The 144,179-nt window shown below is 35.1% G+C and overlaps 8 protein-coding genes and 1 pseudogene across 9 annotated transcripts; 3 read left to right on the top strand and 6 right to left on the bottom strand.

The window, feature by feature from the left end:
- Positions 1-38,929: 38,929 nt before the first annotated feature.
- Positions 38,930-40,682, bottom strand: LOC145077156 (uncharacterized). The gene is made up of 3 exons (XM_079022929.1): positions 40,475-40,682; positions 39,591-40,191; positions 38,930-39,161 (listed from the first exon to the last, which is right to left on the bottom strand). The coding sequence occupies exons 2-3, from the start codon at positions 40,149-40,151 to the stop codon at positions 39,024-39,026; spliced, it is 699 nt and encodes a 232-aa protein (XP_078879055.1). The 5' UTR covers positions 40,152-40,191; positions 40,475-40,682; the 3' UTR covers positions 38,930-39,023.
- Positions 40,683-46,938: 6,256 nt separating this feature from the next.
- LOC145074626 (vacuolar cation/proton exchanger 3-like) lies at positions 46,939-51,855 on the top strand. Its single transcript, XM_079020974.1, has 13 exons — positions 46,939-47,245; positions 47,321-47,444; positions 47,692-47,940; positions 48,052-48,119; positions 48,474-48,502; positions 48,621-48,817; positions 49,595-49,807; positions 49,903-50,022; positions 50,128-50,244; positions 50,314-50,367; positions 51,082-51,198; positions 51,407-51,503; positions 51,587-51,855. The coding sequence occupies exons 2-13, from the start codon at positions 47,394-47,396 to the stop codon at positions 51,607-51,609; spliced, it is 1,335 nt and encodes a 444-aa protein (XP_078877100.1). The 5' UTR covers positions 46,939-47,245; positions 47,321-47,393; the 3' UTR covers positions 51,610-51,855.
- Positions 51,856-64,013: 12,158 nt separating this feature from the next.
- LOC145072153 (RNA recognition motif (RRM)-containing protein) lies at positions 64,014-69,114 on the top strand. Its single transcript, XM_079018537.1, has 4 exons — positions 64,014-64,195; positions 64,538-64,849; positions 66,428-67,548; positions 67,807-69,114. Exons 1-4 carry the CDS (start codon positions 64,193-64,195, stop codon positions 68,948-68,950), a joined length of 2,580 nt encoding a protein of 859 aa, XP_078874663.1. The 5' UTR covers positions 64,014-64,192; the 3' UTR covers positions 68,951-69,114.
- An 11,507-nt stretch (positions 69,115-80,621) lies between these two features.
- Positions 80,622-86,961, top strand: LOC145077280 (translation elongation factor Ts (EF-Ts)). Of its 2 annotated transcripts, XM_079023011.1 has the most exons (10): positions 80,659-80,774; positions 80,939-81,017; positions 81,099-81,387; positions 81,490-81,662; positions 81,768-81,854; positions 85,737-85,911; positions 85,994-86,178; positions 86,319-86,444; positions 86,535-86,623; positions 86,724-86,961. In XM_079023011.1, the coding sequence occupies exons 2-10, from the start codon at positions 81,012-81,014 to the stop codon at positions 86,758-86,760; spliced, it is 1,167 nt and encodes a 388-aa protein (XP_078879137.1). In that variant the 5' UTR covers positions 80,659-80,774; positions 80,939-81,011; the 3' UTR covers positions 86,761-86,961. The 2 variants fall into 2 exon arrangements, with proteins under 2 accessions (XP_078879138.1, XP_078879137.1); XM_079023012.1 differs by lacking the exon at positions 80,939-81,017 and having other exon boundaries at positions 80,622-80,774.
- A 32-nt stretch (positions 86,962-86,993) lies between these two features.
- Positions 86,994-87,620, bottom strand: LOC145077282 (photosystem I chlorophyll a/b-binding protein 3-1, chloroplastic pseudogene; annotated as a pseudogene).
- Positions 87,621-89,960: 2,340 nt separating this feature from the next.
- Positions 89,961-90,710, bottom strand: LOC145077281 (DNA-directed RNA polymerases II, IV and V subunit 12). The gene is made up of 4 exons (XM_079023013.1): positions 90,599-90,710; positions 90,473-90,518; positions 90,279-90,371; positions 89,961-90,121 (listed from the first exon to the last, which is right to left on the bottom strand). The coding sequence occupies exons 2-4, from the start codon at positions 90,510-90,512 to the stop codon at positions 90,099-90,101; spliced, it is 156 nt and encodes a 51-aa protein (XP_078879139.1). The 5' UTR covers positions 90,513-90,518; positions 90,599-90,710; the 3' UTR covers positions 89,961-90,098.
- A 1,015-nt stretch (positions 90,711-91,725) lies between these two features.
- LOC145072165 (uncharacterized) lies at positions 91,726-96,215 on the bottom strand. Its single transcript, XM_079018549.1, has 8 exons — positions 95,992-96,215; positions 95,126-95,387; positions 94,925-95,048; positions 94,497-94,843; positions 92,887-94,408; positions 92,537-92,790; positions 92,380-92,467; positions 91,726-92,031 (listed from the first exon to the last, which is right to left on the bottom strand). Exons 1-7 carry the CDS (start codon positions 96,072-96,074, stop codon positions 92,396-92,398), a joined length of 2,664 nt encoding a protein of 887 aa, XP_078874675.1. The 5' UTR covers positions 96,075-96,215; the 3' UTR covers positions 91,726-92,031; positions 92,380-92,395.
- Positions 96,216-101,992: 5,777 nt separating this feature from the next.
- LOC145072747 (endoplasmic reticulum oxidoreductin-1-like) lies at positions 101,993-105,754 on the bottom strand. Its single transcript, XM_079019214.1, has 9 exons — positions 105,335-105,754; positions 104,772-104,903; positions 104,321-104,693; positions 104,132-104,250; positions 103,942-104,046; positions 103,642-103,844; positions 103,387-103,510; positions 103,097-103,275; positions 101,993-102,236 (listed from the first exon to the last, which is right to left on the bottom strand). Exons 1-9 carry the CDS (start codon positions 105,506-105,508, stop codon positions 102,197-102,199), a joined length of 1,449 nt encoding a protein of 482 aa, XP_078875340.1. The 5' UTR covers positions 105,509-105,754; the 3' UTR covers positions 101,993-102,196.
- Positions 105,755-107,860: 2,106 nt separating this feature from the next.
- Positions 107,861-108,837, bottom strand: LOC145075194 (putative glutathione S-transferase parC). Its single transcript, XM_079021498.1, has 2 exons — positions 108,509-108,837; positions 107,861-108,332 (listed from the first exon to the last, which is right to left on the bottom strand). The coding sequence occupies exons 1-2, from the start codon at positions 108,827-108,829 to the stop codon at positions 107,991-107,993; spliced, it is 663 nt and encodes a 220-aa protein (XP_078877624.1). The 5' UTR covers positions 108,830-108,837; the 3' UTR covers positions 107,861-107,990.
- Between the last annotated feature and the right edge of the window lie 35,342 nt (positions 108,838-144,179).

The following is a 144,179-nucleotide window of genomic DNA, read 5'->3' as shown; positions in this document are numbered from 1 at the left end:
ACTATTCATTGTACGCTTGATGGGCCTTAAGTGTCATTCTACATGCCTAACAAGCCTTGAAACAATTTACATGTCTAATGCGCCACAAGTGACCTTTTGCATGTTTTGTTGGGCTTTATCATTTCACATCCATATATCAACTAGTGTTTGTAAACTGAATACATATAACGTTATACATATGAATGTGGAAATATTTGGGATCTATTGGGACTTGTCGGTTGACATCACTGAGTGTATGGTCGTAGTCTGTAGTTATAATCAGAGTCTCCTGGAGGGAGAGCGAGAGTTTATGTATAGATCTATACGGGGTGACCCCCCACACCTTAGTTGTTCACTACAGCTAGACTAGGCCAGTCTAGGGCGACAAAACCTTGTTCAAATACCGGTGTTTGGAAAAATGCCAAGACGTGCAATTTAGTCATTATCATTCATGGTTATAACGGCTCACATAGAGATCCAACACCATCTTAACATTTCGGAGATTAAACTCTTCAATCGTGTCGATACAAAACAACTTATACGACGATGCAAGAACTATAACACTTTTATAAATCAGAAAATATAGGATTTGCTCGGGGAAACACTATTAATCATTACCTTTTTCTCATAATAGATATAATACAAGGAATTTGGAATTTTCATTTACACATGATTTTACAATGAAAATCACACATATATCTATACTTAGTCGTTACATCTTTTTCAAAGAATTTTATAAAAAATATCGGATTTTCTGGGTTACGCAACCAATACAAAGTTTTTCAATCAAACATGCTTATGAACTCACCATCATTATATATGTTGACCGTTTTCAGAATAACTTGTATTCTCGAGTAATCGTTAAGTTGAAGAACCATCAAGAGTATTTTGGGATTTCTTGTATGCACGTGTCAATTATCGTACAATTTATATTTTTGAATTATAGAATGTAAAACAATGTACTTGATGTGAACAATGCCAGTTGAAATATGTAATGTTGGTGACGATTGTGTTATGTTTCATGTATATTGATTGTGATGATATTTCAATTTATAGTCACAAGAGCCCCCGGGCGTTTCCGCCGTCTGGTTTGGGGGTGTGACAGAATGCATGTATAGAAAATCAATATGTGTTTGTACCTTTTGCATATGAAACATTTGGTTTTCTCGTTAGAGGCGGTGGAGCTCCCCAACAGAGTCAAACGGATCATGCACTCTAATGTCATATCTCCTAGATTCACAAATGTTATTTTTAAAAAGATTAGTTTTGTCATCCAGAAAGGGCTAGCGGCGTAGCTTGTTACCCGTTTGTCTTCTATCGATATGTATTGAACTATTCTATGCTTTACAAAAAAATATAAATTTTAAATTTTAAAAAAGAAAATGAATGGATCCAATGTTCGAATCCTTCGGTCCTTTTTTGGCTTAGAAAAAAGTATTTTTTTAGCTTAGAAAAAAAAAAGTAATTCAAAATATATATTTAATGAGACATTTAATGAAATTTATAATATTCTAGTACATTTTTCACCATTTAATTTGTCTTTTACGTTTTGTCCTTTTGTTTACCCACTTTCCTTTTCCCTCGGGTTTTTTTCCCTCCCCATATGAATCCGGTGTCCCGCCTCCCATCTCCCACCTTTTCGTTTGTTGTAGTTCATCTATCCAACTCCGACTATAATTCCACTGACATCCTCTCCTCTTCCGCATATGTGACATCTTGGCACCTCCCATTCTCGTCTTCGATCTCATCTGCCATCGTCATCACCATCACCAGTTTAGCATCCATCACCGGCCATCTCTCCACGAAAGGTCTGCCTTGCTGGAAACCATCGTTATACTCTTTATCTTGGTTGATTTTTTGAGCGAAAAAAACCTTTTCAGTTGCTATTCATTCTCCTTTTGAGTGTGTTTTCATTCTCTGAAGTTGTTGTCATTTGACGAGTTTATCGTCGCCTTTGTTCTTGAAGATAGAGAAACCATAATTTTAAGTTTTTTCTCTCCTGATCTTCACGTTCTCTTGTTAGATTTATTATCAGATCTATTTTTTGGCTTCATTATCATTGTAAATTTGCTGAGAGAAACCCGATTTAATTTAAGAACTCTATCACTTGACTCGTTAGATCCTGTTATTGTTATTAGATCATACTGAGGATTTTATCTGGTTTGGATCGGATTGCGACCTTTATCATATTTGTATAGCCTATTCCTTTTTTAGTTGTGGAATGTTAATGTTCATTTAGAATTATCTATGGAATATTGATAAAAAAAAAGTTATAGTATTACAGAAGTTTATTAATAAAGCTTTGTTACAAATTGATAGTAGTGTCGTAACATTGTTTGATAGTAGTGTCGTAACATTGTTTGTCATAACATAGCATGCTTTCTGCTAATTCATGTATCTTCTATGAGGAACGGTAACACTCTGTTGTTATATAGATCATTCTCTTGTCTTCCCTCTCATTCTCTTGCCATTATTTTTCTTATTTTCGCACCATCAAGGGTAAGCGACATCCAATTTCAACTATGCTATTAGTAGCAAAATTAAAGGATAACAGATAAATTTCTTGATTTAATTATGAAATAAAATTACAGCATGAGGGTCAATCTTTATAGCATCATAATAATTCAAAATTTCATCTTGTGTGTTGACAACAAGCTTTAAACTTGTTCAATATTTTGCATCTGTAAGTAGATTATTTTCCCAATGTGGACCTCAACAATGGTTTTATCTTTCTCTAGTATACTTAATGCAATTATATTTTTCCAGCTTATTTTTTGTTGCTTTGTCTCCATTTTTTTCTTATCGACATAGTTTTATTATTTATTTTTAAACTGATTTATTTGAATTTATTTTGAGCTGTCTTTTTGTGTTTTTGACAGGAAATTGCTAATAATGAATCTAGAGTATGACATAACACAATTTATTTAACCTAGTTTGAAGCTTGGGGAAGTTCATCTACACTTAAGTTTCAAGTTTTTTTTTTCTTTACTTTTTTTTTTGTTACTTTAGCATGTACTTGGTTCCACATTTAGATATATTTGATTCAAAAAGTTTTAAAATATTGATAAAAACAATATAAGTTTTATTATTTTTTATGTGCTACAATTTAATTACTTTTTATCTTATATTATAGATAAAAGTTATGTAGATATAAGTAGTTTAATTGTATGTGGCGTAATCGTATTTTGTGACATTTATGATTATATTTCTTTTTTTATGTATTCACTTTAGTTTACTTTCTGTATTTGTGTGGAAAAAAAAACTGGATTTTTTATTATTTTTTAATAATTTTTTCTTTTTAAAAAGTCATTTTACCGACGGAATAGTGACAGAAAAGTCTTGTCAACAAAAGAAAATCCGTTGGTAATCCGTCACTAAGAAGAATCCGTTGGTAAACATTCATCCGTCGGTAACGTTGGAAATCCGTCAGAAAAATGACCTTCGGTAATCCGTCATTATAAGTGTCTGTCGGTAATCTGTTGGAAAATATGGTCAAAGAATATCCGTCGGTATATTTCTGACTGAAAATTCGGTCGGTAATACGTCACAAATTCTGTCGGAAATTCGTCACAAATAATTACCCACAGGGCTTTTTACGACAAACCGAATTCCGTCGGAATTCGTGTTTAGCGACGGATTTCTGATGGATATGGCCGTCGGAAATCGCACAGTTTTCTAGTAGTGTCCGTAAACAAGTAGACGACTAAAATCGAATATCGCCCGACCTTCAACGTTTGCCCAACCTTCAAATTTAATTTGCCTCCACTAAATATACTGCATGAGCGCAATCAAATATTTCACGCTACAAAAAAATAATTATAATAATAAAATAAAATATGCCTAAAAAAATACCCAACGTCACAATCTTAATAAATACATATATTTTAAACACATATACCTAACACCTACATCCTTGTGTACACACTAATCATACTAGCTAGAAGGTATCAAAACGTACAAAAAAAAATATTGGGCTAAAACATCTTTTGGGCTCAAAGTTCTAAAGCTCCAATATAAAAAATCCTTTAAATCCTAGAAGCAAAACATAACCTCTATATGATCTCTTGTGGATTTACATCCTAGCCGGTCAACATAATGAAATGCTTCTAGATTGAGACCAATACACACCTTGACTGGGGTATGGATTTCAAGTAGCGTATAGCATCACCAATATATGTTTATGGAGGATCCAAAACAAATTGACTAAGCTCATTCACCACACAAGCTATGTTTTGTCAGAATCGGTTCAAGCATATTTGGGGTCAACGGCGTAAACAAAAATATGAGGCCTTGAATGAATCCATATTTTTGTTAAAAATATGGTAATTTATTGAATTTTTGTAATTTATTTTGTATTATCAGTTTTTTTGTTAAAATTAGAAAAACAAAATAAAATATAGTGCTTAAATCAGATTTTGACCAAACTATAGTGGTTTTAGTTGTTTTTTTTCTTTAATTTAAAATAAAATTTCTATTAACACCTGAACTAGTTACCAAGAAAACAACAAATTATTTTTAATTATATTAAAAAATTATAAAGAAAATGAATCCATAGTAATTTAACTTCAATTTTTCATAATAAGGAAAAAGGGAAATATTTTTTAGCCTAAGCCACTTCTAGAAAAGAAGGAAAAACAACCAAATACACGCAACTTCTGGAAAAAGAAATTGGCCTTACAAGATTTGAACATGAGACCTGCACAAAAGACCGGGACCGGACCCAAAAAAAGACCGAAATCAAACCGGTCTGAAACGCGACCGGACTACAAATAGACCGGTCCTAAAAAAGAACGGACCGAAAAAAGATCGGCTCGAGACCATTCCGGACCGGTCCAAAAAAGATCAGACGGTTCTGAGACCAGTCCTAAAAAAGACGGGATCGGTCTTAGACCGAACGAACCAATCTGGAAAAAAAAGACCGGTAAACAAACTTTATAAATATATACTTTTTGTCTTAAGCATACAAATTTTAATCACAAACAATCTAATTTATTTCTTTTTTTTTATTTTATTAAATTTAAATTATAATTTTTAATAAATCTTAATTTATCATTTTGGTGATAATCTCATATTTGTTAATGGAAAAACTCAAAACCAAAAGAAAAAAATCGAAAAATACCGAAACCGAACAAAAAAACCCGTAAATCGAACCGAAAAAGACGCACGGAAAGACTGAGCGACGAGACTGAAAAAATCGGTCCGAAAAAAGACCGGTCCAAAAATAGACCGAATTGGAAAAAGACCTAACGGGACCGGTCCGAAAAAATATCGGACCATTCCGAGACCGACCTCAAAAACATCGGACCGATTCAAGACCAACCCAAGAGTGGTTTGGGATCGCCAATGTCCAACTCTAATTGTCTTTGATTTAAGAAATATAATATATATATATACATATATATATTTCCAAAGTTGGTGCCCAAATGAATAATGGGCCATGGGCCATCGCCCAACTGGCTACACCCATTGGGTCGGGCCTGTGTCTCGTCTTGTAACTTGAAAGTATAAGAGTCTCCCAATTATCTATACTAAGAAGCAACAATAGATGGCCAATATGGATGGATGAAGGTGTAATTTTTGGTCCATGGGGAATGTGATTGGGTGTTGATCGCTGATAAATCAACGAGGGTATAAGTGTCTATTGACAAAGATTGAGGGTCATGATTGAGGACATGACTGTTGGTTGTGCGAGCTACGTCTATGCCAAGAAAGTACATTAAGGGACCTAAGTCTTAATGTTGAAAAGCTTGTCGATCGAAGTCTTAAGTTCCTGAATTTTGGTGTCGTCGTTTCCCACGAAGATGAAATGATCGATATATATATATATATATATATATATATATATATATATATATATATATATGTGTGTGTGTGTGTGTGTGTGTGTGTGTATGTTATATCTTATAAAGCATGTATCTTCCTAAGACAAATCTATATATATATATATATATATATATATATATATATATATATATATATATATATATATATATATAAAGAGAGAGAGAGAGAGAGAGAGAGAGAGAGTCACACCCCCAAACCGGAACAGCGGAAACGTTCGGGGGCGGAGAAAGTCATGTACAGTATCACAACAAATGTATAATAGTAATCAAAGTAACAACAACCATTGTATTGATAATATATATAATTTACATTGAGTTCAAAACATTACATGATTTACATTAAAACTATAGCAAAAGATAGGACGTGATACTACTATGCTTCGTCTTCAAAATGTCTGAGAAAGTACTTGTTTACTAGTTTCCTGAGAATACAAGTGATTTGGAAAGTGTATCAACATTTAAGTTGGTGAATTCATAAACATTTTTGTGTTCAGAAAGTACGTTCTTTATTCTTTGAAAGTGTTACGATGTTTCTCCAGAAAATCCTATATTTTCTTATTAGTTGAATGGAATGTAGTCCTAGTACCTTAAGACAAAAATTGTATAAGTTCTTTTACTTAAAGAATGAAGCTTTGAAATAAATAATCGTATTTGTTTCCAGAAAGTTAAATTGTAAATCGTTTACTTGTAAAATGATGATGTTTATCCCGAAAAATCATATATTTCCAATGAGTTGAGTTGTAATCTAATATGAATCAAGACCAAAAAGTGTAAGTAAATATGTCATACTTATCTTGAATAACTTGTAGTTTTATTATCAAATAAAACTAGTTGAAAATGTGTTTATTCTAGATTCTAAATGTGATAATAATAACCTATTATGATTACTTAGTACAAACGAGTTGTATAAAAAGTAACCATAAAGATTCTACTCCTTAAGTTTATTTGAGAAGCATATTACTACGTGCATGAGTCATTGTTTCCGCATGCGAGTTCTTATAACCATACTAGACGTCAATATCGATGTTGACATTTGTCACCCCGGGGACTGTAGCTAACAGTCAGGGTGCAGGATTGTCAGTCTCATATAGATCTGTACACAAATTCACGCTCTCCCTCCAGGAGACTCTGGTTATAAGTGGGGACTTTCGTTGGATACTATACAAAGCCATTGTCTCACAAATATACTACTAACAACGAGTTCACGAGTAATACGGTGAAAAACCTTTTAGTAAATAAAAATACAAGTTTTTATTTATATCGTTTTACGATAGAAAGAGTGGATTGACTCATAAATTATACTAATTATAATTTATATGTTTGTTTTCATATCACTTTTCTATCCGAAATTGTTAACCCTTTCATAATATTTATAAAACATAAAAATAATTGTATTTTTATATAAGCGTTGTTCTATCCCGAAAAGGGTAAAAAATGTATCAATATTATCCAGACTATAGCTATTATAGTTTAAAATGTATATTACATTAAAATGATAATCGTGTTATTTTAACATGTGTTGTTTGTAAATATCTGCACATTTGATAATAATATTGTTTCGCGTATTAAATACATAAAATATAAGAAACATAATCAATTGTTTGTATTTTAACACAATTTTTCTTGTGTTATACTTGTATTCCCCCTATAAAACATTTAAAAAGTTTGGAAAAGTGTAGGGGTATGAACTCACTTGACGAGTGGTGATTCGGGCAACGTTTCGTTTCTAGGAGTGATTTTTCTAGACGAATCTGTGAGTTTCTGATGAAAAAACGAGCTTTATGCGGGCAAAGTTTCGATTGGAAAAGGTTATTTCCTCGATAACTTTTGGGCTTTGGGCTTCCTTCGGGTGTTAGATAAGTTATCGGGACTTCGGGGTATTGAAGAGTGGTTAGAGAGAGTTTAAGAGAGGAGAGAGGTTAAGAAATAACAACCAAATCTGGAAGGCTTCACCTTTTATTTATAGTTTGAAATCTTGACTCTCACGTCGTGAGTATTCATGGATCACGTCGTGAGTTAGATCATGATCATCCCATAGACTTTCCTTCTGCATTCTAGGCCTGAAAAGTGGTGATTTGACTCTTCACGTCGTGAGTTTTCAAGCCCACGTCGTGAGTCTTATACGTAGACTTGCCTTCTGCATTCTAGGCCTGAAAAGTGATGATTTGACTCTTCACGTCGTGAGTTTTCAAGCTCACGTCGTGAGTCTTATACGTAGACTTACCTTCTGCATTCTAGGCCTAAAAAGTGGTGATTTGACTCTTCACGTCGTGAGTTTTCAAGCTCACATCGTGAGACTTATACGTAGACTTTCCTTCTGCATTCTAGGCATGAAAAGTGGTGATTTGACTCTTCGTGTCGTGAGTTTTCAAGTTCACGCCGTGAGTTCAGTCAGATTAGGGTTTTCTGACACGCGTCTTGCTCTCAGACAGTTGTATCTTCGGAAGGTCATAACTTTTGCATATGAGCTCCATTTTTGACGTTCTTTATATCCACGCGTAGGTATTTTCGAGCACTACAAATTTCTTTTAGACTCCAATAGCTAATTCTAAGTCTATATGAAATTTCACTTGATATAAAGGCTATTGTGATAGAAATTATCAAAACTTCTTCATGTAAAGTCAGATTTAGACGTTTTATATATTTTTGGAATCGTATAGACTTGTAGTATTGAATGAAAACTTCATTAAAGATTAAAGTACATTGATTATAATATGTGTTTGTTATATTTATGGGAATTATCTTTGACTTGATTTTGACTGGTGTTACATTATCCCCCCGTTAGAGAGAATTTCGTCCCGAAATTTGAACTTTCAGTGGGACTTCAAAGGTTGGGGAAAAGATGTGGTTACTTAGTATTTCATTTGATCTTCTCGTTTAGTTCCTCGCTTGGCCTTCCAGTGGACATTCACTATTTCATCTGTTGTTTTGATCAATAGGGAGTGTGTGAGTTTGACTTACTTGTCTATGTTCTCTTGATTCTCCCTTTCTATGCTCTCTTATTGGTTCTTTTACGAAGTGTTAAATTCTTATTTACTTTGACTTTATCGAGTAGAATTTCAAAAGTCTCGTCGATTGGATGTTGTTTCAGATTGGGTGTGAAAGATGGGATGTATATTACTGAGTTCTTATGGTCTGTGGGTTTTATAGATCAACGGTCAACCCTGCCTTGTCTCCAGTTGCTCATGGATCCAAAAGGTATTTGATATTACTTCTTTTAAGATCTTTGGGTTGGTGAGGGTGTTTTTGATCACTTGGCCCCTTTGCCTGTTGGGAGTTCCTAGCTTTAATACAACCTAATTGTGATTTGCTCTTGTGTCCGTATAGCCCTCCATTCGGGGTGGTATTGGTGTCGGGGTAGGCACTATTTGTAAGAGGACTCAACCAATGATAGGTGAGTGTCCTATGCCTTGCCAAAGTCTATCACAAATCCATGAGGTATACCTTCTAATGTTTGAATTTTTCCCTCATTCCGACTGTTTGTTTAGGGATGGTAAACTATATATGCCTCTCTTGCGCATACACTTGGTAATGATTGGTTAACTATATTTATCTTAGTCTCTATATTCGAACTTGTATTGCCATACTAGTGGCATTTCCGAGTAGTCTGCTAGGGATACTTCGAAAAGGTTATGGAAGGTATGGTATACTTCGCATAAGTACTTCTGCGTTTTGAAATGGAAGTTGATTCGAAAGTTTGTGTCGGGTTTTTCATTATAGATTGAAAGGGTTTTGTTAGTTGTTCGATTAGGGTGAAGGGTCTTTTTGTAACACAGGAAATTTGTATGGTGAGGACCAAACCAATCCATGTCGAAAAAAAATGACATCGTAACTTCTTAATGAAGCATGCGTTAATTAATCAAAGAGAGACGTTTGTTAGAGCGATAATCCTTTCTGTATATACACTCTAGTGCTTTCTGTTTTATCAATGATATTACTACTACAAATGATTCGTACCGCAGTATGCGAGTACTAGCAGTAAGAGTGTTCCGATAACTTGTGACGATATTTCGTGTTATGATCCCTATCAATTCCCTCTATAATCGCACGGTGTATACAAGTCGTGCATAATAAAGATTGATAAGACCGTCGACTGAGTGACTCTGCCCTAAATCCACAACCAGACAAGGAACATGAAATGAGGTGGAATCACTCACTCTAGGCCTGTAAAAATTTTAATTACAAATGACTCTGATGCACACACTGAATCATTATAGCTCACTTACAAGGATCCTTAGTGAAAGATGTGATTTTGTTCGAATGAAAGAGTAACTTAAATTAATTGGCAACAATTTTAGTGAAATCGATGTAAAGTTATTGTTGTTTGGAACGTACCAAAATTCTTAGTAGCATTTCTTGTTTTTTCTTCATGTTTTGTTGTTTAAACTCCTCCTACTCCTCCGTCATTCCTCTCTGTTGGACAATCTCGCTTGAAATGTCCTATTTTACCACATACATAGCAAATTTGCCTCATTCCGGCATTGGTGGTTGAGGTGATGTATTGGGTCAGAGTCCTACAGTGGCTGACTGTGTGTCCTTTCTTATTGAACCTATCACAATACATCTCCCGACAGACTCCATTATGATGGTAGTTGAACTTGTTTTAGTGTGGAATGTTCCCACGATATGGTGTTTTCAATGTTGAGGTAGTAGGGTCAGTAGGGGTATGGATTTCCATCGTTAGTTTCCTTTTGGCGGTTCTTTGAGTTGAACAGCCCCTTCTCTTGTTCTAGGGTTTTCGTTTCATGTTCTTAGGTTTGCTTTTTGGGGCGTCCTTGTAGATAGTCACTTGTGGGTGCCTTTGATTGTTACTACGATCAGGATTGTCGACACTATTTCCTTCTCTGTTTGTGTAGATAGAGTTGTTGTATGCCATAATGGCTACCACAACGGATATAACCGTAGCTTGTAAAGTGGTGGTGTCCATTCATAGAAATGGTATTGTGTTAATAGGATGACTACTTCCATGTGAAGGCATGACTCTGTTACAAGGTGTGAAATAAGTTCGTAAGTAATGATGGTCGTTTCTAGTTGTATTCTATCTATTTATATTCACATATAACTTTTATGTTCTATACAGTCCTTACTGTTTCGGCCAACATCTTGGTGTTGAGTTTATGGTGTAGAGTAGAAATAGGTATTGTAAAAGTGCTTAAGTTGTCAAAATAGAATATCGGTGTGAAAACCATAGGTTGCCTCAGTTTCTATAAGTTTTGAAATGGCGTATCTCACTTGACTTACCATTACTAGTTGTGATGAAAGATATGATAAACTTAACACATAGTATGAGTAGTGTAGTCACTAACTCATTAGGTTATATTAGTTTAATAGATATTAGAGTGACGTATAAAGTGTCCTGCTACTCTGCATGTCTCACGGATGGTTTTCTTTGTTCTCCGCCATTGTTATGATTGTCCTAGTTTAAGTTGTAAAGATTTGTTATCCTATGGTGACTATCTCTTTCTCTAAAGGGTGTAGGTGATAGAGGAGTTGGAGTTATCTGATAATTGCGTCTGTTTGATTTGCGAGGCGGCATTTTTCAACTATAGGGTTAAAGATGAAACGGTGGTAAGACTTCGACAGAGTTACCAAGTTCAATAACATTAAACTACAATAGATTAGTTCGACAAGGATAATGTAGTGAGTTGCTATAAAATTTTATGACTTGAACTGTTTACAAGAGGTCTGTCATAGATTAGACCTACTCCAAGCCAAAGCATGAATTGATAGTGATGATCTTTAAAGGAAACAAGAGGTCTGTCATAATAGTTGGTATAGAAGTTACATAGAATTCAGAAAATTTGACCTTGGAGTAGGTCTACAATATACCACATAGGGAAAACTTGCCAACATAGAGATCTAGTGAAATAGTACTTACTAGACATAAATATTTGTTAGGTTTTGAGCATTCTAACACTCCTATGGTGTACATGCAACCCTAAATACCTTGGATCTATGTTTTCTTTATTATACATGCAAATATGAATATTCCAAGGTATTACCCTATCTAGCATACAATCTTTGATACTTGGGTAATAAAACAAGTTAGAAGACATACCTTTTTATGTAGCTTGATTCCTTAATGCTTAAGAGTCGAGTGACCCAAGTGTGACACCTCAAATGGTTCACACAACACCATGAACATTTGGAATAACTAAGGAATAAAGGATACCTGGTTCACATCTCATAAAATCGGTTATGCCCTCACTACTATGAACTAGTCATCTTCTTTGCACCATTGGACTCTTTATATAATGTGGAGGATTAGGGTTAAACCCTAATACCCATGACCTTTCATTTCCATAGGATCCATGGGTTAAAGTTCTATGGACTATCCATGAAAGCTTAACCCAACCTAAATGAACTTGGCCCACTACACACACACACACACACACATATATATATATATATATATAAGAGTCCATATTTAATTAATTATAAATTAATCCTTGATCAATACTAATTAAATAATATGATTATATATTAAAATATTAGAACTTATAATATGTTAATATAAATCACTAGCATCCTTTTTTTCCTCATCTTGTCTATCCAATTGTCTCGATGCCATGCAACCCAAATGGACCATACCAAGTCGGTTCAAGTACATACCAAATATAGTTATGGACTTAGACACTAATCCAACAGTCTCCCACTTGGATAAGTCTAAAACTATTATTGAGTATGACTTCAAAAACTGACAGGCAATCGTAGCTCTTTAAGCCGTTGTCAAACTCTGACGTTGTAATTGAACTCTGATCTCATCAATGACTTGTCCATTAGATAAGGGATCATATATTCCTCCATTCTAGATATCATATGGACTGAGACATGGATTATCAATCATTCTCTCAGTCCATTTGCTGTTTCCCTATTTTTGATTTATGGTGACTAAATGATTGAACAAATCAAATCGGTACTGGCTTGGCCAAGAACTCACATGTGTCATTGCTAGATCATCGAGGGGCCCACAGATATCGCTTTTATCCTGAAGGTAAAAGGAATGGATAATGTAACACCCATAGATCCGGGCTAGTCAATTTAGAGATAATAAGGGTCGAAAATGACTTTTCGACAAAAGATTATTTAGAATAAATAATCTTAACCAAGTTGTAGAATATGTCTCAAGGGTTCCGTACATATAAAGAGCGTCGAAATCCGAGTTATAACGAAGAAGTTATGGCCCGTCAAAGTTTTACGGCAAAACCGGCACGACACCGGGAGATGTAAATAGTGAATTTATGATGGAGGAATTTTTAGACTTAGTGACCTAAACCAAAGTTTTAGTATACATTAAACCGAGAACATCCATAAAAAGAACACCCAAATCTGACTTCGTATGAGGAATTTATGATTTTTCTAAGATTCGGCTTAGCAGTGCACGGCCGGAAACTCGAATTTTAGTTTGAGCGGATTTTGGCTTACGCGACCTAAATGAGAGTTGAAGATCTCATTGATAGGAACTCAACGGTAAAAATACAGACGAAAACGAAGTCCGTATGAAGGAATTACGAATTCTTCGCGATCATTTAACAGTCTAAACTCCTCCTACTGTTAAATTTAAGATCGGACGAGAATTAGCCGACGGAGTCTAAATGAAAGTTGTAGATATTGTTTTTACCTATGTGTGGATATAAAAAAGGTCGAAAACGGAGCTCGTATGCGAAAGTTATGGGGTTTAGAAGTCGACAGGGTGCTGTGCGAAACCGGGTGACATGGCTGAATAAGGGCCAAGGCTTTCTCCCCAAGGCAAGCCACCAGAGGGTGACACCTGGCATGGACTCGATGAGTAGGACGACCTACTCGACGAGTAGAGCTGTTTTCCAGCCTATAAATAGAGGTGTCGGGTTCCCTCATTCTTCACACCTTCCCAAACTATTCTTTCTCTCTCTAGACTCTCTCTCTAGCCCCCTAACCCCCCTAAAAGCCTAGGTAAACCCCCTAGCACCCGAAGGAATCCCCAAGACTCCCGAAGTCCCGAAAAAAGAGCCTTTTGGCTCGGGAATGCTGCTCCGGCGAAGCCCGGTTTTCGAGAAAACTCGTTGTAAGTGAGCTATGCCTAGCCTATCTTTAGTATAGCTTATGTTTCAATATAGTAATGTTATTAGGACCTTATAAGGAGTATTTGGGCTATTATTATGGGTTATATAAGTATTTTTTAACGCTTATATAATAGTAATAATATCTAGACTATTAAATTAGTCTCGTTAAACGTTAGACTAAACTCTAATGGTAATGATACTAGGTTTCGTCAAGGGATAATTATATTAAGAGTAACGAAGTGCTGTCCGAGTGCTGACTCACCACCTTACCTAGTGAGTGCATAATTACTTTTATCTTACACATAGATATGAAGTATTTAATATAAATTACGTGTTATGTGTGCATATTGTCTGAATACTTGCTGTCTATGCTGGGTGAGAGATTTTTATACATGTTTTAAATGTTTTAAACTGTATACGTATTTTTATATCTACAAAATATGTTGGATAAAACATGGGTAGATGAAGGATGAGGGGTGAAAGCTGAAATAGAGGAATATTAGTGGTATGGACCTAGTGCCCTATAGGTGAACATTGGCAGCAATGGACCTAGTACCCTATAGATGAGCACTGGCAGCTGCGCCATAACATGTAGATGTTGTTGATCTACGATAAACATCCTAGCAGCTGTGCTCTAAGGATAATATCAGCAGCTACGCCTAATAGAGAACATTATAACCTTGACAGTAGCGTCTAAAGGACTCTACCGGTAGAAGCGCCCAATAGAGAACCTCATAACCCCCGGCAGATGTGCCTAAAGGACTATACCGGCAGATGCGCCTTATAGAGAACGTCACAATTCTGGCAGTTACGCCTAAGTGATAGAACTAGCAGCTGTGCTAGACAGCTGTGTCATTGACAACGATGGACTTCATACCTATTCCTTAGGAAAATCCTTAGGAATGAATGAACGAGAAATTGCTGATTCTTAGGGTAGATCCTTAAGATTAAAGAAGATAATGGGGATGGGTAATTGGGTTAACTGTTTGATGATTAAACATAATAATTATATTATTGTGGGTTGAAAACCCTATGTACTCACCAGGTTTCCCAACCTGACCCACTCAGTTTATTTATATCACAGGTGTCGATATGAAGTCACATTACACTGAGAGATTAAGGAGATATAGATCACTAGTGATAACGAATGTAAGTTCTTTTTATGCTTATGTTTCTGTATTGACGATGACATCCTAATGTTTTAAATGAATAAAAATACATTTCTTCGGAAATGCTTTGATAACAAATTTATCATGTTTCACTGGGAAAAAAATTTCGCACATTTTTATTAAAAAGAGGTACTATGATTTTTATAAAGCATAAACAAAATCGGTCTTTTCTGGCCGTGAAACTGGGGATGTCACAGTTGGTATCAGAGCATTAGTTTAAGCAAACTAGGAATATGGATTTATTTCTAGACTTAAACTTAGAATGCTAAGCAATGATTGTGAGGAGTGTGTCTAATAAAATTTATGTAATACACCTGAATAGACACAAGCACTAGCTTATTTAGGAAAATGCATAACATGTTTTTATGTGCTAAATGATTTATGATGCTAAATATGATCGGATCTATGGTCTGTTGCCGACCAGATCTAGAAATTGTATGTGCTCAGATTTCTAAACGTTTAATTACGGTATTAGAACCGGCATGTAACTTTTCGAAGTAATAGGGAGATTTATACGTCGATCGTAAATAAAATCTTTTCTATCTTAATTCTCGGCGTTTCACCCCAAACGTCTGATTTGGTGTATAGAACGAGATGGCAAGAACCCAAAGTGGAGTTGGGAATGCGAACGGAAACGAGAATCAACCTACGGTAATTGAGGAAATACCCGTAGTGGTAGCCGCTCCTGAGCTAATGACAATGGATGGGGTGCAAGTGATGATCCAGATGATGTTGGATCTCCAAATGGAGGAAACAAAATGTTAGCTCCAATAGAATCACGAGGAAGCTACCATACCAATCGTAGAGCCCGAGCTGAATGACGAACAGTATGAGAAGGGAAACTATAGCAGGTCTGTGGGCCAAGCTGATCCGCCAGTGATTAGGATAAACGATCAGGATAATGGAGTCGAGAGAACAGATTCAAGTACAAGGATTTTCTGACTTGCAAGCCATCGACCTTCACTGGGAAGGAAGATCTGATCGGAGTCATGGATTGGATCTCAAAAATGGAGTTAGCTTTTATGACATACGGTTGCAGAGGCAAGTTACAGACTACCTTTGCAGTACGTCAATTTCGAGGAGGAGCAGTGCGTTGGTGGAACACTCTGGGGAAGACTTTAAGCCCCAACGAGCCCCTACAACTAACATGGGCAAAACTTTTGGTACAGTTCAAACGCAAGTACTGCTCAGCTCAAAACTTGCTTGAGCTAGAGAACCAATTCCTGACCTTGAAGAAGGGAAGCATGTCAATTGATGAATACACCAACAACTTCACCGAGAAAATGGAGTTTGCCTTGCGTCTTGTCCCAGATGAGCTGACGAAAATCGACAAGTACGCTAAGGGACTTCCATGGGAGTATGCAGTGCCAGTATGTCAGGCACCTACTTTGGAGGCAGCTATCTGGGCTGCCAAGTCGGTTGAGGAGATGATCAAGGGAAAAGCCGCCAACAAGACCGAGGTTGGCGAAAAGAGGAAGTTTGAGGGGTCTACGAAGCCCAATAAGAGAAGCAAGTCCAGTACAAGGAAGTTTAGAGGAGGAGGAAGTGAAGAAAGATGGTGCGAGAGGTGCAAAAAGAAACACTCTGGAAAATGCGGTGAGGAGGTGACTTGTTTCAAGTGTGGGAAGCATGGGCATTATGCCAACGAGTGTAAATTCAACAAAAGGGTGTGTTACGAATGCAATGAGGAAGGGCACTTCAAGCAAGATTTCCCAAAGAGAGAAGGGGCAACAAAGCCAAATACGCCGCCAAAACCAAAGGCAAGAGCACTCCATATGATCCTAGACAAAGCAGCTGACGATGCAAGGAATCAAGAGTGAGGATGGATATATGGAGATCAAGTTATGAAGAAGCCATGTAGATAGTGTCATATGGTGTAGCCTATTAGAGGCATAATCTAGGGTGAACTTGAACACCCATGTAATCGTTTCAAGGAATAATATAAAACCTTCGTTTTGTTATCTGATGTGTTGAATGATTGTGCGATTTTATTGCATGGTGACTTGGATAAACTGCGAGACAATACTTGGGACGAGTATGAGTAGGTGTGAAAGGTAGTAGAGGCCTATACTACCGGAAGCACAAGACTCACGCTTGGATCAGGGAAAGTCACAAGGTTACCAAGAAGCTAGTAATTGATACCGTTTTATTCAAATATGCCGTTACCATCGTTTCGGTAATGACTAAGAGGATGATTGTTATTCCGACCCTAGTGGTCATATCGAATTGAGTCCGACTACGATAAGTATGTTACGTGGTTTAGAGAACCAAGTTTGATGTAGCATCTGACTTAAGCCGAAAGATTGAAATAAAAGATAATCAAAGCAATCGGTAGAGGTATCGTGATAGTTGCTTGTAGCTAGAAATGCTACCTTTTTAAGATGTGATTTAGAACATGAAGGAAGGTATAGTTTGTTCTGGAATTTGACTCTAAGAGACCCGAGCCTAAGCTTTGCAATATGCGATGATAGGTCATTAGAATATGACACATCGATCCATTGTAGTAATAGAAGAATCTTATCTTAAGCTTGTTAACAATAATAAGGAGTCTCTGATAAAGAGAAAGTTTGTGACATGAAGGCCATGATTGAAAGTGTAACAAGACATAGAGAACGGGTGCAAGATCAAGCATCGCTTGCAGTCAAGAAGACCAGGAGTTAGATACGCATTCGAAGAAACATAGAAAGTTATGATTATTACCTAGGATGAAGAGATAACTTATGGAGTCATCAAGTGAGCCCTGTTTCATTGATGATTACGGGACGTAATCATCCAAAGGGGGAGATAATTGTAACGCCCGTAGATCCGGGCTATTCAATTTAGAGATAATAGGGGTCGAAAATGACTTTTCAACAAAATATTATTTAGAATAAATAATCTTAACCAAGTTTTAGAATATGTCTCAAGGGTTCCGTACATATAAAGAGCGCCTAAATCCGAGTTATAACGAAGAAGTTATGACCCGTCGAAGTTTTATGGCAAAACAGGCACAGCACCGGGATACGAAAATATTGAATCTATGATGGAGGACTTTTTAGCCTTAGTGATCTAAACCAAATTTTTAGTATACGTTAAACCGAGAACATCCATAAAAATAACACCCAAATCTGACTCCGTATGAGGAATTTATGATTTTTCTAAGATTCGGCTTAGCAGTGCACGACCTGAAACTCGAATTTTAGTTCGAGCAGCTTTTGGCATACGCGACCTAAATGAGATTTGAATATCTCATTAATAGGAACTCAACGGTAAAAATACAGACGAAAACGAAGTCCGTATGAAGGAATTACGAATTCTTCGCGGTCATTTAACAGTCTAAACTCCTCCTACTGTTAAATTTAAGATCGGCCGAGAATTAGCCGACGGAGTCTAAATGAAAGTTGTAGATATTGTTTTTACCTATGTGGATATAAAAAAGGTCGAAAACGGAGCTCGTATGCGAAAGTTACGGGGTTTAGAAGTCGACAGGGTGCTGTGCGAAACCGGGTGACGTGGCTGAATAAGGGCCAAGGCTTTCTCCCCAAGGCAAGCCACCAGAGGGTGACACCTGGCATGGACTCGATGAGTAGGACGACCTACTCGACGAGTAGAGCTGTTTTCCAGCCTATAAATAGAGGTGTCGGGTTCCCTCATTCTTCACACCTTCCCAAACTATTCTTTCTCTCTCTAGACTCTCTCTCTAGCCCCCTAACCCCCCCTAAAAGCCTAGGTAAACCCCCTAGCACCCGAAGGAAGCCCCAAGGCTCCCGAAATCTCGAAAAAAGAGCCTTTTGGCTTGGGAATGCTGCTCCGGCGAAGCCCGGTTTTCGAGAAAACCCGTTGTAAGTGAGTTATGCCTAGCCTATCTTTAGTATAGCTTATGTTTCAATATAGTAATGTTATTAGGACCTTATAAGGAGTATTTGGGCTATTATTATGGGTTATATAAGTATTTTTTAACGCTTATATAATAGTAATAATATCTAGACTATTAAATTAGTCTCGTTAAACGTTAGACTAAACTCTAATGGTAATGATACTAGGTTTCGTCAAGGGATAATTATATTAAGAGTAACGAAGTGCTGTCCGAGTGCTGACTCACCACCTTACCTAGTGAGTGCATAATTACTTTTATCTTACACATAGATATGAAGTATTTAATATAAATTACGTGTTATGTGTGCATATTGTCTGAATACTTGCTGTCTATGCTGGGTGAGAGATTTTTATACATGTTTTAAATGTTTTAAACTGTATACGTATTTTTATATCTACAAAATATGTTGGATAAAACATGGGTAGATGAAGGATGAGGGGTGAAAGCTGAAATAGAGGAATATTAGTGGTATGGACCTAGTGCCCTATAGGTGAACATTGGCAGCAATGGACCTAGTACCCTATAGATGAGCACTGGCAGCTGCGCCATAACCTGTAGATGTTGTTGATCTACGATAAACATCCTAGCAGCTGTGCTCTAAGGATAATATCAGCAGCTACGCCTAATAGAGAACATTATAACCTTGACAGTAGCGTCTAAAGGACTCTACCGGTAGAAGCGCCCAATAGAGAACCTCATAACCCCCGGCAGATGCGCCTAAAGGACTATACCGGCAGATGCGCCTTATAGAGAACGTCACAATTCTGGCAGTTACGCCTAAGTGATAGAACTAGCAGCTGTGCTAGACAGCTGTGTCATTGACAACGATGGACTTCGTACCTATTCCTTAGGAAAATCCTTAGGAATGAATGAACGAGAAATTGCTGATTCTTAGGGTAGATCCTTAAGATTAAAGAAGATAATGGGGATGGGTAATTGGGTTAACTGTTTGATGATTAAACATAATAATTATATTATTGTGGGTTGAAAACCCTATGTACTCACCAGGTTTCCCAACCTGACCCACTCAGTTTATTTATATCACAAGTGTCGATATGAAGTCACATTACACTGAGAGATTAAGGAGATATAGATCACTAGTGATAACGAATGTAAGTTCTGTTTATGCTTATGTTTCTGTATTGACGATGACATCCTAATGTTTTAAATGAATAAAAATACACCTCTTCGGAAATGCTTTGATAACGAATTTATCATGTTTCACTGGGAAAAAAATTCCGCACATTTTTATTAAAAAGAGGTACTCTGATTTTTATAAAGCATAAACAAAATCAGTCTTTTCTGGCCGTGAATATGAGGATGTCACAGATAAACTTCGACTCATATGGCTTGTTCTACTACTTGTTGAATCATACGCAAAGGCACATTTTATAACATCGAGTTACCAATGTGTTTTCGTGCAATCAATGTATAGCCAACTCATAGTAACAACTCATATATCTAGTTTTGAAGAATATAAGATATTATCGTCTCATGATCACTCATGATAAAATCCATGAAGTGAGTCTAATGAGCGTGGGTTGAATCCAATACTCAGAACTTAGGAGCACTCATGAGTGTTGTAGCACCACACTGTCCAACATCTTAGACCTATACAAGCCAACCCATGATAGTCTTGATTCATATCTACTTCCAATATATGACCGACTGTGGATGGTTTGAATAACTTAGTCATTCATGAGGAACGACCTAGTTATTCTGGAAGTCAAAACATGCAAAGTGAAACACAAGAATAATCGAATCTAATATGGTCTCAGAACTTATGAATATAAATAAACACACCTTTTATTTATCACCATATTGATTACCCATCATTCATTGCATACTGTTTCAAACTATCAACTTTATACTTGAATTAAAACACTAGTTGTCCCATGCTCCAAGCATGTACACTATGTTTTCTAAACACTAGTCATGCATAACACCAATTATGCACACTATGTTTTTCCAAACATTAGTTATGCCATACACCAAGTATGTACACTAAGTTTGTCTATGATCTTTACTTTGTGAAATAGATCGATTGAACATAATTCCAATGATTCTCATTTCACAATCCCAAATCCTTACCGCAAATGCAAGAATTCCAAATTCCTACCATTTGCCTAAATTTGTTAGATTCTAAACTTATATGCATTGATGCGCTTGTAATGATTGTGCACAGAGTCACCAAGACTTGTCAACAGACATTACAGAGTATTCCAATGGAGATCAACTCCATGGAAATGAAGTCTCAAATTCAAAGCACATTGCTTTGAACATCCTTCTTGCATTAACTTTCCTAATCTTAGACAGATTTAATGAACAACTTCCACCTATGGGAATATTTCCATATTCTCATTTTGACTATCACTTGTGAACAAGATTTGCCTCTTTTCAGAATATGTCAATAACGTCCTCTCCAAAATTTACACCATACTTCCAATTGTCCTTGAGCAACCAATATTTGGTAAACCTTAGATTGTCCTCAACAATTGCTTAATCAAATTAGTCATATCCAGTTCTAGTACTTTTCCCTCTTAATGCTCTAGGCATTTGGAAAAATTTAGAAAGGATGAATATTATAGCACATGCAATCGATCCTATATCCGAAGCATATGGGACACGATTCATGATGTCTCACATAAAGACATGATACTAGACCAGTCCTTTTGCTATAATATTTCTATTTTCCAAGTTCTCATAATTCAAATTATGAAAAGGGATGTCGTAATCATAATCGAATTTTAGAACGCAAATAATGGACCCATATATAGAATTTCCTTATGTTGAGCCATTCCAACACAAAATTCATATATATCCTTGAGTAAAGATGATTATAACCTCAATCTAAGCTTTTAGAATTGAAATGAAGTATAATTTTCTCTCCCTTAGTTATAGCAAAACAACTTTTCAACCCGTGCAACTTCACGAATTGAAACTTTTGTTTTCTATAATTAACATCGCTATCTTGCAATACTAATAATAATTATCATGCTTCCACTAACATGATAATTATTAACATAACACGTATGCTCCCACTAGCTTTGACATGTATCAGAAAACAACTGGACTTCTAGAAGTCAATACTTTATTGACTTTCTTACAAAAGTTCAAATTTCTGATACGAGATGCTTTGATAAAACTTTATCAAGATCATACACCTTTCCTTAGATAGCACACATGTGTTTCTAAACAATTTCAAAACTATGAAAAGGGATGTCGTAATCATAGTCTCAATTGTTCAGACCTTTTCCATTCCTCACAAGTCCATGTTAGTGTGTCGGTTAACCATACACGCTCCACTAACGACTTTGAAAATGCAAATATCACACTTGCTATCTACCTAAAATCTACTTAGCGAAAGCATTTCCTCACCATCATTTTCATGAATCGGAGAGAAACCTTATGACACTTAGATTTTATGGTGTATGTGTTCCTATCCAAGTGAATTTGTCAAAACCATAATCACAAGACAAGGTTAGTGACAAATCCAAACTCATATGGATTGAACTTGTGTAGTCTTAACTTCTTGCCACCTGGCAGCACAAGGGCCTGCCATTGCTTCCAAGTTGTTATGCAACCAATTGAGAACTCTTAGAACTCATATGCAAAGCTAACTTCAACTGGAATGGGCATAGAAATAGAAATATGTCAACACGATAGGTTATAAACCTCAAGTCGTGAGTTAGTGAGAAACTACAGGTTTTATTCTTGATTAGATCTTGAAATACTTTCAGAATCTTTTAGACTCCCACTGTCATCTTGACATATAAAACTATCTTGCCAAATATTCAAGAGATAGTGCAGATTCTTTATGTAACGACCGAAAAATTCCAACCAATTTAAAATTTTCAAAAACAACCCGATCTCTTTAAATTATTACAAAAAGGTTTTCAATACAATTTATTTAGTGTATTCCCAGAATCACATCACAACATAAACATGAGGAGCGGTACGATCACGCCTTCGCCTTGCCACGGTCTCCTGAAGAACCTGAAAAACATTAAACCACAACTGTAAGCCCGAAAGCTTAGTGAGATATCCCCAAAATACCAACCACATATACCATACATGCGTAACATGCCATATCATATCCGATCACAGAACAGCCATGCACTTCGGGTCTACTGTGTGACTGGTCCGCCGCACCGGCCAACAGTCCACCTGGTCCACCCTCCGAGTCTAGCCATATACATCGAGTCTACAGTGTGATTGGTTCGCCCGCACCGGGCCCTCAATCCACCTGGTCCACTCTCTAAGTCTACAGTATGACTGGTCCGCCCGCACTGGGCCTTCAGTCGGCCTGGTCCACTCTCCGAGCCTCGACACGTCTGGTCCGCCCTCTTGGGGCCTACAACATATTCGGACCGCTCGCTGGGCCTTCGGGACAACCGGTCCGCCCTGGGTATCTTGGCCTACAGCACAAAGCAGGACCCGCCTCAACCCAACCACAGTCCAACAACCATTTGCACATAAACATATAATCATATAACAATTCACAGTCAACAAGCCGATCTAGCAGATCACATAACATATCATCATCCTAACCAGGATACCGACCTAACCGGTCACTAGCAAAGCATCATCCTACATAACAGGATATCGACCTCAACCAGGTCTCTAATATATACCATCCTAGCTACCAGGATGCAAACATATCAAGCAATAACATAACAACAATGCCCGGATCTCAATCCGATAAAGGGCCAGCCTTTGTGCCTTAGACCCTGTTGATATAGTGAGGATAACTCACCTCGCACTGCCGAAACTCTGAACTGAAGAAGCAGATTCTCGAATTGCCGACTCACCGAAAATCCCGAACTAGCCAACATAGCACAAATAATCATTAGGCTAAGCACAATACCCTTCCAAGGGTAAATTGACCAATTTACCCTTAACTCATTCCGGCCCAACACTGGATAAGCTCTCAAGCCCACTAATGGCCCAAAGTCCAAAAGTCCGAAGAAAAACCCACTATTGACCCAATTTACTAAATTGGGCCCACCTCACCAAATGAGCCTAAACTCATGATCCATAACAACCAATGGGCCCACAATCCTCTAACCATAATGTTCAGTCATGGCCTAAAATCCAGCAGCCCAAATAACAGCCCAAACCCTAAGGCCCAAAATGAAAACCCAACAGAGGGAGTACGCTGGGCGTACCCTCCTTGGTACGTTGGGCGTACACACTGATTCGCAACAGGGGATCGGGGCACTGACTCGCTACGCGGGGCGTACACATATGTCACGTGGGGCGTAACTTCGCTACTCATTAAGTCCTTATAACTTCTTAATGGCTTAAGCTCTTAAGCCCAAACTTCAGATCCCTAGGCCAAACATGCCTAAGATTCATAAAGTCTCAAACTTTATCACTTGGGACGTCCATAAAGCTCTTAATCCAAGGTCTTAATCCATTAAGACCCACATATCTCACACATGGAACAACCACAACCATTGGGACCTCATTTTTCTCACTCAAGACCTCTCCAAAGGTCTGAAAGGACAGATAATCTCGGCTAACTCAAAGCATGCATCAAGATGAGGACTTTTGGGACAAGAATGGTGTCAAAGCTTCACAACACATAGATCTACACAATATGAATGTCAAGCAAGAAGCTTTATACCTCAAATAGGCTCCAAAGAATGATGTCTTCCCAGATCGATAAGCTCCAGCCGTTTCTTTCCTTCTTTGACAACTTCTCCTTTCTTCCTTTATGCTCTCCTTTGCTAATCCAAGCTTTCCAAGACCAAACACACCCAATCAAGGAGGTGGGACGGCTATCTAAGGGTTTCTGAGGTTAAGGGAGAGCTTATAGAGGCTAGGGTATGCACCAACATGTTCCTTATATAGTGGTTGACCATAATTTTAGGGTTTTAGAACTCTGAGAGTACGCTGGGCGTACTCGGCGTGTCCCCAATTTCATATTTGGCCCTCCTTTTCCACTTTTCCCACAAAAGGACCAAAATACCCTTCCTCTTAAATCCCGGGGACTCACAATAAAGTACTCTTAGGAACGGGGCGTTACACTTTATCAAGATGAACACTTCACACAATTGGCCTTAGTTGGTCTTTGTTTTATCCAAAACATCACAACTTACCAATTTCAAATGTACAAGAGTAGGACACTTTTACTCTTACATTTGACAAGTGTTTTAAACCTTTCCTTAAGATATGTCACTCAACTTACAGTCTTGGAGTATGACTCTAAGACTTGTTTTGGAACGAAGTATGACTCATCTTCTTGATTTAACCATTCCAACAATTCAAGAGTCCTCTTCTTAGTCATAAGAATGCACTAAGATTTCCTTAGAGGACTAATTGTGAAATGATTTCCAAATCATTCAGATGATCACAAAACCTGATATTTGAGATACTTTTATCTTTCTGCCTAATTTGATTCTTCTCATTCGTTCTACTATACATCGAAACTTTTCCAATGTTTCAGAATTATACTTGAACTTGTAAGTATAACCATATTTACTAAACTTTAGTAAATCATGACGAATAGTCTTATCGATCTTTTGTGGTGGACTTGATCAGTGTACAAGGATGTGTACTCGATCCCTTAGTCCTTCACTTGACTCACATATACATGTGAATAAGGAATTAATCTTAATTTTCCAATGATGAAAAATCTCATTCTTCATGCTATACAACTTGCATGATTTCCAAGTTTCTATCCAACTAAAACCTTGGGTGATAAGAATCTTTCCTTATTTGGTAAATTTAGACATTACCACTAATGAAAGAAACAAATCCATTTTCCAATATTGCTATCAATGAAATAATATAAGCAACAATTTTTCACAAATGTCATTGTAAGGATACTTATAATAAATGAAATCAAAAATTTCCTTTTATTTTTTAAAAACTTTGCGGAAAATCTTATCCTTACAGTGCAAAAGCATATGAAAAACTTTGTTGTTATCTATTCCTAAAAAATATATCATAACTCCTAAGCAACAGCACAAAATTCTGATCACTGAACCATGCGATCGAAATCCATCTTCGCGATTAGAATCAACATATACTTCCTTTAATTTTCTTCACTTTTCTTTGATTCTTAAAACATCAACATGTGACCCAGTCACATCATGTAATGAGAATCTCAAAATAGAAACCTAACAGAGTTAGATAGTGGACTTTTACCTGAAGTAGAGTCAAACTTCTTGACTTGATGATCTTTCAGGTAAATAGGCAGCTTCACAATCAATGCCCCTTCCTTTGGCAACAGAACCATATGGACCCTTTGGGAATGGAACACAGTACTATCTCAGACTTAGCCTTTTTCTTTACCATTTGGTCAACTGATTTGACTATGGCCAATCCCTTTCCATTGGAAAGAAAAAAGATTTTTTGGATATCTAATGTTACCATTTTCAAAGTCCATGGAAGTTTGGGAAGTTGATCTTCTAATCAAATTTGCTCTACCAGTGCTCCAAATCATTGATGATTCAGCAACACAAAGCAAATAGATAAGATCATTAAGGGTCATGTCATAGTATGTTTCATAGTAGTCCTACAGGAACTCACTATGTGACTTAGAAAGTGATTGAACATCCAACTTTCTTAAGACTTTGACACCCAACTCTCCCGACTTGTCAATATGTGACTTCATCTCCAAGATGTGATCACACATAGACCTTCCTTTCCAATAGGGCTTGAGTGACCTTGAACTTGTGGGTTAGGGAGAATAACTGGAGGAGGTGGAGGAAGTGAAGTCCAAGAGATTTGGGAAGATCATAGATGTCTGAACCAGACATCTTTTGGGAGATATTCAAGATAGTTGATTTAAATCCTTAATATAACACCCAATATGAAATATTAAGGCTAGGACCCAACACAATATTTTATAACTTGGAAGACGGATGTCGTAATCCAGGCTATAAAATATTTGAAGGTAGGTGAATGACGATTCACCAATTTCCACCATGAAAAAATGAAATAATTTATTAGGTTTTAATTGGTTTTTGAAACTCCTAGATTCTTTTGAGATTCATTGAACTTTTCAATGGCATGTTTCAATCTCGATTGTGCCCTTCAGGTTTTGTGACTGGGATGCCGAGGATCACAAAACAAGGTGTGAAGTAACCATGCAAATTACTTGGTACTCTTAAATGTTTATAACTCAACCGATGTGTCGGTTAACCACACACGCTCCATCGATATTATGATAAACATTAAATTACCCTTTGCCTACCTTGTTAAATCAATATAGTATGCTGGTTAACCACACGCGTTCCACTAACCGACTTAAGCAAAGTGCAAAGTGTAATTTCATGGGTTAGCACCAAATTCACATTTTCCTAAGTAACTAAGATTGGGAATTTATAAAAGTTTAGTTACTTAGTATTTATCATTAATACTTTTAATGAAGGGATAATTCTAGTCCTTGTACTACCTGTTCGGCTAACGACCCTCCACCGGTCAAGGAAGCGGTGGGTGAGAGTGGACACCCATTAAACTGCCATTTTATAGGCAGTAACCTTATACCCCCTTATAGATCGGTTTCGTGAATGAGGCCTACTAATGGTAAGACGACTTGCTCTTATACATACATATATATATATATATATATATATATATATATATATATATATATATATATAAACTTATAATATTATAAAGTATAAGGGTTGAATTTTAACTTTTAAAATCCTAAGGGCTTAATTTGGATTTAAAGTATTCATGAAAGAAAACTTTTCAAATTCCAAAACTTGAGGGCAAGTTTTGAACTATTCAAAAACTTTTCAATTCCATAACTTATGTGTTTAAAGTAGTTTTAATTCAAAAAAAACTCTTCAAGTTCCATAACTTGAGGACAAGTTATGGAAGACTTTAAACTATTACAAGAATATGACTTTTCTTTATTCATAACTTATGGAAATATTTATGAGTTTTATGAATCTTAAATGTGACTTTTCATATAACTTGAGGACAAGTTACAAAAACACATTTTAGAATCAACTCTTAGATTAATTTGGATTGAAAACTACAATTTCACATAACATTCCTATTAATTTAAGCAACTCATAAGAACAAGATACTTCAATTAAACTTTTTCATGTAATTACCCTATCCATTAAACTAATACAAAACATGAATCTAATGACAATTATCTTTGAAATTGGATTAGCATGAACATTACCATATCAAAAAACAGGTTTATAAGTTGAAAAACAGCTTAGGGTAATCTTCCTAGTCCAATTCTAGCCAAAAAAAACTCGAAAATATGCTGTCTAGGGCTCCTACTCGACGAGTAGGATGATTTTCTTCATGGACTCGGCGAGTTCATCAGTGGACTCGGCGAGTCCAGTGCCCAGACAACCAGAAAATCGATTTTTTCAGCTTTTTCAGCAATTTACATCAAGTATCATCGAAAACGAGCCTAGGCTCTAATAACACTGTTGGGTTTTGAGCATTCTAACACTCCTATGGTGTACATGCAATCCTAAATACCTTGGATCTATGTTTTCTCTATTATACATGCAAATATGAATATTCCAAGGTATTACCTTATCTAGCATACAATCTTTGATACTTGGGTAATAAAACAAGTTATAAGACATACCTTTTTATGTAGCTTGATTCCTTGATGCTTAAGAGTCGAGTGCCCCAAGTGTGACACCTCAAATGGTTCACACAACACCATGAACATTTGAAATAACTAAGGAATAAAGGATACTTGGTTTACATCTCATAAAATCGGTTATGCCCTCACTACTATGAACTAGTCATCTTCTTTGCACCAATTTTATGCACCATTGGACTCTTTATATAGTGTGGAGGATTATGGTTAAACCCTAATACCCATGACCTTTCATTTCCATAGGATCCATGGGTTAAAGTTCCATGGACTATCCATGAAAGGTTAGCCCAACCTAAATGAACTTGGCCCACTACACACACACACACACACACATATATATATATATATATATATATATATATATATATATATATATATATATATATATAAGAGTCCATATTTAATTAGTTCCTTTTGATCACTTAATTAATTATAAATTAATCCTTGATCAATACTAATTAAATATTATGATTATATATTAATATATTAGAACTTATAATATATTAATATAAATCACTAGTATCCTTTTTTTCCTCATCTTGTTTATCCAATTGTCCCGATGCCATGCAACCCAAATGGACCATGCCAAGTCGGGTCATGTACATACCAAATATAGTTATAGACTTAGACACTAATCCAACAATATTTACATGAAAAGAGTACTACTTAGAGTATATACAAAGGTTGTTCCTTAAACCAAAAGAAGGAGCGAGTAAAGTGTCCTCTACTTGCGACGGGAACTGCTCGGATCAGCCTTTGGTTCTGCCAACTGACACTCCATCTCGAGCATACGCCTTTCATACATTTCCTGGCGTGCTCGAAGTTCTCTGACTTCGGCTTGAGTTGCAGTTATCTCTCTCTATAGAGTTTCATTGTGATTAATGGTTCTTCCATGAGCTGATTCTAACTGTCGGATGCGAACTGTATTGACTCCGGTGTTCGCATCATTCTCCATGGTTCGTTGGATAGCTGCCCTTCCTTGCTCATCATTGCGAGCAACTTGGAAAACAAGTATAGGAAGGACTCTGTCTGCTGAGCCTCCCTCGCTCAGATTGTAGAAGCTTCGGTCTCCATTGTACGGAGGGGGTTGCCCATGTTCGTGACTCCACCTATTCAGGTTCACTACCCACAGAGGTGTTGGGCCTTGAAATCCTGGTCGAGGATTAGGATTTTGGATCGGAGCCATTAAGGGTAGGTCATTGACTTCGGGCTTTGAGTTGGAGTCTTCTTGCATTTCTTCCTTGAATTCTTCTTCCGGTTCGACATCTAGCCAACCTCTATTCCCTTGGTTAGGGAAGTACGGACCTCCAGGTGGATGAAATCCCACCATGATATTTACGCAAGAATATGGGTGTAAGAAACATATAATAGACGTATTACCTACTGATATTTATAGGGGAGTGATCTTTATCAGATACTTCCATAATTACGTAGTGCATACTACCCTCAGCGTATCCGCTTAGTAATTATAGACCTACTTTAATTTTGACATAAGTTATTTATTGTTTTTAAAATACTCCTATAGTATTTTAATTGTACGTTTGATTCTAGAACTTCTTTGTATATAGGGTTTGGTAAGTTTTAAGCCTGTTGCAACACTACCATCACTCCTAAACACATGTTGGTCGCATCTCAAATAAATATAGTTGACCAGGCTATATTTAACCCATATATGATTACATAACCGTCCAGGTTTGACCATAGTGTCCAACATCTAAATACTTTTGTTTTGTTCTTCTTGTGATACTTGTTCTAGTATGTATATATGTATGTATGTATACTTTTATAAGAATACTTATAGGTATACTTTTATTCAGAGCAATTAGGCCCCATTGTAATTATAGTTGTATATCTTTTATGGGTTAATATATTGAGTTCACTATAAACAATGCTCTGATACCAATCTGTCACACCCCCAAACCGGAACGGCGGAAACGTTCGGTGGCGGAGGACGTCATGTACAGTATCACAACAAATGTATAATAGTAATCAAAGTAACAACAACCATTGTATTGATAATATATATAATTTACATTGAGTTCAAAACATTACATGATTTACATTAAAACTATAGCAAAAGATAGGACGTGATACTACTATGCTCCGACTTAAAAACACCTGAGAAAGTACTTGTCTACTAGTTTCCTGAGAATACAACTGATTTGGAAAGTGTATCAACATTTAAGTTGGTGAGTTCATAAGCATTTTTGTGTTCAAAAAGTACGTTCTTTATCCTTTGAAAGTGTTATGGTGTTTCTCCAGAAAATCCTATATTTTCTTATTAGTTGAATGGAATGTAGTCTTAGTACCTTAAGACAAAAATTGTATAAGTTCTTTTACTTAAAGAATGACGCTTTGAAATAAATAATTATATTTGTTTCCAGAAAGTTAAATTATAAATCGTTTACTTGTAAAATGATGATGTTTATCCCGGAAAATCCTATATTTTCAATGAGTTGAGTTGTAGTCTAATATGAATCAAGACCGAAAAGTGTAAGTAAATATGTCATACTTAGCTTGAATAACTTGTAGTTTTATTATCAAATAAAACTAGTTGAAAATGCATTTACTCCTTAAGTTTATTTAAGAAGCATATTACTACGTGCATGAGTCATTGTTTCCGCATGTGAGTTCTTATAACCATACTAGACGTTAGTACCGATGTTGACATTTGTCACCCCGGAGACTGTAGCTAACAGTTAGGGTGCGGGATCTTCAGTCCCATATAGATCTATACACAAATTCACGCTCTCCCTCCAGGAGACTCTGATTATAAGTGGGGACTTTCGTTGGATACTATACAAAGTCATTGTCTCACAAATATACTGCTAACAACGAGTTCACGAGTAATACGGTGAAAAACCTTTTAGTAAATAAAAATACAAGTTTTTATTTATATCTTTTTACGATAGAAAGAGTGGATTTACTCATAAATTATACTTATTATAATTTATATGCTTGTTTTCATATTGCTTTTCTATCCGGAATTGTTAACCTTTTCATAATATTTATAAAACATAAAAATAATCGTATTTTTATATAAACGTTGTTCTATCCCGAAAAGGGTAAAAAATGTATCAATATTATCCGGACTATAGCTATTATAGTTTAAAATGTATATTATGTTAAAATGATAATCGTGTTATTTTAACATGTGTTGTTTGTAAATATCTGCACATTTGATAATAATATTGTTTCGCGTATTAAATACATAAAATATAAGAAACATAATCAATTGTTTGTATTTTAACACAAGTTTTCTTGTGTTATACTTGTATTCCCCCTATAAAACATATAAAAAGTTTGGAAAAGTGTAGGGGTATGAACTCACTTGACGAGTGGTGATTCGGGCAACGTTTCTTTTCTAGGAGTAATTTTTCTGGACGAATCCGTGAGTTTCTGATGAAAAACCGGGCTTTACGCGGGCAGAGTTTCGACTGGAAAAGGTTATTTCCTTGAGAACTTCTGGGCTCCGGGCTTCCTTCGGGTGTTAGATAAGTTACGGGACTTCGGGGTATTGAAGTGTGGTTAGAGAGAGTTTAAGAGAGGAGAGAGGTTTGAGATTAGCAACCAAATCCGGAAGGCTTCACCTTCTATTTATAGTATGAAATCTCGACTCTCACGTCGTGAGCATTCATGGCTCACATCGTGAGTTTGATCATGATCATCCCGAAGACTTGCCTTCTATATTCTAGGCCTGAAAAGTGGTGATTTAATTCTTCACGTCGTAAATTTTCAAGCTCACGTCGTGAGTCTTATACGTAGACTTGCTTTCTGCATTCTAGGCCTGAAAAGTGGTGATTTGACTCTTCACGTCGTGAGTTTTCAAGTTCACATCGTGAGTCTTATATGTAGACTTGCCTTCTGCATTCTAGGCCTGAAAAGTGGTGATTTAACTTTTCACGTCGTGAGTTTTCAAGCTCACGTCGTGAGTCTTATACGTAGACTTGCCTTGTAACACCGTAATTTCTCAAAACAAAATTTTCATTTAAAATCACTTAATTCTTGTAACACTTTTCATAAAATCTCATTTTGTGTATTTTACAACACATAATTCCATATTTAATTAAATAATAATCTAAGATCCTCAAAACGTAACTCTTCCTCTGGTGTGTACTATCAAGCCGGTGTCGTCCCGCGATCCTGAGAAAACTTGAAACACATAACATATAACACGGTAAGCACGAAACTTAGTGAGTTCCCCCAAATACCACATACAATACATACGCCACTCGAGGCTACAGTACGACCCTCCGATCGAAGTGTCTCAACGGGACCCTCCAGTCCCGTAGCCGGTAGCTCATTGGACCCTCCTGTCCGGTCATAGCTCGTTGGACCCTCCAGTCCGTTCTATATCGTTGGACCCTCCGGTCCGGTCTATACAACACATAGCATACATATAACACAATGTTGTTATTCTTCAAAAATATTCTAATAGAATAAAATTCTAAAAGAACATCATTCTAACAAAAAGATATTCTAACAGAATAAAATCGGTTATGTATACAAACTACGTTAGAATTAAGATTGAATTAATTAAAAAAAATCAGATTTTTAAAATTAGGAGAATTAATCATCCCTAAAAATCCGAAAATTTCTTTTTATAAATGTAGTTAATTGTCCAAAATACCCTTTTGCTAAAATTTGTGTGATTATATGGTACATGTTATCTCATTGTAATAACATACACCCTCAAATCATATCCATTGATTAATTTCATCCGTTGGTCCAGATCTATGCATTATGACACACAATAGTTAGTAAAAACAAAATAACCTAAGCCTATATATATATATATATATATATATATATATATATATATATATATATATACTAGGTTATTGTATTTTAACTATCTATTGTGTGGATTTATTGTTGATTGTGGACCAATCATTTTAGTTATTTTAAGAAAGTGATCAATGAATATTATTGAATTAAAAATAATTGAAAAATATCATCTAATTTCACTAAGGGCATTTTAGTCAACTGAGATAAATTTAAAAAAGGAAAATTTTATATTTTTAAAGACAATTAATTCTCTTGATTTAAAAATTATGATTATTAATTAATTCAATTTTAATTCTAACATAATTTTTAATTATATCTGATTTTATTCTGTCAGAATGACATTCTATAAGAATAATAATCCATAAGAATGTCAGGATATATATTTCTGACAGAATAGTTATTATATTCTAACTAACTATCTAACCTAATATGCTTATAAATATTTTTATGAAAGAATATTTTGACGTAATACATTTATAAATATGAAATCTTTTTCTCTGTGAAAGAATATATGTTATAAGAATCAAGAATAACAATTTATATGAAAAAAATAATACGACCAATAATGATTAAAAATACGATAAATAATTATTAAAAATTACATTTATTCTTAAAAATAACAGCTGTAGACAAAAATTGCATTAATTCTGAAAGAATACAACTAATAATGTTTAAATAATAACATTTATTCTTAAATAATAAAACTAAGAATTAGAAATAAAAAATATCAAAATTTAACAAAAATACTAATATGTTTTGATAGAATATTATTGCTAAGAATCACTTTTTAAATTATACGGTCTATTCTTCAAACATCAATTTCCAGAATGCACTTGATCATTCCATAATGTATACAATTATGAATGAATGCAATTAATCTGTAGGTATGAGAAAAATAAAAGAATATCAAGCGAGTGTATTGGATCAAACAAACAATCAAGTAAAAGAAAAACACCGTAAAACACCATATGTAAAATTAAATAACAAACAAAACACAATTATATATATATATATATATATATATATATATATATATATATATATATATATATATATTAAAGTTCTCAACAAAAGGAATAGTAAACTTATAATTTTTTTGGCAAAATTTGTAACATCCGGATTCCCATGTATATTATTTTATTCAGGTATTTTGGAGTTTGTGGAGGAACTTGGTGAGTTGGTGCTTAGACTCGCCGAGTAGGGTCGCGGATTCTTATCCGGGTTCACGACTGGACTCGGCGAGTTCATGAGTGGACTCGGCGAGTCTACGCTGTTTAATGAAACCCTAATTTCTCGGGTTCGGGACATATTTAAAGGCCCTTAGGGCCGTCATTTGCAACTACCAAACCCCAAAGAGAAACCCTAAAAGAGCTAGAGCGTTTGTGAGGGGAAAGGAGCCATTTCTTGATCTTTGTGGTTGATTCTTGGAAAAAGGAGGTGATTCCAGCTTAGAGGAGACCAAGGAGGTTGTGTATCTGTGGATTTCGAGCAAAAGACTTCATCTTTGAGGTATTATATCGCCCCTTTATCTGTTTTGTTGAAGGAATCCATAGATGTAGAGTTTTTATGTCCTTTATTGGAAGGAATTGTGAGAATATGGCCCCTATTCACATTGAGACTTTAGATCTGGACCCATAGTGGTCTAAAGAGCTTATTCTAGCTTGCTTTATGTTGAGCTATGGAGGTAATGAGCTTAGGATGTTATTTTTGGGGCTAAATCACCAAGTGAAACCTCCTAGACGTCCCATGAGTGTCAAGGTTCGAGCTTTACGTGTTTATCAGGCTTGGGAAGGTCAGATCTATGGATCAAAGGAACAGATCTGACCTCAGGAGGTCAATTGGGTTTGTGCATGGCATGAACTCGTCGGGTCCAAGGGCAGATTCGACGATTAGGGTTAGGGTTTCCCGTAAATCACTCAGTGAGTAAAATTGCCGAGTTGGGGGAATGACTCAGTGAGTCATAAGGGGATTAGAGGACTGGAGTTCAAGGCGGAACTCGCCGAGTTGATCTTGAGACTCGGCGAGTTGAGTCGGGGTGGCCCCGCGATTCATGCCAGGTGTGAATCGTCGAGCAAGGGGAGGGACTCGACGTGCCAAGCGAGTCTAGAGAGATAGTGGACACGTGTAGACTCGCCGAGTCGCCCAAGTGCACTTGACGAGTTAGGTTAAAGTTTGACCGTTGACTTTTGTTGACTTTTAGGGTTTGGTCAACAATGGGGCCTTTGAGCCAAAAGAGGGGTAAAATGGTCTTTTACCCTTTTGAGGGTGCCAAGAGAGGGTTGAGTCTAGTCCCGAGAGTTATATTTATGAGAGTATTTACTTTATGTGATTAGGCGGAGGCTAGATCGTATTTCTACCGAGTCAGAGATTTACCGAGATATCTGAGGTGAGTCTTCTCACTATGTCTTACCCGATGTGGTAATTATGTGTGACCGGAAGGTCTTATGTGTATGATGTATATGTGATGTATGCTCTATGTGATGTGTTATGTGATATGAGTATGATGATGTGGACCGGAAGGTCAAGATGATATGGACCGGAAGGTCAACAGAGTTCTAGGATGGAAATCCCCTGAGACACTTGATCGGAAGATCCTAGGGCCTAGAAAGGCGTATGTGCAGTATGTGGTATTTTGGGGAACTCATTATGCATTCGTGCTTACAGTGTTATGTGTTTTGTGTTTCAGGTACTAGCGAGGATCGCGGGAAGGCGCCGACATGATTCGTACACACGCACGCCGGAGTTTATATGTTTTTGATCTTGGGGTTTTGTATTGAGATAATGTGGATACAATGTTTTGAAAAGTGAATGTGAATGATATTATATGTTTTTTTTTTTAAAAGTGAAAAATTGTTTAAAGTTTTACGGTGTTACAAAATTGGTCCCTGCACTTTGTTCCTTATTTTGACACTTTTGGTCCTTGCAATCAATATTTTTACACTTTTTAGGAACCTTTTAATATTTAAAGTTTGGCCACAAAACTTTAACGGTTTGACAACTTTGATCTCTTTTCTAAAAATTTGCTAATTCCTACATCTTTAATTCTTTATCTGTTTTGACACTTCTAATCCTTGCAGTCAAAACTTTTATATTTTTTCATAAAAACATGAAAAAAAACGGTCCGGGGCAAAGCTCGGGCTTTTCATTCTTTCACTTTCTACGTCTGTCATATTTATCGATTCGGAAACAACATTGAAAACTTTTGGCTCCCGCGTAGCGGTGGTAACCTTTCTAGTTTAAAATATGAAATAATGCTTTAATTAACAAAATACAAATCAACCAATTGCCTTAAAAGATAGTAATAAAACTCCAACTGTAGGTTGATATCATTTGTTAATTCTTTAATTATATTTCATGTATTAATTAGTAGCATGCAACCAAATAACAACATAAATGATATCAAGTAGCATTCAATTATATGTTAAAAAAAATATGCAGAGTTATAAAATGGTTTGTTATTTGTTATCTAACCATATTGTATTTAAAAAAACAATAAGTATGTGTCAGCTATGAAAATACATGTATCATAATATATAATGAAAAGAGGAAAATAAGAAAGAAAGAAAAGATGCACCCGATCAAATACATAATGTTTTTACTATCTATTTTTTGCTAAAAGACATCTTCCACAACCCCGAACAAAAGAAAACAATATATTTAAATATTTCACTTTAATCAACCACCATTAAAATCTACACAGGTTCCTATGGCTTAAGGTAATTTGTTTGATTGGTCCCTAACTTATTTTTTTAACTTATAAGGTCCTTATTGTTTGTTTTTGTTAAGCGTTTGGTCCCTACTTTTTATTTTTGTTACGTGTTTGATCCCTGCCTTAACTAAAAAGACTATTATTTAAATAGAAAAAAATGGTGGGGTATGTAATGTAAGGTGATGAGGTGGGGTTGGAGGTGTGTTTATTTAAATAAGACAAAATTGCAAAAATGGTCCCTGTGGTATATATTTTTTAGGGGTTTTAGTCCGAACCACAACTTTTTTGGATTCGTGGTCCTTTTGGACTAGTTTGTATGTAAAAATGGTCCCTCCGAAAATTGAAATGACTAAATTGCCCTCTTAATATATATTTTTTTATTTTTTTCTATTTAATTTAATGTTTTATTGCTAATAAAATGGGGCCCACAGCTCATTCTCTCTCTCTCTCTCTCTCTCTCTCTCTCTCTCTCTCTCTCTCTCTCTCTCTCTCTCTCTCTCTCTCTCTCTCTCTCTCTCTCTCTCTCCTGAACACACACAATCGTTTTTCTTGTTCTTGAAAATACACAAGCTCTTCAACACATAAACACATAAAATTTGGAAACTGATTCACATGGGTTCATATTTTTGGGCGGGATCTATTTTTCGTTTCGTTTTTGGAAATCAATTCAAATGTTCACATGGAAATCAATTCACAGGTTTGCACTTTAACACACACGCACGGACAATAAAAAGGGTGTGAGTCTTCATCTGATCGGGGGAAGAGGAAACAAATCGGCAGCAACGATGGCACCGGAGTGGCTGATGAAATCGTGAGGAGGGGTGGACGTCGATCTCTGGCCACGATTCGCGAAGGAAAAGAAGCATCGGCTTCCCTTGGCTGTTTTTCTGATCCGACGAAAATCACGAACGGAAATGGCAGAAGGAGCGGCGATTCTCAGGTGGTGCTTGGGCTGTTTCATTCGTCAAGGAGGAGGAGTCGAGTCCTTGTTGCCGACAACAAATAGGAGGGGAGTGAAGGGTGTAATGGCAAACGATTCTAGTGGGGCATCGAAGGTGCTTGCTCGACGAAAGGAAGAGACAAGGTAAAGGTGGCAGTTGGTGTCTCCAACGAGCCCTTTGTGGCTCGTTCTTCATCTTTGGCAGCTTTCGGAGCGAAGGAGAAAGTATCCATGTAGAAGAGGGTGTTGGGGTTATTATTTGACAAGAGAAAGAGGTGGAGGAGGGTTGTGGAGGGTTGCTGCACTTTTCCGGCTGCCGGTTTCCACCTCTGGTGGTGGTTCAATGTGAGAGAGAGAGAGGTCCGCTCTTTATTTATTAATTTTTAAAATAGATAAATATATATACGAAATTAAAAAAAAAATGAAAATAAAATCAAAAATAAATACACGAGGGGCATAAAAGTTATTTCAGTTTACCAATGGACCATTTTTACATACAAACTAATCCAAAAGGACCACGAATCCAAAAAAGTCTTGGTTTGAACTAAAACCCCAAAAAAATACATACCACAGGGACCATTTTTGCAATTTTGTCTTTAAATAAATTAAAAAATTAAGGGCAAAATAATGTTTTTAGATAAGTCAGGGATCAAACGTGTAACAAAAACAAACTTTAGGAACCTTGCGAGTTAAAAATAAGTTAGGGACCAAACACACAAATTACCCTAAACCATAGGGACCATTCGTGTAATTTCCGCTAAAATCTAATTTACACATCATTGCAAAACGCATAATTATAAAGTATTAAACTAATTTGGGTTAGATGGGCATTTGTCTCAATTAAAGGGATTTGATTTTACCCTATTTAATTACCAAAATTAATTAAGTTAAGATTACAATTTTACCGCCCTCATATATATATATATATATATATATATATATATATATATATATATATATATATATATATATATATACTTGCAACAAGACTACCAATTTCCACCTGTATGGAAAAACCTAAAGAGGCATTAAGATGGGCATTTGGTTCATAGATTGTTTTTGAGAAAAAACAACAAAAACAAAAGTGTGAATTTGTTGATCTCTATTTAGAAATATTCCTCCATTTATCCTTCAAGTCAGAAGGTGTCCGTGATGTATGAAAAACATGACGACCAAATTCCAAAACTTTCTTCCAAGGGAAGTTTTTGTTGGCTGTAGCTGAGAACTTTTGAACTCCTTCCTGCAACGTTTACAATTAAAGCAGCATCAGCATATTTGACTTTTCTACTTTGCTCATATTTGACCAAAATTTCAAAAACCAGTTATGGTTGGGAACCAAGAAAAGTTATTTTACTTGGAACATAGACCAAAACTTCACAATAACCTAAAATTAACACCACAAATGAAAAAGAAAACTTTTTAGGACCAAAATTGCAAAAAATTAACTATACTAAGGGACCAAAACTGTAATTTACTTTAAATTCTAATGGAATGGAATTGGTGAGCTTTCATGAGCAAGATATTGGAACCAAATGAAAAGGCAACAAGTTTTTTCTTATAGAAGTTTGAACTGAATTCCAATTCCACACAAATCGCACAAAGATTCCTATGCTAATCATTGCACCTTTTATCAAAAAGATTTCCTGTTTACAAAAGTTTTACAGCATACCTTAAGCATATCTTCTTCTTCTTCACTCCATCTTTTACGCTTTCCTTTCAACAATGGTGGTTTTCCATTGAATGCAGTAGTTTTCTTCTCAGAACTCCCTGCTTCATCCTCAACTGGAACCCTTTTAGCATTCATCCCCTGTTCTTTACATGCATCACCATCATAAACAACCATAATCCTACATGTCCTACCATCACAAACACCAGAAAATTCTCCATTCCTGTTAGGAATCCGATCAGTTTCCTCAGATACAGAGGTTTCATGTTTACTTTCACATGGTGAAGAGAAAGATTTAGATTGGTTTTGAGCGATATTTTCACCTAAGAAAGATGACAAAGCTTTCTTTGCTAACATGGCTTTATCTCTCAATTGACATGTTTCTGTAGTCAGTCGTCTGTAAACACAGTAAGGACAACAGAAGTTGCCAGTTTCATTGAATCGAGGGCTGCAACCCATGCAATCTTCATGAACAGATATAGGGCAGCCATTGTCGTTGCAGACCAAAAGCTTCCCGCCTCTCTCACATAGCACACATAGTTCCTTTTCTGTGAAATCCATCATAAAAACGCCTTTGATCTCATCTACTACGATCTAACACAAGCTACACATAGAACATCAATCTGTAAGTAAGAGCAGTTTTGACTTTCAAACTCAAATTATTCGTCTCGCTAAGAAGAACGTGAATTCTGGAAAATTGGTGATGCCTTGTGTTTAATAACATAAAATCAATAGTTTTGACCTAAATCAAAGAATTCATCCGGTTTTCGCATTATGCCGTAACCTAATTTCATCACATTCATACATTCATATATATAAAGCCGGAAAAATAGGAAGAATGAAATGTGAACTATTCGAAACATATGAAATTATTGAGAGAAATTTACCAGAAGACGCCATGGCTGAGTGTTAGGTTGATTCGAATAAAGGGGAAACATACAGTGAAAGGGTTTTAACTAAATTGAAGCAAACTACTTCGCTAAATTCGGTGATAGCAAATTTGATGTGTAAAATCGATCGATAGTAACTTTGTAAGAAGTGGAGTACCCCCAAGTGTTGATGACACCTTTTTTCGGCCGATTTTGAGCTTGTAGATGGCCGGAGTCTATAAATTGGTGAATTTTATTGACTTTTTAATAATCCAATTAATAAACAATGAGCTTACAAACATAATACGAATTTTGGTAATTTGCTTATCTTGATGAGCTTTAAGATTCCGATTTAAATTTCAATATCTTACAATTTTGATCTGACAAATGAAAATATAGAGTCCTAGGTGATCCTATCTTTGTTTTTCTTTACTAGATGAGTTGGTATGGGCAACGCCGGAGACGTTATTCCGATGTAACCTCGTAATAACGCCGTTATAACACGAGGGACACCACATCCGGTCCCCTTTTTTGGCGTTATGGTATCGTGTGTTATCGTGGCAACGGGAAGAAACACAATGTATGTCGTCGATTTTTTGGTAACGGTCAAAAATGAACCGTTGAAGAACGGTCGAAATGTTTAAAAAAAATCTATTTTTTTCAATTTTTACTCACCATATATATACATTTTCACTTCATTTTTTACATACTATTTCTCACTTTATTTTTTACATATCATTTCTCAAATAATTTTTTACACACAACACAATATGGATCAAAACCCCAACACTCCTCCAAACACAAATACATCTCCTCCTCTTGGTTTTGTACAATATGAGTTGTACGCGAACATCCTCAACACTCAAGGCACACTGCAACTTCCAATTTTCGACAACTTTTTCAATCTCGCCTCATCCCTACCACAATTCCCTACAGCCCTTCCACAAAACATTTTCAATACATTCGCTACAATGCAACAAAATACCACACAACGACCACCCACGTAAGAAACGGTACCCGAGACGCAAGGGGAGGAGCCGGAAAAAAACAACCAACAAAGGGAGAGCAAAAAGGAAAGAGAAAGTGGTCGTGGTGGAGCAATCGAAAGAAAAACCTCCAAAATGGTGGATTGCGAAGGAAGCATACGTGTTGGCGGTGTCGTGGTGTGGAACATCAAAAAATCCAACTCAAGGAAACAATATGAGAAAAGTCGTTTTTGGGGAAGCAGTGATCGGGAAATTTCGGACCATTTTGAAGAAGGATGAAAATTATCGCAATTACGATATGTTGAGTAGCAAGTGGACTCAAATAAGCAAGAAGTGCACCAAGTTCAATTCCAACTACAACAAACTTTCCTCTCACAAGCAAAGTGGTGCGAACGATTTTGATGTTTATAGAATGGCGAATGACAAATATCATGTCGAGACGGGTCACATTTTCGAGCACGAAAATATTTGGGAGAATGTTAAGGATGACCCAAAATGGAATAAAACGGACACATTTTCGGAACAATAATCCAAGAGGTCTCGCGGCTCACGTTTGGTTGACATTTCAAACGCGTGCACAAACATCGACCTCAATGCGGACACGGATGAGCTACCGGACAGCTTCAACGACATCGAAGATATCTCCCCGCCTCGACGACCGATAGGTCACGACAAAGCAAGGTGAGCTCAACGACATGCAGAGGAAATCGAAAGTATACTTCAAGAGCAAGCGGAAATTTGACCCCCACAATGAAATCGTGCTTAAAAGATATGAGTTGCAACGTGAGCATCTAGAGTTTCTTCTTCGAGAAGCAGAGGAAGATCACATGACGAAGAATTTGGAAATTCTTCAAACTAACGAAGAGAATATGCCACCGAGACGGATGGAAGTGCTCCCAAAAATGAAGGCGAAGATCGAGCGGAATATTTAGGCAAAGAGTGTATCGTTTTATGTTTTTTAAAATTATTAGGACTATCGTATGTTTTCAGTTAATGTTTTTTTTTCCTTTGTAATGTCATTTTTATTTTTTAAAAGGTATGATTAATTAAGTATTTAATTTAATTATGTTTTATTAACTTATATGTTTTTTTAATAATATTTTGACATACACTAAAAATAATAAACAAATTAAAAACATCAAAAAAATAAAAAATAAATAGAAAATGGTAGGTGTTATCACATGTTATTGGTATTGCTCATTTCTACGTTGGGTGTTATAACATCAAAAGTATGATTATAATGATGGGATGGACATTTTGGGTATGATAACATATAATAACATGTTGCCCACACCCAATAGCCTTATGTAATTGGGTTTAAAAATTTCGTTCAATCAGGTATTACAAGTGACAAAAAATCTCGTAGTACATCATCATCACATACTCATCTCGAGTTAGGTAAAACATCATAACATTCATGTTATTCTCGTTAGTCGTACATATTAATGATGATCATGTTTTTAGATAAAACTTCAAATTTGGTCATGTGTTTGTAAAAGAAAAAATGGGGTTCAAGTCTATAAGCTTTAATTTTGTACAAATCTCCTTATGAGCATGTTTCGTTGTGAGCTTCATATGATTGTAAAACCTGACATCTTTTTTTGCATTGAGATTTTTTTTTACTTTGTTGTTTAATCAAATATATGTGTTTTGGGAAGTTAGTTTAAATTTCATCGCATTGACACTAGGCTTTATATGGAAATCAAGTTGAGGCCCCCTAAAAAAATTCAAAACTTAAAATTGGTAACAAATATCGATAAATTCCCCATATGATCATATTATACTAATATTCACTCATTAGAAATAAACCGAAACTACTATAAGCAACTTTCCAAAAAAAATACATATAATGCATACACTACATAAACCGAAACTACTATAAGCAACTTTCCAAAAAAAATACATATAATGCATACACTACATCCACACATCTTCAAACTATGAGTAAGATGTTCATAATCGTTTTATCCCCTCATGTGCTAGATTACTTACTTGTGTTTTATTATTAAGGCAGCGGAAACAAAATACAAAATAGTTTATCAGGATCCTTAGAGTACACAAGTTAGTCTCTATAATGATTCTTCTACCTTTGCGTGTTAACATATGTTTTATAGGACTATTTTCCACGACTACATCTCTCCGTGTAGTATAAGTAGGATCATAGATGTTTACTATAATATCTTCTTTGTCGTCACAATTATCATTTGAATTGTATGTTTTCATCTACATAAGAGATATTTTCTTGCAATCACAATCCAAGTTATTATTCTTTAGATTCTTCCACAACTTCATTAACTTCATCCACATTCACCGTTACCGATTCTCTATTTTCTTCCTTATTCGATTGAATGTTATAAAAAATGATAGTATTATCTCCGAATACATTTTGCTCCACTTGAACTAATTCATCATTACAATCAAATACTACTTGTTTGATAATAAATCTATTGACAACTCCTCTCATACCATGAAAATTATTTATTTAATTTTTTTACATTTAGAAAAATATGATTCAAATTTTCTAGTTAGGGACATCCTTTTTAAAAAATCAATGTTACTAAATTAACATTTTGTATTATTAATAAAGTTAACATAATTAATGCATGTAGACAAACTCGACATACCCTATATCAATCAAACTAAATATTATACTAACTTATTTATATTATTTGTTCAATTACATAGGTTCACCGTTCCAATTTTTTCAATTGTAATTGTCAATTGAACTGACAGTTAAATGTGAATTATGAGTATGATAGCATGTGTAAGTGTTAATCTCTATTGACTTTGACTTTTGTTGTAGCCACAATATTCAAATCCTGATAGTGTTCCACTAAAACATGAATCTGTAATGTTAATGTGTGTTTCCTTGTGGTACACTTAATTTGGCCCTAAACCTCAAATATAGTTTTAAAAATTGAGGTGAGATTCCAACCTTTAGTGTCGTACATATGTAATGTCTTTTATATTGATATCTAAATAGATTAATAGCATGTAATTGTACCTTAACTAGTGTATTATTATTTTTGTCATATAATCAATATTAAACGAAATTTTCGATTGGAGGCCCACATCGCCTGCACACCCCTAGACCCCATGTCATTTTTAGCTTTGAAATTGAAGAAACTGTTGAGATTGCACAGAATATCCAGAATAATGAACATTTTTTGTTGTTATTGAAGGGCAAATATCATATTAGCCCATTAAACTTGTTGTGTTTGTTTTAAAAGGTTACATAGCTTTTTTTTTGTACATTATGAGAATGAACTATCGTTTCCTATTTTAAAATATCCTTATGTGACCTGACCTGATACCGGGTAAGCCTGTAAAATGTGTGCATTGAAACATCATCAAGTATCAACTTTCTAACCAAGCTATTGACTTGTTCTCAGGAATTAATTCCTTCCTAAAATGAAGTTGGTTATCAATTCAATTCTTTGTTGTTTGATTACATCTTATTCCAATCTAATGAATCAAGTAGGAATTTGTAATTCCTTCCTACAAGCAACTCCATCAAGTCTCAACTTTCTAACCAACCTAATGAATACACCCTTACTAACATTCTTGGATACATCCTTATCAATTCAATTCTTTTTTTTTTTGTTACATCTTTATGCCAAATGCAATGGAATTGATAAATCAAGAAACGTATTCAATGAAATCAATACAGTAGATGTAGAAATATAACAGAAGTTGATGATGAAATTTAGAATGTTTAACAAGGCAATTCCAGAAATTGAATATAAAATAACAGAAATCGAGGTTAGAACAAGATTTCTGGTACAAATCGACTAAAAATCGAGGAGACAAATCGACTTTTGTCAAAGCAGATCAAGTACACAAAATAAAACTGATGATGATGGCTCACATGGTTGTACCAAGAAATCACCCATCTTTTATGATCTTAAGAACAAAAAACTAAAAAACCACCTATCAATCTTAGGATGTGTATTCATCAAACAAGCCCTAGAAATAGAAGAGCCACCATATTCACAACAAACGGAATTCGGCGCCATCATCAATTCAGCGGCACCATCGACGACAATTACGACTACCACCAGTTCGACACCACTATCAACGGTACAACCACCATCTTCAAGGAGAAGGTGCAAAGAGGTGAAGAGGAAGGGCTCACATATCAACAACAATAACACATCATCTCCGCCTCAATCATCTTCGAATCTCAAATATGTTGTGGAACTTTTGGGATGCAGTGATTGTGAATGGCGAAGGAGAATGTTTAATATTGTTTACGTTGGTGATGTCGAAAGAGGATCTGGAGTTTATTGTTTGGAAAGAAGCTTAGTGGGTGTTTGCGAAAACATTTTTAAATAGCTTATTAGCTTTGTAGTTTTTCAAAAAGCTAATAAGCTAAAAAAGTGTTTGTGTATTTAAAAAGCGTTTCTTTTTTATAGGAAAAAAATAAAGTTTTCAAAAAGATGAAAAATCCTAGCTTTTTAGCCATTTTTACTCCTAAAAAGCAGCTTTTTCTTATCCAAACACTTTTTAAAATAACTTTTTCCTAAAAACTATAAGCTAATAAGCATTTTTCTTAAAAATCACTTTTGTGATAAAAAAAAACTAACACAAACATGCCCTTAGAAGGTGGGAGGTGTTAGAAGCACACATATGGATGAAGATGGGTTAATGCCTAGGATCATGTTTAAGTTTTCTTTTTTTCTTTTAATGTTTTTTAATTAACTTATATTATTATTATAATTCATTAACCTCTTATAATGGGTCAAAGGATGATTTCAATAGGTCACATTCTACTTCATTCCCTTAAAGTACAAAAAAAAAATAATTGAGTGACCTTTTAAAATAAACATGATAAGTTTGTTGGCTAATATGATATTTGCCCCTTAAAACCAAATAAACCAACATCTATTTATATCAACTTTATAAGGTTATATATATATATATATATATATATATATATATATATATATATATATATATATATATATATATATATATAACATTACATGTTTAATAATTTACAAAAATGAATTTGGAAAGAATATCAATATTAGTTGTGAATAAACCACTTTTTGCAAGGTTTCTACAAATTATCGTGAATTCAAAAGTGATTGGCCGAAAATTATGTTGTTCAATTAGGAAAGTTGATTTGAATGTAAATTGAATTTAATACATTAATTGACAAATTCCCTAAGAATTTATGGAGACATTTTAGTTTCTTATTTTTTTTTTATTATATTTTTAGATTACATTTTTTATAATTTAATAAAAAAACCAAAAAAACCACAATTGCCAAGTGGATTTAAATGAAATTAAAAAAATATTGACATATTAAATTATGTGATGAAACGTAGAAAAAAAAAACTTTCATTTTATTATTACGATTTAAAATTGTGAATCATATATTTTTTTTTAAAAGAAAATAAAAAAAGAAATAGAACCGCTTTGCCCATCTATATCCAACTAACGACGATAACAAAATTTTGAACTTCGAAGAATGTCATGGGCTCATGGCGATTACCCATAAAATATTGAGAAAAATAAAAACAAACGAATTTGCTCAAAATTAACCCCCTCTATTTGCTCACGAAATCAATTCAAGACACAGACCGCGATCAAGAGCAAAAAAAAAACAGGAACGATTTGTCTACACCAATGTTAGTGAAGGTGGTAGAGGAAAATCGAATTACAGTGATTCAATCAAACTCAATGTTTCGACATGCAAACACGAAAAAGGGGGAAATTCTTTAAGAACAGATAGATACATTCGCATTTAATCTTAGAACCCCCAACCCCATCATGTCTACGAAGATAATATTAGAGGGTATTCACTATTCAGCTAAAATCATTGATTCGTTTTCACTGTATTTATTCGTATATTGGTTTTGGTTGGATTTAGATCATTAGATGGAGCAATTAGGTTCATGGTTTGAGTGAAGACGAATACATTCCAACTTCTAGGTCTTGTAACTATGAGGAACAGTAATACTTTGCGGATTATAGGATTCAATTCCCGTTTAGAAGTAAGTTCTACACTTTTACTCACTCTCATCATCATTCTATCGATCCTTTTTGATTCTATCATTCACTTCATTGCAAGTTTCTCATTGATTCCTGCAAGCAAGAGAAATGAAAATTGGCTACATCTTTCATGACGCATACATATGTTCATCGATTATAAGATGATCAAACTTCTTTCTTTTATCTTATCATATGGATTATGTCGATTAATACTGTAATGAAGCCACCTTCATAGTGTTATGCATCAAGAACTTTTCACAGATGGGAACACCAGATGGAAAGTCAGCAATTGAGCTAACAGATGATAGCAGAGCAGTTCCAGTATCAACAACAAGAAACTTATCTTCACTTAAAAGTAACTCAGAAGATTTTGGCACTAATTATATATGGAAATTAGTGTTTTCCAGTATCAAAGCTGCTTTCTTTTCCGATAAAATAAGTTTTCTCTTACCTTGTGGCCCATTAGCAATGTTGGTTGACCAATTAACCCAACGCCATGTAAGACTTTACTTTATTCATATTCATATTCAGATTTCAGATATTCTATTAATACTTCTTTTGTTGTTCATACTTTTACTTTATTTTTTTTATATGGAATATGATTATCAGGGCTGGGTGTTCTTATTGAGCTTATTGGGCATCATACCTTTAGCAGAACGCCTTGGTTGGGCTACAGAGTAATTATCTACACATTAATATCTCCAAAACTTATGCATTACATCTTATATGTAATTAATATTTTGAAATTACAAACAAACCATTATTTTCACCTGTAATTTTGTTATATGATGGTTAAATTGGAAAAAAGTCTGAAACTTTTATGGTTTGATTGTGAAAGAAAGGTTAAACTGCAAAATTGCAAGCATTATAATCTTATTTATATTCTGTAGTTTTCTGATTAAATATTGAATAAGGTTTACATGGTTTATTAAAAAAGAATTTTTATTTGTAAAAAACTCTCATTGACTATTTGACTTTGTTGAGTCAATGTCCGAAGCTCAATAAAAACACAAATTCCATTTTTTATGCAGACAACTGGTTTTCTACACTGGACCTACAGGTTTGTTCGTCAAATTTGTACATTTTTTTTAATATCTACTTTTCGAAGATATGGATTGATATTGATTATTTGATTTTTCATACATTTGGAATATGTATTTAAAAATTTGAAATTACAGTTGGGAGTCTTCTGAATGCGACTTTTGGCAATGCAACAGAGTTGATAATCTCATTGTTTGCAATGAAGCAAGGAATGTTACGACTTGTTCAACAGTCATTGTTAGGGTCAATTTTGTCCAATTTGTTGCTTGTTCTTGGATGTGCGCTTTTCAGTGGTGGAATTGTTCATCGGAATAAGGAACAAATATTTAACAAGGTTAGACCCTTTTTTTGTTTCCATAAGTGCCATATATCTTATTGTCTGAATGACTGAATGAGGATGATAAATGACCATTTTACCCTTCGTTAAATGTGTAAAACCTGACTTTCTCTATCAAGTCGCACTTTCTGTATTAAGTTAAAAAGAAATTCATATATATAGCAAATTGTCTGAATAAGACTAAATGACCTGTTAGCCTTCGTCTAAATGTTAGCAAAGTTGTAAAAGGTTTTCGATTTAATGGGAAAAGTCTCATTTTCCTGACTTTCTTTATTTAGTTGTTCTTTCGGTATCAAGTCAAAAAGAAACACTCATATACTATTAAATGACCATTTTACCCTTCATCTCTAAATGAAGGCAAATTTTGTAAAAAGTTAAGGACTTAAACTTGGAAAGTCTCGTTTTCCTGACTTTCTCTATTAAGTCAAAAAGAAACACTTAGACATAGCTTACTGTTTGAGTGAAGCTAAATGACCATTTCACCCTTCATCTAAATGAAGGCAAATTTTGTAAGGACTTAAACTTGGAAAGTCTCATTTTTCTGACTTTCTCTATTAAGTCAAAAAGAAACACTCAGACATAGTTTACTGTTTGAGTGAAGCTAAATGACCATTTTACCCTTCGTCTAAATGTTAGCCAATCTGTAAAAAAGTCAGAAGGGACTTTACAGGTAAAGCCTCATTTTCCTGACTTTCTCTATTCAGTCGTTCTTTCAGCATCAAGTTAAAAAGAAACACTCATAATAGTAAATGACCATTTTACCCTTACTGTCAGTCAAATGCTGGAATGAACATGGGATTGCTGTTAATGGCAGTGATGGGCTTACTTTTTCCAGCTCTTCTCCATGAAACACAAACCGAATTACAAATCGGGACATCAGAATTACTCCTTTCAAGGTTTTGTAGTTGCATAATGCTCATAGCATATGCAATCTACATATTTTTTCAGCTCACAAATCAAAAACAAGATTATTCATCCATCAAAGAGGTAAAATGACTAATCACCCTGTTGAGTATTTAAAACAATTTACAATAAAAAAAATTGCTGATATTTTCCCGATAATGATTTCAAAAAAAAAAAAGGATGGGAGACAGGATGATGAAGAATCTGCAGAGATTTCAAAGTGGGAATCAGTTATATGGCTTGGACTTTTGACTCTTTTCATTTCGGTTCTTTCAGAGTACTTGGTCAACGCCATAGAGGTTTGACTTTGACTTTTGTTGGATTGATTTACATGTTTGGTGGTGTGTAGCTTTTGTTGGAAATTGGAATTGGAATTGGAAATGGAAAATGATTGTGTGTGGTAGGGTGCATCTGTTGCCATGGATGTTCCAGTTGCATTCGTTGGTGTTGTGTTGCTTCCTGTTGTTGGAAATGCAGCTGAACATGCAAGTGCCATTATCTTTGCAATTAAAGATAAACTAGTAAGTACAAATTTCACAAGGGCAAATTTGTCAAAAAACTATATTTTTACTTCTTTACTATTTGTGCAGGATATATCTTTAGGAGTAGCAATTGGCTCTTCAACACAAATTTCAATGTTTGTGGTAGGTATTATTATTATTATTATTATTATTATTATTATTAGATAAAACTTCCTTTAACATACTACTATTTTATTTTATTTTTTTGCCAACTAGGTCATTAAAACTTATGAAAATAAGGTTATTTGTGTCATTTAGTAACCATGATTTTGAAATATTTGCATTAAAATGTTAGTTTTGTATCCTAAGATGAACAAAAACTTTTGTTTAGTGAACCTAATTGGCATAAAATGTTTGTTTACTAACATATTTTTTTGGTAAATCTATTGAGATTTTAGTATATTTATTATTGAGTAAATTACACGAATGGTCCCTATGGTTTGGGATAATTTGCACGTTTGGTTCCTAACTTAATTTTTTAACTCGGAAGATCCCTACTTTTGTTTTTGTTGCGCGCTTGGTCCCAGTCTTACCTAAAAAGACTATTTTGCCCTTGATTTATTTAAATAAACACATCCCAACCCTACTTCCACATCACATCACCTTACCTTACCTACCCCACTTTATTTAAAGAAATTAAAAAATCAAAGGCAAAATAATCTTTTTAGGTAAGATAGGGACCAAGCGCGCAACAAAAACAAATTGTAGGGACCTTCCGAGTTAAAAAAATAAGTTAGGGACCAAACTTGCAAATAACCACAAACCATAGGGACCATTTGTGTAATTTACTCTTTATTATTTAATGTTGGAATTAGATATTCTGTTGTGTATTTGCAGATGCCATTTTGTGTGGTAGTAGGGTGGATGATTGGGAGTCCAATGGATCTAAATTTTCAACTTTTTGAGACATCAATTCTTTTTATGACTGTTCTAGTAGTAGCCTTTATGTTACAGGTTTGACTTTTTAGTTGACTTTGACTTTGACTTGACTTTTTTCATTTCCAACTCATTCTTAAAATAAAAATAAAAACATTGTTCGCTTTCACCCCATGAAAATTACAGCGTTTTTAGTTTTTACGGAAAATGTTTGACTATTTGAACTCTTTAAACTTTAAATTTTTGTACAAATCGACTCAAATTTTGCACATTTTTTTTAATGTAGGAGGGAACATCCAATTACTTCAAGGGATTAATGTTGTTGTTTTGTTATATGATTGTAGCTGCGAGTTTCTTTGTACATATAGATCCTGTATCTATACGTGAGTTGTCACTCCTTTTTGTATCTTTATGCCACTTAGGATTGTTTTGGAGTTTTTTTGACTCAATTGATTTGGTTTTGCAGAAGATAACCCTCAATATCCGTAGTTTTAGGATTACATAATCACATCCAATATTATATAATATCTGAAGAATAACGATTTGAAACTCCATTGATGAAATCGTGAAGATTGTAGATTTTTCCATGAACTTGGTTAGATTCAAGTTATATGTAGAGTTTGATTTTGTGTTTGAGCTCTATGATAGTATATATAGTTAACGTGATGATTTTAGCATTACAACACATGTTTTTAGTGGGTACATCTTCGCTTATACAACATTATGATGTAAATTGTCGGGGTTTTACATAGTTATTAAAATCTTTGTTAAGTAACCTATGTAAATTTATTTTTTAAATATTACAATTAGGTCCCTCATCTTTGTCTGTGTATTTATATAAGACCCATAATATATTCTCTATCATTCCAAGTAGAGCTTGAACCTTTTTCTTATGGTGGTTGAGTGCCACCTTTCAATTAACACTTAATATAGTTAGGCTAAAAAATCTATTGAGTTTACTGAATTGAAAGTTTATATATATATATATATATATATATATATATATATATATATATATATATATATATATATATATATATATATATATATATATATATATACACTAGGTGTAAGACCCATGTATTACATGGGTTCGTTTTAAAAAAAAATATGAAATTCTAAAAATTTAAGAAGTTTAAATTTATAAAAAAAAAATTAGAAAAATATTGAATTATTAAAATTAAAGTGTTTTTCTCCTTTAAATTTAAACATATAATTTAGATAAATAAACAAATGAAACTAATGGAGTTTTAATTTTGAAAATTTGGAATTAAAAAGAAAATCAATTAATGAAATTGATATGCATTTATTATTACATTTATTGAAATTAATACATTTAACAAATTATTATATGAAATTTAATAAAAATGAAAACAACCACAAAATGCCATGTGGAAAAAATTTAATTGAAAATAACCACAAAATGACAAGTGGCAAAATCAATGAGAGTGTGCCATGTGGCAAAAAGATTTCCATTTATTAGAGTAGATATATATCCAAACTAGTTTATAACCGTGAAACCACGGCTACAAAATTAATTAAACTTTAATATTAGAACACAAAATTATTAATCAATTATAATCGTTAATTTAAATAAATATGTGAAATTATATCACCTTATAATTTGTATTAATTTTTATTGCATTGTTATTAATTTATTGTAATTAAAGTGAAAATTTTAAAATTTGAAATAGAGAATTAATAGGTTGACAAGTGGCATGCATTAATTAAGAGGTTTAATAGGATGACACATGGCAAAAAAAGAATAAAATGTGTATTAATTAGCAGGCCTAATATAATGACACATATGAAAAGGAGATTAAAAGTATTTTTTTATTAGAATAGAGACTTGTTTTATTTAAAAGATTTGAGTACTATCATAATGCTATAATTTTTGTAATAAAATTTAAACTATTTATAAAATCAAAAAAAAAATATATAGTTCGATCTCGTTTTGAGCCATTATTAACTATGATTTACTAATTCCTTGTGACACCAATAACACTTAGGTGTTGTTTGTTTTTTTTGAGGCAAAATGTCTACAGTCTGCAGACCACATCTGTAGACCTCTGCAGTAGAAGATGTGGACCAAACGTCTGCAGTCTGAAAAAAGAAAACTGTTTATTTTTTTAACATCTGCGAGCTATTAAAATAAACCTGAAATCTAAATAAATTAATTTTTTTAAACTTCAAAGTGATTTTTTAATATTTTTATGATTTTGTTATAAATAATTAACGAATCTAGATCAACTTTTATGTATTATTGTATAAAAAAGTAAAAATAAAAATGGTATGAATTAACGTATATATTTGATAAAAACCAACAACTTTGGTTGTAAAGTTATAACTAAACATTATAATTAGTGATCAAAGAATTTGATACATAAATGGATGGAAATAAACTTCGATTTTTTCATTAAAATTCATTAAAAACGTACCATAAATATTTTCTTGGGAAATTAACGATATTGTATTAAATAATGTTTTACAAAATTTGGCAAAAAAATATATGAATATATTATTATTTTTTTTTCATATTTATATAAACAACTTCAACGACTATTATTTTAATAAATCTTTATTATAAATTTGTCAAAAATATCATGTTTGTATCGTCGAACGTTATTTTTTATTTTATTTTTTTTTTAAGTTTTGTAATTTTTTTTTTTCAAATTGTTTATCATTAACAAAGTTGGAAAAAATATAAATTAAAAAAAAACTTAAAAAAAATAAAGATATATATGTTTTTTAGGCTAGAAGATGTCTGAAAATGTTAGAAGACTCTGATCCACATCTACGCCAAGAAGAGGGCGCGCATACATTTTTAGGTCTGCAGTCTTCAAAAAAACAAACAGTCTGCGAAGGCTAATGTCTGCGTATGGTCTGCGCGGCGTAGACAGAAGAGGTCACGCAGATCTGCAGACAAAAAACAAACACTACCTTATTATAGAATTCTCTTAAATACAAATAATTATTACCTCAACAAATTCTGCAACCTAAAATATAAAAATGGTATATATTAATTTTCGAGAATATTACACTAAAACCTTTAAATTTATCAAAAAGTACGATTTTTAGCCTATAATCATTTATTGGTGCGTTATAACCCTTAAATTTTCTATTTTTTTCAACATATATTTCATTTAGTAGGTTTTGAACTCTATAATCGGTTACCATGCCACATGGCTACCACGTTAGCAAATAGCATCTAATTTGTCGCAATTCTTTAGCTATACGAAATGGTACACAAAACCATTATCGTGAAGGTGCGCCACATTACCCAAAAAATCAATTACTTGCAACTTACTAGCTATAGGAAATGATGTTCATATGAAGTTACTAGTGAGTTTAGAAGGGAGAAGAGGAGTGAGAGAGAGAGAGACATGAAGAAAAAAGAGATTCTGGCCTCTAGTAACTACACTCACGGAGCATTAGAATCACATATTTTAAGGGTGGTGTTTGGAGATAAGTCACATGTGACTTGAGGGTGCCAAGTCACATATCGCGCCAAATAGCCAAGCATTTTGTATAACCTTAATGGTTTTCATGGTTGTTAGCTTCTTGATTTTTAACCCTCTCACCTTGATGTTTTATGTTCTCCACTTTGTCCCTTTATCTTTTACATGTCGATGTAGAAGCAAACATCTCCCGCATCTCGTCATTTTTCCTTCTCACCGCCAATTAGAACATCACTGCAACTTCCTCACCATCGATTAAAACATATCCTCACCGCATACCTCCCCTTCACCCCACCTCTCTTCATCGGAGGGATTCAAGAAGTAAGTTTTAGAAGGGCTGAAACGTTTTTTTTTTTTTCAAAACGATTCAAGAATTAGGTTTTAGATGGTAAACTCTTAAAATCGTAGGTAAAACATAGACATGTATATTTGTTTTGGTTGTTAGAACTCATTCGAAAATTCCAAAGAGCTTTGGATGATGATTCAAAGCATAAAAGATAAGATTTTTTTATAATGATTTGATGTATAAAATGCTAACCAAATTATATATTAAATACTTAAACCAAAATTGCATATTTCAAAAAAAAAAAAAAAAAAAAAAAACAAACAAACAAACAAACATTTTTCTAACCCTTCACCTTCCTTCAAATGGTCTAGCATGGCCTTCCTCCTTATAATATTATAATATCTAATCAATCACTTTCACCAAATTGATCAAACTAACAAGGATCTTCGTACCATTATGCAAGGTACCTTGTGATGGGTTTTGGTCATAAGACATCCTATGTGCTCATACCAACCCTAAAGCTTGGATCTAGGTTTCTCTATTGTACATACTTTGAATCCAAGACTATGAACCCTAATTCTAGCAAATGGAATTCAGAATTCACATGTGAATAGGTTTAAGAACATACCTTGATTGTTATATAGCAATAACAATCTAATTCCTCCTTGAATTGACCTTGGAAAGCTGAGAGTCACAAGTGTCACTCCTCTAATGGCTTACAAACACCATAAGCAAGTGGAGAAGGTATAAAGAGAGAGGAGGGAGGTTAGAATTCGTCCTTAGGACCTCTTGGGAAGGGTTAGACGAATTCCTAAGCCCTAGGGGGTTTATATAGGTGTAAAGATTAAGGTTTTAGTCCTTATCCTTATCTAGTTGCTTGTCCACCAAGCAACCATAAGATAAGTCCTAGAAACCCTTATCCTAGTCGAATTCTAAGGGATTTACGCCTCAAATTCGTTCACCATATATATAAGATAATCCTTACCTTATTTTGTAACTATCACATAATTACAATTCAGCCCCTCTAGTTTAATTAATTACACTTTATCACAAAATTAATTCTTAATTAACTATTGACCAATATTAATTAAACAAATATGATTTCTCCTTCAATATATTATTCTTATAACATATTAATAAATCATAATAACCTCTCTCTCTTTATTTATTTCTCCAATCAAGTTGCTTTGGTGAAGGCAACCCAAAAGGACCATGCACCATCGGGTCAAGTACATACCAAAATAGTTATGGACTTAGACACTAATCCAACAGTCTCCCACTTGGATAAGTCTAACAACTATTATGCGTATGACTTCGGATCCCGATCTGCAATCGTAGCTTTCCAAAGCCGCTGTCAACTCTGATCATATCAAATACGCGTGTCCTTAGATAAGGGATCATATATTCCTCCATTCTAGATATCATATGAGATATGATTTCAAATCATTCTCTTTGTACTACTTCTCGATTTCTGATTTATGACGACTGACTAATTGAACAAATCAAATTAGCCCTAGCCCGGCCGAGCATTTACGTTTGTCATCACTAAACCATCGAGGGGCCCAAAGATATCGCTTTTATTCTACTTTGAATAAAAGGAACGGATAAACTTTGATACAATGCTTGCTTGCACTCACCCACCGAATTACACACAACAATATTTTTATAACACCAAGTTACTGGTGCGTTTACATATTATCAATGTGCAACCGATTTGCAAGATACAACTCACACATCTTGGTTTCAAGAATATAAGATGTTATCGTCTCACCAATCACTCGCGATACAATTCATGGAGTGATCCAAGTGAGCGTGGGTTTGATCCAATGCTCAAATCATATTCATAAGCACTCATGAACGTTGCAGCAAACATTTGCTTATGTCTAATACTCTTTTAGACAATCCACACACCAATTCACGACAGTCTTCATTCATATCTACTTCCAACATATGAATGACTGTGGCCCATTCGAATAATTCGATTATTCTTAATAAACTCAATTATTCTGGAAGTCAAAACATGCAAAGGTGAAACACAAGAATAATACTAATCCCATATGGCCTCAAACCTTTGAGTATAAATAAAACACCTTTTATTTATCACCATATTGATTACTCATTATTTGTCGTTTCGGTTAATCAACTTCTTACTTGAATTCCAACACTTGTCTCATGCTCCTAGCATGCACACAATGTTTACCTATGGTTCTTACTTTGTGAAACAGATCAATTGAACACATTTCCAATCTTTCTCATTTTACAACTCCAAATCCTTTTTCCATAAGTGTAAGAATATCAATTCTTGCTACTTATAGAATATGTTAGATTCTAACACTTTATGCAATGATCCTTTCGTAATTTCACTGCACCAAAGTCACAAAGACTATAGCCAATGACATTACAAAGTCCTCTATCGGAGATTGTTACAAGACAATTCCTTAGATATGATGTCTCTCACTCAAAGTACATTCCTTTGAACATCCTTTCGCATAATAGTTTCTAATGTAAACACAGATTTTCAATATTTACTTCCTAATATGAACACGCTTCCATATTTTCCTCATGACAACTCATTCTTAATAGAATCTTATCTATTCGTAATGATGTCGATATGGTCCATCCAATACCATGCTTCCAACTACTCACAAGCGACTAATCCTCGTCGAACTTTGGATTGTCCTTTGATAGTTGTTTAATTATTTTAGACAAAACCGATTCTAGTCCTTTTTCCCTCTAAATGCGCTAGACATTTGGAAAAATTTTAGAATGGTCAAACATTAAAGCATTTGCAATCGATCCTATACCCGAAGCGTATGGGACACGACGCATAATGTTTTATTTGCTATGTTCTCAAAATTCGAATTGTGAAGAGGGATGCCGTAATCATAATCGAAATTTTAAGAACACACTTTGTACCTTTGACTAAATTTTATTAACATTTCTCAACCTAAACCTTTAGATTTGAAATGAAGCATAATATTCTCTCCCTTAATTATAGCAAAACAACTCTTCAACTATTGCGACTTTGCAAAGTATGACTCATGTTTTCTATAATTAATATTGCTAACCTTGCAATACTTTCTTTAATAATCATACAATCATAACTTTTATGCTCCCACCATCATTATGATTACTATAAAACATAACACTTATGCTCCCACTAGCTTCGACATGTATTCATAAACATCTTAACTTTCATAAAACAATACTTATTGAATTTCTTAAGTTCATGTTTCTAATACTTAGTGCTTTGATAATCCTTTATCAATGCTTCTTGAACTTATACACCTTTACCTTCGATAGTTCATATGTGTGTCTAAACAATTAAGACTAATTGCCAAACCTTACAATTCAAATTATGGAAAGGGATGCCGTAACCATAATCGAATTTGAGAATGCAATTTTACAATCACTATCTTCTTAAAATCTTTCTTAGTGAAAGCATTTCTTCACAATCATTTTCATGAAGGAGGAAATCTTATGACACTTAGATTTAAACGGTGTATGTGTTCCTATCCATGTGAATTTGTTAAAACCAAAGTTTATGACAAATTCAAACTCATATGGACTGAACCTTTTTTAATCTTGATTTCTTGCCTTATGGTAGCACAGCTGCCCACCATGTCTTCCAAGTAGTTAAGCAGCTCACCCTTTCCTATCAATGTACCTTTCATTGATTAAGGTGCTTTGCCTTTTATGCGTTCAAAATGAGAACTCATATAACTCACATGCATAATTAACTCGATTGGATTGGCATAGAAACCAAAATAATGTCATCACGATAGGTTGTAAACCTTAACTTGTGTGCTAGTGATGATCAATAAGGTTTATTTGATTTGTTCTTGAAACCTTTCAAGACCATTAAGACTCCCACTGACTCCTTGACATATACGATTCTCTTGTCAAAACATTTCTTGACAAACAAATATTCAAGAGTTAGTGTAGCTTTTATCAAAACACTTCATAAATTGGTACTAGTTGGTCTTTGTCTTATCCAATACATCACAACTTACCACATTTAATTAATGTTGTAAACCTTTAATACTTTTCACTCATTGTCACAATCTTAACTTTAAGACTTGTTATTGGGACGAAGTATGATTGACTTATTGATTTAACCATTTCTTCAATTCTTGATTCCTCTTCTTAGACATACAATTGTACTAAGACTCACTTAGAGGATCAATTGAGATATGGTTCTTAATCATTAAGACCTATCATAAAGCATAAAAGCTACTCTCCCTTCTTCTTAGAATGGAGAAACTTTTATCTTTCTGCCTTCTTGATTCTTCTTATTCGTTCTGCTATTGATTTAAACTTTTTCAATCAACTAAGAATTACACTTAATCTTATAAGTATAATCACATTTACTAGACTTTTAGTAAATCATGACGAATATCTTTGTTACTCTTATGGTGGACTTTAATCAACACATAACTTTGTGTACTCGATCTCCTAGTCCTCCACTTGACTCTTTGTCAATGAATTAGTCTAATTTCCAAATACGAAATTTCTCATTCATCGTGCATCCACGTTGCATGATTCCAAGTTTCTGTCCAATTGAAACTTGGGCGATGAGAAACTCTCCCTATTCGGTAAATTCTCGACTTTCCATGAATAACATAAGAATCAAATCCATTTGTTGTAGAAAAATGCAAACACCAATTTTCATAACGATTTCATTGCAAGGAAATAAACAAACAAATAAATAAGTCAAACGAAAATTTATTTTATTTATAAAGCAGCGGAAAACATTTGTCCTTACAATGCAAAATCCATTGAAAACTATGTATTTCAAAAGAAAATTTCTAACAACTCTATCATAACTATCTAAGTTCAAAATCTAATATTCAAGTCCATGCGATCAAGATCCATTCCTTGTGATTAGATTCTTCTTGCTCTTTCACCAAGCTTCCTTTCTTTTCACCGATCCTGCAAAACATTCAAATGCAATCTTATCACATCATGTATTAAGAATCAATGAATAGGAACTTAATGGAGTTAGATAGTGGTTTTTACCTGAAGCGCAACCATACTCTTTGACTCTCCCATCTTTTGGACTCTTCAGGCTCTTTTGGCAGACTTGTATCCAACGTCCTTTCCTTTGGCAGCAAACACAGGTCGGTTCTCCTAGAACGTCCTCGGAAGTATGGTCGGTTGACTCTCCCAACAAATACGCTCCATTGCTTCGCCAAATCATTTCTGATTCAGCAGCAATGAGCATGTAAGTTAGGTCAATGAGGTTGTCGTCATGATCCATCATATAATACTTTCTTTTGAACTCATTATATGATTCTGGAAGTGACTGCAAAACCCAATTCACAGCCAACTCATTCGGGAATGACACACCCAACATTATCAACCTATCAATGTGTGACTTTATTCCTAGAACGTGTGCACACACGGGTTTACCATCTTCATGTTTCATTTCCAATAGGGCTTTAGTGATGTTGAACCTTTCAATTTTTCGATCTTGTGGGTTAGGGAGAACAATTGGAGGAGGTGGAGGAAGTGAAGCATGATTTCTTGTTCCTCGATTGAATCGTGGAGTACCATCTTCATGTGGAATGTTTGTTCCACGGGATTTGAGAAGACCATAGTTGTCGAACTTTGACATCTACAAAACGGGAGAAAAACGAATTCAAGTTAGTTGATAGATTGAGTCCTTAGTAAATCACCCAAATGAGATACTAAGGCTAGGACCCAACACAATATTCTACAACTCGGGAGAGGGATGCCATAACCCTAATTGAAGAATATTTGAAGGTAAGTGAATGACGATTCACTAATTTCCACCACGAAAAACAAAAAAGAAATTTAAGTTTTAAATCTATGAAAACTCCTAGATCCTTTGAGATTCATTGAACTTTCAATGGCATGTTAAAATCTCGATATGCCCCTCTTGTTTGTGACTGGGATGCCGAGGATCACAAAGCGGGTGTGAAAAACCATGCAAACTTACATGGTGCCCTCACATGTTACAGTCACCTATTCGATGTGCCGGTAAACCACACACGCTCCACCGAACTATGACAAACATTGAGTCACCCTTTGCTACCTTTGCTTAGAACCATTTAGTGTGCCGGTAAACCACACACGCTCCACTAACGTCTTTGCAAGGGCACAAAGTGTAATTTCATGGAATTGCATCAATTCACTTTTGCCTAAGTAACTAAGATTGGGAATTTTATGAAAACATTTAGTTATTTTTATACTTTATTATACTTATAATGGAAGGTTTCGTCCTATCCTACCCGTTCGGCTAACGACCCTCCACTAGTCAAGAGTGCGGTGGGTAAGAGTGGATACTCATTCAATCGCCATTTTATAGGCAATTTCCTTAAATACCCCTTATAGACTAGCTTCGTGAATGAGGCCTACTAACGGTAAGACTGACTTTTACTCATACATATATATAATTTTAGACTTTTAATGTTATATATAGTATAGGGTGTATTTTATACTTTCAAAATACTAGGTGGTCTAATTTAACAATTATACTTTTAATTCAATTAAATTGTAAACCTACACTTTTATGGATTTATTAAACTTCTTTTAATTATACACCTTAATTAATTAACAAAACCATAAGGGTGTGATTTGAACTTTTTCAAAACTATACTTGAGTTTTAGAATTTAACATTCCTAATTAAACTTTTAATCAACTTTTAAATTCCAAAACTTGAGGGCAAGTTTTGAAACATTTCATCACATTAGGGTTTAGAATTTAAATATGCATCAAAATTAAACTATTTAATCAAAATTTAAATTCCAAAACTTGAGGGCAAGTTTTGAAACCTTTTTCAAAACATTAGGGTTTCAACTATTTTAATTTCAAAACAACAAAACTTTTGGGGTTCAAATTTAAACTATAAAACCTAAAGGGCCAAATATGAAACTTTTCACAACAACAAGGATCAAATAACAAATAATTCAAATTAACATTTAATCACATAATTATCCATATTTGATGATTTCTTGCAAAATAATTTATCAATTTACTTAAAATAATTAATCAATTATCTTATAAGGAAACAATTATCTTATTAATTGATAAATATCTTCAATTAGATTAAAAATATAGTCAAATATATCATATAATCGGATTAATATTAATCTAACATGATAAGGTAATTATCCTAATGCAAAAACATCAAGAAATCCCGAGATAAGCACTGTCTGACGCACCGACTCGCCGAGTCACCCTCTGGAACTCGCCGAGTAGGGCTGACTCGCCGAGTCAGGTCGAACAGTGAGACCAAAACACGATTTTCAGTTACATCAAACATCAATACAATAGAAACCAATCATGGCTCTGATACCACTGATGGGTTTTGGTCATAAGACATCCTATGTGCTCATACCAACCCTAAAGCTTGGATCTAGGTTTCTCTATTGTACATACTTTGAATCCAAGACTATGAACCCTAATTCTAGCAAATGGAAATCAGAATTCACATGTGAATAGGTTTAAGAACATACCTTGATTGTTATATAGCAATAACAATCTAATTCCTCCTTGAATTGACCTTGGAAAGCTGAGAGTCACAAGTGTCACTCCTCTAATGGCTTACAAACACCATAAGCAAGTGGAGAAGGTATAAAGAGAGAGGAGGGAGGTTAGAATTCGTCCTTAGGACCTCTTGGGAAGGGTTAGACGAATTCCTAAGCCCTAGGGGGTTTATATAGGTGTAAAGATTAAGGTTTTAGTCCTTATCCTTATCTAGTTGCTTGTCCACCAAGCAACCATAAGATAAGTCCTAGAAACCCTTATCCTAGTCGAATTCTAAGGGATTTACGCCTCAAATTCGTTCACCATATATATAAGATAATCCTTACCTTATTTTGTAACTATCACATAATTACAATTCAGCCCCTCTAGTTTAATTAATTACACTTGATCACAAAATTAATTCTTAATTAACTATTGACCAATATTAATTAAACAAATATGATTTCTCCTTCAATATATTATTCTTATAACATATTAATAAATCATAATAACCTCCCTCTCTTTATTTATTTCTCCAATCAAGTTGCTTTGGTGAAGGCAACCCAAAAGGACCATGCACCATCGGGTCAAGTACATACCAAAATAGTTATGGACTTAAACACTAATCCAACACCTTGTGACACATGGTAGGAGGCTACTTAGTTGGTCTGACATTATTATTTTCTACTCAAACCCTATAAAGATTTCATACGTCCATAGCGATAACAACTTTCTTATTCTCATTGTCTTTCCACATTTTGTGTTTGATTTTTAAACTTAGGTGATCTTGTGTTGATTCGTTGGAGTTTACAAACATCGAGTAATAACCACGATGACATGAAGTATTTTCAATGGTGGAAGTGATCGGAGAGGGATGAATGGCATGTATTTTACAAAGAAAGAGAGGAGTGCAAGGTGGGTGTGGGTTCCATTATTTTTTATATAATAAAACTTTAAATTAAATAAGAAAAAGTATAAAAAGTATCATAAGGACATGTTGGCCATTTTAGTTTAGGGAGGTACCAAAACCACAATGAAGCTTGTTGAAGATGATAAAATTTACAAATTTAAAACCATACTAATCAAAACCACAAAAAACATAAAACCACAGGGATCAAAGTTGCAGTTTTCTCAATATTAGATGTTTGCAAAGCACGGAAATAAATAGTTTTTTTGGCGAATAATTTCTTATGGAAAAATAATTATTATAATTTATTATTAGTTATTATATAATAAAAAACTACAACTTTTAAATAAAATATTTATGTTATACCTTGTATTTAAATTGTTTGTGTATGCTAAATTAGTTAATATTGATGTCTACTTTAAGAAATATAAATAAATTTATATATATAAATTTAATATTTTAAAATTTTCATTTCTCTAGAATTTCTTAATTATTTTCCTTAATTTATGTCTTCAAATTTTTAACAAGTATTAATAAACTATTTATGCATCATGTTTTGTATAAAATTTTTTTGTAATTTATACCTCTTAAAATTTAGTATATAACTAATATAATTTTATCATATAATATCATAAAAATAACACGTAAAATTTGGGGCAAAAGTTGTAAACTCTAATTAGTACAGGGGGTATGAGAATACAACTTAAGAAACGGCTACGATCGCTCCTGGCAAAATAAATATCGACTTTGGAGCTGTCAATTGTTCTGATAGTGCTCAGGAATACCAAACCCTAACACAAACACGTCACCATATCTTCTCTCCTGCCAGTTATCTATCGTGATTTTGGCTAAATCAGTCGTACCTTATCGCGATTTTGTTTGGCAAAGGGCTTTGAATGTAGTAGGACGATTATCGAATTCGAACAATAATGGTTTGTTCTCGCACTTTTACGATTCACTCTATTTACTGTTTTTCGTTTACAGATAACAGCAACGTTGATTTGTTTCTTGTTTATCCATATTCCATTGTGAATTTTAATTGTTTCATGTGTATTTTTCCATGAATTAATCTCTCGTGAATGCGATCTGATTTGGGTTAATTTAAAGTTTCTGCTATTTCTGATCCGAATTGCCGGTGTACAGCTTTTCCGTTTTTAAAGGAAGATCAAGGACGATGGTTTGATTAATCGATATAAGATCCGGAAAATATAGAGTAGCTGTCTCCTCTAAAATGGCGAAATGCAAAATAACTGATATGAGGTTTTGTTTTTCAGAGCTCTAGAGGGGGACGAGAGAGACAGTGGAAGGAATACCCTTTGAGACCAGAAGAGAAAATTCATCATGGAAGAAACACTGTTCCTCCTTCAAGACACCTGTGGGTTGGGAATCTATCTCATACCTTAACTGAACGTGCATTGAGCAATCACTTTAGACAATTTGGGGAGCTTGAGAGTGTAGCTTTTTCACCTGGTCGTAGCTACGCCTTCATCAATTTCATTGAAGCCAGTGCAGCTTTTGCAGCATTTGGAGCACTTCAAGGTTTCATTCTTGCGGGCAATGCACTTAGAATTGAGTTTGCAAAGGCGGTTAGTTTTGTCCACCCATGTCTGCTTTTTTCTTTCTGTATATGTACTCTCTTACACTTGAGCAATATCTGCTTAAGTCTTAAACTAGTTGCTTATTTTTGGAAATCGAAACTGATGCTAACTCATGCCCATTCAAGCAATTTTGTCATTACCACTTCTGTCATTCTATTCAAAATCATTTTTAGTTCTGGTTTCAGCTTTTAGTTTGATATATCCCATCTTATCCACCATTTTATCACATATGAATCGAATTGTCATGCATGCAAAATGGTTCTAGAGACTTAACAAATTAGTTAAACCTGCTTAAAGTTATCAACAACTACACCTAATGCCTCAATTCCCTTAAGGAACCCTTGCTTGAAGTTAGTTCACATATATATTAAATTCAAGATTGGTTACAACGATTATAGGGTTTATGTATATTCTACTTCCGATTGCTCTACATCTTAGATTTATCAAGAGAATCAAATTCCTCAAGCATAAACCATACATATCATGACATAATCACCTGCAGTTAATCTCCATTGCTAACATTCTCTCGTTGCTATTGCTCTAACATTGTTAAGGAGAAGATCAGTTAATCCTCATTCCACAAGATGCTCAACACTCAACCAAAACTCATTTTTATGTATATCTCCTCATGCACATAAGTATTGACAATTATGGTCTACTGTCTTTGGATGCCAGTTGCAGATTCTACACCACCATTAGGCCATTTGAGATGTAGTTTATACTTTATACCAGCTATCCAGTGATTACCAGATGAATTTAAAAAGTATACACACCATATATACACGGAAAATGGTATCTCATGATCAAAGTGCTAAGTAGATGTAGATTAAAACAAGGTTAACCATTGGCTTCTATTCTAAATTTCTTATATATCAGAACTACATAATTACATACTGTAAACAATGTGGATGATTATAAGGTCATAACTCTTGAAAATACTACTTCCCTAATGAGCCCTATCCTATTACAAACTACAAATTACTAAGTGAACTAGTACAAGGTGAGTCTTAATTGAAAACAGAGCAAACTCTTCAAGTCTTTTGATTCTAAACAATATTCATTTTCTAAGTGAGATCAATCTTATATGTCAAGCTGAATGTATTATGCCTAAGAAAATTCATTTTCTAGGTTTTCTTGCATTGAATGATAATGTCAAAAACTCAAAACCCATAACACAGTTACTAGACAACTATTGCAAGAATGTGGTGCACTTCCATTAGGGTTCATTCAATTTAGCAATTCAAGCATTTCTTTTCTATATGCCAAAATTACATCATTATGGCTACTCAATATCATTTGCTCAAACTTGATGTTATGCTATGAAGATACAAGCCTTCCATGAGCACACAAGGTTACCCATATCATCAAATTAACATTACTTCCCAATTTCTCCTTCATGTGGTATATGCAACTCATCTACAAACTCAGATATAAGACATCATTAAGTTATGTAATATAAAAGTAAATAAAGCACATGAATATGATAAAACTATTATTGCCATGATTGAAATTGAAGCTATAAGTTTGTGGAAAGTTGATGATTCTTGCATCTAACATATATATCAGGAGAAATCATCAGCACAATTACATGAAGAAGATGACTACATACGCAGACGAGATTCACCTCGTTCTTCAGTAAGAGAATCTCCATTCCCTCATCGGGACTCTAGAATCCGCCATTCCAATTCCGACCCTAACAACGAGAATCAAAAGCCAATCAGTAGTGGTAGTAGAGCCGATGGAGAACCCAATGAAGTCTTATGGATTGGATTCCCACAATCTTTAAAACTAGACGAACACAGTTTCTGGGATGCCTTTTCCCCTTTTGGTGAAATTGAAAAAATCTCTTCGTATCCCGGTAGAACTTACGCTTTTGTTAGATACAAACATGTTAATTCCGCTATTAGGGCAAAAGATAATTTACAAGGGAAATTATTCGGAAACCCTAGGGTTCATATCACTTTTGCAAGAAGCGAATCAAGAGCACCACCTTCAAACACCGGAAAAAACTCGATTCCTGACCCTCCATCCCCCCGTTATGGCCGCCAACATGATCGATACCATGATGAACGCAAAAGAAGATCACCATTACCGGGTCGGAATCATGGATTCCGAGATACGGGACATGATGGTTACGGACGCCGGAGTCCTTCAAGGGATAGAAATGTAAATTTCCATGATTTCCACACACCGCGTCGCGGCCCGGTGTATGATGACGAATGGGATTTGCCGGAAGACGCGTTGATTTTTCATGGTGCGAAGAAACTGAAGGGCGGTCCGATTCCGTCGGAACCGGAGCTTCCGGAGTATCCGTTTTCCGATTCCGAACATGGGAAGAACGTTCTCTCGAGGCCACCAGGGTTCGATAATAATAACTTGGGGCATTTTGGTTATCATAAACAGATGATTCATGATCCACCTATGAATGTTGCTCAACCTTATGGTGAGAGGGGAAACATACAAAATACACAAAATATCCAAAATACCCGAAATAACCTCAATGCAGGTTATGATGGTTTCCATGGTGGGCCGGTTTCTCAAAATGCCGTTGAATGGAAAAGACCAACTCCGGAACCACACATTCCAGCAAGTGGGGAATGGAAATGGGAAGGAATAATAGCAAAAGGAGGAACATCAATTTGTCGCGCTCGTTGCTTTCCTGTTGGAAAAGTACTTGACATGATTATGTAAGTTTCAAATGACTGACTGCATTTGATCTATATTGGACTACGACTAAAACTAATGTCAGTGGGACCAAAAATTGCAACTTTTTGTCCCATCCAAAAAGCTGAAACATACACATGACATGACATATGACAGACTGTAAGGAAAAGACGAAAATGCCCTTGAGAATGAATATCTTACACACACAAATACAATATACAATATAAATGAGTGACAGATAAAATTGGAAAAATAAATAAATTATTTACATGGAAATGCAGGCCTGAATTCTTGGATTGCACAGCCAGGACTAGTCTAGACATGCTGTCTAAACATTACTATCAAGCAGCAAGTTCATGGGTTGTATTCTTTGTGCCTGAAAGTGATGCTGACATGGCGTTTTACAACGAATTCATGAACTATTTAGGCGAGAAACAGCGTGCAGCAGTCGCCAAGCTGGACGACAAAACAACCTTATTTCTTGTCCCCCCTTCCGATTTCTCAGAAAAAATTCTAAAAGTCCCCGGAAAACTCAGCATCTCCGGTGTCATTCTCAGACTAGAACAACCACCCGCCACCGCCGACACCCTCCCACCACCACCACCACCACCCCCGCCACATCACCGCCAACCCGAAAGACCCGACCCGTATCATATGCTGTCCCATGGAGAAGCTTCTAGAATGTCGTTCACTGCAGCATCACCTTCCGGAAGCTATCAACTCCAAAACCTTGGGAAACCTAGACCTGGTACTATGTCTGTACCACCGTTTCATGTTGACAACAATACACAGACACAGGATCATCTGCTTCATAGACAATCAAGAAGTGGTGATTTTATGATTCCAAATAATCAGGAGACGACAAATTTGAGTAATAATTATAGACCTGGAAGTCCTACTTATCAGGAGCCTAAAACTGTAGTGGCAGCGACAGGTGGCATCGGCATTCAGCCAGATCAGCTTGCACAGCTGGCGTCGTTTCTTGGGAACGCAAGGCAATCAATGACAGCAGGAGAAGAGTTTAGGCAGCCGAGTAGTAATGTGAATGTGATGATGGGTTTAGATAATAATAGTAATAATAATAATAATGGTTATAATAATAATAATAATAGGATGACGCCACATCAGCTTCCTTCGCCTAGTCCCAGTCATCAGCATCAGCATCAACATCAATATCATCCTCCTAATCCTAGTCAGCAGCAGCAGCAGATGATGAGTGGGTATCATCATCAACATCATCAACAACAACAACAACATCAAGTGCAAGTGGGAAACATGGGTCAGGGTCAAAGTCAAAGTAGTGGTAGTCAAGGTCAAGGAAATGGACAGGAGGAAATGGAGGAGGCGGATCCACAGAAACGGTTACAGGCGACTTTAGAGTTGGCTGCTACTCTACTCAAGCAAATCCAACAAGGGAAAACTTGAAAATAAGTCTGAGTTTTATAATAATTGTTTATGTTAAATTGTATTAATGAGCATGTTTAATGGTAAAAAATGGTAAATGCTTATGGATCAGTGTTGTTTTTGTATGTGGGTTTAGATGCTAATTTCATGTTTAATAATGAGGATGATTCATGCTTGTTACGAAATAGATGTCAATGTGATGTTTAATAAAGTAACAACGATTTCGTAGTAAAATAAGTATCTAAAATTCTAAATCATAAGAAATTAAATCACTATGAAGTTGTTGTTTCATACGCTACAAAATCCGGAAATTGATACATTTTGACATGCTGATTCTACTGTTTTCAACTAGGTTATAAATTATACAATAATTTGTAGCAAAAGAGGGGTATAAATCATAAAAATGAGGACCTATGAATACAATCATGAAAATACTTTGAAATGTTGATATTATTTTACATTCGTTTATTCTATTGTTTTCAGTTATGTAACACACGTATCGTCGTTTTAAAGTTGTCTACAATGATTGTGAATTACTGAATCAATATGAGAATTTAAATCATAAATAAACATTGTCAAATTGATCTCATCCACTACTATACTCGTCCAAAGTTCCAACGACAGTTCAGTAAGAAACAGGGCAACGTGGGCTTAATATGTGCTTAGCTAATTAGTTTGATAGTTTCGATTAAGTTTTTTTTTTTTTTTTTTTTTTTTTTTACTTTTTTTTTTTTGTGTTATATCACAATAAAAAATAAAAAATTGTTATGGTTAAAAACATAAATCCCAGGCTAATCACATCAATAAATTATAAACTATTATGGTTAAAAATATAAATCCCAGGCTAATTAGACTAACTCTAATAATCTAATTGTGAATTAATTGGACATGTAATAATTCTTAAGAGATAAAATAAATTTTTTTTTTCTCTCATGTTTATACTGAATTTCACCCAAAAATGAAAACCACTCATTTAATTTGAATAAATTATTACTTTTATAACTATAAAAAATCTTTCCAGTGTAATGATTAGAAATGTTATTGATTATAATAATCCGTATAGCTTAATACTTACACACATTATTAACCACACCGATGGTAGAGCAAATACTAATATTATGAATTTGATTATTTCATATAAAAGGCTTGAAATATCAAAGCTTTAGGTAAAAATAGTAATTAAGGCAAATTATTGTTGCTAGGACTTGCTCCTTCATTATCGTCATCCGCCCACAGTGGCGAAGGCCGCCAATATCTAGGCAGCCCAACTTCATCATGGAAGCATAATCACAAGAGAGAAACGAATCAATCGTATCAACCATCTCCCCCGAATGGCTCAAGGTGGAACCAGCATAATTGGGATCAACCGCTCTAACGAACACTGCCTTATGCAACACCTCTCTACCAGACTCCTCACCAGCAGCAAAACACATATTCTAGATACGACCCGCACCCTGCAAAAAATCTGGAAGTTCGATAACTTTGTCAACAATTCTAACAATTCCATCATTGACAAGCCAGTCCAGGTCATTCCTAAGTCGGGACAACTCTGCCTCACGATCAAGCCACAATTTTACTTTATCCAACAACTCTTTCTCCAAACTCTCCACCTGGGTAATCAAGGCCTCATTCTGCTGGAGGGTGTCATCAAGCTTCACGTCCACATGAGCACCATGCTCCTTGAGCGTCATTTTCTTGCCGGCTAGCAACTCCAATTGCTGGCGAGAAGACTCAACCGAAGATTCCAGAGAAGCAATGTGTTGTTGAAGACCCCTCTCATTCACCCGAAGCTTGACAGCCACACTTTTAAGACGCCGAATGCGGCGAGCCCCGACGGTAAGGAAAAAGGTACTTTGAGCAGAAGAAAATTCTATGAAATCAATTTTTTAATCATCAGTAAAGGCTTCCATCTCAGAAACAATTCCCTTAGGAAAAACATGGTGTGAGAACTCAATAACAACCTCTTGTTGGGAGAGACAGGATTCATCAGTGAGGTTCCATTTAAGGATGAAAAGATGTTTGAAAGAAAGATTATTGACTTGGAAACTAGCAATAAGATCATCATAGTCATATGTCTCCAAAGCAGCAAGAGATTGGCTTCGGTGGACCGACGGTGGCCCTGTCGGGCCATCTCTGATTGAATCCTTGTTCATAATGGGTTGTTTAGACTCCCCTTGTATCCCTTCGGACTGGCTTGTGTTTTCATCAAGGATACGTATTACCTCTTCACTAGAGGGCATCAAAGTAGCGACGAAGTTGGTGGCAAGCTTGCATCGGCGATAGCAGTCAATTCCCTTTTGTTGCGTCAGAAAGAGTTGTGATACTCAAAAGCCCTCTCTTCCTCGTCACATGGGACGTGACGCCCGCCAGAATCCCCTCTTTGTTATCTTGTGTAATGACCTGAATTTGTTCTCGTTCCCGTCAGCGATGTTTGTTTCCGTTAGACGAATATTTACTTCATAGGATTATTTCAGTTTAATGTTATATAAGGAAATAAATTAAAAAAAATGATGATATTAAAAGAACTAATCAAAATTAAAAAGGTGTGTAATTTAATTAAATTGATTTACAAAATTATTAGGATAAATATAATTCATTTGAATGGCTTAAATGGAATTGAAGGGGTAAAAAGCCAAATCTTGAGGGATCAATTGTTGGAATTCGGCTATAACCTCCAAGGAATCAAATCGTTCCTTCTACACTTCTGTTTTTCTTCATGTACTCTTTAGTAGGTTGTCAAAAATTGATTCCCTTTGGCTCCTATTGTTTGTGTCGATTAGTGGTGGTTGTCGAGGCCAACAAAATTAATTACCCTAAATCTTTTACACTAAAATAGTGTATAATGGTAAAGGGGTCGAATATGCGGAGATTGGTTCAGTTTTATAAATCTATGAAATATCTCTTTGTAAAAATACTTGTAAAATGACAATAAAAGTAAAAATGGGGGCTTTGATCTTTTAAAACACTTATAATAAAACTAGAATTAAACTAAGATTTAGATGGACAATTCAATAAAAACAATAATTTGATGTAAGATCAATAAGGGAAGGATGGTTGACTTAAGGTTTCCTCACTTTGACCTTTGATGAACATATCATTACAATCCAATGGTACAATACTTGTTTTAAATCCTCAATTTGGCTATAGCAATCCAAGAAGCTTGAGATTACCTAGACTTTTCTTAGTTGTTAAAATGGTTAGAGAAGCTCATAACAATTTCCTTAGTCAATATCACAATTTCCATTAAGCATGTACTTAGTGAAAGTCAACTAGCATTAAGAACCAAAAAGTCACCAAATCCAAGAGGAGTAAAATTCTTTCACTACCATGTTGGAGAAAATGTTTTTATGATTGTGTGAAGTAAAACTAACATAAAAGTCACTTGTTTGTTTGCTAATTTGAGGATCCTTTACTTAATCAAGAAATTAACCAGCTAATCACCACAAGCACATTTAAACTCATGAATAAAAACATACAAGTAGTAATAAGATGTTAAAACATAAAACATTTTCATGAGGATTAAAGAACAAGTTCATGGAGTCTTCAACATTCAACAAAGATTCAAAGGATTCCACCAAAGTCAACCAAGTTTAGTTTAGCCTAGCATGGCTAAACTTAAGAAAAGAAAGTAAGAAAAGATTGTACCAAACATTCAACAAAACTTATAGATAGAGAGATGATGTTCTTCAAGTGTTCTTGGCCTTCAAAACCTTCAAAATCTCTAGAGAAAATGCTCCAAAATCGGATGTGCAAGAGTTGAGAAAAGTGGCACACCAACCTTCCCCATATAGACCTCCATTTGAAATTCTAAAATTGCCCATGTAGGAATCTACGCGGGCCGCGTAAGAATTCCATGCTGGTCGTGTGAACTGACGGAGTATGGGACTTCTTTGAGTATTGGGCCTCCACAGGTTAGTCCATTAGCCCAATTTGAGCCCGATCAACTTCTAGGCCATTTTTCTTCAAGTTCTCTTCAATTTAGCCCAATTTGTCTTTTCCAAATCCTCCAAAGCTCTCGTAATTGCCCGATCAATAATCCCAACACGCTCGAAAATTATCCTTCATCTTATAAATTTAAAGTTTAATTCTTTTAAGCATTCAATTAATAAGCAAGCCAACTCCATGCATCAACTCCATTATCTATCAATCCCATAATTCTTGACATCTATTAAGTCCAATCGCTTCCCAATGCTCCCGCTCCGCTAGTATCCTTAAAAGCTGCAATTATGCTCACGAAACTAGAAAGTACCCGAAATGGTCATAAAGCAACAAAAGGGAAATATACATGGAAATTAACTAAATATGAATTCAATATACTAAAATAAACTATACAAAGAAGTAAATAAAATGAAACTATCAATTAGCAAGAAGAAAAAAACGCATGATTAGGAGGGTGGAGGAGGCTACACACCGAGAAGAGAAAGGGAGAAGGAAGGGGCGACCATTGACGATCGTTCAAGGGGTTTTGAAGCTATGAAATATATCTAATAAGGATTGGGGAAAGGATGATACTTCAACTCTTACAAGACTTCAAGTGTGAGGAGGACACATCTTTGACAAATGTGAGTTAATCTGGTGGATTTTTAAAGTACTTTGTTAGGGAATTCCGTATGTTAGATGGATTGGAATGAAGAAAGGCTATTTAGGTTGCATGTGCCCTTATTACGTGTGATATGATATTGGTTGTTATGCTTCATCATGTGTTATGAGAATTTAGGATGGTATATGTTAGATTCTTATTCTTTTTATGTGAGAGGTGTGTTAGGGTCATTGATAGAAAGAGTGCCTTGTGTTGATTTTAAGTGATGTATTCTTGCCATATTTACTTGGAAACCCTTGTCTATGATGATTAGGACAAATCATGCTAGTGATGTTGTCAAGCCATAATGATGATATGTGCATAAACTTGTATGCGATGTAAAATGTTTTAACTTGTGTTTACTTGTTTGCATATTTACATAAGAAGGAATATGCTAGAAAAAGATGTTAATAAATATGCATGATTACTTAAGGAGGTCAAAGGTATAATTCCTAAAACAATAAATTTATAATAAATTAATTAAAAAGGGAATACACTAGCAGGGCGAAGGGTAGTGTTGGATCCACGAGGAAAGTCAATTAGGGTTGGCTCCTCGGGGAAGCCAACTAGGGTTGTCTCTATGAGGAAAGCCAATATGGGTTGGCTCCACGAGGATAGCCAATAAGTGTTGGCTCCATGAGGATAGCCAAGTAGTGTCGGCTTTATAAGGATAGTCGGTTAGGGATGACTCTACGAGGAAAGTCAGTTAAGGTTGGCTCTATGATGAAAGCCAGTCGGATGGTTATTCTAGACGACCAATTCTACACATGGTTCACCTAAATATAGGTGAACTGGAGTGATTTTGGCTCTATGAGGAAAGCCGATGCAAACATCACATGGGATTCGGGAGGTGTAACACGGTGGAATTGGCACCGCTTGAACCAAATCCTAACGACAACGCGTATACTAGTATATGCAACGTCGGAGTAGCGAACGCAACGAACCGGGAGCAATGTTACAGATGAGAGTCGCATCTCATTTAGTGCATTGGGTCTTTTTGGTCACGTTAGCAGTGAATGGGATACTTACCTTGGGGTTACAAATGAATATATAGACCCATGAATAGGAAGTATTATAATAACAATTACAAAGATGATTAAAAGGAGAGTAATTGTTAATGATGAAAATGAATATTAATATTATATCATAATATTATAGCGATGTATGAAGTAATAACTAGTTACCAAGATGAACAATGAAAAGTAACTAAAAGGCTCTAATGAATTATATTAATGAGCTTCACTGTGATGTATGTGATGTAAGTGGTGTATGCGATGATTATACGATGTATCTGATGTCATGCTATGTGAGTTTTTGAATGCATGTGTATATGATGTCTTGTCTGAACCATTTGGGATATGTGTGTACTATGATTGACTCACTTAGCTTATGCTGACACTTGTTCCTTTGCTTGTTATTTGCCTTGCATTGGAACAGGTAGTGTAAGATAATGCATGGAGAGGATGGGGACATTTTGGGGTACTTAAATTAGTATATTTTAGCGATGATACCACTTTGGATATGTCATTGAGTTTTCATTTACTTACGGTTTTGAGAACTTGTTTGTGGTTGGTTTTATGAGCTTTAATTTTGATGAAGGATGTTTTCGGTAATAAGGTAACATTGGTAATGTTTTCATAAACTTCAAAATAAGACTTCCGCTAACGTATTCTTGTAAGTAAATGTTTTAAAAAAAATATAAAAAAATTGGGCGAAAAATCACGGTGTTACATCTTGCACACACTCCAAGCCCTCGGATGGGATGGGAGGAGGAAGTACAGCGAGAGGTACGTCGGATGGATTGCCAGTCGAAGGCGTCTCGCCCGCAAGAGTTGGATGCGAAGGCATAGAAACAGTAGGATTAGTGAAACCTTGAGCAAACCTACGGCTAGGAAGGGGAAGGCTGTCGCACAGAGCGATTGGCCGAAACTGCAAGTCTCCTTTGAATTTCCGCCCAAGCACATCATAAAAAGACAACACCTTCTCCTCCCTTGAAAGATAAACATCACCTTTTATCTCTAAAAAGAAAAAAAGAGGGGAGGAGGAAGGGAAAAAGAATGGGAACAAACATAGGAAAGTCAAAGCAAGAAACGAAAAAACTTACCCCCATTAACGACAAAAAACTCAGGCATCTTTTGACGGCGCCACCATTCGGTGCTCATCCTAGCTCCAACAAGAATGTACTCGGAAAATTCCTCGGGAGCAACGGTAAAGCTTTCCAAAAGACGAATAGTTTCTTGATCCTGAACAAGTAGCTTGGGTGCGCTATCAGAAGTTCTTTCAGTCCGAAAGTAGGGTCCTCTAACTCGAGAACTGTCCACCCAAAAGTAATGATTTTTCCAGTTCTTCGGGCTGCTCTTCTCGTCAGGCACAAGGACATGAGCATTCTTCCGGGTCTAGATGGTAAATTTATCACCAACAGTAGAAAAGCGAAAGAAATTCTTCAACACCAAAAGGCTTGGAAGAAAACCTTGAGATCGACACAACACCTCGAAAGCGACAACCTTGTTTACAGAATTAGAGGTAACTTCATAAACATTGACTCTATTTTTGCGAAGTACCTCGTCAAGAATTTTAGTAATCGAAAGTCGATAGCCGACATTGAAGGTTCTGACAAAGACGTCGACCTTTCCCGATGCAGGTTCCAGAAAGGAAGCTTCGTCCAAAGGTATAAACACTTCATCCTCCGGCTGAAAACCATACTTTACCCGGAGAGTCTCAGCATACTCGGAGGTCAGAACAACACCATGAGAAGAAATCATGCTAATAGGGAGAGCTATTTTCTTTGAAGACGAAGAACAAAGGAAGAAGAAAACTGAGAGATGGAAATAAGAAAGCATGTAAAGGGGGAAGTCACATATTTATGGATAAAGATAGTGGCAAATCAAACACCCAGAAAAAGTAGACCATTATGTAGAAGTAATAACTTCCCGAAAGATAAATAAGTGAAATGTGTACCTATGAGTCTTGCACATGATGACTTACTGCGCTATGTCATCACTACTAGACTAGGGGCTTGATGATGTACCCCATAGCGGTCCGTCGTGGCGTAACTAAACACGATGCTATCTCGTCTAGCAAGGTGGCCGCTGGCTCGAACGTATGAAAGAAGGAACAACTGAACAACACTGCCCAGCTAAGCCTACGGGTTAGCAGAAAGGAATGTCGAGGCAAGACCCTAGAAGGACAGACAGAAAAATCAACTATCTTCGACAGCCAGCTAACGTCATCTAGGGGAAAGTCTCTTGTTCCCCACGCGGGGCTATAAGCTGTCATACAAAGAGAGACGTCAATATGATTGTGCACGGGCCACTACAATTTATTCCATCTGCTCCAATCAGGACAAAGGAAGGGTCAGACGGAGACAGGTGGACCAATAGCAGTCTGGTATATTAAGTGTCGTTATTCTAGTCCCCTTCACTTAAAACCCTAACTGTATAAGGGACTCAGGAAGCGCCTAAAGAGGTACGATATATTTTACTCTCTCCCTCATACTCCACTAAGTCTCTCTACAAGGTAGTTAACTAGATCGTTGGAGCGTCCTTCAGGGATCCTTTCCCAGAGAACGTCTGACACAATGTTTGATTATGGCTACAGGTTCTGACCAGAGATTCCTCAGCCAGCCGGAGTTTCTCCAGTCGCAACAACCATAAAGATTTTTTTTTTCTAAATAATATAAACAAGTTTAATGGTATGTGTAAAAAGAAACATAAATGACTATATATATATATATATATATATATATATATATATATATATATATATATATATATATATATATTGTGTGCATGTGTGTGCATGAGTTAGGTTATTGTGTTTTGATAAGTATTGTGTACATGTGTGGTTGATTTGTGCACCAATCATTTTAGCTATGTTAAGTAAGTAATTAATAAATATTATTAAATTAAATATAACACAAAAATACCATCTAAATTCATTATAAGAGTATTTTAGACAATTGAGACAAATTTAAAAAAGGAAAATTCGAGATTTAGGGGATAATTAATGCTCTTGATTTAAAGAATCTAATTTTTTTATTAATTAATTCAATTTCAAACGTAATTTTTAAGCATAAACCGAATTTATTCTATCAGAATGTTATTTTGTTACAATGATGTTCTATGATTCTGTCGGAATGGTATTCTATTAAAAAATTATTAAGAGTCATTTTTTTGAACCCCCATTTGATTAATAACAATATTCTTATATTTATTCATAGACATTCAAACTTAAATACAAATTAATACATATTCTTACAGAATAACAACCTTATACATTTTAGTATAATTACACATATTCTAAATGAATAAAATTCGTACAAAATTGCATTCTTAAATATACAATTATTGAACAAATAAATTTGATCTTTTTCAATGGTCCAAATAATTGACTTGTCCTTCAAGCCATTCTGAAAGAATAAAATACATCACTTATTAGTATTACCAGTTAAACAAATATATACTTGTTGTTAACAAACATTTTTACAGACATTTTGATGGAATGCATTTATATATTCTATGTTTTAGAATGTTTATACTAAAATATATTTGGCTAGAATACACTATTGTTTGCCATAGAAAGTTGTAAAACACCATGTTTATTCAAATTATGCTTTAACCCACAAGTTTTAACTTATATTCTTATTGACTCTATAACATCTTTTTTTTTGAAAATAAAAACACAAAAATAACATAACTACACATACTGACTTCAATTCTAAAACAATATTTCACTTATTGTAACACTATAAATTTTCAAAACAAAATTTTCATTTTTAAAAGTTCACACAAAAAATACTTAAACATTTCCCATGTCAAGTTGAATTTTTCTCAAACACAAAACATCATAAATTGTTTGTCACATATCCCAGAATCCACATATCATCAAGCTGGTGTGTACAATCATGTTGGCGCCTTCCGCGATCCTGAGATATACCTGAAACACATTTTACACAAACACTGTAAGCACGAAGCTTAGCGAGTTCCCCAAAATACCACATACACAATAATTAGCCTCTCATGACTATATCTCGATAAGGACCCTCCGACCATGTGTCTCAATGAAGACCCTCCGGTCTCACGTCTCGTTATGAACCCTCCGGTCATAACTCAACATATATAGGGTTGTAAACGAACCGAACGAACAAGAACAGGGATTGTTCATGTCCGTTCGTTTAAGTTAACCGAACAAATGAACGAACACGAACGATCAAACGAACTAGTTTTCTTGTTCATGTTCGTTCGTTTAACAAATTACATTGTTCATGTTCGTTCGTTTATGTTCGTGAACATGCTAAACGAACATAAACAAATGAACATAAACGAACAAAGATAAAAAAAAACATATGTGAGCATAAATGAACATATAATATAGTAATGTAATCAAACACAATTAAACATATATGAAGATAAAAGGAACTTATACGAACGAACATAAACAAACGTAAATGAACAACATAAACAAACGTTCACGAACATAATTGAACGAACTAGACCATTGTTCATGTTCGTTCGTTTAACTAAACGAACTAGAATTTGTGTTCATGTTCATTCATTTATTAAATAAACGAACATAAACGAACTTTCCGCCGAACGGTTCACGAACAGTTCGTTGAACGTTCAGTTCGTCTACAGCCCTAAACATATACGCATAATAAGATAACATCATAAGTCACAAAGACAAGATGGATAACAACACACAACTCAGTATAAGCAAATAAGACCCTCCGGTCAGTATCACGATCAAGACCCTCTGGTCACACATAAATTACCACTCAGGTAAGTAAAGTGAGAAGACTTACCTCGTGAAGTAAAGTAAGTAAATCCCACACCCGAATTGCCGGTTTAGACTCCGTCTAACATATGTCACACCTATCTCTAATTAAAATTTGATATCAACAATCCTCAAAATGTTGGTTAAGTCTCTCTAATAAACTTCAAGGTTCAGTGTGTGAGCTTGTGGTGAGCTTGGAGAGTTGGCTTTTGGTGTTCTTTGGAATGAGTTTGAAGAATGAAGGTGCTTAGTTTGGATGGAAGGATTTGGATCCAAAAACTCTCCATTTGTTGGGGGTAAAATGGTTCTTTTACCCCAGGTATGGAGTTGTGATTATGGATTGGATCCCAATTGTTAATTAGGTGTATTATTGATATTGCTAGTTTAGGAAGTCGTTAGGGCAACAACTAGGGATTCTTTCAGTGAGCTTCTGTAGTGCGAGGTGAGTCTCCTCACTATATTCATGGGTCGAAGGCACCAATGCAGGCCCATTATGTGTTATGTGGTATGATAGTTGTTTTGTGATATGTGGTATGCTAGTTGTCCATGACAATTCTAGGCAAAGACCATGGGGAGTGCCGGAGGCAGTTGGATATCAGACCATGGGGGAGCCCATGACATTCTTGATAAAGATCATGCGGGGGAGCCCATGCCAATTATATGTATGGTGCATAATATTCTTAAGTTGTTGTATGTTTATGGTATTTTGGGGAACTCACTAAGCTTGGTACTTCAGTTTTCAAATGAAAGAGCTTGAGACGATTGCAGGGTACACACCACATGTTTTCCGCGGTCTGTGAATTACTCTGATTTGATGATGTTTTTGCTAACTCTTGGTTACCTTGGTTTCATGAGAAAGAAATGCATTAACGATTTATTAGTCGAAAAGGAATAAAAAATTATTTATGTCATGATTTTTGGGGCGTTATCTTTATAAAGCGACCCTAAACTTTGTTTAAAAATTAGTTAAGAGTCAACTAGAAAACGAATATTTGAAGTTATTTTGTTTGAGACCACATGAACAATTGTTTGGCGTTTATCTTAGAACAAAGCAAATTATACTTTTTGTCTTTTAAGTACAACTGAATTTTTTAATTTTGATTTTAAATTTTTATCTTAGTTTTGATCCTTATTTAATATTTTTGTCTCTGTTCCAAATACAATAGATGTGTTTTCAGGACAAATTTGCAAAAGATAATATACTCAGGATAAAAGGTTTTCATTTATTTGGAAAGTGGACTAAAAATATTATAAAACTACAATTATTAAAGAAATAAAGAATGTTAAGAAAACATAAAACTGACCCTTATAAAAAATGATATGTTAGGCCCAGGCCTTATAAACCTAGCCCGGTTATACACGCAAGGCCCGCCGATTGCCCCAAATTCAAGTACACATTAACACATTCATCTCCGGCCACCGCCACCGGCAACTCTTACACTCTCTTAAACCTCACACTGCTTCTTTCTCATCTCCCGACGCCGGACGACAAAGGTATGTTCTTCTTTTCATTCACTCTCTCTCCTCTGTATCCATATCAATGCTTACTCAATTCCCCTCCTTGACCTCTGTTACTTGTTCCTCGATAATCTTCTATATGCCCTTGTAAAATCTGTATGCATCATGATTATAAAGCTTCTGATTATATGCTAGTTTAGGAAAACAGCTTTAACAGCTATGCGATCTGAAATCATAGAAGCCCTTAATGGTACCAGCTGAGCTACAAAATCTATGGAAGTAAAGTTTGCAATTTTCTAGGATGAAATACGACATCTATGCTATTTCATATGATTGAATTCTGTAACTCATCATATGCAGTTTTCCGAAATGATGTTTTCCAGAGGCGCAAAACAGTCGATTGAGATTCTTTGCAGGCGATTGAACTCCCCTATACATTCCCGCTATGGTTACTCTACACAAACATGTAGAGAAAACTTGGTTTCTAAACCAAATTATGTCATCAATCATTGTGCACTTGTGAGGAAATATTCAAGTGAAGCTTCTTCGCCTTCAGATCATATGAGCCTTATAAAGAAACTAAGAGAAAGAACCAGTGCTCCTATCAAAGAAGTCAAGTCTGCTCTTATTGATTGCAACTGGGATTTGGGTAAACATACTTTTCTTGTTTCTTTTTTTTTTCCTTTATTTCCCATATTTCCTTTTGTTTTGTGTTTAATCATAGCATGGTGATTGATCGATTATGTTACAGATGCTGCTCAAAAGGAACTGAGAAAAAGGGGAATTGTTCTTGCATCAAAGAAATCATCTCGCACTGCAGCTGAAGGGTTGCTTGCTCTTGCACAGAATGATACAAAGGCTGCTGTTATTGAACTTAATTGTGAAACTGATTTTGTTGCAAGAAATGAAATATTTCAGTGCTTGGTTAGTGTCACTATAATTTGGTTTATGCTTTCATTTCAAGAATTAATCAAACATCAAGTGTGTTTTACTTTTTGCTATGAATTTAATGTGTCTGCTTTTTTTTAGGCCTTATCTTTGGCCAAGTTGGCATTATCTGCTGAAAGTTCAGGACAAGTATCTGGTGCCTTCCCTGTTGGACTCGAGAGTTTAGAGGTAAGAGATTCAAAATCCTGGTTAATTATATTTTCTTTAAAGCTTTTTCTAGATTTAAATTGTTGTTGTAGCTTATTTTTATTGGAAAATGACACATTGGCCCTATTATGTATTATGGCGTTGCCCAATAGTTCCTAAAGTTTTTTCCATGCCTTTTGATGTTACAAATTGTTTATTGACCTGTCCATTTAGTCCACTTAACCTTTTTTTAACCGGTTAATAGCACCACATAAGCAAGTTAAGCTAGCTCAATTATGACTTGGACAATACGACGTCGTTTTGAACATAACCCTTAGGGAGCAAGTTACGGACTGTTCATTGCCCTAAGTGTTTATAAAACGAATTTTGGTGCTCTAAAACGATTACAGTCACTAAGTTTCTTGCCCTAAACTCGCAAAACATAACCTACCCTAAGTAAGACAAAATGCCTTCTGTTACGTCGCCGCGCCACAGCTGGTCCTTCGAAGATCGCCGTCACATACAAACAAATGACTGGCGAGACACATGACATCCAGATCACTCTTCTCAAACATCAGCTTAAGGTTTCCCTTATCAGGGAGGAAGTCAATGCGGACTAGTGTCAGCTAAGGGAAAGTCTTCGTTGGGAGATGGATTCCATGAATCGTGAGGTAAATGATATAAGGGTTTCTATCATCCACCTTATGATTCATGGAATCCATCTCCAGATAAAGACTTTACCTTAACTGACGTTGGTCCACATTGACTTCCTCCCTGATAAGGGAAACCTCAAGCTGATGTTTGAGAAGAGTGATCTGGATGTCATGTGGCTCGCCTGCAATAGAGTCATTCACTGGTATGTGAAGGCGATCTTTGAAGGACCAGCTGTGGCACGGTGATGTAACAGAAGGTTTAGTAGACTAAATGGACCAAGTTGCTCCCTAAGAGCATTAGGTGTGGGCAACAAGGTGCAACACCAAGTTGTGCCACCTCACATGCCACATAAGCAAGTGGTGTTATAACACCAAGTGGGGAAATGAGCAACAAGATGCAACACCAACTTTTTGAAAATAAATATGTTTTTTTTTTCTTTTTGCATTTTTTTAATCACTAACATGAATCTATTTTTTATAAAAAATAAAATTTTAAAAACAAAAAAAAGACATAATATTTAAAATCTAAAATTACAATTACAATTTAAAAAAAAACATAATTTTAAAACTAATGTTATAAGTAAATTATCATTCAGATTACTACTAAAACCACATAACAATCCTAATTAACCAAAATATTTCTTCCTAATTTGTTCCTTCATCACTTGTAGTACCGCTAGATCAGCAGGCGCCAAACCCTTTTCGCTCGTCCGAAGAATTGACAGCTGATGTGTTATTAGTTCCCTCTCTTTTTGCTTCTGCTTCTCCCGTGCCTGCCTTTCCAGGAACTCCAAATGACAACGTTTCAACTCATTTTTTTCTTTTAATAATAAATTGTGCTCATCGAATTTCGCTCTCATTTCCGCTGCTTCTTTTGCTCTCGTCTCCACCTCCTCCGCATGTCTTGCAGCGCGCCTCGCTTTGTCGCGTCCGGGCGGTCGTCGTGGTGGGGATATCTCTTGGATATCATCCGGGATCTCATCGTCATCGGCGTTTAGGTCGATGTTAGTCCGTGCGTCCGACACGTCAACCGAGCTAGAATTGCGAGACCTTTTGGATTGAACCTCCGGCGATGTAGGCGTTTTATTCCACTTTGGATCCGCTCGCAACAATTCCCATGATTTTTCAAATTCAAAAACATGACCCATTTCAACCCGATATTGTTCCTTAGCAGATTTGAACAAATCGAAGTCGTTGGTTCCGCTTTGTTGTTGCGCCTCAAGTCGGTTGTAAATACCGTTGAATTTGCTGCACCGCTTAATTATCATACCCCATTTGCTGCTCAACATGTCATTGTTGCGATACAGATTTTTCTTTAAAATAGCGTGAAACTTTTCGAGCACCGCCCCCCAATAAGCCCCTTTTTTCATTCCATTTCCGCGAAGTTCGTTTTCTGAAGTAGCACACCAAGCCGCCGTCAAAGCGTATTCCTCCTCCGGTGTCCACCATTGTGGAACGTCTGCATTTTCTGTTTCTACCGCTATTGATTTCCCTTTCCCTTTCTTACTACTTCCCGCTTCCACTTGAACTGATGGTTGTGTTGTAGGCGATTGTTGGTTGGTTGTTTGTTGCATCGAACCAAAAGTAGAGAAAAAATTTTGTTGTAAATTTGGGTTTTGACCAAATTGACTTTGTTAAACGTAAGGTGAGTTGGGAAATTGCAGTGGCGGTGAAGCGGGATTGAAAGCGGCGCCTTGGTATGGGATTTGTGGTGAACCTTGAAACGATAAAAGGTCGAAATAATTTTCATACCCTGCAAATCCGAGAGGCGAGGTTATGTTTGGGTTTTGCTCCATTTTTTGAAATTCTAAAAGAAAATATGTGTATAAGATATAGAGAGAACGGCCACGTCACCCTTGTCGTTACTCGTTTTGGCCCATACCGTTCGCTCTAAGGGTTATGTTCAAAACGGCGTATCGTCAAACTCAAATGTGAACCGAATTAAGTTGCGTCATGTTCAAAACGACGTCGTATGATCCAAGATATAACTAAGTTGGCTTAACTTGCTTATGTGGCGCTATTAACAGGTTAAAAAAGGTTAATGAGACTAAATGGATTGGTTACTAAACAATTTGTTCCCTTAAAAGGTACAAAAAAAAATTTAGAGACTGAATTAGGGGTGTTCGTTTGGATGGATCGGTTTGATCCGATCCAATTAAGTAAATCCAAATCAATTTCGGTTTTCAAAATAAGGATCCGAATAGTCCAAACTAAATTCAAATCCGATCCGATCTATTTACAATTCGGTTGGATCGGTTTTTATAATTCGGTTTCAAAAACCAGAACATTTAAAAACAACATATAATTATAATATTAACTAATTTTATAGAAGAAGCAAAAACAAAATATTTGGTTGTGATTTAAAATTTATAAACAACTATTAACAAGTAAGAAGGTATATTATAGTTTAGTATTTAATAGATAAAAAACTTTTGAAATAAAATGCATATCAATGTTTTTTATTTGGTGAATCTTTTTGAACTTATTGGAAAAGATAAATTATAAAATTAATAAATAATTATAGATATATTAAAATTAAATAATAACTTGTTATTCGGTTTTTGGATTATTCGGTTCTTAATTTATAAACCAAAACCAATCTGAAATCCAAAATAATAATTCGGTTTTGTTGAAAATCAATCCAAATATCCAAATCAAATAGTCCAATTGGACATTTCGTTTTTATCAAAATAGTGAACAGCCCTAGACTGAATGGCCAATGTCATAATACATAGTAGGGCCATTGTGTCATTTTCTCTTATTTTTCTTTGAGAAAATGACAACTCACTTGAGGAAATGTAAGTAAAAAGTAAGTGAGGGCAAATTTGTAGAAAGTCAGGACCCAATGAGTATTATAATACAAGTTTGTCTTAGTAACTGTGTAGATATATCAAATTATCAATCTATTTTTTTACTCTCTATGTCTCATAAAATTGAAACATTTTGATTGACACATAGTTTTCTAGAACTATAGATGTATAAGAATATTTGTAAAATGTGTACAATACCCTCAAGTAATAATGATAATAAAGGAATCTTGTTGACTCCTATAGCATAGAACAATTAATCGATGATAATGGGCAAATAGGTAATTGTATCTTTAGAGGTAAATAGTAAATAATAAATACCACCCTTAATCTAGATATAACTATAAATGAGTGTTTCTTTTACTATTTATTTGCATAAAGAACAACTTAATACAGAAAAGTTACATACTTTTTCACAATTAGGGCTATTAAGCTATACAATTAGGATCTCAATTTTTCTGTAGGATTTGAAGATCAATATTAATCATCCAAAATTAAACGGAGAAACAACAGTTCAAAATGCAATTAAAGAAGTAGCTGCAATGATGGGCGAAAACGTAAAACTGAGAAGGGGTTTCACAATGTCCATGTCAGCACATGGTGTAATGTCTACATATCTCCACACATGCCCACAACCTGGTAACATAACATTATATTATTATTTACAAATCTTGGAAACTTAAATGTTTTTTCAAGAAAATGATTAAATGTTCTTTTTTAGGGTTGGGAAGAATTGCGGGAATTTTGTCACTTGAAGTTGAAGATGAAAAAGTTTGTTTAGATGGTGTGCAACGTGTAGGTGCTGAGCTGGCTATGCATGTGGTGGCATCAAAGCCTTTAGTTTTAACAAAAGAACTTGTTTCTAATGATGTTGTTGAAAATGAACGTGAGATTCTCAAGTCACAGGTGATTTTATTTTTTTATTTATTGAAAAAATGTAACAGGTAATAAAAAAGATCAAACCAAAAATCAAGACGTTGTAATTTGGTTTTTTGTTTTTTTTTAAAAAAAAAAAAAAGTGATTTGATTGGGTATTTTTATAATAGGCGGAAAGTTCTGGAAGGCCTCAGGCAGCGATAGAGAAGATGGTTGAAGGGAGATTAAGGAAATATTTTGAGGAAGTTGTTTTAATGGAGCAAAAATTTATCGTGAATGACACCATTAACGTGAAGGTATATTCTCATTTTTTTTAATATGAAATAATAATAGTAATAATAAATATGATGGAATTTTTTTAATTAAAGAAAAAGAAAATCTTACAGACGCTATTAAGTGATCTATCAAAGGAAGTCGGCTCCCCTGTGAAAATTGGAAACTTTCTAAGAATGGAAGTTGGAGAAGGACTTCAAAGGTAAACATGAAAATTTTTGTCCTGTTTATGCAAAATATGTCAATTTTATATTTTTTCAATTTATGCGAAATATTTGTATTTTTCTGTTTTCACTTTGTAGAGCTGATGCACCCGAAGCTTTAGCTCAAGCTGCATGATGGTGACGTGGCGATCTCGTTTAATCTTTATTCTCTTATCTGTTATGCTAACGTGCACCTACAATTCGCACAGATTTTTGCTTCTAGAAACTGAGAATTTATATAATTTTCAAAGTCTTTAATGTATGAATACCAACAAGGTTCCAATAACCTTAAACTTGAAATTTTGTTACGAATTAAATTATAATATTCCGAATAAAACTCTGCCATGTATTAAAAAAAAGATTTACAATCTAATGAAACTTAAGGCTGGTCAACACATTGTTGTTGACCGGGTCAGCCAAATGGTCTAGAAAGTTCTAGAAGGGTCCAACACCCGTAACCAAACCCTGAATAAAATAACCCAAAATCGCCAACATCGCCAATCTACCATTCTTGATTTCCTTCAACTTCAACTCTTTCATTGACTTCTCATCTTTCCCAAACCCTAACGGGTTAAAAAACCGGCCGCCCGGGTATGTTGGGTCGCCCGACCCGGAAAACCCTTTTTCCAACCCTAGAAAGTTTTGTTTCCCCATTGACCCGGGGTTATACCAATCTTTGAATCTTCGGTGCTCTGCGAAACCCATAAGTGTCATTTCCATGAAGAATAAGGTCCACGGGTCGGCCCAATAGCTGTAGGTGCCAGCTGGCGGGATGACACCAGTTTGGAACCACGGGAGGGCGGTTTCCGGTGGGATGAGACCAAGCTTCCCGAAAATCTCGGGTGCGATGGCTCCAGCTGCACCCAACATGGCGAACCGCCCGTTGATGACTTCACCGTAGGCTAGCCATTTGGGCTCGATGAACCCACCGGTTCCTTCTGGGTCTGAGAGCCCAAGTGGGGCGAAACCCAAAATCACCGGTATATTTTGAAAGTTTTAGGTAAAATAAAGATTGAAAATTTGAAATAGATTCTTAAATCTTGAGTAAATTACAAATTTTGTTTGTGTTTTACTCATTTAGAAAATGACTTCAAATTTTGTACTAAACTTGAAATTTTGAGTAAAGCACAGGGACTATATCTGTAACGAGATACAAACTTTGGGACAAAACAGTGTGAGACATTTTCAAAATTTCGAGAATCCGAAACAATATGCAAACTTAAGGATGTTTTCAGGAAGATTTCAGAAAATTGATCAAACTTGCTATTTGAGAAAAGCACAAGGACCAAATTTGTAATTTTCTCTAGATTCTTTTTAAAGTAGCAAGATTGAACTAAAATAGTACCCTGCCGTCTAAGTAAGAAAGTGATTGTTTTGATGCAAACCAGAGTTGTCTGCCTGTTCCTTGCTGATATACAAACAAGTTGTCAAGTAATTATAAAATAGCAACGCACTTTTAATTTGTTAAAAAAACTAATGTGATTTTATTTATTTTTCTATTATAAAATCCTATTTTTTTTTCTTTTTTTGTGGCGTTGTATTGTCAATGTTTTTTTAAGGCGTTGTACTTTTTAAAATCTACTAAATTGTAGGATTGTATTTTCAATTATTTTTCTTATTACGATAGTATACTTTAGAGAGACTATCCAATTATCAAAGTGAAAATTGCTGTGTGTTTAAATGGCATTGCTATGATTTGGTATATTTTTCAAGGTACAATGTTGTAATAAGAAGTGATGCTATAACAAACAAATCAACGAAAACACATTTTACATTTTACCAAATCACCTTAAGTGGGACAATTCTTGAGTATACATTATGACATTGATAGGTGTGTGTGTGTGTGTGAGAGAGAGAGAGAGAGAGAGAGAGAGAGAGAGAGAGAGAGAGAGAGAGAGAGAGAGAGAGAGAGAGAAGAGGCAGCTTTGACAAGAAAAGAGACTTTTCTTGATGGTGTTTGAAGTGGTTTTCCGGCCAATATTTACTTCAAGTGTAATTGGGTTCAATCCATTGACAAACCGATTAAATATAAGGAGGGGGAGCTTGAAAATTCATGGGTACCAATGAGGATTGGACATGTGACAATAGAGATTTCTTTTGTCCTTGTTGAACTCATTAAGGCGTGGTCCAAACAATGAAAGGTAGGGGCAAACTTAAAGAGTCCATTGTTTCAAGAAATCCAAACAAACATTTTGGGCTATGTAATATTAATATATAATCATTATTTTTTTTTATAAGATAAATTATAGGAAGCAAGAATGAGCCAAGTTTAAAAGCCCGAATTTAATACCTTAATGGAAGCACAAAGAAGCAATAACATACATATAATTATCGTTATTCACAAACAAAACAAAATGGATATGTGCAACCAAAATGTGGGAAATTGAATAGACAAATTGTAAACTGGTGGCCTATGAATCAATTAAGCAATGACAAAATGAATTATTTGATTATGTCTTCTCAATTCCTAAGGGGGTGTTTGGGATTATTTTTTTGGCTTTAAAGTCCTTTTTATAAAAAGAACTTTTTGTAAAATTTGAGACTAGAACTCATAGGAAATCAAATCGATTTATGGATGGAATAAGGTATGCAGTATTTACGGACAAAAATATTTAGTTATTGGGGAAAAATCAATGTACTTCTAATGTCGAATCAGGATCAACTAGGACAGAAATAAAGCATTAGATCGAACTCTTCTTTGGTGTCAAGGTAATCGCGATGAATAGTCATCAACTTCACGTTTTTTTTTTTTTTTTTTTCCAAAAGTAGCGGTTTAAAATGTATTTGTATAGACAAAAGACAACCTGCCTTTAAAATGTTAAGAGGTCACAAAAGTTATGATTTCGTGACTTTTACAATCCAACTTTTTTCCCTTTGCCAAAAGTTGTTTTAAAAAAAACTTTTCAATTTCCTAAATTTCTTTTGAATTTTTTTGACTTTTTGAAAAAATAAAAAATCCAAAAGTCGTTTTTAAAGTGATCTCAAACAACCTCTAAGTGTTAATAGCTAGAATCTTATTCACTGTTCTTGTTATTATAGCATCCCTAAAGGGAAGTTTTTCAAAGTTGATGTCATAAATAATTTTTTAAGGTCATACATGTCACAAGAACTGGAGAATGGTTTGACTAATTTATACATGGATAAAGATATGTGTGAGCATGGTATGCAGTTTTGGTTAAAACTGCACTGAAACCACAAAGATCGGTTTTTTAGTCTGTTAAACCGCACAATTTGATTTATGTTTTTGGTGCAGTTTACAATTTTAAATGCAATTCACTTGATTCTTATTATCATTATGATGAGATACCCATGGTATATACTTGCATTTCAGAACAATTTCACAATGAAAACAGGATGATATTACACTCATGATAGAGGATACCATTAGATCCAAAATTCACACTCAATTTTTGTTACAAACATAAACATACTTGAAAATATCCACGAGAGAGCTCTTCCATCGTAAACCCTTCTTCAACGAGCTTCATACTGAACAACTGCAGCAGATAAGAATGCAATTACACAATCAGCTCACATCAATGATCAATGCGTAATCAACCAAAAATCTAAACCTAATATAAAAAAAGAATCAATTTTTGAAGCTAGTTGTTTTCAAAATCATCGTGACATAAGAATCATGTGAGAGTTATTTACTTCGACGAGTGCGCTTCTTGTAAAGAATACGATAACCACATTCTCGGCACTGAATCACATCACCGACCTTCAACGTATTCTCCTGTCCACAATCTGCATCGCGATTGTGTTTTTTGTGAATGAAATCAGGAATTTTTATGCAGAAATTACGATATACGCAAATAGAATGTTGAAAGCTTAACAAGAAAACTGACCTCCACATATGTAAGTGACTGGTTCTGGCTGTGGATCCATTGATTACTGCAAATCCATAATGAAACAAGCGTTACTACGTCTTGATCGAGAACATAACTACAGATTTTAAGCAGCACTTCACATACCTGCGATAGCTTGTGTTAGAAAACGATAATGGCGCGTCAGACGAACGCTAGGGTTTTCGCCAGGAGGGTTTTGTGAATTATGTGAGGATTTTATTCGGGTCATATATAGAGTAAATTACAAGAAGCGTCCCTGTGTTATTGTCAAATTTACGTGTTTGGCTACTAACTTTTATATTTTATTCGGTTTGTCTTTGTTTTATTTTTCTGTTATTGTTCTCATCCCTAACCGTTGTAAAGAGACTAAAATACCCTTTTTTTATTATAAAAACTATGGTTAAGTGGTTGAGTGTGGAGTTTAGTGGGATGGGAGAGGTGCTAATTGTAAGTCTGGTATTTATAATTGAGTTAATTTTGTTTGAGTAAATGATTTACTTGTCACGTTTACGTTTTTTTTAGTTTTTATGTTAAACTAAAAACAAAAAAATATAAATATCGTGTGACAAAACAACTGATAATTTCTTTAAAAAATTGAATATTTGGGTAAATACGAAAAATAATCAATATAAGGATTTTTTACATATAAACAAAATATAGGATTTTTTTAATGATATAGATAAATAGTTATGTTTTTCTCACCTTTAAATTATTATTTTATATCATTATTTGCGTGAAATAAAAAACAATTGTATGAAAAATACATTACCTATATAACCAGAATCTAACTAAAATTTTGCATTATTATTTTAAGTGTTTAACCTTAAGTATTTGTTTTTTTTTAATTAAGATATTAATAGGCCAAAAATGATTTATTAAGCTAAAAATTTTGTAAATAATTATAATAATATCACACGAATACATGTCTCATGTTACAATTTACATGTCTTAAACTTTGATTCTACCCACTTCCATAACCGAAACACCAAAGAAAAACACACCAATCCCCCTCTTTCCAACAACTCGTTTTATTTTGTATAGTTCCTTTTATCAACAAAGTTGCCTTATGTTACTCTAGTAAAAATAGTATTATAATAATTTATATGAAATTATGAATAATCTCAAAATAGAATCTGGTACCAATTTCCATACAATTTCTTGTAAAAGAAAGAAAAATTCAATTTTAGTTTTCATCCATTTGACGCACAAACAGCTATCCAATCAACGGTTTAAAAAAGCATTGCATAATGAAATACTATCGAAATAATTTCCATATAAAGCTTGGATTGAAAGGATAAGCTGTGAAGCAAACAAATATGTTTCTAGTGTCTTACATTAAATCCTTAAACCTACCTATAAAAGAGTCCACGTTTGCATTATTATTGTAAAGTAGTGCTATATTATAAGAAACAAAATAAAGTTGAAAAACAGATAAAAAAAAAAGGCGATATATTGACCATATTCATATTCATATAACTAATAACCCCATCCATCCATCCATCTTATCAATCAAACAACCACAGCTTTCATGAAAAGGGCAGTCCTTAACCTTCTTGTACCTGGAGGTTACACGAAACAAACATGGCAGAGTCAAATTACAAAAAAGCCCTTTCAAGATATTTACATTATAATTCTATTTGAAACTTTTAAAGTACATAGCTTCATTTTTATTTTTTAAATAATTTATTTATTTTAACTATTTGAAATAGGGAAAACGTTGAATTTCACCAATTTTCCGGATTTCTTAGAATGTTCATTATAGCATACATTTCAAACGACATGATTTATGTGGTAATTTATCTTTATTTGATTTAAGTAACTTCTTTTTCTATATAGGTCAATTAAAAGTTGTTTGGTTTTCTAATTATGCATAACCAACAGATTTTAAGTTTAAAAAAAATAATTACCAAATTGGCAATGATTTCAATTTTGTCCATGGTTTCTACTATGAGAGTGTCTCCCCACAAGCTTTCTACCAGATATTTGACGATCATCCTACAAAAACTCAATTAGCACTTCAAAAAAAATAATCATTTTTTTTTATAAATTAAACAAAGAAAAAACCTTGTAAAGAGAAGCAGCAGATTCTGATTCAACAGTTTGATTGGTGTCAAGGGTTTGGAATCCATCAAGAGCATCTAGGGTTAGCTGCCACCCACAAAGAGCCAAACCACCACCACCACCACCACCACCGGTTGAAGTGTTGACAACACCAGCTGCAGCCACATTTCCATTCACCCATGGACAGAAAAAGTTATGATGCTTAATCGGATCAAACTCCACCCCTTCTTCAAAGTTGCTTTCTCCATTTGGTGGCCCTAAAATTAAACACAAACACAAGGGTAAAATCGTCATTTTACTCGGACTTAACAAACACACATAGAGAACGGAATTGGAATTGGAATTGGAAATACCGATTCCGTTTGTGAATCCACATTCATCAGTAGGAGACGACTTTCCCGCTTGTGTCACCTCATCTTTAGAGGCTTCAAATCCAGAACACAAAACCGCATTACAAGAAAGCGAAATATTATTATTAATATTATTATCGTTATCATTATTATTATTATTAATAATATTATTAGCCTTCTGATTCTCTCCACTTTCAACAGATTCCTCTTTCGTGGACCCCACAACCTTCGACCCACTATCCGCCCTCGACATCTGTTCCATTTCATTCTCTTCGGGAACAAAATCCGCAGCAAATTCCCCATTTTGCCCTTGGTTCTCAGTGATTTCAGCCACGGGCTCCATATCCCCAACCACACTCTCCGCCCTATTATGAACAGAAGCATCCACCCCGCCATGAATCTCCGCCTCATGACTCGCCCCCATTCCCACACTCCCCCCACTTATTCCAAAACTAACCCCACCATGAACCTCCCTCCCCCTATTCTCATTCTCTGTATTTAAAACCTCATCATCATCATTAGTACTACTCACCCCCTGCCCCCTCACCATACCTACACACGTGCTCTGTTGCACCTGATTATTACTCAAATTCAAATCTGAATAATTATTATTCTCATTCAAATCCGGACTTTTGAAATTAAAACTCACATCCTCATTATCATTATCAATATCAATATCAATATCAATATTTCCAGGATGATTCTCTACACTTTCCATTGAATCATTATCCTCATTTTGGTAAAGCGTGTCCATTGCTATAACAGATGAAGCCCGAGTTGAATTTCCAACATTTTGTTGTTGCTGGTGGGGCCCATCAACCTGAGTGGGTCCCACATTGGATTCGCGTACACGTTTGTGTTTACTGTCATTGACTTCATCTCCATCTCGGTCAATCACAACACCTTCCACACTGTCCGCTTGCATCGCGACATGTGGCGGTCGATCCACGGTGGATCCCCCTTCGTCAAGGTTTCTTTTTCGGGTGCTGGGCCCACGGGATTCGTATGAAGCTGCCCGATCACCGACCTCGCTGCCCGAAGGCTGCCCGATGGCTAAGTCTTTACCGATGTTATTCGGATCTTGGTATTGTTCGGATAGTATAGTTTTGGTTGAGATTGAGAATCCACCTCCCATTGTGAGATCTAAGTCAACACCTCCAATGTTTGACATTGACTTACCTTCACCTGTGGCTGCCACGTCATCAAGGTCAGCTACCCATCCGTTGATTCCACTTGCTGCGCTTACGCCACGTGTCAGTGTCATTTTCTTGCTTGTTTCGGGAACATCGGTTGTGTTGGGGGTGAATCGGGAAGGGCGGGTGATGGTCAAAAAGTCAAAGATTCTGACTGTGGCGCCACATAAGCTGCAGTCTAAGAGAGGGGATCTTGATGTGGGAGTGGGGCCCACAAGGGGGGTTTTGAAAGAATATCCGTTTCTAGCTGATTGAGCAGAATGTTCTTCACAGTCTTGAATATTTGGAACCCAAATTGGCTCCCATCCACAAAGGCTTATCAACTTCTGAGCCTAAAAAAAGATTTCTCATTTCAGATAAGGAAAAGTAAAAACATATTTAGGTAAAAAAAAAATGGAGTTGTTTGTGTATGAAACTTACACGTGAATATATGCATAAGGTGTCTTCTTTATTATTCTCAGAACCAGATGCAATGTCTGCTTTACATCCAGATTCACCAGGGGTGAAAGTGTATGATTGAACCAAAAATCGGTCAATTTCAGGGCCTCTAGAAAACCTCATTTCATCAAGTGTGGAAGAAGCAACAATTGGGAGGTAAAGAAATTGGAATAATCCATCACAACGATCTTTGTAGCCACCTATGAGAGCTGATGGAGGTGTAGGAGGAAACTGCACTAAGCTTTCAGCACAACTATTTCCTCTCCAAGGGCAAATTACTTTATGCCCTTCATCAAGTTGATTGGCAAACTCTTCTCCAAGATTCTCACCTATTAGGAACATACAGTTAATTATAGCAAATTTCAAGAATACAATACATGTAAGCCAAATTATAGTTGATTTCATTTCACCTTCTGTAGGAGTCCATGAATCTGGAGCAACGTATTTCAAGGTGGCACCACAAGACTCACATTCAATCTTATCAATATCCACATTCACCCAACCTCTTCTTGCACAGGCAAGAGAACTAGCAGCCTGTATGAGAGTCACTTGATCAATGAAATGATTGTGGAACATGTTAATAACGGAGAGAAAGGGAATTTTACACAAACCTTAGGCTTTCCAAACCAATTTGCAGGCTTAAATGTAGACAATCGCCTTAAAAGATCACCCCTTTCCCATGGTCTACATGAAGGCTGAGATGAGCCAAGAACTGAACCACATGCACTTGCACTCAATGAAATCCACATGGGTTGTGAGCCAATTCGAGATAGGGAACCTGCTTTTGACCCCTGCCCTTGACCATGACCATGACCTAACCAATCTGTACTACCAGCATTAGTGGCAACAGCAGGTGATGATGCCCCAGCAGAACTGATAAGAATTATGGATGAATTCAATGTTCAATCAATCACTTTTGGTATGGAATTTGTAACTTGTAAGTAGTCTACAACAGCCATTAAAGTATTACGGATTATTAATCATATATTTCCTTGTTCATAGCATTCAAAGATTGACTAACGAATATCAAAATGCCTCTCCGATTTTGGAATCCCGGCTTTAAATTCCAAATAGACTTCGAACTTGAGTTCCAAATACGATAATTGAGATGCACCAGAACAATATTGATGCTTGGATTCATATCCCCAAATTCAGTACGATATATTGTACGGAGTGACGCTATTGGCTATCGAAGCTAAGTAAATTGATGTAAAGGAGGTTTTGAATCAGAAAACAAAACAATTTGTAGGTGTCAGAAGAACATGGAAATCTACCCCACCTTAAAATGAAGTGCAAAAGCTACAGACTAGGGTTTTTTTCGTAATTCAACATATATTACATTTACAGCTATGTACGCGTATAGAAATGACGCGGCATTGAAGAACCCTAGCTAGGATAGAAAGAAAAAGTCATATAAAAAGGTCTGGAAGAGCATTAAACGTTGGATGATTGATTGAAGATTTAGGGTTCGGTTTACCTGGCAGCGGGGGTGGGAGGACGAGGAGACGAATTGCGGAAGAGTAATGGATCTCCCGACGAGCTTATTCCTTCTTCCCTCATTTACTTTCTTCAGATTTTTGCTGCTTGCTACTCTCTCTGTATCTCTCTCTATCCCTCTCCTCAAACACACACACACACACACACTCTCTGTGGGTGAGTGGGTCGTGGTCTCTTGCTCTGTTTTTTTTTTCACTAAAATTGATGCTTTCTGTAATTTAAGATTGTTATAGGTCGTACGGCACGTGATTCGTGCGTGATTCTTTATTAAAAGGGATTTGACTTTTTAGAATGATTGTTATCTATCAACATTGGAAAAAACACAATCCATTAAAATTATATTTTTGGATTTAAGTATCGAGTTAAAGTTATTAAATCTTGATTGGGTTATTTTCATAAGCATAATATTTAAGCTTTTTTCCGATAGGTTAAACTCAAAAGCTAGATCGTAAGATTGTATGATTTTCGATTATGATAGTAAGATGCTATCTCAAACTCGTCTTGTATCTTTAGTTTTTATTGCATAACTAAGTCCTTAATCTTCTACATTTTATTTGTTCAACTCAAAATCAATCATTGTATATATCAAGATACTTCATACAACATCTCAACTTTCATCCATTCATCTCAAATTAGATATATCATCGCATATGTTGGTCCCTTTGTGATCTTGTGACTTTAGAAATATATATAGTCACAATAATCTTGTTTCATTTTTCGGTTTAACATAGCTTCTTTTTTCGACACCTTTAATACTCAAATTTCACCTCATCCGAATTCTATCCCATAGAACACACCGACATAATATTAAAAATCACATTTTTGTTCAAGCTTAAAAATTACACATCCTCAAACATTTTAACATCTCAAACATTATTTAATTAAAATACATATGTTAAATGATGAGAGCAATGTTTTAAAAATCGGTTCGAACTGGACGATCGAACCAAGGAAGGAAGTGGCTCAACTAGTACGGTTTTATACTTATTTAAGAACCGGAACGAACCGGTTGAGTTTTACAAAAGACTGATTGAACAGGTTAAATTGAATAAAACATATGAAAATGAAGTATTTTGCATAACAAACTTTTGTGCTCTTTTTCATATCTATTTAGATTTCTCTGAACAAAAACACATGATAAATGTTATGAATTTTTTTTAATGTGTTTGTCGTCATCTAAAACTATATTTTGTTTAGGTATTATATTTTATTTTATTTTTGATGTATGTGAATTGATGCTAAACTCATGATTATGTGTTTTTTTAATGTATTTGATTGATTACAACTTGTTTTTATATGTATTTTTAATATTTGAACTTGTAGACGTCAAATTCTAGAAACCAAGTTGATTTAGCGGTGGAATCGGGAACCAATCATCATATCAGTTCAACTAAATAACCGATTTTTAAAACATTAGATGAGAGTAATAAAAATAAATTGAGGCCGAAGAAAGAGACAGATGACATATTCAACCCAACATATTAAGTGTGACATAATGACTTTTTGAAAATATAGTTCAAACCTGAAGATACATAAAAATGAAGTGCCTGTGATTCTTGTGAGCAAATCAAAAATAGCAATCAAGGTGTACCTAACGCAAAATAAGGTTGGAAGATATAAAACTGCTTATCGAATAACTTTTGCTAATTTGACATTGACATATCTTCCTAAATCCTAACTGCTTTCTTCACTTACTAAGTCAATGCATCAACCAGTTAAGAAGTATATCGACAAAATAAATAAACAATATGGTATAAAAATGACATTTTTTTTTCTTAATTTGAAAATAGATATTTATGATTCTAGATTTTTAGTTACAACATGTTTTGTTTATTAAACACAAGTTTGAAAAGTAGTAAAATGTTCTACATGACTAATGTATTAATCAAAATAGTTTATCATATTGAGTTTTTTTTTTTCTTTTTTTTTTTTCTTTTTTTTTTTTTTCAAATGAACCTTATTTTTTAAAAAATTGATCTTAAATTTTTTTTCAATTTTTAATATGGTCATTTTAATAGATTTACGGACAATTTTTTCAGAAAACCCCTTAAGTTTTTCCAAGAAAATTCCGAAACTTCTTTTTTTTTTTGAAAAAAAATAACCCTTCACATTTGCCAAATTTTTTGGAATCTAGTTTCAGCTTTCAATTTCATGTTTTCTCCGATTAACAATATTCAAACTTGGTTTGATCCATAATAATATCATTATATTCTTTTTAGACTCGCTATTTATTTCTGTTTAAACCAATTTCTTTTAGTTTTGACTCATAATCTCATGTTCTTTTTTTTTCATACTGTTCTTAATGGTTTTCAACATTAGAATTTGAATCAAACATTTAATTTTTTTTCGAAACAAAGAGAAATGTTACTTTAACCGGTTATTATTAGCAAAATGCATACTAGAATCTATTTTGCAACGAAATGCATATCAAAATCTATTTTGCATGATGCTTAGAGATTGTAGTAGATGAAGAACAACGGTCTAAATTGGATTGATATTTTATATTGTTTTATGAATCAAGCAGAAAGATGATTTTCAAATACCAATCCATGTTTAGAATCTAATCTAAGCTTTCATGTTTTCCTTGTTAGAAACATTATCAAAACATACTAGACAAATGTTCTTCATCTTTTGCTACAATCTTTGAGCATCATGCAAATAGATTTTGATATATATTTTGCCAACAATAATTAGACACAATATATTTCTCTTTGTTTTAAACAAAAAATCAAATATTTCCTTCAGATTTTAATGTTAAACTACAAAAATCATAAACAACAACAAAACATGAGAATTATGTGTTGAAATTAAAATGTTGGTTCAATATAAAAAGTTTGTCAAATGCGAATGTTTTTTCGAGAAAAAAAATAGAGGGTTTTTCCAAAAAATGTCTAAAACAGAAAATTCTACTATTAAACATGCTACAAGGGCCACATCGAAAAAATGAAAATGCAATGTTTTATTTGGATATAAATAGTTAAAGTTTAATCTGGAAAAAAAATCGATATCTAAGGTATTTTATAATATTAACGGTAATCTAAATCCTTAAAATTTACATTGAAAACCCCTTAAAGAAAATCCAAATACAATGTTTTATGTTATTGTTGCCATCATTTTATTTTTAATTAGCATATATATACTTGTTTCCGGTCTACCGATGTAATTTAATCTAAGGGATTCTAACATAGATATGTATACTCAAATTTGTTCTTAAACCCTAAACTCTAAAGTGTTAGATTGTGTAAAGTTGATATTTATATCGTTTTAACACTTTATAAGAAATTATAAACATTTTTGTTGCTCATTATATTTAATTCGTTCTCGGCAATCTTGTACCTTTTTGATAGGTTGCAGACACTCTTTTATATATACCAAGAACACGTTTGTTAATTGTGTTGTCCTCAAACGAAAAAGAAAAAACTATACACAAGTCAAAATGAGTTGACCGTGTCACAAATCATCAAAAAAATGTATTTTTCGTGTGTACGTTTATAAACAAATTGAATTATTATTGAGAATAAAGTTTTCTTAATCATAATGTACATTTAAATTGTTAAAAGGGATACAGACAACAACGATCATTATAAATGTCACTATAGGTCTATCTAACGATTTTTTTTTAATTACCAATTTACCAAAATGATCATTGATACGAAAATAAACATTTCGAAATAGCATTCTAGATTTCAAACTCCACAACATTCAAGACTTTTGAACAATAATTTTTTTTTCTTTATTTTTCGTTGTAAATGTTTAAGAATGTTATTTAATGGTGTATGTACATTAATGGATCCACCTTTAAATATATTTAAATACGTTATTTGTTTTTTGCTGTTGTAAATGTTGAAGAGCATTTCAAATATCATACAAGTCTAAAATCTCGTATATGTCTAACAATATTGTATGTTGTTATTGCTAAAATAATCGAAAGAAAGATATCAACATTTAAAAATCTACCAATACTCAACTCGCACTACTATTCAAGAATCAAATACATAATGATAAATGGTTCAATGTTCAAAAGGAATAATACATAGATGTAGTCTATGATAACAACAAAGTCTAGCACTTAGTTGATTTTTTTCTTAGCAACATGGTTGTTAGATTACAATGGATATGTTTAAGTTTAAGAATTATATGGGAAATACAATTAATGCTTGTGACGATCAACCCAACTCGATCCTTTTACCTAAAGTAATGACTTTGAAGATTTTTCTTCCTCTAATGCAACAAGCAAAGTACACATCTAAATGTCTAATTCCATATTTGCATAATAAATATTATCCAACATGATAAGACTATTTTTCATAATACATTATTTAATGGTCACCTTAGTGAGGACGTATTTGTAGATGCACCAAAATGTTTTTAAAGTCTAGGCATCGTAATGAAATGTACGAGCTTCATCCGAAGTAACCATTCAAGAACATAAATCTTTACTTATGAGAAGATCAAACCAATTGGCCTTGCACAAAATGAAGATGAATTCATGCATCATTAGAGCTAGTTGAAGCATTGTCATCTTATATGATCTTGCGTGTAGTTGACTAGACACATTGATAATGTGGAATAGCTAACTTATGATATAAACGAGTTGGTTGGGGATCCTTTTCAATTTGAAAGGGCGAGCGTTCAAGTCTCATTAGTGACATATTTTTCGTTCCAAAAAAATTATATGCAATAACATTTCAACTTTGTAGAACGTCGATATAGTTTTATAAAATCATATTGTTATAAGATTTAAGATTACAATGTGGGAATCCAAGACTATATAAGATTAACATTAACATAAGAGTCTACTTTAGCCTAAGTACAAACATTGGTAAATCTTAAAATCAGTTCAAGATATAACGCATCTTATGATCTATGTGGATCATTTAGAATTTTCTCCCACTAAGCCTACCGCTAATTAGGGGTGTTCATTTGGATAAGTCGGTTTGATCCAATCCAATCAGGTGAATCCAAATTGATTTCGGTTTTCAAAATGTGAATTCGAACTGTCCAAACTAAATTCAAATCCGATCCGAACCAATCAAATTACAATTCAGTTGGATCAGTTTTTACAACTCAATTTTCAAGAGATGGTGCATTTAAATAATTATATAACATGAATATTAGTGAACTTTAAACAAATATAAATTGTTTGGTTGAGAATTAAAAAATATAAACAACTATTAAAAAATGTATTATAATCTAATATTTTATAGATAAAAAACTTTTGAAAAATATACATTGACGTATTTTATTAGATAATACTTTGGAATCTATTTAAAAATATGATTTAGCAAATTAATAAATAACTAAAAGATGTATATTTGAAACAAATATAGGTACATAAATAAATAATAAACTCTTATTCGGTTTTTTGGACTATTCGGTTTTAATTTTATAAACCGTAATCAATCTGATATCTAAAATAATAATTCAGTTTTGCTGAATATCGATCCGAAAATCCGAATATCCCAACCAAATAGTCCAATCCAAATTGTCCGATTGGAATTCGATTTTATCCGAATAATGAACAACCCTACCACTAATGACATGTTATATACTTTGCCCAATATTTAATAGATTCAAGGCATCGTTGGTTGAATATAGATAAGTCATATGCCACTCTTTTTCATGAAGAATATTTCAGTACTCAAGAAGGAATGAATACATATTCTCAGTTTACGTACATCTGGATGGTATTCATTTCAAATTCAAGTTATAGGCATGCTCATCATATTCTAAAAGAGTGTTCATTTCGACCAAACACTTCAACTACTAAGTAACCCATATAATCATGGGTACTGAAGTCGAACTACTAAGTAACCCTTCACATGGGTGTGTTATTTTCTCTAATCCTAAATTAATAAGTGACCATTTTTGTGAATTTCCCCTCTTAAAAAAGTATTTTACAAGGATAAACAAAAGATGTTAATAGGTTTTAAAAAAAAGTTACGAAGTTTGGTTTTGGTCGACTTCACTAGCAGCAAAACTTACGGAAAAACACCACCACTTTTAAACAATCTAACACCATACAAAAGTTATTTAACAAGTCTAAAACATTTTACGTCCAAAATATTACTATTACATTTGGTGGTTGTTTTTTTTCCCGCTCTATTCACATTGTATCTGTCTATATATATCTTATCTTCACTTTAACTTATCTCATCTCTGATAGTGACTTGATTTGGGTCCCTTCAATTCAAGATTTGTAGCGACATTGGCATGTTTTTCCACCTAAAATAATTACAAATTAATTACTTGACGCACTTGGAATACTTTTAGACAAGAGATTTAATAAACGAAAGTTTATTTGATCAAAGGGCCAATGGCCTAGCGGTATGGAGTGACCTTCTCATATGAGAGGTCAGGTGTTCAAGTCTCGGTGGAGACATAGGTGGTTATTTAGGGGTAGATTAGTTAGTTTGCCGTTTCAAAAAAAAAAAAAAAAAAAGTAAGGTACATTATTGTTGGTCCCTGTGAAATGACCATTTTGCCATCATCTAGGACCAAACCGGTGACAGCAATAAATAAACCATCTTTTGGGAAACTATCACTATCACAAATGACCACCCATTTTGCAAACTAACTACAAATTTTGACTAATTATTCATATTTTTCAGACTATTAATAAATATGAACAACTTGTCAAAAAAAAAACTTAATTGCAAAAACCACATTCATATCATCTTGTGCACAAAAAAAAATCCCTTTTCTTCCACAAAAAAAGAAAAGCAAATTTGTAGCGTCATAAATTCCTCATGAAGCAATTTCACCATAAGCCATTGCTTTAAAAAGGTAGCATAAAAGGCTCGCACAAACTATTTGTTTTTGTTATTAAAATGATGATAATTTGTGAGTATTCTTACAACAATGGCATTTATAAATTATAGCACCTCTAATTTTGGTCCATTTTAGTGATAATTAATCAGCCTTGAAATAACTGTTAACAAAAAAACCCCAAAAGGTTTAGAAAAAGGATAGAAAATGGTTTTGCATAAAAAGAAAAAGATACACTACTTTTTTCTCCTTAGTTTGATAATAAAAGCCAAAGGAAAGCCTAAAAAAAGTGAGTAGAAGATGAATTAATTAATTACCAATGAGCCCTTTGTATTCTTTGAATAAAACCGATTGTTTTTGGTTTTACATTGGGATTTTGCAACAATAACCCATCCATGGCAGCTGAAGAGCCCATATCAGTTACTGACTTAAGTGATTCAGACAATCGATTAAGTAAATTCATCAATGCAATCACTTCATTTCTTTGTAACTGAAGCTGCAATAACCCAATAATAATAATACAGTTTCAAATAAAAAGAAACAATCAGTCTTTTTTATTTTTATTTAAAAAAAAATTTGAAAATAGGTTTGTGAAATTAAAACTCACATGTTGATTTGGGTGTTTTTCACTGTCGACAGAAAATAGGATCTTTAATGCTGTTCCAAGACCAAGAACTTGAAGCTTTCCCCATAGACGACATTTTTCACACCCTACACAATCCATAAGAGCACTGCAAAATATGTACAAGTTTTGGTTATAAACTGTTATTTTAGGTAAAGCACAGGGGCCGGAATTGTAATTTACTCTAAAAATATGGATATTTTTTGGCTGAAAGGAATAAGGTAGAGTTGAGAGTGAAACCTGATGTTTCTAAACTGTTTTTGTATCTGTTGTTTTAATTCTGGACCACTTTGCCCTTGCCATAATTTAGCCTCATCAAAAGGAAGAGGGCATGCAGCTTGTAATTTGGGATTGTGAATTAGCTGTCTAATCAATGAATGGGCTTTCAGATCCTCCAAATGGTTACCAGAGTCATACTCAGCTTCCTCTAAGTAAGGAGCAGCCTGTAATTTAACATATAAAAGACACAAAATATCATATAGATGAAACTTTGTCACATAAATAAGTAAAATTAACCCTACAAAATTTTGATATTCTTACCTTTGTCACAGCTCTTAGAACAAAGAGGAAAGTGAAGTATAGATTCTGCACACGTTCTGGATGTTTCAAGACTCGATCATGCATCAATTCAAGATTTGCACCCCACTGAATCATGAACAAAAAAATACTATGAAATATATAATTCCCAATATCACATGATGGAAATGAATATATTTTCAGGAGAAAAAACCTGATTGGTGGTTTCATCAAGAAGATAATCAGCAGCTATGTGGATAGAAATTGAGGAATGAAGACCAGATATCAACTTGTACAACACTTTCTTCTCTTGACAACTTTCTCCAGATGAATCTACACAATGAAGAGATTCAAAAAAGTCAATAGAAGGTAATTTCTGCAGTAATATTAACAATGGACTTACATTTTGGACAATTTTCTGAATATATAGCATCCCATATTCTTCTTGCTGAAGGACCTGTGTATCCTGTGTAACGTTCAGGGTTTAATTGCAGATTTACATATGTCATTTCATTGTTATCAGTTTCATCATCATTAGTCCATGGATTATCTACTTCAGGCCAGCCTCTAAATACTTTAGTGTCTAGTGTACGATCAACAGCAGCTTCTGGCTTTCCTTCTTGACATATAAGATCATCTTTTGCAAGGCCATAGAGTAATGGTGGTCTTTTGAAAGGTTCAGGGAATTCATTTTCAGGACATTCACATACACTGCAATCACGGAGTCTGCACATGCCATCATCAGGCCAGAAAGGGCAATCACACCATAGCTTAACCTGTGAAAGATGTGTGAATACACATTAGGATCATCATTAGTCTTATAGAAAGAAGATAGATATGATTAGAAACAATACCTTAAAATATCTGAAGAAGGGAGTTGTAACAAGCTCTTGCAACAAGGGATGTAAAACAGCTTCGTTAACACTATCAACAGTCTCATAATCACAACAACAGTCCTCAACAATGCCTGTGTATTTATGAGAATCCTGCTCAATGAACAAGGGGGAAATATCAAATTAGTAATGCTTATCTAGATTCATATCCATGCAATTCCAATTATCTCTGAATTACCTAAATTTTCACCAGTAATTAGTTCAGAAGATTGATCGCTTACCATCGCATCTAATTGGACTCGAATACAGGTTCTAACCTAGCGTACATTGTCTAATCCTTGTTTAATAACTTTCAATTGCAGATATAAAGTGTTAACATCGAACCCAATCAAGAGCTATGAGTTCAACTACAAGCGACGATATAGAAGGAATTTAGGCATATATATACATAAGACTAAGCAGTGTCTCGAGAAGCACAATCTTCTTCTAAGCGTTTGAATCTCAAGGATTTCCATCATTTCACATAGAGAAGCTTCAAATAAAATTACGTGAGAGAGAGAGAGAGAGAGGGAGGGAGAGAGAACCTCAGAACAACGGCAGGGAGAACGAAGAAAAGAGAATCTCCGAGAATGCAGCCATGGAGTTAGAGATGTAGCAAGTAAAACTGCTATCAAAGCTCCGACAACTTTCCACCTCCATATCATGTTCTTACCACCGCCATTAGTAAGTTTATTGCGTTTGATCTCTACCTCCACCATTAATTTCGCATACAACTCACCGATTTCACAAATTGTTAAGCCTCTGTCAATAAGAACCCTAATTTCTCCTTGAAAATTGATTTTGAGACCGGATCAAAATAAGTGTTTGGGTATTTATTATACAAGATGTGAAAGAGAAAGAAATCAAAGCTGTTTAGTTCAATTGATTTGAAACGCCGACTCCATTACTTCTACACACAGATTTGAAAGAAGGAAATCAGTTGGGAAGTTGCCAAGATGGCGGTCTAAACTAGAGAACAAACTCTATAAATTATATCTACTCGCCTTGGATACAATTGGATTACACGTGCAATTAAATATCTAGATATAATATTAATTGCTAAAATAAATAAGTAATAATCACAAAAATATTAAATTTGTTGATCATATTTAACAAATTCTTTTTATCAATAATGAAAATGATAATTGTGATTGTGAAATGCCAAAAAATAAGATGTTATTTTGAAAATTTAGGAGAGAAATACACCAAATAACAATAGGTAAATTGAGTTTATTTACTTGAGGTTAACTAAGTTCATTTACTTTATCTTTTGTATATATGTAAAACACTGTTTAGCTTAAGTATTTTGCGTTTAATTAATATTCGTTTCAAATTTGATTTTATAATTTAAACTATTGATTTATATAACGACGAAGCTAACTGCTGGACCATATCTATAATTTTTTTTTAAAAGTTTTGTGTGTATTGAATTATGAAAAAGAAAATTATATATGAACTCGTTAAAACATGTTACAATCTATATAAACCCTCAATTTCCATGCACAAATCCTCAAGTAAAGTAATTTCTAAAAATGCTTTGCAGAAGAATTACAAAATAAAGTAATCATGAAAATGCAATTTGGCAGAACTAAAAGCTATTATATAAAACATGCAGGTATTTTATGATACTTTTATAAATATAATTATATAAGTATGTAACAAAATCTCCTTTGTATTTGAGTGGAAAGCAAAAATTAAATACTTTTTTTTTCTTTTATATAAATATGAGCTAATTTTATTTACTGAGTATCTTGAGCGCGTGAAAGACTAGGTTGGTTTGACTTCCCCGTTTATCCATCCATTGACGCGCGACAATGTAATACATGTGACGTAGCTCAACCAATAGGAGCAAACCGATTTTACAAAACCGAATGCACACGTCCCACAAGATTCCAACTCTTTTATTTTATTTTATTTTCTTTATTTTATTTATGGAAAATTTCTTACTTTGCCATTAAAGCTGAATCAAAACATATTGGTTTGAACAAATGTTAGATAATTTGTTGGAATAAATTGCGTTTCTTTTTTAATATTGATTTATCTTGTTTGTGTAGATTTTTGCTTAGTTGTTGAAAACTCTAGATTTCAACGTCACATAGCATGTCTAATGTGACGATATTTGGGAATACAACTTCTAGTAAGTGGTCGTTTTTCGATGTGTCATTACAGGGATAGACATATAAATACATAGTAGGTGTTGCACGGATGAATAAGTGTTGTCGATACATGAAAAATAGGTAAATTAATCGAAAAATTTTCCACTATGGCCAGAAAAGTTAGAAGTTACCGGTGCCACACCGTGAACTCCTTAAAACCGTCCCTGCATGTCAATCAAAAGACTATTTTTTTGGGATGTGGTTATCAGTTTTTGTGTGTGCCGTTTTGAGTTTTTTGTATGTCTTACAATTTATTGTGTGTTGAAACTATATTGTTTAGAAGAGCTGATGTCGATACTTGTTGTATTTATAAATGACACATTGGGTATGCTAATTGTAAATATATTTGTTCTAATTGTTGTAGTGTTTGAGATAAGTTCATAATATCAATTGATTAGTGATTTAAATATTGATATCGATGTTTTAAATTTCAAGGGACGTGTTGTTTGTTTATGGAAGCAACGTGTTTACTAGAAACCATCTTAATGTAGTAATATTGATATGGTATTAACGGACGAAAAGGTATCAATTTTCCATGGATAAGTTGTCTCTGTTTTATTTGTTTTTCTATAGTTTTTTAAGCTTATTTTGTTTTTAATGATAATTTCAAGGGAACTATATCTCAGCTATCATAAAGAAAGCCTTAATTTGTAAGTTTGATGGAGTGTTGAAAGAGAAAACATGTATTTTTTTTTCTAATTTCTTTATTGTTGATAATTTTGCCCATTTGAAAAAAACACAGGCCGGTGTGTTTTTACTAAAAAAAATATGACAGCACAGGAAAAACACAGGCCAGTGTCAAATCTTTTTGTTTTTTCAAGTTTGGGAGACATTATTTCAGGTGGGGAGGAATGTATAATGGGTAAGTAGGCTTTCCAAGAAAATTTACATACATTTGATGAAACAAGATATCACTACTTTTTAACACCATTATTCAATATATAATGCCATAAAGTTAACATTTTTTTTTACATCAAACGATCATTCTTTATTCATGTATTCTGAACAATTGTTACTAAAAACATACACAAAAACCATCAAACATTTACTTTGTGAGATAATTATTGAGATACAAAATGAAGTCGTAAATCTTGATTGGATCAACAAGAGACTTTGCTACACTTTCCTTTTCCGAACACCTTTTGGCCCATGAAACTAAAATCGGACACTCTTCTTCAATGCTAAATTTACCAAAAGTTTCCCATGTATAAAATCTACTATAAAATGGTATAAGTGATATATCAACGAACCCTAAATTGTCACCACCAAAAAAGGGTTTGTTTCCAAGTTCCCCTTCGACTAATTTCAAGATTCTTAGCACATCTTTCTTGCCACTCTCTTGTTCTTCCCCTTTGCATCTATATATCTTCTTGCTTGCTTCATATAGCTACAAAGCAAAAGTTAATCATATTAGTTCAAAGAGTAATTTTAATCATTATATGTAAGAAAATTTGAATTTAATCGAATAATAATTTAATAATAATGTAATAACTTAAAGGAGATACTATAACAGATGTAAATACTCAAGTAGAATCGAAGGAAGGAAGATGATTAGATAAATACCTCTTTGTCGATGAAATCAGCCCAAAATCGAGCTTGTGATCTCTCATATGGATCGGAAGGAAGGAACGAAGTTGATCGATCGCTCCAAACCTCGTCGATGTACTCCACTATGTTTAGTGATTCACATACGGATTTTCCATTATGAACGAGTACTGGAACTTTGTTATAAACAGGATTGATTGTAGAGAGAAGAGGGGATTTGTTGAACAGATCCTCTTCTTTGTATTCGTAAGGAATCCCCTTCTCTTCCAAAGCAATTTTGACTCTGCACCCAAAGGGGCTTGACCAGAAATTCACCAAAATGAGTTCCTCCTGCACCATGTCTAAAGAACTTTGGGACGAATGGGGTCAGTTGGGCTTTGGGTTATAAGGATGATCATATTTCACTTAGACCCCCTCGTATTATCATATTTTCACTTAGACCCCCTTGTATTATGGCTTATATATAGATCGATGTTCGTCCAAGTTTTCAACTTTTCACGGTGAATAAAACAATTTATAATCTTCCATCCTAATCTAATACTACTAAATAAAACCTATTTTTTGTCTCATGTCATGTATTCATTGATTTGAACACATGATATTTTAATAAATTCACAACTTATTTGGGTTACAATATTGAGAGAAATAAATGTTTTCTTGAAAAAAAAATTATATATTTATAATATAATAAATGTCATAATTAATGAGAGCTCTAAAATTGATATTGATATTAAATTTAATGTTCAAATATTGATATTAAATTTTTATTTTTAATAAACTCGTGTAATACGCGGGTCATACACCTAGTCTATCCTAATAAATAAAAATGATTTTGACACATAATAAAAATGATTTTGTCATATGTTTTTTTCTTCTTAATTTTGACACTTGTCATTTTTAGATTCTTTTGAATTATTTAATATCCACTTGTTATTTTTATATTTTTTTTCTTTTTTATTCAAATCCTACCTATTAATTGTCACCTCATATTAATTAACTTTATAAATATATTAATTAATGTAAATAATAACTTTTTATTTTTGAATTCCTCTTTCTATTAATATATTAATTAATGTATATGTATATTAATTAATATAGATAGTAATTTCCATTTGTGAATTCATATTAATAATTTTATTAGTATAGATTAATTAAAACCAAATTACATAAATAGTCAATGCGGTTTATCAAAATGTCACAAACTCAATCGTTACTTTTTTTTTTATGAACATTGTCTTTGTGGTTACCAAAACATCCTTTTAATAAATGGAGCTAATTTGTACACAACAAAATTTTTCCATACACAACAATTTATGCTTTAAAATGTTGTATGGTACAACCCTATTAAATATAAAATGTTGTGTACGGATAAAAACTGTTGTGTACGAATCACTTCCGTTTAATAAATTTGTGTAATACACGGGTTTTACACCTAGTGTATCCTAATAAATATAAATGATTTTGTCACATGTCCCATTCTTCTTAATTTTGACGCTTGTCATTTTTAGATTCTTTTGAATTATTTAATATTCATAGTTATTTTTATAGTTTTTTTTTATTCAAATCTCACCTATTAATTGTCACCTCATATTAATTAACTTTATAAATATATTAATTAATGTATAATAACTTTTTATTTTTGAATTCATCTTTCTATTAATATATTAATTAATGTATATGTATATTAATTAATATAGATAGTAATTTCCATTTGTGAATTCATATTAATTAATTTTCTTAGTATTGATTAATTAAGACCAAATTACATAAATAGTCTATGCGGTTTACCAAAATGTCACAAACTCAATCATTACTTACTTTTTTTTATGAACATGGTCTTTGTGGTTACCAAAACATCCTTTTAATAAAGAGAGCTAATTTGTACACAATAAAATTTTTCCATACACAACAATTTATGCTTTAAAATGTTGTATTATACAACCCTATTAAACATAAAATGTTGTGTACGAATCACTTCCCTTTAATAAATCTGTGTAATACACGTGTTTTACACCTAATACTCTAATAAATGAAGGTTTTTTTTGTCACATGTCACCCTCTCATTCAATTTGCCAAATGTCATTTTGTGGTTATTTTGAAGTATTTTCTTTCCACATGTCATTTTATTAGTTTTTTTATTTTATTAAATTTCACATAATATTTTAATGTAATAATTACAATAAATATTATAATAAATGGATATCAATTTCATTAATAAACTTACATTTTAATTTCAAGATTTCTAAGTTAAAGCTAATTAGTTTATTTTGTTTATTTATTTAAATTATTTGTTTACCTTTAAAATATAAAAAAAAAAACATTCTTTTTTTTAACAACAAGAATTTGATAGAAAACAAGCTAGCAAGAATTTTATAAAAAAACATTATAATTATAATAATTTATTGTTTTTCTTATTCTCTTATAAATTCAAAGTTACCAATATTTTGACATTTATATTTAACTTTTTTTTTTAAATTAACTCATGTAATATATGGGTCTCACAACTAGTATGATTATATTGTAAGCTAAAACCTATTTATAACACAATTGAAATAATATCAAAAAATATATCTTTAATTTCAAATTTAGTTAGTTTAAACATTCTTATTAACTATTATGTTTAATTTTAAATTTAATTAATCATAAGAAATATTGCATAAGGAAATTGATGGGTTCTTTTGTTTTTGGTCTAAAATAACTATTTTATATTATTAGTTTGTTAAATCTAAAAGAAAAAGATGTAACTAAAAAATAAACAAAGTGAAACCCAATAATTGATAAATAAGTAATTCTATTTCAAAACCATTACATAATGAAACTTAGCAATACTTAGGTGCTTCATAGGTTAACAAATTTTGTTATTGACATCTAGTGTTGCAAAACTCGGCCTACTCAGCCCTCCACCGAGGCGAGTTATGTGAACTCGGCAAAAAAATTCGGATTAAGTCAAAATCGGTCAACCTCAGTCAAAATCTCTTTAACTCGGCCCTACTCGGTCAACAAAGTCAAACTCGGCCTACTCGGTCAAACTCGGTCAAAAGGTCAAAATTGTCATAAAAAGAAAAAAAAATCAAGATTAATATGTATAATACACTTAATGATTTATTATTTAACACACATGTATCAAATTTTGTTATATATTTCAATCAAATTATGATTTTAACTTATGATTTTGACATAAATATTTCTATATGAATTACCGAATCCAAGTACTCCTGAGTACTCGCTACTCGGCAGTCGACCGAGCAGGCACCGAGTAGCGAGTTCTACAACCTTGTTGACATCTCATGTTGACAAACATATGTCAATCCCATAAAGATGTATCTAAAAAAAAAATTAAAATACGATGTTAATATGAGGTCATAGAACTTTTCCGTGAAATGATGCTATATTTGTCTTAATATTTACACTTGAAAAAAAGCAGTTTGTTAATTTTCCAACAAAATCGTTTCCTTGGTCAGAGGTCTATCAAACTAGGCAATAATGTTCGTCTTCATCACTTGAAAATTTTGTTTTGTTCAAACCATCAAAATGTAAATATAATTAGATCTAACATTTTGTAACATCCTGTTTCAGATCATCCGAGATCAGGGTTCGTGGACTGCAACCCGGACATGAGGAAGTCTTGGAGTTACGATGAGTTGCTGGAAAAGTAGAGCTTCTTGACACCTTTCTGAGGATATGAGATTCACTGGAAACGGAGTTATAGCGAGGATGTAATGGAAGTTTGAAGTTAAGGCAGAATAAGTCCTTTATTTGGAAAGGGTGGCAGCGGAGTACATTGGGCGTATGTATGTGTACGCTTAGCGTACTCATGTGCGTGACTTTCAAGCGGAGCCACCTAGTACGCTGGGCGTACCAGAGGGTACGTTGGGCATACTAGGCACATAAGGAAAACCCTAATTTGGAGGAGCGTCCCTCTATAAAGAATGAGATGGCCTCATTCCTAGCCACCATCCTCAGTCAATAAACCCTCTCAAACCCTAATCCTCGTTCTTGAGCTTGTGTGTGACCATTGTGAGCTTATAAGTGTTATTGTGGAATTTTTTGAGTGAAGAAGGAGCATGGAAGAGAATAGAGTTGGAGTCCAAGCTTTGGATCTGAGTTTTTATGTGGTTAGAGTATCATTTGGAGGTATAAAGCTCAAAGCTTTCCCATCCTTTTTGTTTGTACATGATATGGTCCATTTTAGGGCTTTTGGTACCAAAGATTGAGGCTTTATGAGTTGTTGCACTCCATAGCTTAATATCTGTCCTTTTAAGTGTTTCTAGTGGTCAGGATCCATTAAAATGAGGTCTTGAACGTGAGAATCAACCCATGCATGAGATTTGAGCATTTTGAGTTAAAAGAATAAGATTTTTATGTGTTTGTGACTTTATCAGCCATGCAAAGGCTTAAAGTCACTAACTTTATGGAGTAAGAGATTATAGGGATTCCAGATCTGAGAAACGAGCTAAGGTCTTAACGGGTTAAGACCAAAGGAATGGACTAAAGCAAAACTGAGCGTACGCCCAGTGTAAGATCCAGTACACCCCACGTACTAGGTTGGTGTCCCTGATCAGTTTCATGCATGCGTGAGTACGCCGAGCGTACCAAGGGAGGTACACCCCCGTAACCTCACTTTGGACTTTTGGGCCTTGAGTGTTGGGCCTGGAGTTTGGGCTTGTTGTAATAGAGTCTTGGAGCAGAGAGATATTATATTGTGCTTTGGCCCTCGAGTTGGGCTTGCCTTTTTGACTGAGAATTGGGCCTTGGGAGAGCCTATCTATTATTAAGTCTTGGTGGGCCCAATGGGTTTTAGGTCATTGATGGGCTAATTAGTGGACTACCTTTAGACCTAATGAGTGAGAGTTTGGTCTTAGTTCCTGACTGGGATAATCGTGGGTTTGGCATAGAGTTAGTGGCTGGTGCGTAGCAGCAGCGTATATAGGAGTTGTTCATCATCTGAGGTGAGTCTTCTCACTATACTTTACCATGAGTGGTATTTTGTGTGACTGAGATGTCTTACATGCTTATATGTGTATTGTGATATCCTACATTATTTCTTTGTGACTTATGTTGTGTATTAATCAGAGTTTACAGAGTTAGAACCGGAGGGTCCACAAAGTTAGGAATTGAGGGTCCATCAGAGTTGTGGGACTGGAGGGTCCCACTGAGACACATTGGCTAGAGGGTCTTATTGAGTTATAGCCTCGAGTGGCTGACGAGCTGTGTGTGATGTTTTGGGGAACTCACTAAGCTTCGTGCTTACCGTGTTATGTGTTATGTGTTTCAGGTTCTTATCAAGATCGCGGGAAGGCACCGGCTTGATTGTACACACCTAAGAAAGAGTTATGTATGAGGATCTTGGATTATTAATTAAATAATTATGGATATGTGTTTTGTAAATTAAAAAAATGGAGATTTTAAGAAATGTGTTATGAGAATTATGTGATTTATAAATGAAAATTTTGTTTGAAAATTTACGGTGTTACACATTTTAACTATTTTCCCATTTTAACATACCTTATGACAATATCTAACCTTCATATTATTTAAATATAAGAAGAGATGAAAGAAGAAAAAGATACCATCATTTATCTAGTTGAGGGCTTTTAGGGATTTCCATCTGTGAAAAAAAAAACAGTCCCTCGAAAAAATGCAGCAACATAACAACTAGCACCACCAATTGGTTCTTATTAGATGAGAGAAATGAATTTATTAGTTGAGAGAAAGGAATTTTAGACATGGAAACAATTCGAAAGTAAGTGTTTTATTTTAGTTACTCTTATGAACTTCAAAAAACTAGAAAATACAACGTACTTTCATAATTCTAGATTTAGAAATTGGACTACTATGTTTTCTTATAAATTAAGCTACAATTTCCGAAGATATTATTTTAAAGAAATGGTTAAATGGAAGAATTGCCTCTATTGCTCAAATGAGTGAAATAAGATGGCATTTCTTGTAAATTTCCCAACATAAAAATGGTTAAATCTACTAATTTTGACTATCATTTGGATATTAAAATAGCATAATACTTTCATGATATAAAAGAACAATAATACCTATAAAATAGTTTTCACAATAAAAAATCATCATTCATCAAAATGTAAGACGCGATGTACTTCGAAAAATCTACCTAATATTTATAGCACTAAACATTCCTTTGTATCGGGTACTGTTAAATTTATTAGAGTATAATGATGTGAAAATGATCAAAGATATCATTCACTTCATTTTAATAAAAAAGGAAAAATACAAAAAATCACAACTTACTTCATTTATATATATATATATATATATATGTGTGTGTATATATATATATATATATATATATATATATATATAATTGAAAGTACAATCTTATAATAGTATAAATTAGAGTAAACAAACAAGGATAAATAAATTTATATTTCTTACATTTAACTCGAAACAATTTAAATACAAACATAAGAACATACTTTTATTTAACAGCTGTCTTATTAATCATTCTTTACCCTAAGGGAATTTAAGTAATTCAACACATGAAAAAATAATTCCAGGATATAGAAAGAATCCTCCATTATGCTCATGTCCTTTTTGGTCAAGTGCTAATGAGTCCAAACAGCAAAAATATCCAATCAGATATAGCAATGTTCATTTTACTCAAATCACTAAAAAGCTAAAAAGAAAAGAGTCATGTTTAGTACAATGGTGTAACAAAAAATTATGAAAGTATGATGCTTTACCTTGTTTGCTACTATATTATTGATGTAGTCTTGCATTTTGTTGTGGTGTTCCTTGCATTTATGTAACATCCTCTTTCAGATCGTTTATGATTTAGGGTTTGTGGGCTGCAACCCGAGCATGAGGAAGCCTTGAGGCTGCGACGAGTTACTAGAAGCGTAGGGATTCTCGCCATCTTTCCGTGGATATTAGGTTCTTTGGAAACGGACCTATAACGAAGAATCTATGTTACTTTGAAGTTTTGGCAAGTTTAGTCCATATTGAGAAATGGGTGGCAAATGAGTACGCAGGGCGTAAGTACATGTGCGCTCAATGTACTTATGTGCGTAGCATGGACGCGGAGACCAGCTAGTACGTTGGGCGTATCAGAGGGTATACTGGGCGTACTAGGCAGAGAATGTAAACCCTAATATTTTGAGGTGACTCTATTTAAGGAACATTATGACCTCATTTTCAACCACCATTTTCAGCCTCCAACTCCTCTCAAAAACCTGATCTCGTTTCCATGGATTGTGTGAGTGTGGTGGCTCATTTGAGTGCTTTTGGTGAAGCTCTTGGTGAAGAAGGAGTCTTAAAAGAGGATAGCTTGTGCTTCTAGCTTCTAAATCTGAGTTCTACCCTTGTTGATGCATCTTCCAGAGGTATAAAGTTTGAAACTTGCTCATTGTTGTGTTACTTCTTGTTTTGGGTCCATTTTTAGGTTTTTATGTCCCAAGATTGGAACTTTGTGAGTTTGATGAACTCTAAAGCAGATCTCTTGTCCTTTTAAGTGTATTGGGTTCCCTTAATTCATAAAAATGAGAACTTGATCATCTACACTTCTTCATGCATGTGTTAAGAGGATTTAAGAGAGTCTTAATGGTTATTTTGGACGTTGGATCCCATTATGACATGCAAACTGATAAAGTCAGGAGCTTGTAACGAAGCTTCCCTGAGGTTTGGATGCTTTGTGCTGAAGTGGTTAAGTCAAAAAAGGAGTTTCTAGACCTGAGCATTATGCCACGCGTAAGTCCTAGTACACCCCGCATACTGGTCTAGTTTCCTCGATCAGGATTTGTGTGTACGCTGACCGTACCAAGGGAGGTACGCCCCGCGTAATCTCGTTGTGGGATTTTTGGGCTAAATCTCATATTGGGCCTTAAGTGTTGGGCATGGATTTTGGGGTTGTTGAATTGGAGATTTTGGAACAGAGGAATATATATGTCTTGGGCCCTTGTGTTGGGCTTGCCTATTTGGACTTAAGTTTAAGGGTTGGGCCTTAGGAGGGCCCATTTAGTATTGGGCCTTGGTGGGCCCAATGGGCTTGGGTTATTTATGGGATGGTTAGTGGACTATCTTTAAACCTAATGAGTGAGGGTTTGGTATTAGATCCTAATTGGGTTAATTGTAGGTTTGGCTTAGTGTTAGAGGCTGATGTGCAACAACAACATTTATAGGAGTTGTTCATCATTCGAGGTGAGTATTCTCACTATACTTACTTGAGTGGTAATCATTGTGTTGTTGGATAAGGTGTCTAAGTCCATAACTATGTTTGGTATGTACTTGACCTGAGAGTAGCATGGTCCATTTGGGTTATCTTCACCGGAACAATTTGTAGGATAGAATTTTGAGAAGAGGATAATTGTGATTTATTAATATGTTATAAGTTCTAATATATTAATATGAAATCATATTATTTAATTAGTACTAAGCAAGAATTAATTTGGAATTAATTTTGTGATCAAAAGAGACTAATTAAATATAAGGGGTTGATTTGGTAAATCATTCATTCTTATAAAGCGGGCTAATGATCCATAGTTCTTTATTTTGGGCTAAACCCATGTGGTGATCCATGGATACTCCATGGAGGTTTTAACCCATGGAGCATGAGGGATATGGAAGGTCATTAGGGTTTACATGATGTAACCCTAGTAGTTGCCACACTATATAAGAGGCCCTAAGGCTACCAAATTTGGCACCTAAGTGATCTTAGAAGAGTGCTAGCCGATTTTGTGAAGCAAGGAATTCTCTCTCTAGTTCTTCCATTTGTTGGTGGTGATTTGTGATTCCACCTGAGGCATTCACACTACCGGTGCTAGGCTCTTAAAGCTTCAAGGTATCAACTACACTAAAAGGTATGTCATCTAACTAGAATTTTGTAGTATAGTTACTCCATTGTATGCTAGTTAGGATGATGCTTTGGAATTTTGAAAGTTTGCATGTATATTAGAGAAACACATAGATCCAAAGCATCTAGGGTTGCATGTACACCATAAGAGTGTTAGAATGCTTAAAACCCAACAGTGGTATCAGAGCCTAGGATTGTTTTCCAATATACTTGATGATACTTGCTTTCAAATGCTTGAAAATTGAATTTCTGCCTTCTGGACAGTGGACTCGCCGAGTCCACTGGGGAACTCGTCGAGTCCCCTCACAAATCTGACCAACTTGCCGAGTCAGTTCATGTACTCGACGAGTTGGAGCTCCTGAGTGCAGATTTTCGAGTTTTAAGGCTAGAGTTGGACTAGGATCATTACCCTAAACTGTTTTTGAACTTATAAACCTGTTTTTGATGTGGTAATGATCATACTAATCCAATTTAAAAGATAATTGTGAAAGTTTCATGGTTTATATTAGTTTATATGATTAGGCTAATTACATGAAATTTGTATGATTTGAATTGTCTTGTTCATATGAGTTTGATTGTATCTTCTATGAATTAATTGATTATTGTATTAGTTAAATAATGTTTTAAATGATTTTAATGGACTCCATAACTTGTCCTTAAGTTATGGATGTTATGGAACATGAAAGGTTCTCTATTAAAGATGTCATTAAACTCATATGTTATGGACTTGAAGAATTTTGCTAAGTTTCAAAATTTGCCCTCAAGTTTAGGAATTTGTAAAGTCTCACTAAATGAAACTTTAATTCCAAGCCTTAGAATTTTAAAAGTTAAAATTCAACCCTTATACTTTATAGTATTATAAGTTTATATATATATATATATATATATATATATATATATATATATATATATATATATATAAGATCAAGTCAGTTTTACCGTTAGTAGGCCTCATTCACGAAGTCGGTCTATAAGGGGGGTATAAGGTTACTGCCTATATAATGGTGGTTTAATGGGTGTCCACTCTCACCCACCGCTTCCTTGACTGGTGGAGGGTCGTTAGCCGAATGGATAGGACAAAGACTATAAATCTCATTAAAAGTATAATGATAAATATTAAGTAACTATTTTTTTTTATAAATTCCCAATCTTAGTTACTTTAGGAAAATCTGAAATTGATGCTAATCCATGAAATTACACTTTGCACCTTACCAAGTCGTTGATGGAGCATGTATGGTTAACTGACACATTAACTTGGACTAGTGAGGGTGGAAAAGGGTAGCTTAATGTTTATCATAAGGTCAATAGAGTGTGTGTGGTTAACCGGCACATTGATTAAGGTGATAATGGAGCATGGTTATTCATACCTTGTTTGTGATTCTCAGTATCCCAGTCACAAACCTGAAGGGCATAATCGAGATTTAAACATGCCATTGAATTGTTCAATGAATCTTAAAGGATCTAGGAGTTTCAAATCGAATTAAAACTTAATAACAATTTCATTTTCATGGTGAAAATTGGTAAATCATCATTTACCTACCTTCAAATATTTTGCAAGTTGGATTACGACATCCCTCTTCCAAATTGTAAAAATATTGTGTTGGGTCCTAGCCTTAATATTTCATTTGGGTGTTTTATTAAGGACTCTTTATCTAAATCTAAACTTTGTATTTCTTTCTTTTCGGTTGTCTTCCAACACTGCTTCTGGATCAAACCCTACCGACTCCTTCTCTCTCATGAACCTTTGTGGGAGAGTCATCTTTGATGGAACTAATTTCAATGCTTGGATTAAGAACATCAGGATGGTCACTCGCTAAGTGGACAAGGAATATGTCCTCGACAAGGATCTTAAGGAAATCGATGAGTCTGCTGCTACTCCTCAGGATATTATAGATTTTAGGGCACATGAGAAAGGTACCACCAAGGAAGCTTGTATCATGCTTGTCACCATGACTCCTAAACTCCAAAAGTCATATGAGGACTTCTACCCTTTTGAGATGCACCAGGACCTAATGGAAAGATACCATCAGAGTGCTCGTCAAGAGCAGTATGAAATCATCTACTCCATGATTACAACAAAGATGACGGATGGTGAACCCATCACGGGCCACTTACAGAAAATGCAAAGGTTTGTGGACCATCAGCTCAAATTGAATGTGAATTTTGATGAGGAGCTGACTATAGATATTATTCTACACTCCTTACCTTCATGTTATGATCAGTTCCATATGACTTATCATATGAACAAGGAGGAAGTCACTATGAGCAAGCTTCAGGGCCTTTTGAGGACTGCCGAAAGTGGTCTCAAAGGTAAATATGTTATAACCACTCCTACTACTAATGTCCTTGTTTTGGAAATTGGGCAAGGTAAAGGGAAGAAGAGGAAGGCTCCTTCCAAGAGCCACAAGGGAAAATGTCTTGATGGATCCTCTTCAAGTGGAACCAAAGGAGGTTCTGCTACTCCTTCGACCATCCCAAAAGAAGTAGAGCATTTCTACTGTCATGAAAAAGGGCACTAGAAGCGAAGTTGCTCCAAATACTTGTAGGATGTTAAGGATAGGAAGGTTAAACCCACCCATATAGGTATTTATACTATTCTATCTAGAAACTCATCACATACTAACTCTTGGGTGCTTGACATAGGTTGTGGATTTCACATTTGTTCTAATGTGTAGGGCCTAAAAAGAAGTAATGATGTGGAGCATGGGAAGATAAATTTGATCGTGGGGAATAGGAAAGTTTCATATGTCACCAAGATTGGAGTTTACTCTTTATTGCTTAGTAGTGGGTTAGAAATAGATTTGAAATTTTTTTGCTACTCGTCTGATATGGAGAGAAATATTATTTCCTTTTATGGTTTGTACAAACAAGGTTTCACATTTTCGTTTGATAATGAAACTGGTGCAATAAATGCTTATTATAATGGTGTTTTTTATTTTATAGCATTACCTTGTAATGGTGTATATGAAACTGCGATGGTTGTAGACAACTTAGGAAATAATGTGTTGCATATCGATTCTTCTAATGATTTGGATAAGGCATCCTTGTGGCATTGTTGTCTTGGACATGTCAACAAGAAGCACATAGTCCAACTCCAGAAGGCTGGAGTTTTGGAGTCATTCAACTTAAGGTCGGATGACACTTACGAGTCTTGTTTGCTTGGAAAAATGACTAAGTCACCCTTCACTGGTTCTTTTGAAAGGGGTGAGGGTTTTTTGGATCTTATACACATTGATTTATGTGGTCCCTTCATAACGCCACAAGGGATGCTAATCGCTTCTATGTGACTTTTACTGATGATTACAACAGATATGGCTATATCTACTTAATCAAACATAATTCTGAAACCTTTGAGAAATTCAAAGAGTTTAAGCAAGAAGTGGAGAATCAGGTGGGCAGGAAGATAAAGATGCTCCGATCTGATCGAGGTGGTGAGTATCTTAGTATCGAGTTCCTAGACTATCTTAAGGAGTATGAAATTGTTTCACAGTTGACTCCACCTAGGACACAACAGCTTAATGGTGTGGCTGATAGGCACAACTGAACCTTTTTGGACATGGTTTGCTCCATGATGAGTCGAGCTTCATTACCAATCTCATTATGGGGGTATGCCTTGGAGACTTCCGCCCATATCCTTAATCGAATCCCAACTAAAAAGGTTGTCAAAACACCTCACGAGATATGGAGAATGAAGGTTCCCTCATTAGCACACATCAAGGTTTGGGGTTGCGAGGCTTTCGTGAGGTGTGAGACTCATGAAAAGCTCGAAGCTCGGAGTGAGCGGTGTATTTTCATCGGCTACCCGCAAAATTCCTTTGGATATCTCTTCTATAGACCAATTGACAATGTTGTCTTCGTTGCGAGGAGAGCAGTCTTTCGTAAGAGAGAGCTCGTATGCCAAAGGGATAGTGGGAGGCAAGTTGACCTTGAAGAACTTCAAGAGTTGACCGATGAAGGAACCTCAAACACTGGCAGTCAACCTGAGGAGGAAACTCCTATTGAGCCAATTGATGATTCTATACCTCTGAGGCGTTCCGATAGACTTAGAGTTCCACCTGAGTTTTATAGTTTCCATATTACTACAGAAGGTGATGCATTTATCAGTGATAGCACACTAGTAAATTTGGATGAACCTAACAACTACAAGGAAGCCATGGCAGGCCCCGAGTCTGCTAAATGGAAAGAGGCTATGGATAGCGAGATTCAGTCCATGTATGACAATCAAGTTTGGAACTTGGTTGACAATGTGCCGGGTCGTAAGACAGTCGGGTGCAAATGGATCTTCAAGAAGAAGACCGACATGGATGGGAAAGTACACACTTATAAGGCGCGATTAGTCGCGAAGGGCTTTACTCAAACTATGGGAGTTGACTATGATGAGACCTTCTCGCCAGTAGCGAAGATTAAGTCTATTAGGTTTAAGCTAGCCATTGCTACATTTCATGACTATGGAATATGGCAAATGGATGTCAAAACTGCTTTCCTTAATGGAAAGTTGGCTGAGGATGTTTACATGAGTCAGCCAGAGGGTTTTGTCGAGGAAAAGTACCCTAATAGAGTGTGTAAGCTTAAGAAATCCATTTATGGATTGAAACAAGCATCTCGCAAATGGAATCTTTGTTTCAATGAGAAAGTCAAAGAGTTTGGTTTTTCAAGAAGTGAGGATGAGTCCTATGTATATGTCAGAGCTAGTGGGAGTATAGTTAGCTTTTTGGTACTGTATGTAGATGACATACTACTCATAGGAAATGACATCCCAACCTTGCAGGAGTTGAAATCCTGGCTTTGGAAGTGTTTTGCTAGGAAGGACCTTGGAGAAGCTGCCTGTATCCTAGGGATAAGGATATTGATAGACAGGAGTAAGAGAATAATTGGACTTAGTCATTGTACCTACTTGGACAAAGTGTTGAAGAGGTTCAACATGCATAATTCCAAGAAAAGTGACTTACCGATCCAACACAATGCCAGACTAAGCAAGGCTCAGTGTCCGAGTACAGAGACTGAGATAGCTGAGATGAGTCGATTACCATATGCTTCTGCCGTTGGCTCGATCATGTATGCTATGACTTGTACTCGCCCAGATGTGGCCTTTGCTTTGAGCATGGTCATCAGATATCAAGGGAATCCGGGCAAGGCTCACTGGATTGCTGTAAAGAATATTCTCAAGTACATGTGGAGGACTAAGGACTGGGTCCTTACAATAAGTGGGAGTGATGACTTGAGAGTGGTGGGGTATAGTGACGCCGACTTTCAAAATGACAGAGATAATTTCCACTCTCATTCGGGCTGGGTGTTTACCCTCAATAGAGGATCAATTACTTGGAAAAGTTCCAAGCAGGAGACTGTAGCTAATTCAACGTGCAAATCAGAGTACATAACAACAAGAGAAGCGACGAAGGAGGCGATATGGTTGAAGAACTTCATCGGAGACCTTGGAGTTGTACCAGCTATAAAGGAGCGTGTGGAGATTTTCTGTGACAGTGATAGTACGGTTACCTTAGCCAAGGAACCCAGGGATCATGGTAGGTCCAGACACATCGACAGGAAATATCACTTCACAAGACACAAGATAGAAGAAGGACTCCTCGTGGCAAAGAGGGTATCATCAGATGAGAACCAACAGATCCCCTCATGAAGGGACTGAGTAGGGTTAAGCATTTACATCATGTGAGGCGCATTGGGCTGAAGCATGATATTAGTTTTAATGATTATATAGCTTTCAAAACTTGTAATAGTTGAAATGTAATTGACATTTGATGCTTAAATAAAAGGTTCTTTTTATTTACTAGTATGGTACTGTCTTGTGTCAATCATTTACTATTGTTTCACTTTGCATGTTTTGACTCCGGAATAATTATATTATTCAAACTATCCATAGTTGATCATATGTTGGAAGTAGGTATTGAGTCAAGACTGTCATGAATTTGGCCTGTAGATTTGTCTGAATTGTATTAGACATAACAATGGTTGCTGCAACATGCATGAGTGCTCATAAGGTTTGAGTATTGGATTCAACCTGCACTTACTTATATCACTTCATGGAATTTATCTCGAGTGATCATGAGACGATAATATCATATAATCTTCAAACCTAGATATATGATTTGTTGACTATAAGTTGGTTGTACATTGATAGTACGAAAACGCATCAGTAACTCGATGTTATAAAATGTGTTGTTGTCTATGTTTTAGTGAATAGTTAGTACAAGCATATACTATCAAAGTTTATATGTTCCTTTTAGTCCTTGGAGGATTAAAAGCAATATCTTGGGCCCCTCGATGATTTTGTTTTGACTTATGTGTTGGGCCTAGTCAGAACTAAATTGATGTGTTCGATTAAGTTCTATGTCAAGCGAATTAGAAATTGGGAAAGAAACTGCTAGACAATAAGATTGACTGTGCTCCATGTGTTTGTCCGGCTGGTATATTGAGAACTGAGGAGTCTATGATCACTTATCTAAAATGGTACGTCTAAGTTCGACAAAGGCATTTAAGAGACACGATTGCTAGTAGGATCCTGAAGTTATACTTACAAATATAGTTATTAGACTTATCCAAGTGTGAGACTGTTGGATAAGGTGTCTAAGTCCATAACTATATTTGGTATGTACTTGACCCGAGAGTAGCATGGTCCATTTGGGTTGCACTTCACCGGGACAATTTGTAGGATGGAACTTTTGAGAAGATGATAATTGTGATTTATTAATATTATAAGGTCCTAGAAATGGATCTTACCAGTCATCAATCAATCAAACAATCAAAGAAACAAGAATTGGAGTAGAAGAAGATGAAGAAAAACAAGCTTGCACACACTTTATAACTGAAAAACATCGGGTACAACTTGTGTTTACAGTGACTGTGAAATCTAAGGCATCAACAACTACAAATGACCAAGACAAACCCTTTATATAGGGGACACGGGCCGTAAACACATGCTCAAGCCGTAAACTTTCCAAACACCCTAGAAATATACCAAATGACTCAAAAGACCTTTATACAAAGTAAAGCCTAGACCAAACCTCTAACTGAACCCTTCAATCTCCCCTTGGTTTGGGGCTAGATGGAATTAATCTTTTTCGACAAGAAGCACATCTGATTTGCCCATTGCTCCGTTCTACATTCTCTTGTTGATAATATCAGCAACCATATACATATACTCTTTAGCGGCCGGCTCAAAAGTATTTTCTGCAACTTTGATTTGATGAAGATTCAATTGATGAATATCCCATTTGTCAAACTGAAGTAGATCCCTTTTGTCATACAGTCGAATGCATCCCTCTTTAAGTTTTATGACAACGGAGGATGTAGTTTCATCAAACACCCAGTAAAGCATGGACCGTAAAGATCGATCTGGATGATTCTGAAGTATAGGGATCTGTTTTACTTGATTGGTAGCAGGCCACATCACAGATCGAACAGGTTGATTGGTCTTGGGATCAAGTACACTTGGGTATAGTTTAATAATCGGATCTGCAGTCTTCATTGAAGGAAAACCCTTAAGCACTTGATCTTCCAAGAAATGCTTGAATTGTGTAGCCTTAGGATTTTGAGAGGGATTTGCAAAAGGAGCCTTTGATAATTTTGAAAGATCAACCCTGGTCCAGGAATGAAAGTCATGAGCATCTTTATATAGTTTTGAGTTGCCACTCTTCCGTCTTACGATCCACATGTTTAAAGTGTCGTGGAAGCCCCGTGAAGTAATCCCTGACCTATCACCATATACATCTGTAAAGCGTTTTTTTCAAGATATGTAACATTGATTTTAGGTTGATCCGGGCTCCTTTTGAACAAAAGTTGACCTTTCTCAGCTGCTTTGGCCAATCTGGCACGCTCCAGAGCTACGACATTGGGAGCTTGAACAAGTTCCACTTCAAAACGATCCACAATACGAGATGATTGAGCAGATGATGGAACAGAGGGATGAGCTTGAGTGTGCAGATGAATCCTTGACTCATCAACAGATGTCTTGAACTTGTCACCAAGTTCCTCTTCCAGCCTTTTCTTCAAATCAAAATAGCTTGAAGTGAGGAGATTAAAGTGAGTTTGGAGATCAGAAATCTATTTAGTCTTTAAGGTCCTGTCCTCTTTAAGATCAAAAACTTGAGTCTTTAGCTTGGCATTTTCATTCAAAAGATAAGTTACTTGTATGTCGAGCTCAATGTTCTTTTGATCAAGCACGTTTATTTTCTTCTGAAGCTCTACAATGGTGGGATTGTATTCTCCTGACTGAACTTCTCTAAAATAAATTCCTTTAGCTCTGGGAGAAGGCACTAAGCCTTGTTCCTGAGCCAAATGCAGGGCGAGCCTCACAGAGGCAGCATCATGATCTGGATTGGGAGGAGAGAGTCATATAGGAATTGAAGAGCCACCAACTTCAAATACGGTGGAAGGTCCTTCAGAAATAGGTTCAGATGAGACAATGGCAGGAGTGGTTATTGGTGGTGTTGGAAGGCCTAAAGATAGATCTGGAATAAGAATTCCCTGTCTAGGATCGCGTCTTTTTCTCTTCAAGGGTGGCAGGATGGTCTGAGTTGTTGCATAATCACTTTCAATTGGCTCAGTAGCTAGAGGAACAGTAGCAAGGGGAGGAATCTCTAAAACTGTCTCCATTGGAATGGAAGTTTCAGCCATTTGTTTGGATGCATGAGGTGTTGTTTCAAGAACATCTTCGGTGTCTCGTATCTCCGTTGCTGGGTGAGCAACAAAATGGATATTGTCAAGGAACGAGTCAAGGTTTTCGTTCGACAAGAGGTCTTCATTGCTTCCAAAATTAAAAGGAATTGCATCCTTATCATAGGCAAAAAGATCAAGATCTTCGTAAAAATCATTCTCAGTCTTATTCTCTATAGCCCCTTCACTGTAATCACTTTGAACCGAAACTGATGTCAAGACATGTTCTTCTGCCACAAGAACATTAGGAGCTGTTGCTTCTTCTTTTTCTCTGTGATCTGACACAGTGATAACATCATCTTCTGAAATCACCCTCTCTGAAGACGTAGGCTCAGAGGATACTTTGTCAGATGATCCGTGTGAGGACCAAGAGACTTCATATCTAGAGTTTCTCCTTCTTTGATCAGATCTGGGAACTATATATCAATAAACATCTGGATAAACCTGGAATACATCAAGAACGTGTCCCGTGTTGTTGCATTGATGTTCACCACGAATTCGCCCAAGATAAACTTTGAGAAATTGAAGTCTATCCCTGCAGCAAGTGATGCAATGGCTCTAGTGTTCCTCAGTGAGATCTCATCAGCACCAGACCTTCTGCCAGAAATGCAGCTCACAAAAACGTGAGCCAGAAATCTCTAGTACGGTGGTAGAAGCTTCTTCACGGTAGGAGGAAAGTTGCCTTCATAACCCATCTTTTTAAGAACCTTTTGGATGTCTTCAATCCCAATCTCAGTAGGAAAACCAAGTTGGTTATCAATCAACAAAGCTTCTCTGATGAATTGTTCAGTTATTTCAATCTTGTATCCTCTCACACCTGCTTCAACAGTAACTGCTCCATCATTATCCCTTTTCACCTTGGCAGTCATCCAGAATTCCCTGATGATATTCTGATAAACGACAGGATTCACTGTGATAGCAGAATCCAAACAACATTCCCTCAGCCCATGGATCATCGACTTGAACTCTCTGTATGCAACAGGAGGATCCGCCAGTACAATAGCCAAATTATGCATGTCTTCAAATTTCAGGTTAGCCATTTGATCTGCATTAAAACGGGCCAAGTAAGAAAATAGAGATATTTGAACAATTTAGATTTAAGTTTTTCTTATTTAATCAATTTAATTTTGGCCCCAAATTTTTTGACCAAAGGGAGTTTACGGTGAAACTGGGGTTTACGGCCGTAAACCCGTGACCGTAAGCTCATGGCCGGAAACGGAGTTTATGGCCGTAAGCTCCAACCGTAAGCTCTGAAAGCCGATTATCTTCGATTGAAGCCCTAAAACCCGTAGATTTGATGAAATAAACACATTTTCACGGTCGATTTTAGCATACCTCTAAGATTCACCAAACAATTTCAGAAAAAACGAGAATCTTTTTCCCAATATGAGAGAGAGTGGGAGGGGTTTACGACCGGATATTGAAAATGAGGAGTGGGACTTGATTTCGACTATAAACCCACCTTATATACCTTGTTCGATTTTTAGCTCTTATCCACACAGTGTAATGCACTGTCTAAATCCCAAAATTTTTAAAAATAACACCTTTTGAGGATTAAAAATTTAAAATTAAAACTAACATAAAATGAAAATAAAAATAAAAATAAAAATAAAATAAAATAATTTCTAAAATTTAAGAATCTATTAAAAAATTTAGACAATTATAAAAATAAAATAAAAAAATAAAAAGTAAAATTAAAATAAAAGAAGACTAAACTTATCTCAACAAACACTGAACATAATTTTGTGACACTGGGATCAAAGTAGACAACCTTAATCCACTTGTCGGTACCTCTACCTTTATGTCTATATCTGGTCGATCGCCGGTATTGTTGTCCACTTAAACACGAAAAATTTGTGATAAATTTGGACAAACTAGGAATGACAATATATTATGATCTTATGATCCTAAATATACTTCCTAAAGACCATTCATCTGACGACGAATAGGGATATTGTTGTCCACCTAAATTAAGCAGCGAGGTCTACAGACAACCTGTAAGTGTTCAATTTTTAATTGTACTAGAACATGTTTCCCGCTTCCTAATATGTTCCAGTAATGAAGGAATTCCAGAATACTCCTTACATCGGGTGAGCAGACAATTATTAAGAGAGAATATAGATTTAGAATGCATATGCTATACACCCAGGTTAGATCTCTTCCAATCACGCAGAGGGTGAAACATATGACTAACTGAAGTTCTCGAGGGATAAAGAAGAAGAATGATGCATATACTGTGTACCGGGTCGGATTGTAAGTCACGCAAAGGAGACAGTATGAGGCTAACAGATAGAAAGAATTGCATAGATAGAAGATGCAGAGAGATAGAGTTGCATATGTTACAGACCAGGTCGGATTTCTCGATCACGCAGAGAAGGCAACATATGAATAACAAACAGAAAAAAGAAAATAATCTTCTACAGACCTAATTTATCGGAATTCCCCAGTCACCCCATCAATACCGGAATTAAGGACAAAGTCCGCACATCGAGGAAAATTTAATCCACAGTTCTAGATACGGGTTCTTTTAATGTGACCAGTAGATTCCCATGTATATCTCCCAACTCAACCTATCTGAGCATCGTATTGTCAGACTAAATGGATCTAACTAGGTCAAGATTTGTCAAGACTTTGAATTCCTTAAGTTCAACTCTGCCTAGTCAAGTCCTTTTAGAATCTTTCGTGCCTATCAGCGCATCGAACATAGAGCGTAGACAATTTAGTTTTGGTACGTTACGCAGATTCAGATTGTCTGTTATCACTTGATAATATCACTTCCCAGTAAACAAAGCTAACAAAAGACACATATTTTTTTTTATTTTCTGATTTTCTAATGTTTTTGGATTTTTGTTTATTTTCTGAAAAAAATAAAAAGATAAAAAATAAAACAGAAATAACACTATTTTTGGGTTTTTTTATTTTCTAAATTTTTGTTTATTTCTCCCCCTAAATTTGTGCATAGGTGAGAATGAAATCACTAAAATGGGCAAATTTAAACTAACCTAACCTAAAACTAAAATTTAATCCTCAAAACGAATCATTTTCAAAAATCCAACAAGCACATCGAATCTAGGTTTGTTAAAAGGCTCGGTGAACAGATCCGCCACATGATTAGCAGTGGGAACTGTTCCAGCCGGATGAGCGAACGCTGATAACAGTCTCTGATAAAATGAATTTTGATATCAATGTGTTTGGTTTTGGAATGTTGAACAAAATTTTTAGCAATTTGAATCGCATCCTCATTATCACAGTAGATGGGGATTTCTAGATAATTCAAATCGTAATCCAACAGCTGGTGTTGGATCCAGATAACTTGAGAGCAACTGGCAGATGCAACAACATATTCCGCTTCTGCTGTTGAGGTTGAGACGATATGTTGTTTCTTGCACTGCCATGACACCAGCCTATATCCAAGAAATTGACACCCTCCTGATGTAGATTTCCTGTCAAGCTCACAGCCTCCATAATTACTGTCAGCAAAAGCATATAAATCAAATTAGGAATTTTTCGGATACCAAAGACCCAATTTTGGGCTGCTTTTGATGTACCGAAAAATTCTTTTGACAACAATAAGATGTGAAAGTTTAGGATTAGCCTGATAACGTGCGCATTGAAAAACTGCAAACATGATGTCTGGACGGCTTGCAGTAAGATACATCAACGATCCGATCATCGATCTGTAGTGTGTCTGATCTACGGATTCGCCATCAATATCTGGATTCAGCAGGGGTCTTTCGGCCATCAGCGTCGATGCAGGTTTTGCGTCTTGAAACCCGAACTTCTCAAGAATATCCTCCACATACTTGGCTTGATGGAGTAGGATTCCGGTTGAATTTTGTTTGACCTGAAGCCCACGAAAACACAAATTTAGAGCAGATTTGATCCCTTTTAGGAACGAAAATACCAAACTCAATCTCGAACAGTGAAGAATATGATTTTAAACGACCGAAAACTCGATTGAATGATGTTTTCACACCGGTTTTGCTCTGATACCAATTGTAAGGTCCTAGAAACGGATCTTACCAATGATCAATCAATCAAACAATCAAAGAAACAAGAATTGGAGTAGAATAAGAAGAAAAACAAGCTTGCACATGTTTTATAATTGAAAAACGTTGGGTACAACTTGTGTTTACCGTGACCGTGAACTCTAAGGCATTAACAACTACAAATGACCAAGACCAACCCTTTATATATGGGACACGGGCTGTAAACGGGGTTTACGGCCGTAAACACATGCTTAGGCCATAAACTTTCCAAACACCCTAGAAATATGCCAAATGAATTAAAAGACCTTTATACAATGTAAATCCTAGATCAAACCACTAACTGAACCCTTCAAAATATGTTATAAGTTCTAATATATTAATATGAAATCATATTATTTAATTAGTATTGATCAAGAATTAATTTGGAATTAATTTTGTGATCAAAAGAGACTATTTAAATATAAGGGGTTGATTTGGTAAATCATTCATTCTTATAAAGAGGGCTAATGATCCATAGTTCTTTATTTTGGGCTAAACCCATGTGGTGATCCATGGATACTCCATGGAGGTTTTAACCCATGGAGCATGAGGGATATGGAAGGTCATTAGGGTTTACATGGTGTAACCCTAGTTTGCCACGCTATATAAGAGGCCCTAATGCTACCAGAATTGGCACCTAAGTGATCTTAGAAGAGTGCTAGCCGATTTTGTGAAGCAAGGAATTCTCTCTCTAGTTCTTCCATTTGTTGGTGGTGATTTGTGATTCCACTTGAGGCATTCACACTATTGGTGCTAGGCTCTTAAAACTTCAAGGTATCAACTACACTAAAAGGTATGTCATCTAACTAGAATTTTATAGTAGTATAGTTATTCCATTATATGCTAGTTAGGATGATGCTTTTGAATTTTGAAAGTTTGCATGTATATTAGAGAAAACATAGATCCACAGCATCTAGGGTTGCATGTACACCATAGGAGTGTTAGAATGCTCAAAACCCAACATGTGTGACCGGAGGGTCTTATGTGCTGATACTGAGTTATGTGATATTATGCATTTTGTCTTTGTGATTTATGTTGTATATTACTCATGTGCCTTATTGAGTTATTATGTTCTTGTGTGACCGGAGGGTCTTCACTGAGATACCGGACTTGAGGATCCGACCCGAGCTGTTAGACTGGAGGGTCTTCACTAAGACACATGACCGGAGGGTCCTTATCAATGTATATCCGTGAGAGGCTAATTATTTGCGTGTGGTATTTTGGGGAACTCACTAAGCTTCGTGTTTACCATGTTGTATGATATGTGTTTGAGGTACTTTTCATGATTGCGGGAAGGCGCTGGCTTGATTATTCACACTAGTAAGAGATCATGATTTTGAGGATTTTAGGATTTTATCAAACACTGTTGACTTGTGTTTTGACAACTTATACATTTTATGATTCTTTAGAAATGTGATATTGAGTTTATGTGATTTTAAAAATGAAAATTTTATTTGAAACTTTATAATGTTACAAGTTGGTATCAGAGCCTTGGTTTGAGGGATTTGGATGTACTCTCGGGTATATCTGGACTCAAACTGAGGATTTGAGAAAATTTTCTAAAAAGAAATGATTTTTCTAAAACGAGTAAGAGTTTAAAGAGAAAACGAGATAGAGCAGTGTGTACAATCAGCCAGAGCCTGAGTGGTGATTTCCCAAAATACCGTTACTTGTTTACATTATGAGATATTTATGATATATTAGAGTTGCATGCTAGAGGATATGCTAGGTACTTCCGAAATTAGGGCTAGAGTTTCCTGATTCGTGATGCCTTAGCCTAGGGGATGCTATTGATTGATATTATCTTCTATTTGCTCTATGTATGTGCTGAGTAAGATCGCCTAGCAGGAATCTTTTAGAGAGAGCTTTGCGAAGAGGAGTAATCTAGGAGAGATACCTATATGTGCATTTGAGGAATCTACTGAGAGAGTAGTTAGATACCCACGAGAGGTAGGGTTGCCTGAGTTCGGTGACGCCTTGTGCTTTGTGGATAGAGTGATTGGAGTTGTAAGTTAGAGTAGATTTATGTGCTGGTAGAGGATATTTGAAGCCCAAATGTTGCGTGCTTTGTGCTTTATAGAACTCTTGATGATAGGATTCAGCTACTAAGTGCATATGATGATATTCAAGAGGTAGATTGTTGGCATAATGAGGAGTTCTTCTACAATTGATGTCAGGGAAGTGTGAGAACCTAGGAGAGCCTAGGAAGTAATTTTAGTGCGATGAGTACGCTGTTTAGAGGTGAGTATTCGTTGGAGAGCGAGCATGCGCAAGGGGATGGGTGATCGAGGAGGTCGAGCAGCTACTTAGGAAATCTGGGATGATCCGTCTGGAAAGTATGGGTAGATGTGTCAGGTAGTATGGGTACGTACTACTGAAAGCAGAGGACCCATACTCAAAACAGGGAGAATTCCAGGGGTTCTAAGTAGCAGATTAAGGGGAGATAATGTGGTTCGGGTACCATGATTTGTAGCAAAGTGTGCTTCCATCTTTACCAGTTATCCTGTTGTGGCTATTCAGACTGAGAGTGGATACGGTAGATTGTGGGGCCAGAGGGCCATGTCGGTCGAGCTTTAATGGGGGTGTACCTTGCGAGGAAAATTGAGTTAGATCCCGAAGGGTCTGACTGGCGAGCTGCTAGTTGGAGTCGTGAGACTTAAGTAGAAGTGGAGATAATGCCTTTTGGAGGATTGCGGTCTGGGTTGAGTGATTGGACGATGGATGAGATGTCACTTTCTGTGATGAGAATTACACTATTTTCGCTTCTTGTTTGCAGCAAAAGAGATAACGAGCTTCTGGTTTTAGAGTTTGGAGGTAATCCCTGTGGGGTAGCATATAGTTGCAATATTTTTACCAGAGTATTTTGTTGTATGTCTGCTGCGATATATTTCTTATACCGTGAGGAGTCATCATAGGGGAGTGAGATGGTTGAGGACAAATATATGCCTTATTTAAGTATAGTAAGGCATATTTTAGCAACAGTTTCGAGTAATCAAGAGGAGTATATCAGGATAGTGGCCCTCATTGTCTACGTTGTGTATCGACAGTAAGAGTTGTGAGTCGTAACTAATTCGGGACAGTCGAGATGTCCAGTGGTGTGTCGGTACGAAATTTTGGGTGACTACAGGCAGTCACATTGGGAGGACTCCGAGGTTTTCATCTGAGATTCAGGATACTTGGAGTTATTTGATCAAAGTCTGGAAGGTCATCGAGTGCTGTGTGGTACGTTCCATGAGTCGGGAATGGTACATCTGGTGAGCCAGTATGTAGTGTGGTATTTTTGGTATGTCAATGGAGGATGATTCGAACCCTAAGTGGGGGAGGACTGGGTATTATGTGGGGAGGAGCCTCAATCTGATGTGGTATAGAAGTTTGGGTTATGGGGATCTAAGGCCCGACTATATGAGACTGGGGTCATGTGGTAGTCAAGGAAACGTACAGAGCGAGATGATGCATGGTGCACATGCTCAGGATAGAATGAGTGTTTTCACGGAAGGTGGCCGTTGGACAAGAATCCGATTAGGGTCTGTGTTTCTTCGGGTGTGTCAATGTTGAGTTTCAAGATGGCTGGGTTGCTGAGGTCAAGATTCGACTGCTGAGAGATTGATAGTTCTATGTATAGATTGTTACTTGTACTCCGGGAAGGGCACCAGTTGATTTGTTAATCAACTTTAGAGTCAGAATGAGTAGTTTCGCATGGGCGTGATCAATAGAGGACGGGGCTTTGGATTGTTGTTAATGTGTTCTCGGTCATGGGCGTTTCCTCTGTGCTTCAAATTGTAAGTTGGAGTACTTCAAGGTTTTGAGTTGTGTGGGTAGAAGATCAGTGGTCGTGGCAAGACATCATGAGATTTTGTGATGCTGTATCGAGGTATCAGAGTATGATGCCCTAAATTATTGGATTACTATGAGACTTGGGTTTATCAGATGACAAGTGGAACATCAAGCGACCATATTTCCAAATGTGAGACCATCAGTTAATTGTCGCCAGACGGGGATTATCCAAGAGTGTGACTATACTAGGAAAATGCCTTGTCTACGAGAACTTTCATCAAGGGTAGTGATGCATAATCTGGGTAGGTTTGTGCCCTTAACTATGTTGGACCACGGAGCATGAGATAGTGAACTCAGTGTCGTGACGAATGAAGAAATGAGAAAATTTCAGTAAACCTAGACTAGAATAGTCCAAGTGTTGAAAATACTAAAACACAGTTTCAGAATCGTCAAGTGGCAAGTAGTGTGGAAAATAAAGAGTTGTAAATCAATCAAAATAATAGAAAAACGTTTTTTAATATTCAAGATCAATGATTCAAATGTTTCTCATATTCATGAAGATTCAATTACAAGTGTTTGAATGTAGAACACACTAAAACTCTTAAATGGCTCTCTAAAAACTAGTCTCGGCAGCAATTTGTGCAGAATGAGAAGTAGAAGTGAGGTACTTACAGTTGAAGGTTTCTAGGGTTTCTCAGTGGGCCGAAATAGGGCTTGCATGGGCCAACTTGTGGGCCTATAAGGATTGAATGGTACTTAAGTATAAATAGGAGAATTTCAACTTGAGTCGCTAGTGCGAGAATGATGCCTTGAGAATCAAGAAAGAAAAGGTGGTGCATGCATGGATGATATCTTTGAGACGTGCATGGCACCTAAGGAAAGATCTACTCGAAACGTGCATGACATACTTGACTTATGCATGGCCTACTTGAAACGTGCATGGTCGACATGAAACATGCATGGCTCGCTTTAAAAACTTGTATGGCCTATTCAAAACATGCTCGACACATTCATTATGCTTTATGTAGACTTAATGAGCAACATGGGCATGATGCATCAAGTAGCTAAAGATGCTTCAAGCTATTGATCATGTGCCAATGTTCTTGATCATGTTCCAATGTTGTTGAACATGTTCCAAGTGACTAAAGAAGCTCCAAGCTGGTCCAAGTGATCAAGATCCTTCAAGTTGGTGAAATTTCTCCAAGATACTTCCAGTTGGTCGAGATGATGAAGATGGTCCAAGATGGTCTAGATGATCAAGTTGATGCAGATGGTCCAAAATGCCTCAAGATGATAGATGAATAAAGATGCTTCATTCATTCGTCTAGTTGGTCCAAAGATGAGGAGATGATCCAACGTGCCTCAAGATGATCAAGATAAATGAAGATGTTTCATTCATTCGTCCACTTGGTCCAAAGATGAGGAGATGGTCCAAGATGGTCCAAGTTGTATGTTGTTGCTCCAAATTTGGTTCATGAACCTGAAGTTGCTCCATGTTGGTCCAAGAGCACGAAGTTGCTTCTAGATGGTTCTTTAAGGCTTTTGATCTTGACCTTCTTCACAATATACAAGAATGCTCCATAAACCAAGAGAAACACATATGGTTTTCTTGAAGAGAACGATCCATTGTCATAAGATGCTCCACTTGGCTAAGGATGTTCCATGATCAAGTAAGTGATATTCTCTATCTAACTTAGCTGCTTTACGTAGATTCTAAGGCATGAGTTAAACAAAAAGTATAAAAGTGCAAACACTGAATAATCTAACTTTGAAGGTGATGTGTGTGCATATAGATAGAGAATCTGAGAAGGGAATAGTAAAATACAGTGAAGTAGGGATGTTATTCGGGTCGGAACCGAACCGAACCGAACCGAATAAACCGAAAACCGAATAAAGCAAATTGTATGAACCGAAAACCGAACCAAATAAGCAATACGGGTTCGGTTCGGTTCGGGTATTAATCGGTTCGGTTCGGTTCCGGCCCGAATAACCCAAATAACATGTGCAAGATGATTAAGGAGTCGAATAACCCGAATATTTTGTATTACTTTTGAAGCTTATGATTTCATAAGTATATAACCCGAATAACATGTACAAAATGATTTTGTAGTCGAATAACCCGAATATTTTTCATTACTTTTGTAGCTTATGATTTCATAACAAATCTTTTAAAGAAACAAATTAAACACTAAATATTAAACATCCAAAACACCCAAAAATCTATCTATAAGTATATAACCCGAATAACCCAAATAACATGTACAAGATGATTAAGGAGTCGAATAACCCGAATAAATATTGTATTTTTTTATGACTTTTGTAGCTTATGATTTCATAACAAACTTTTTAAAGAAACAAATTAAACACTAAATCGACTCACGCAAGGCCGCAAGGGAAAAAACTACTCTTCATATTCGGTTCGGTTTTTTGGACCGAATAACCCCTTATTCGGGTAACCCGGACCGAATAACCCGAAAACCGAATAAGCCTTATATAGATACCCGAAAACCGAATCGAATTGCTTATTCGGGTCTAATTCGGGTCGGTTCGGTTCGGTTCTCGGTTCGGTTCGGGTTTTCGGCCTAATTTCTCATCCCTACAGTGAAGTGTGTGCATGTGGAATCAAGAACTTTAAAGAAACACTTATTGACTGAATTAGAGACATTGAGGATTATCTGCTGTTGCTTACAGATTTATCAAGCAACTAAATTCTGTGTTTGATTCTTCACTTCGCGTTGTAAAGAGTTCCCTTGTGGATTATTATGTTTTGAATTCCTTAACATCACATAAAATAACCCGATTTGTACTCACCAATTATGTCTCACCGCAATGCTTATATTTTTGTCTAAGGCCTAGTGACTTCCCAAGCCCTAAATACTGGCAATCCTCACAAACGTTCCCCACTTATTTTGAACAACATTCATTTTTGGCATTCCTACCACCTATACCTTTTCATTTACTCCTTTTGTTTCAAAAGGTATCGCCAAATTCCAAGTGACACGACTTTAAAAGAAAAAAAAACATTTATAATAGTTGACCTAAGAATATAACTATACTTTTTTTTATTGTTTTTGATTTTTTTAATCTTTTCTTATAACTCTAACTTTGACAAAGTACACAAGCAAATAATTCTTAGCTTTACTTCTTTTTGTACTTTAGTTCGTGGCTTTCTAAGAAATTCACTAGAGTGCTCGGAATCTCTTAGCTCACTAATGGAGTCCATGACTTTCTATAAAAACCCATGTAGAGGACTTCTTCCCGGTCCAATCTGCGTTAATGTACTGCAGGTGGATAGATTTTCAATATCTCGGGGGGTTTACTAGCCGAGTTATCATAGGTCACAAATTGCCTCCACTCCTGAACTATAACTTATTGAATATATAACTAGACTCAAAGTGCAGAAATTGAACAGATATACTTGGAACGTGACTCGCTTTGTTTTAACTAAAAAGTTTTTTATTGGGTATAGATATTCACAATGCAAAACTTTTTATGTCCCTCAAACTACACAAGTTCGCATTTTTTTTCTCATGAGTTCACTAGGACAGGGAAGCCACAAATATACTATAACATATTGGCTTAACTAAACCTTAGAGTTCGCCTCAAATTATCCCACATAACATTAGTACTTGATGTATGTTATAATTCGAAGTAGAGTATAACCATGAAGCTTGTTAATGGTCACTAAAGTACCAATATTAGTTGTGTACTGAAGCAAACTGAAGGACCACATAATTTAGTATTTTGAAAAATCATTAAAGTATGAAGAAACTAACCTTCTTCATTTGTATATTTGTGATGAAAACTTGCATTTTCCTAACAAAAATAAAGATAAAATCTTTTTGGTATTTTCTTTTGTTTAAAGTAAAGACACAATACATAAAATAAAATCTTTTTGTAGTTTTCTCTTATGTAAAGTAAAACTGTAAAATCTTTTTGAGGTTTTTTTTATTTTTATTGTGGAAAGGTAAAGCAAAAATACAATGAATTAGAAATTAAATATTTTTGGAGTTTTATTAAAAAGGAGAAAGAAAAAAAAATTCAAATGCCTAGAGAATCTGGATTAAGCATGCCAAGTCGTCATAGAAAGTGTAATAACTTGGATTCATCCAGAGCTTTCGTGAACACATCTGCGGTCTCTTCTTCTGTAGGAACAAACTGAAGCTCAATATGACCTTTTTGAATATTATCTTTATGGAAGTGATACATGATATCAATGTGCTTGGTCATTGATTGGTTGACTGGATTGTGAGAGATTACAATTTCACTCTTAGAGTCACAATAGATTGGGATCTATTGCATTTTGAATCCATAGTCTCTCAGTTGTGTTTGCATCTAAAGTACTTGAGAACAACAACTGGCGGAAGCAACATACTCAACTTCAGCTAGTAAAGGTTGAAACACATGTTTGCTTCTTTGAGGTCCAACCAACCAGCCTGCCTCCTAAGAATTGACAGCTACCATAAGTTCTCTTCCTATCGAGCTTGCATCCTCCATAATCTGAGTCGGTAATGGCTTGGAGATAGAAGTTGCCTTTAGCAGGATAGAATAGACCCAGAGAAGCAGTTCCTTTCAAGTATTTGAAAATTCTTTTGACTGCAATGAGATGTGATTCCTTGGGATTGGCTTGAAAGCATGCACACAGACATGTTGAAAACATGATGTCTGGTCGACTAGCTATAAGATACAATAATGAGCCAATCATTCCTCTATAGTGCTTATGATCTACAGATTTTCCATCAAGGTCTGAATCAAGCTTGTAGGAAGTAGACATCTTGTAGTTGATGTGTTCTTCATGGAGTAACTCTTTAATAGATTTTTTATGTACTTCTCTTGACTAATGAAGATTTCCTTAGGAGATTGACGAACTTGTAGACCTAGGAAGTAATTGATCTCACCCATCATACTCATTCTAAATTTGTTTTTCATCAACTCAGCAAACTCATCACTAAGGTCCTTGTTGGTTGAACCGAATATGATGTCGTCGATGTAGATCTGCACAACGATGAGATGGTTGTTATGGAATTTCCTAAAGAGAGTGGGATCAATAGAACCTCTTTGAAACTTGGAATCTTCTAAGAACTTAGACAATGTTCCATACCATGCTCTTGGGGCTTGCTTCAATCCATAGACAACCTTTTGAAGCTTATAACAATGGTTGGGGAACTTTGGATCTTCAAATCCAGGAGGTTGTTAAACACAGACATCCCTATCGATTTCTCCGTTCAAGAATGCACACTGCACATCCATTTGGTAGACCTTAAAATTCTTGTGTGCAGCAATTGCCAAGAAAATCCTAATGGCTTCTATCCTTGCAACAGGTGAAAAGGTTTCATCGTAGTCTATGCCTTCTTGTTGCGAGTAGCCTTTGACAACTAGTCTGGCTTTGTTCCTGATGATGACTCCATCTTCATCACTTTTGTTCCTTTAGACCTATCGTGAACCAACAACTGATACTCTTTCTGGTGTTGGCACTAAGTCCCACACGTCGTTGCATTCAAATTCAGCTAACTCTTATTGCATTGCTTTTACCCAATCTGCATCTTGTAAAGCCTCTTTGATTCCTTTAGGCTCTATCATGGATAGAAATCTTGCATATAGACATTCATTCTTGGTTGCTGAACGAGTCACTACTCCAGAATCCAGATCGCCTATGATTTGATCGACTGGATGATCCTTTGTCCATTTTGTGGCGAGTTTCCTTATGGATTTGAGGAGTACAAACTACCTCATATTGTTCTCTTGGACGAGAAGGGTAGTCATAAGTGAATGTTCCTTCAAAAAGATCGTCTTGGAAAAGTCCATAACTACCTGAACCAGGTGCTTCCCCCTCAACTGTTGCATGCTTGAATTCAACAGATGAAATGAATGTGAATGAACTTGAGGAACTGGAATCGGTTGAGTGGGGTTCCCGCTGAAACCATGGACTGGATGGTTGGGAGGATTGTAAAGTACCTTTAAGAATAGAACCATGCAAAGGTGGTTCCTCCTTGAAAGATGCAGTGACTGGTGTTATGACTGGTCCAGATTGATGAAGGGAGATTGGAGTAGAAGGTTCAGAAGATGCTAAAGGACTTTTAGGAATAGAATCATTCGAAGATGGTTCCCCCTCAACCGAAGCTTTGGTGGAACTTGAGACGTTTGATGGTTGATGAGGTTGAGAGACATCAGGAGAAGGTGTTTTTGTGAGCTTTTCTGATTCTAGGGCAGAAGGTTGAGTTGGAAAGAGGAAATCAAAATCCACTTCAATAGCATGGACTGGAGCAGAAGCATTAGCAGGTGATGGGTGGTTCATTTTATCAAATGGTACTACCATTTGAGGACCAAAGTGGTTTGGATCCAGAACGCTTACATAACTTTCATCAAAAGTGACATTACTGCTTTCCTCTATCGCCCTGGTTCTTTTGTTCAGAACTCTATAGGCTGCAACATGAAGGAAATATCCAAGAAAGATACCTTAATCAGCCTTGGGTGCAAATTTCCCTAGTTGATCCCTATTGTTCTTGATGTAGCAACGACAACCAAATATGTGAAATAATTTGACGTTGGGCTTCCTACTATTCATTGCTTCATAGGGAGTGACTTCAAGCCTGTTGTTGATTAGGGATCTATTTTGAGTGAAACAGGCGGCTGCTGTGGCTTCAGCTCAAAAGTATTGTGGTAGGTTTGCGAAGATCAACATAGATCGAGCAGCTTCACATAGTGTCCGGTTCTTCCTTTCAACTACACCATTCTGTTGTGGAGTGTAGCGTGCAAAAAAATTGTGCTCGATGCCTTTAGATACAAGAAAGCTATCTAAGGCGTTGTTCTTGAATTCACCACCATTGTCACTTCTCAGTATTCTAAGTGGTTTGCCTACCCTAACTTCTTTGTAGCGAATGAAGTTGATTAGCTCATTGGTGGTTTCAGATTTGTTTCACAAAAGTACACCCAAGTGAATTTGGTATGGTCGTCCACAATCACAAGAATGTATTTGTTACCACTTAAGCTAGGAACTGTAGTGGGACCACACAGGTCAATATGTATAAGCTGAAGAGGTTTAGATACACTATGTTTTGTTATACTTTGTGGGGAGATTTGGAGATTTTGCCTTATTCACAGGAAGCACAAAGTATATCATTAGCAAGTTTTAATAATGGTAGTCCTTTCACAAGATCCTTTCCAATGAGTTTGTTAATATAACCAAAGTTGAGGTGAGAGAGTCTTCTATTCCACAACCAACTGATATCAGAGGTAGCTTTGGAAAGAAGACAAATATCGGGAGTTCCCTCAATTAGTTCAATATCAAGTGGATACATGTTCCCATTTCATGGGGAATCAACAAGGATGCACTTGTTGGTATCCATAATTAAACTCTTGGATTTGGTGAACAAAACCTCATGATTATTGTCACATAGTTGTGCAACACTAATAAGGTTATGTTTAAGACTGTCTACATATGCTACACATTTAATGGTAAAGTTCCCGCTTGATATGTTTCCATGTCCCATAACTTCTCCTTTCATGTTGTTTCGAAAAGTAACATACTGACCTGGCATTGTTATCTTGAAATCTCTGAGATATCCTTTGTGCCCGGTCATGTGCCTGGAGCATCCACTGTTAATGTACCATGTATCTTCATGTGGTACCCTGGCACAAAAGGCTGCAATTAGAGAGAAGGTTTAGGTACCCATGTTTGTTTGGGTCCTTGAGTGTTAGCTTCCTTCAGACTTGTGGGAGTTAGGACTGTCTTTTCATCTTTTGCATTAACCTCTTTGGGTTTTGCTTGGTTTTTTGTGACCTTGGTTTTTGTTTTCTTAGGGGTCTTCTTTTGAGGTTTGGTTTGTGGGAAGAATGGAGAGTTGGTGAACTGAGTAGGAATTCCCAGAGAAGAAAATCCGTAGTTCAAAGGCATTCCAAATTGATCAAACATGGGAAATTGGGTATTTCCCCCAAATTGATTGATCATTGGAAACCCAGAGTTTCCCCCAAACATGTGATTTCCTCCTATGGATAGGGAAAAACCACAATATGGACCAAGAATAGAATTAATGGGGTAATTACTATTCTGATACATGAGGGTTGGTTTGAACAGGTCTTGGTTTCATCATTTCAGAAAATCAGGAAGATTGTTAGGCCTGGAATTATTCTGATAGTGAATTCCAGTTTTGTTTGGAAATCCATAATTTGAGAAACCATGATTAGAAGGAGAGGATCTTTGAGTCCTTGAAGTTTTGGGAGGACTGGTATGTCTGGTCTTCCCTTGGCTTGGCTTAGCCTTAGGTACTCTCTTGGAATTCCTATCCTTGTCATTATTTGTAGTCTTAACCACTTTGGGTTTTAAAGGATGGACTACAGTTGGACCTTATTCTCTAGAGACTTCAATTTTTTCTATTCCCTTGTCTTTAGAGACATTAATTGGATTTACAATTGTCTCCTATTGTTTAGGACTAAGTGAAGAGATCTTGATTAGAACAAAAGGTCTCTTGAGTATTTCAACAACAGTTTTATCATTACTCACAGTCTTCAAGGTGTCATCCTTGTTGACTGGAATTGGATATTTTCCAATCTGTTGTTTCTTAGAATATCTACATCCTAAGTCATTTGTTCCAGAGACAGAAGCATTAAGAGATGGAAATGTTTCTTGACTGAGGAATTCAATGGGTTCAATATTGGAATATCCTATTGGCTCATATGATTTGGGCTTTTTATCACTAGATTTAGAGTCATGGATATTTGGTTTTTCAGAAGTGGCATCTTCTGAATTGAAACTTTCCATGGTAGGACACTCAAGAGAAAATTCTACTGGAGAGTCAGGGTCAGTGTCTGAGTCTTGAAGATCATGGGATGATGTAACTTCTAATGGGATGCTTGAGGATGAAGTGGCAATTACATCGGGACTGCAAGTTACCACCTCTTCATGATCCTCATTGTCTCCAGTGAAGAGACTTGGATCACATGCTAACAACTCTGGTTGAGTATTGAGACTGTAAAGCCCGAAAACGGATCTACCAATGATCAAAGACAAATAACAGAAGCAAAAGATGAAACAATAAGCAAATAACAAACGAACCAAGCTTGCATACGCCTTAAAGCAATAAAACGTCAGATACAACTTGGAGAAAACACGAAGTCATCAACAACCTTTAAAATCTGACACAACGCCCTATTTATAGGCCTGACTTACAACCGCAAGGAGTTTACGACCATAAGGAGTTTACGGCCGTAAACACATAACAACCGTAAACTAAACAAAATCGGTTTTTACTACCCAATCACTACCACTAACTAGTATGCCTAGACCAAACCATTACAAAGGGTCTTTCAATCTCCCCCTTGGTTTGAACTAGCTCGAACCCATTCCTTTGTCGACAATCATCACGTCCATCTGGCCCATCGCTCCATTCCACATTCTCTTGCTTAGAATCTCCGCGATCATTGTTGTGTACACCTTGGCTCCTTCCTCATAAACCTCTTCAACAACTTTAATTTGAAAGTTGCTAAGATAATGAATATCCCATTTCCTGAATTGCAGCAAGTCTCTACGATCGTACAAACAAATACACCTATTCTTAAGTTTGATGACCGCTCCAGATGTATTTTCATCATAAACCCAGCATTCCAAAGAACTGAGAGATCCATCTTGATAGCCTTGAAGCACAGGAAACTACTTGACTTGTTTCGTTGCGGGCCACATCACTACCTGTAACGGCTTGTTAGTGGACAGTTCCAAGACATCTGGGTGTTCAAATATAACTGATTCTGCCGTCGACATCGATGGAAATCCTTTCTTTACTTGATCATCCAAAAAGTGCTTAAACTGGGTAACTTGAGGAGTGTTGAAAAGATTGATGAACGGAGCTTGAGACAACTCCGTCAGATTAATTCTTGTAAACGACCCAAATGCATGAATATCCTTATACAACTCTGAATTACCACTCTTACGAATGACAATCCACTTTCTGAGAGGGTCATGAAATCCCCAGGCAGCCACTCCTGATCTATCCCCAAATGTATCCCGAAACCTAACAACTTCAAGATCAGTAACAATTATTAAGGGTTCGCTCTGAGATGTATTCCGATTAGTATTCCGTTTAAACAGTAATTGTTCTCTCTGAACGTCATCTTCTTGATTACGACGAATAAGTTCTCGAATGTGTGGAGCCAATGGAGGTTCATCAACAACACGTTCAGCAGTCCCAGAGGACTGACCGACTGGTAGGTCAACCTGAAAAGCTTGTACGTGAAGGTTAATCCTTTGTTCTTCAACAGACGTCTGGTATCTCTCACCAAGATCAACTTCAAGTTTCTTCTTTAGCTCAAAATAGCTCGAAGTCAGCAGATTAAAATGATCTTGTAAATCGGAGATCTGCTTGCTTTTCAGCTTCTTATCCTTTTTTAGTTCAGCCAGTTGTCCGCCAAG

The sequence above is a fragment of the Lactuca serriola genome, chromosome 9 (genome assembly GCF_051521515.1).
Source record: "Lactuca serriola cultivar US96UC23 chromosome 9, Lser_US96UC23_V15, whole genome shotgun sequence".
NCBI classification, from domain to species: Eukaryota; Viridiplantae; Streptophyta; class Magnoliopsida; order Asterales; family Asteraceae; genus Lactuca; species Lactuca serriola.
This window is presented reverse-complemented; position numbering and strand designations above follow the sequence as displayed.

Excerpts from the sequence above, each read along its gene's own strand:
- LOC145077280 (XM_079023011.1), top strand. Across the intron at positions 81,663-81,767 it reads ATGAAATATTTCAGTGCTTG|GCCTTATCTTTGGCCAAGTT; the intron begins GTTAGTGTCACT and ends GCTTTTTTTTAG. Across the intron at positions 86,445-86,534 it reads ATGACACCATTAACGTGAAG|ACGCTATTAAGTGATCTATC; the intron begins GTATATTCTCAT and ends AAAATCTTACAG.
- LOC145074626 (XM_079020974.1), top strand. The coding sequence starts at position 47,394 with ATGAGGAACAGTAATACTTTGCGGATTATAGGATTCAATTCCCGTTTA. Across the intron at positions 47,445-47,691 it reads GATTCAATTCCCGTTTAGAA|AACTTTTCACAGATGGGAAC; the intron begins GTAAGTTCTACA and ends TTATGCATCAAG. Across the intron at positions 50,023-50,127 it reads ACTTGGTCAACGCCATAGAG|GGTGCATCTGTTGCCATGGA; the intron begins GTTTGACTTTGA and ends TGTGTGTGGTAG.
- LOC145072747 (XM_079019214.1), bottom strand. The coding sequence starts at position 105,508 with ATGGTGGAGGTAGAGATCAAACGCAATAAACTTACTAATGGCGGTGGT. Across the intron at positions 103,511-103,641 it reads AAACAGTTTAGAAACATCAG|TGCTCTTATGGATTGTGTAG; the intron begins GTTTCACTCTCA and ends CATATTTTGCAG. Across the intron at positions 102,237-103,096 it reads AGAATACAAAGGGCTCATTG|GTGGAAAAACATGCCAATGT; the intron begins GTAATTAATTAA and ends TAATTATTTTAG.
- LOC145077281 (XM_079023013.1), bottom strand. The coding sequence starts at position 90,512 with ATGGATCCACAGCCAGAACCAGTCACTTACATATGTGGAG. Across the intron at positions 90,372-90,472 it reads AGTCACTTACATATGTGGAG|ATTGTGGACAGGAGAATACG; the intron begins GTCAGTTTTCTT and ends ATCGCGATGCAG. Across the intron at positions 90,122-90,278 it reads CAAGAAGCGCACTCGTCGAA|TTGTTCAGTATGAAGCTCGT; the intron begins GTAAATAACTCT and ends TATCTGCTGCAG.
- LOC145077156 (XM_079022929.1), bottom strand. The coding sequence starts at position 40,151 with ATGATGGATTTCACAGAAAAGGAACTATGTGTGCTATGTGAGAGAGGC. Across the intron at positions 39,162-39,590 it reads AAGAAGAAGATATGCTTAAG|GAAGGAGTTCAAAAGTTCTC; the intron begins GTATGCTGTAAA and ends TAAACGTTGCAG.
- LOC145075194 (XM_079021498.1), bottom strand. The coding sequence starts at position 108,829 with ATGGTGCAGGAGGAACTCATTTTGGTGAATTTCTGGTCAAGCCCCTTT. Across the intron at positions 108,333-108,508 it reads CTGATTTCATCGACAAAGAG|CTATATGAAGCAAGCAAGAA; the intron begins GTATTTATCTAA and ends TTTGCTTTGTAG.
- LOC145072153 (XM_079018537.1), top strand. Across the intron at positions 64,850-66,427 it reads GAATTGAGTTTGCAAAGGCG|GAGAAATCATCAGCACAATT; the intron begins GTTAGTTTTGTC and ends CATATATATCAG. Across the intron at positions 67,549-67,806 it reads AAAGTACTTGACATGATTAT|GCCTGAATTCTTGGATTGCA; the intron begins GTAAGTTTCAAA and ends ATGGAAATGCAG.
- LOC145072165 (XM_079018549.1), bottom strand. The coding sequence starts at position 96,074 with ATGAGGGAAGAAGGAATAAGCTCGTCGGGAGATCCATTACTCTTCCGC. Across the intron at positions 95,388-95,991 it reads CCTCCCACCCCCGCTGCCAG|TTCTGCTGGGGCATCATCAC; the intron begins GTAAACCGAACC and ends AATTCTTATCAG. Across the intron at positions 92,791-92,886 it reads TGGATTCACAAACGGAATCG|GGCCACCAAATGGAGAAAGC; the intron begins GTATTTCCAATT and ends GTTTAATTTTAG.